The 143,104-nt window shown below is 32.9% G+C and overlaps 5 protein-coding genes and 1 long non-coding RNA gene across 8 annotated transcripts; 2 read left to right on the plus strand and 4 right to left on the minus strand.

Moving 5' to 3' along the window:
• Positions 1-12,106: 12,106 nt before the first annotated feature.
• LOC126738290 (TBC1 domain family member 25) lies at positions 12,107-69,769 on the minus strand. Its single transcript, XM_050443543.1, has 12 exons — positions 69,403-69,769; positions 69,098-69,303; positions 68,831-69,020; positions 68,584-68,774; positions 68,313-68,445; positions 56,216-56,352; positions 55,664-55,901; positions 46,777-46,971; positions 37,212-37,482; positions 27,949-28,658; positions 27,595-27,898; positions 12,107-18,476 (listed from the first exon to the last, which is right to left on the minus strand). The coding sequence occupies exons 1-12, from the start codon at positions 69,451-69,453 to the stop codon at positions 18,157-18,159; spliced, it is 2,946 nt and encodes a 981-aa protein (XP_050299500.1). The 5' UTR covers positions 69,454-69,769; the 3' UTR covers positions 12,107-18,156.
• Positions 69,770-70,209: 440 nt separating this feature from the next.
• Positions 70,210-74,462, plus strand: LOC126739001 (uncharacterized). Of its 2 annotated transcripts, XR_007661518.1 has the most exons (3): positions 70,447-70,731; positions 70,920-72,089; positions 73,544-74,462. It is a non-coding gene; the product is annotated as an uncharacterized LOC126739001 (long non-coding RNA). The 2 variants fall into 2 exon arrangements; XR_007661517.1 differs by lacking the exon at positions 73,544-74,462 and having other exon boundaries at positions 70,210-70,731.
• On the minus strand, positions 70,813-78,033 carry LOC126738999 (uncharacterized). The gene is made up of 5 exons (XM_050444523.1): positions 76,600-78,033; positions 76,373-76,544; positions 71,733-71,979; positions 71,326-71,676; positions 70,813-71,271 (listed from the first exon to the last, which is right to left on the minus strand). Exons 1-5 carry the CDS (start codon positions 76,787-76,789, stop codon positions 70,972-70,974), a joined length of 1,260 nt encoding a protein of 419 aa, XP_050300480.1. The 5' UTR covers positions 76,790-78,033; the 3' UTR covers positions 70,813-70,971.
• Positions 78,034-84,142: 6,109 nt separating this feature from the next.
• On the minus strand, positions 84,143-102,558 carry LOC126739000 (uncharacterized). Its single transcript, XM_050444524.1, has 2 exons — positions 102,327-102,558; positions 84,143-84,838 (listed from the first exon to the last, which is right to left on the minus strand). The coding sequence occupies exon 2, from the start codon at positions 84,826-84,828 to the stop codon at positions 84,289-84,291; it is 540 nt and encodes a 179-aa protein (XP_050300481.1). The 5' UTR covers positions 84,829-84,838; positions 102,327-102,558; the 3' UTR covers positions 84,143-84,288.
• Positions 98,265-100,912, plus strand: LOC126738998 (uncharacterized). 2 transcript variants are annotated; one of them, XM_050444522.1, is made up of 3 exons: positions 98,265-98,421; positions 98,596-98,783; positions 98,871-100,912. In XM_050444522.1, the coding sequence occupies exon 3, from the start codon at positions 99,135-99,137 to the stop codon at positions 100,440-100,442; it is 1,308 nt and encodes a 435-aa protein (XP_050300479.1). In that variant the 5' UTR covers positions 98,265-98,421; positions 98,596-98,783; positions 98,871-99,134; the 3' UTR covers positions 100,443-100,912. The 2 variants fall into 2 exon arrangements, with proteins under 2 accessions (XP_050300479.1, XP_050300478.1); XM_050444521.1 differs by having other exon boundaries at positions 98,596-100,912.
• Positions 102,559-107,776: 5,218 nt separating the features above from the next.
• Positions 107,777-140,660, minus strand: LOC126738997 (cystathionine beta-synthase-like). The gene is made up of 10 exons (XM_050444519.1): positions 140,273-140,660; positions 136,336-136,442; positions 136,113-136,280; positions 135,870-136,051; positions 125,134-125,386; positions 124,956-125,075; positions 119,335-119,512; positions 108,299-108,433; positions 108,049-108,236; positions 107,777-107,988 (listed from the first exon to the last, which is right to left on the minus strand). The coding sequence occupies exons 1-10, from the start codon at positions 140,464-140,466 to the stop codon at positions 107,906-107,908; spliced, it is 1,608 nt and encodes a 535-aa protein (XP_050300476.1). The 5' UTR covers positions 140,467-140,660; the 3' UTR covers positions 107,777-107,905.
• Positions 140,661-143,104: the final 2,444 nt, after the last annotated feature.

Here is a 143,104-nt window from a genome sequence, read left to right on the forward strand (position 1 = left end):
TTTATTTCTCTACAAAAATACCGTGTTAACTAAATGTGAATTTAGTGAGTAAGTTTTGTAAGAATGAGTTTAATATAGTAATCAAAAAGTAATATATTTAAAATTGAATGCAACATCAATTAGTTAAAGGGTGTGTATCTACTTTTGGCTTATTGAAATCCAAACTGATCTTTGCTTAACACGTTGAAGGACAGTACAGATACCTAGAAACTGGTTAAAAATGCCACTACTATTTTTTAACAAATTTTTCATTAGAATGCGAAGTTAAACCTAGAAAGTTCTTAGCAATAAAAAAAATATGTATTTTTGTAACTTTGAGAGTATTTTGAAATTGACGCCGATAGACGTCCTGTCAATTTTTAGGTAGATTTTTTGTTGTAAATTGGTACAACGCCGATAGACGTCTAAATACAAAAAGAAAAATTTATGCTATTTGTATTCAAATAAAACCAAAAACATACAAAACATGTTTTATTCTAAAACCAAATTTTTTTCAAAAAAGGTATTACAAAAAATAAAATACCTACTTAGGTAATAATTAAAAATATTTTATTCCTAGCTTGTGTGCCATTCTTCAAAACAACTTGGGCACAGGGGTGGTTTTTCCCTACAACCCTTACATCTATAGCTTGTTTTTTTTCGTACCTTATTCTTGGTGCACATTCTGCACTTTAAAAATATGGACTTTTTTGAGACTGGCCGCCAGGAGTCCGTGGGATTTTTTCAGGCGAATGACATTGCAATTCTTGCATTGTATTATTGTCTTGATTGATACGAAGATTGCCATTAGTCTGTGTTGGTTTAAAGCGACGACTGTTATGCTTTTGATGGCCGTGCAGTACCATATCTCGTCCCTCAATATCAGTGGGTATATTGATAAGGGATTTAATTAATTCATCTCAAACTGCACAAAACGAAATTTACGCGAATTCCTTTTGCAATATTTTCTATATAGAAAAAAAGCGTTGCATGCACTCATGTCAACCAAGTAAAATATAACCTTTTTGTACCATCTTATTGTTTTTCCTGTAGCGTTGTAAGAGATCATCTGATCACATCGATCAATTCCCGACATATGTTCGTTATATGTTGCTACTTCTTCGGACTTATTTTTTTCCTTACCAAACCTATTTTTGACTGCTATCATTCGTGGATGGGTTTTAGTAGTAAGCACTAATGCATCTCGCTTATCTTTCCTTTTCGACACATAAACTTGATTTTTTCGCATCAAAAAATGCTCGCCACGCTTCAATTTTTTTGAAACTACTAATTTTGGATTGCCCCGTCGATTGGACCTGAGAGTACCATTACTATGAGTCCTTAATTTTAAAAGTTTTTCGGATAAAGGTATGCTATTATAGTAATTGTCCATGTAAAGTTCGTGTCCCTTAAGTAAGTAAGGTTGCGTCAGCCGGAGAACTACTTTTTCTGTCACAGTATGATTACCAGTTTCTCCATTATTAGCATTATAGTATTATTGACACTCCCGTAACCACTGTACATTTCTAGGTTTAGCACACAGCATAAAGAAAGTTCCTTTATGCTGTGGTTTAGCATGTATCCATCAGATGTTGTCAGCTCATAAAACTTTATTCCATAATGATCTTTTTTGTTATTTATGTATACTCTAAATCCCAGCCTCCCACGAAAATGTAATAAAGATTCGTCTAAAGATAATTCTTTGGTAGGTCCATACGAATTTTGATACTGAGTCTTAACCATATCTAACAGCGTCTGAACTTGCTCCTTTCCCTTCGAATTTGGTGGTTCTGTTCAAATCTTCTAGAAGACATAACAAATGGAAATATAGGGTGGTAAAAACGTACATCTTTGCCGGAAAAAAAACGACGAACATTGTTCGTTGAAACTTGACCTTGAAGTAAACAGAGTCCAAAAAAGGCTTTCATTTCATCGATAGTTATGGGTCGATAATTGGCTGACCTGCTGTTTCTTTTTTTGGGTCTATTTGTTTGCCCTAGTCACCGTCTATAGATTACAACAAGTCAGACCACTCGAGCGGCCCTGAAATCGATTGCCCCACCCCCCGTTCCTCACCTCGCCATGCATCGGCTGGGTAGAACCCAGGTTTAGTTTTCGCAAGTACGTTAACTTGTGTGCATCCGTTTCGCGAGAGAATTTTTGCTTGTAGCGTTTTAGACAATAATTTGGTTACATACTACTTGTATAAATATAATTACTCAATGATAAAGTAGTATGTATTTCATTCCTATATGTTAAATATTTTGTTCTGTATTTTGTGTTTTACATAAAAGCATTACAATCTTAAAAAATAGTTTATTATTTATTTTCTCCCCCTAATGTCACTGGAATAGTTTTATCCGATTTTACAACCTATTATCCCAAAAAAACACACTCCACTTCTTTTTGTCGGCCACCAATGTCGGCGTTTAAGACCCGGTAAATTTTGATATTTTAACATATTTTATATATATTTACTATATCCACAAATGAATACAAATTATATAATTTACAAAACTACTTATTTAGCGCTTATTATGATAATTGTTTGTTATTCTTTTGCGCTTTTGTATTTTTAAAACGACCTATTTCAAAAATTAAAATAACCCATACCGTATTAAAATTATTTTATATTTTTTAGTGCGTTTAAATGTGTTTTTTAATTGTTTATTTATTTTAACTTTAGATTTATTTTTTGAATATTCATCTCTAAAATTTCAACAAATATTAAGTAAAAAGTTGTATTTTTTGATAAGACTCCTAAAAATGTAGCAAATTTAAACAATTCAACAAGTAAGGTTTTTTTCAAATTCACTTTTTATATATTATATTTGACTTAAAAGGCAGCCATTTTGAATCCGCCATATTAAACGCTTCCAATTTATTTAACAGTTCAAATTCATTGAACTGATCAAAACTTCTAGATACACCAATTTTAGAAAAGGGAAACTCAAAAACATTTTAAAAACTGTCCTTGTTATCGAGAGCCAAGCACCTACAAAATTTTAAAATAATCTGACAAGTAGAAGTTGTAGTTTAAATAGAATTCTTAGAATTGTTATATACATACATACAAACATTGCTACATAAAGGCAAAGAAGTGAAGCTAATATAAAAAATGTGTAAAAACGTTAATAATTAAGAAACACTGTCATATAAACACATTCTATTCCAGTCCTATAAAAAAAGTTCTTATTTTATGACTTAAAATACTTCTTATTTATACTTCTCGTATAAAAATAATCAGCGCGCCTCAGAATTTGCTTTCATCGATATTTACGATAAACCCTGGTAAACGCTCGTAGGCAGCAAACAGCGGGATTCAATGTCAATTTTCCTTTAACACGGGCGGTATAGGAAGTGGTCTGACTTGTTGTGATCTATAGACGGTGCCCTAGTAGCTCTCCATAGTCGTTTGAACACTGAACCACAGATTCCAATAACTGTGGCGTAAATAAATAGTCAAATACATCGAGGGGAGTGGAATTTTCGTTAATATTTATTTTAGCTCCTACCATAATTATTCGGGTTCATCGTCATTATTCTCCCTTTCAGCATCTGATAACTGGGGGCTATCCAGTCCTGATATACCGCGTTGGGCATCAAAACCATCTTCATCCCGCACAGATAAAAAGGATCTCTTAACATAAAGTAAAACGAGTTTAAACCAAGGCCGCCATGTCTTTGGATATAGCCAAATGAATATTACCTTAGGAAAAACTTACCGCCATCCTTAGCTTTAGTCTACCACTATTTTGAATTGTTAAGTAAATATGTCCTAATTGTAAGAACAGCAAATTATTTAGTTATTTGGTCTAAGAGAAGAAAAAAAAAATTTTTCTCTCCCCAAGGTCATTATGTTTTTGGTACAAGAGTCTTAATCTTAACTTCAAAACGTGTGATCTTCTCATATGTACATAAATGTACTTGTCTGAAAGACATTTCTTTGACGGAAATAAATGAATGGCTTAAAATCTAAAAATTTAATGCATACAAGATCATTAAGTTCTTACGTCAAATATTAAATATCTTGTATTAAGAAATTATTTACTTGACCCAAAAATGATTATTTCGGTTTCGGAAGATAACTTTTCGAAATTTCGTAATATAACTCACAAAAAAATATAAAATTAAGTTAAGCCTGTCAGAAAACACTATAATATTAATTATAAAGGTACTTAGACAGCTTCACACAATTTTACATTTTTTTGTGGATTACGACTGTTTACAACCAAATACGTATACGAGTATATAATATCTTTATTGTATTTAAAGCCCCTTTATAATTATGTATTTTTTATTAAAATGTATCTTATGTTTTCATTTTTCATAAACTGTTTTTGATTTTACTTTTTATATTTTATTCACTTAAATAAGTTTTCGCATTCAATATTAAATATCGAAGCAAAATTTATAGCGCTTTTTACGAGGTTTTTTCGAGGATATAAAAAAGAAAAGAAGATAAAATATTAATAACACACTTTTATTTTATATTATGGAAGTCATAAGTTTCACAAAATACATATACTAATATTATATCGTTAATATTTAACATCAACGCAAAATTAAACTCTCTATGATGCTATGAGCATCAAAAAAAAATTAAAAAAATCTGTAACACTTATTGCACTAGTCTTATTTTTTTTTAATTATTTTATGAAACCAGAAGGCAATAACTATTGTCTAGGCTTATGGTTTCTAAGTTATTTACATTTCCAAAACTCTAAAACTTGTAGCTAATATATCTGCTAACCAGACTAACCACCTATGCATAACTTAATAGAATATCCTGAAAAAATTAACATGATGAATGACAATGAAACATTAAATTTATTTCTTAATATTATGATCACACTGTATATTATACATATATTTTTCGATATAAGAGAAAAAAAATTAAACGTATATTTTTATAAAAAAGGATTACTTTTCACAGTTACATAAATGTTTGCGCCAAGGATATTTATTTTGTCCTAAAATGGTACGATTCTTAGCTCGAAATAATTATCTTATTTAAAGACAAAACATAACCTGCCCTTCAAGATTTTAATTTTAAAGTAAGAAAGTTCTCTTCTGCTAAGATTATATTTTCTTCTTTTAGGAAAATTTATAGCGGTTTTCGCGGAGCAGTCCTGAACTTGTCCGGGATTCTTTTCCCGAGTCTTTTTCTGTATTTTTATTGGTTTTAATATGTCCGCATTTTATCATCGGCCAATCGAAACTTATAGGAAAACAATCCCGGACTAGTTCAGGACTGCCCTGTGAAAATAGCTGTATAGCTATATTAGCTTCTAAAGAATATTTTAACGCAAACGTCCACCATTTTGTTTAAGATACAATAATAATTTACACAAAAGCTTTTAAAAATCAATGCATGCTTATTTAGTTATTTATAAACTAATCTAGGTATACCTATAAGAAAGTAAAAAATGCATTATAGCCCTACTGAGTATTTTAAACCTACACACGCATACATAGGTACCGGTATAATTTAAAAAAAGAAATAAAAACCACATATATTTATAATATAAATATACCTTCAAACACAGGCCACAAGTGTTCCAAAGCATTCCGCTTTAAAAAAGAGAAAACTTCACTTACTTCAACTTCAAAATTCATGTTGTCCATGTTGAAAAAACCAAATTCACACACAAAAATGCGATTATACATCATGTTGCGTTGACAATGCCGCGTCTAACTTGCTAATGATTGGAACGACCAAAGGACAAAGTTCCGACAAAGGGAAAACACCGGGGTTATACCTACGCGACCCAACGCAAAGCACCTGTGACGTTAAAGCAAGAACGTACTCTTTAAACAAGTATCGATAAATTCACAATTTTATTCTTAAAGACAGTTGTCTAATAGCAAGGATTTAATTCGCTAAGATAATTAGAAAATAATGCGAAGAACGTGGATTCTCTTTTGACAAGATAACGTGAGTTTGAACTAAATGTATATCCTTAATTAAAGATAATTAACAGCCAAGATAATGTATTTTCTTGTAATAAGAAGTCATTTTTATCTGTGCGTAAGGTTTGGGTTAGTAAGATTGCTTGTTTTGAGCTTGGGCCTGACGCTGATCGCTGTCTGACGAATCATTTGGTTGATAATCAGGATCTGATCCATCATTGCTTTCATGATATGGATCCTCATTGCTACTAGAAAACTCATCCCATAGTCTTAGCAAATTTTGCTGCTCTCGTTCATACGGATCGCCGGCACCATTCATCTGAAACAAATAAAACTCTTTACTGTCAGATAAAAGCATTAGGTACATGCTAAACCAATCATGTTGCAAAACTCTTGTAATAAAAAGTAACTAAAACAAATATTATCTGAACCTAACTTATAAAATAGCACAAAACCTAACTATGTTGAAAAACTATTGTGCTAAAAACATAAGTAGGTACCTAAAAAACACGCAAATCCACTTACCTTGCCGTAAAAACTAAAATGCACGTTATAAAGTAAACAGAAACAAGTCACTACATGTATATCTATTTACATTATGCATGTATAATGTAAATTGTGTTATTTTTATATATAATGTATATTGTGTTATTTCCAGCCACATTTGAAGATGATGTAAATATAAGGATAAGGTCGAAACGTCGGCATTTTTTTGTAAGAAATTCGTTTTATTTCCTTATTGGGTCCTACTTCTGGTAACCCTTCGCTACATAAATAAGTTTATCTTTTTCTTTGTTTTTTATTAATAATTTTTAGTTACCTATACTATGGTTTAGCGTCTTGCATGTGTTGGGTGGGGAAAGCTTCCATAAAGAGCGGGGGTTTTACAGCGATGCAATACCTGTATATAAATGTGGCAGTATCCAAATGCGACCCAGGCTAAATGCGGCAGTAACAATCCGTCTGTAACATTCTTTATGGGCAGAGGAACGTCTATAAACGTTCTGTCTTTTACTAGCAGTTTCTATCTCGACGTCGCACGACGTTCTGCCGGATTTGACAACATCGAGGAGGACGCCGATAGACGTTACTTTCCTTTTTTTTTTTTTTTTTAAACCTTTATTATCAAAATATTGTTACAATTTAAAATTATAACTATTATATAAAAATAAAAGGAGCATACGTAAATACGAGCCCAAATACTTTATCTAAGTATTAATAGCATGAGAGAAAAAGAAATGTATATATATACATATATACAAACAAAACAAAAACAAAAAATAAATAAATATTACAAAATAAGTGTATTGTGATTCTTATCCGCAATTTGTATATTAATATGTTATATACTAAATTCAACTTAAAACCTAAAAACTAAATACTTTTTTTGACATATATTGTATGGTCCCTGTTTTAACCTTTTTAAATCTTTCTATTCTCAATATTTGAACAAAATTTTCAAGGTTTCCATCTTGCTTTTCTAAATTATAAAATATTAAAGCACATATGAAAAACTGCCAGACATTTCTGTCCTTTACGTTATTAATTTTTGTTTTTAATAATTTTAGTATTGTGCTATGACTATTAATATTTTTTCCAAATTTTATTAATACAAGGTTGCTGACCCAATTCCAGACCGTGATGGATTTAATACAGTTTTTAATTTTGTGCCATAATGTTTCGATTGTGAAGCAATTTTGACAATCTGGACTATTGGACATCCCATGTTTAAAAATTTTCTCCAATATTGGAACTGCATTGTTTATAGCTAGGTATACAGAACTCCGCCATTTAGTCGGTATATTTCTGTTCCGTATTATTGACCAAATGATTTTCCAGTTTGTCTGGGGATTTTTAAATTCAAATTCGGGTTTTATATTTTGTTTTAACATTATTGAGATGTATATATCTTTTGTATGAATTAATCTATCTGGGTCAAAAATAAGTTGAAGTTTTTCTATTTTAGACCTAATATCTTTACAAAATTTATTATTTAAGTTATTATTCTGTGGGTCAAAAACACTGTTACAATATGATTTATACCAAATTTTTGAGGGTTGATTTGTCCATGAATAAAATTGAGTTTTTAAAAGAAGTGCAAGGGTCTTTGTTTCAATATTTATTAAATTTAAACCGCCATTTTGGATCGGCAGTTCTAATTGTTGTCTTTTAACTCTATATAGTCTTCCTGCCCAGATATATTTTCCTGTAATGCAAACAATTTTTTGACTGATTTGGTGAGTCATAGGAATTATCTGTGCAATGTACCATAATTTTGCTAAAGCATAAATATTAATTACCCAATTTCTTCTTATTATATCCAAATTTCGCAGCTGATTTTTTATTAGAAAGTTTTGTATATTTTTTATAACATTAATCCAATTTTCATTAACCATTTCTTTAAAATTGTTGTATACTTGCATTCCTAGAATTTTTATATTTTTTTTTACAATAAAATTATTTATGTGAGAACGATCAGACTTCCAATTACCTAATAATAAAATTTCAGATTTATTGTAATTTATTTTTGCGTTGGTTCCCTTGGTAAATATGTCAATTATGTTTTGAATTTGATCTAAGTCATTTTTGTTTTTTAAAAATATATTTACATCATCAGCAAAGGCTGCAATTTTAAAATTTTGATTATTAATATTAATTCCCTCTATCACAAATTTGACCAGGTACAAAAAGGGTTCTAGGCTTAAAGCAAAAAGAAGCATAGATAAGGGACAACCTTGTCTTACAGAGCTAAGAATCTGAAATGAATCCGAGATGCAGCCATTTATTAAAATTTTTGAGAATGAGTTATTGTATAGGTTTTTAATTACATTTATTAGTTTCATATCAAATCCAAATTTCTGCATAACTTGCCAGAGATAATTATGATTAACTCTATCAAAAGCCTGATGAAAATCTAAGCTTAATATCCCTCCCGATATTTGAGAGTTATTTTCCGAATGGATTACTAAGTCTCTTACTAACAGTAAGTTGTTAAATATTGAGTAGTTTGCCCCACATGATTGTTCTTTGCTTATTATTTTTTCTGAGTAGATTTTAAGACGATTGGTCAAAATTTTTGTAAAGATTTTATAGTCACAATTAAGAAGCGTTATAGGCCGAAATGCACTTAAAAAATTTGCATTTTTTTCCTTTGGAATTAATATAATCACTCCATCACAGAAATTTTCTGGTGGTCTAACTAGATCAATTAGGAAACTATTATACAACTTTTCCAATTCATCACCTATCTCAGAAAAGAAAGTTTTATAAAATTCATAGCTAAGTCCATCAAGGCCAGGCATTTTTTTATTTTGAGATAAATTTAGGACTCCTAAGATTTCTTGTTTTGTTATTTTTTGTGTTATGTAATGATTATCTATATCTGAAATTTTTTTCTTAATATGCGCAAGTAAGCATTTTGTATCTTTGTCTATGGTCTCTCGATTTTTAAACTTGTCTTTAAAATAATTTTTAGAGTACTTGAGAATGCTATTTGTGGTAGTTAGGTCTTGTCCCTGTTCTGTTTTTAAATTTGTTATCGCGGAATTGGATTGTTTTCTCTTTCTCATAATATCATAAAGGCTAAATTTATCATTTACTAGGTCCTGACTTTTATTATTAAAGTTTTGCATGACGTATTTTTCTTTTATGTAGAATATGGTATTTTTAATTTCGGTATATTCTTTAAAATAATTTTCTCCAGAATTTAATTTTTCTTTCGCTTGATGTAAGGCCGAATAATAAAAATTTAAAGTGTTTCGTCTATCTACTGCGATATTAATATCAATATTTTTGAAAAAATTTAATGTTCTTTTTTTGAAAATTCTAAACCACCAATCTAAAAAATTTTTTTCATACAGGGGATGTCTTTTAATTTGAGCTATTTCTGATTTAAAGTTGTCTATATTTTCGAGCAAAGTAGATTTTTTTAGCGTCCAATATCCATATCCATACTTAATTGTTTTAACTGTATGGTCATTTTTTAATAAGAAAATTAAAGCATGATGGTCTGAGAAAGGGACAGCATATGTATCACATTTATGTACCAAATATTTATGTTCCTTGCTTATATAAGCCCTATCTATGCGAGAGGCAGCTTGAGATCTGAAAAATGTAAAGTTTACCCTATTTTTGTACTTAAGTTCCCATATGTCAATAAGTTTTAAATTTTGCACAATTTTTTCTAGTATTTTATTTATTGTTGTCGGATTTTTTGAGTCTTTCTTTTTAATTATACAATTAAAATCGCCTAAAAGAGTTACTGGCCCATCGAAGTTTAAATGAATTGACATATTATTTTAAAAAAACAGATTTCTTTCTTTATTCTTGTTTGAACCAGAAGGTGCATATATATTAACATACCGTATGCTATTAAATGTCCCTGAGATAATCCTACCATCTGATGAGCATAAAATATCTTGTACAGAAATACCTGTTCTATATACAAAGCCTGTTCCCCTATTATCTGGCCCTAGATTTGTATAAAAATCATATCCTTTTAAGGTTTTTATACAATCGGTATTAACTTCTTGTAGAAAGCAAATATCTATATCATACTTTTTAATAAAATCTGATAAGAGTGACTGGTTTATATTATTTCTAATACCATTTATATTTATGGAACATATTGTTGTTAATTGAGCCATTAATAGCGATATAGAGAAAAAAATACCCCACAGAAATTATTAACTTAATCCTAAAAATTAACAAGATATTTTAACTTACAGTAGATATCCTTTTTTTAATTTAATTTTCATTATCACTTGTTTTCTCCACTTCACATTCTTCATTGTCAACCTCACTAGACTGTTCACCTAAGACATATTGACCGGTTTTTTTATCCTTTCGAAATTTAGTCTTAAGGGGTTTAAATCCTTCTTCTTCGCTGGATGTAAGAGCATCTCTACATCGCTTTGATCCTCCATTGCCTTCCATATGATGGATTTGGTCCTGTGGTGTCGCTTCAATTATATCGGGAGAAGGAGGCTGTGCCTCTTTAATACTGATGATTTCGTCTGGAGTTTGTGTACTATTGGATTCCGATTCCGATAGGGGTTGTTCTGAGTTGTGGCCATTGTCATTATTGTATTTATTTTTGATTATTATCTCGGAGTATAGCTTCCTTATTTGTTGATCCTCTTCAGTAGGCACAGGTGCCTGTGGCCTACGAATTTCCTGAATACGAGCTACGATACGATCAGGGCAGTCACGCCTTTCATGCCCAGGTTTGTTGCATAACATGCAGGTCCTTATTTGGTTTTTATACACCACCAGGGATGTATAACTTTCTATTGAAATATAAGACGGTACTGGCTTTTTCATGGTTATAAGGACCGATCGAATTCCATTCTCCACTTCATAGTATTCCGAGCCGGAGCATTTTTCCCTTCTTACACCTTTGACACTGCCATATATTGACAAATATTCCTTAATTTTACAGTCTTCTGATTCTAATGGTAGATCATAGATTCTTAAAACAACGTCTTGTCCCTCCTCTTCCAAAGGAATTTCATGCCTTATACCTTCATTATCGATAAATTTCGGAGATTCGGTTTCAAACTTTTTTAGTGTATTTTTCACTAACAGGTTGGATATAAGTTTAATGTACACTTTTTTTGACAAAGTGTTACATTGTATGCCACACACTTGGTCAACAGAAAAGTTAAATGTTTCTTTAATCCATTTATGAATTTCTATTTGAAACGGCTTTTTTCGAACGTTTTTAAAATCCGCTACAATAGTGTTCTCACGGATTAATCGCATACTTGGCACTTTTTTTTGCGGTTCGCACTCGAGAATCACGGAACGACCCTGTCGACTGTATTCTACCGCAGTTAAGCGCGTACTGTCCTTCAACGTGTTTCTTCCTTCAACGTGTCCTTCAACAATCTTTCAACAATTCTACAATGAATAATTTAACTATTGCATCTACAAATATCTGAAGGACATTCTTATCCCATCTTATTGTTTTATTTTTAATTTTCTCGATTACATCTCTCTCCAAAATATTAGTAGGATTAAAGAAAAAAAGATTAGAAGAACAGGCATTTAAAGTAAATATTTCTTCCCTCCAGACAGTACTAGAATATTTGCTCTCCACTGCCTGGAATAAATAGCAAATTAGTCATAAAATTTATTGATTTATGAAGTGCTTTGGTCAAAGCATTTATATGTAATGTGCACCATGAAGAAATAAAAAAAAACAAGTTTCAAAGATTTTATAAGGCATATATTACAACAAGCATGCTTCAACCAGCCCTCACAATCCCTACAAATAAAAGAAAAATATTGCTACTTATGGTATAATTTAAAGTGCAGGCTTTCATATTCCATACAATCGCTATACTTTATCAGATACATAAAAAGTTACAGGAAGATTTGGAGCCTTTATTCGACTTAAACCTAAAAAGAGAGTTGGAAAAGTATAGTTTTTAAAGAAACTCTTAAAATTATCTATTATTAGAGGCCCTAAAGTAAAAATTACACATCAAACGATATTTTATAGTAAGTACTGATGGGGTATCATGAAATAAATATACAATATCACAGTAACAATTCTATTAAATACTATATGGTACTATACTATAGTATAATACACATAAGACAGTGTGATGATGTGTTTTTGGCGTTTAATTTTATTAAGTTTTAAGTCCCTAAGTTCTTTATCTGTCCAGTTCAACCAGAATTTAATAAAAACCATTAAATTACCATCATATGGACAAAGATTTTAGGGGCATAAAAGGAATCGTTTTATCTCAAAAAGGCTTAATTAGTGAAAACAAACAGAAAGTTGTACAAATATTTTTGAGTTCTGTTTTGGGAAACCAATATCGAAAGGAATAACTTTTTTTTTTGACTTTCTGTTTTTTAATCTCTAATTAAGCTGTTTTGAAACATGTTTATTCTTAAAGTACTGAACACATTTGGAAATAGGGAATTTTATAAAGGAAATGACCAATTTCACGTTAAAACTTCCGGAAATACCTCTTGAATGTGGGTCAATACATTAATAATAATCAGCGGATGTACATATGTTCCAGGCACCTGGAGTTAATTTTATTCCAGGCATTTCAACTCATTTCAAATTTCTGCCTTGTATTTGAAACTATTTCAGTTGTTCGGTGTCGGTATTGTGCAATTTTCAAGGGGCATCAAAACTTTTCTGTTGTGCCGTACGTTGTTCGGCTATTTATTGCGATTTTGGATTCTTAAAGTCACGTTCCAGGCATTTGAAGTCATTTTCCAGGCATTTAAATTCCAGTCTTTGTGTGTCTAAAGTCGTTCCAGGCATGTGGACTTCATTTTCCATCTTATTCCAGGCATTTTAAGCCATCTAAAATTTCTTCCCTGTACTTAAAGCCAGTTCTCTTGTGTTCCACGTTAATTGGTGATATTTTCAGCTTTTGAAATCATATTTAAGTCATTACCTTTCTGCTGCTGTTGACAATTTTTGCTATGCATTTACTTTGAGATATATGTTACAAAATAGTGCGGTTTTATCCAAAATACCTGATTTAATTATTTCTTTCTGTTACACCAAAATAATGGCAAAAAAAAAGGATCATTTCCATTAGGGTATCCTGTTGAAACAAGTGATAAAAAACAAAATTTTGTTAAAAATACAAAATGATTCAGGTAAAAACTTGCAAGAAACAGGGCTTTAAGTCCCTGAAACATCCCCATTCTTTTTACCAAACTTATTCCTATTAAAAACCAAATAACTCAAAAATTGATTCAGTAAAAAATATGAAATAAACCTTATTACATTTAAAAAACAATGTTCTAAAATCTTATTAAGAATGTAAAGGGATCCAGATAAAATTTGTCAAATTGCAGGTCTTTAAATCCAAGACCTTGGGCTGTTAAGGTTCTTTTTGCCAAACTTGTCTCTACAAAAAACCAAATATCTCAAAAACTATTTAAGTAATAATTATGAAATAAATTGCGTTATATTAAGAAAATTGTACTCAATAAATCTTGTTAAAAAAAATTAAGTGGTACGGGTAAAAATTTGTAAGTTACAAGGTTTTAAGGTTAAAAACACGCTGATGGTCTTTTTGCCACTAAAAGCCTAATATTTCTTTGATGTTAGGTACAAAGGTCTTAATTCACTTTTTGACGAAATCCCGAAAAATGTTGGTTTTAAGTCAAAATTTTTTGCTCGTTCTGGTGATATTAGAGACTTAAGTCGTACCGTTTTTATTTAGGCCCCATAAATTGGTACAAAAGACTTAAGTAAAAAAAAAAAAATTCTGGTCTGGTAATAGAGTCTTAAGTTTACATAGGACCTTCGTACCAAAACATTGTAAAAGGAAAGTAGTGTCATAATGACTTAAGTCAATTTAAGTCCTTTATATCAAAACGTTATTTTTAAATTTAAAATTGCATTGCTGACTTAAGACTTTCGTATCAATTTATCATTATTATGTATGTGGAATTTATACGTGGTTAGAAGTTTATGTGTAGTCGTTGTTTGTTTATCGTAGAAAATCGTTGAGTTAACATGAGTGCAAGAAGTAAACTTATTTTGCAATTAGCAACAAAATGTGAAGAAACAGGTAAATATCATTGTTATAATTTTTAAAATTGTCTTATGTTTATTATTAGTAAAGTATTTTAATACGACATAACATAACCTCATTATAAATTTACAAAAATATAAATTATTAATTCTAGTTATTTCACACTCCCATACACCGGATAATGATCACGAAGAAATGCCTAATACTGATCACCCAAGTTACAAAATTTTAATGCCTTCTCCAACTGTTAATTCGAATTGTTCAAATAATATTCTGGACTTTGATGAGAATTTTTTGGGTGAAAATTATATACAGTTGGATACAGCAAGTAATAAAGGTGAATGCTTTTAAAACGGTATAGTAAAAGAACCATTTTTGCTTGTAATTTTATCGTGTATGTTACTGACTAATTTTACATTTCTAGTTATCGGCGATACAATAAATAAAAGTTTAGCTGTGTCGCTAACAGAAGATCAGATCCCAGATATAGGGTCTGTAACATCATCGCCAGCCCCTTCACTGACGGCAGATTTGACAGCTATCTTAAATAAATTCAGATGACAGTTATGCAGATAAGGACTATTTACCTGGACAATCTGAAAGTGAAAGCAGTGACGACAACATTGATTTATTGTCCATTCAGAGAAAAATAAGTCGTTCAAAGGCTAATATTTCCTCTACTAATATTCAAAGTAGTATGTTAAGTTTTTAGATCGTTATATTTTTTAAATTTTAGAATCACAAGAAAAATTGAACATAACTGATCAAGCTGGACCTAGTGCTTCCTCAACAATAATTGGAACAGAAAAGGCAAAAGTTCATATAGATAAACCATTAAAAAAGTGGTCCCGAGTTGTAAGAAAAGAGAGAACTGAAAAAATTCATTCTGGACATAGTTACGTGAATATAAGCGGTAAAATGGTAAATGCAAGACATATGAAGCCTTTAAAAGAATGTAGAAAAAAATGCTCACAAACACTAAATGAAGACGTTCAAAAAAAAATTTTTGATGACTGGATGAAAAGGAAAAGTTTATAAAAGTGGTTTTAAAAAACAAAATGCAAAGCACTTCTGGCATTACTGTTGAAGATCAAAGAGGTATAACACCTTCCGTAAATATAAATCTGAACAGGAATTAAATGAAGTGCGTACACATATTAAATCGTTCCCTTCTCACGAGAGTCATTATACAAGACGTACAAATGATAAAAGGTACCTACCATCGCACTTAAATCTGCGAATTATGTACGATCTGTACAAAGAAGGAAGGCAAAATCCCGTGGGAAGAACGATATATGAAAAATAATTTCACAAATTAAAACTACCGTTTAAAAAACGATATGTTGATACCTGCTATAAATGCGACACTCTTAGTATGCAAATACAGGTTGCTTCTAAATCAGGAAATAAAGAAGATGAAATTCGTTTACAAAAGGAATTGGAATTGCATCACAACCAAGCTAATGCTGCATTCGAAGCAAAAACTAAAGATAAGACGAAAGCTAAAATAAATCCCCATGAAAAATGCTTAAGTTTTGATCTCCAGCAGTGCCTTCCAACACCCTTTATAACTTCTTCAGTAGCATTCTATAAATGTCAGCTCTAGATGTATAATTTAACAGGATGGAGAATCGACGCATTACATGTGGCATGAAGCATTGGCTGCTCGGGGAGGTAATGAAATTGCTTCCTGCTTGTACACTCACATTAAAAATTTGCCCAATGATGTAAATAATATAACTTTTTACTCCGACACATGTGGTGGACAAAATCGAAACAGTCATGTCGCTGCTTTGTTTATAAAGGCTCAAAGTGAAAATCCCAATTTAACGATAAACCACAAGTTCTTAATATCTGGGCATATACATATGGAATGTGATGTTGATCATTCCATGATAGAAAGCGAAAAAAGAAAATGGAAGTTCCAGTATATCATCCATACGATTGGTACCAGTTGGTGAGAAGAACTGGAAGAAAAAGACAATTTAAAGTCCATGAAATGGCGCAAAATGTGCAATGGCTACAATATAATAATGGCGGTATGGTACGTTACAAAAGTTCTATATCTGATACTAAAGATTTTAAAATTATAAGCTTTCTGAGACGGGGCAAAAGTCAAAACCTAAAAGATTTGGTAGTTAAGGAACTGTATACTAAAGAGTTACTTTTAATATCAAAGGAGAAAAAGAAAGACTTGTGTTCGCTTCTTTCTTTGGTGCCACCAGTGTTTCACCAATTTTATCAAAATTTACCTACCGATACTAAAGTTATTTATAATGACCCAGATCTAGTGGATGAAGCAGTAGAACAAGAAGAAAATTAGGCTAAATGAATCAATTAGTTTCTAAGGGAAAAAAAATAATTTGTGTTTAAAACATGTATTTTGATATTATTTGCCTTATTAAAAGTTACTCTATTCTGACATAAGTCCTTTATTAAAAATCAGTAAGCTAAAAAAACTTTTTTTATGTCCATAAAGACTTAAGTCATTCAAATTTTGGAAACTACACTTTTGTAGATAATGAATAGTATTTGATCTAAAAAAGAATTAAATACTCTGACTAATATCAAAAACTTCAGGCTTTAAATTAATAATCGGATTTACAGCAATTTTTTTAATTTTCAAATTCGATTTCTGAAAAACTATATTTTTTGACTTAAGCCCCTATTACCTAACATCAAAGATTTTAAAAACTACTTAAGTGAAAATTATGAAATAAATTGGAATTTATTTAAAAAATTGTGTTCCATAAATTTGATTCAATCTAAATAGTGATCCAGATAATGTTTTCCAAAGTACAGGAAACAGATTCTTACCAAATATTTCAGCAAAAATTATGACATAGGTTATAATATCTTAGGAAAATAGTAATTAATATATTTTGTTGACAAAATAAAGTGAATCACGTAAGAATTTTTTAGTTACAAAGTATAGGAAACACCTTAAAGATCTTTTCACCACTAAAATCTCGATATCTCCAAAACTACTTCAATAAAAATTATGAAATAAATTGTATTATATTTTAAAATTATTGTGCTATAAATCTTATGAAGAACGTAAAGTGTCCCAATAAAATTTCTAATTTTTCTTAAAAAGTTGCTTAAAAGTCCAGGAAACAGCCCAATGTTCTTTTCAGTTTTCACCATACTTGCTACTAAAAACCAAATATCTCAAAAGCGATTTAAGTAAGATTTATGAAATAAATTTTATTATTTCAAGAAAATAGTACTCAATAAATGTTGTTAAAAAAAAATAGTGGTCCAGGTAAAAATTTCCAAAGTAAAGGGTTCAAGTTCAGACAAGTCCCAGGAGTGTCAAATTTTTCCTTTAGAAGCTGGCGTACTTTAATCGACCCATCTTTCTCTATTTCAAGATGTTATCTATCAACCCATTGGGATTGTGTCAAAAAGAAATATGCGTTTAAATATCTACATATCATATTTCATGTGTTTTTAAAAAAAAAAGCAAAAAAGTTATCTAGTGTTCGCTTTTCCTGGCATTTCAAGTCAGTTTTCATTGCCTTTGTGTTCCTAAAGTAATTTCTTATATGTTCCAGGCATATGGACCTCACTATCCATTTTCCAGACATTTAAAGCCTCTTATACGTGCCTAGTGTCTTATACCGCGGTTCTTTCAAAGAAATTTCACCTAAATTGAACCATTTCAAAGGCATTTCCCGGAAGTTGTTAGTCGACCTTAAATGCGTTCAACACTCGAAAAAACTTATAGTCCCTTCAATCATCAACACTTCTCGTTACCTAAACCGGAAGAATCGATTTTTTGATGGGCGAGCGTCTGTTGTTTCATGTACCGCGCGTACATCTGCCTCGCCTGGTTCAGGACCCTGGTGACGTCGTGTTTCCGTACCATCTTATCGAAGTGCATCGCCATCTCGTTGTAGTCCATGTTTTTGCCGATGATGTGGTCGCGGTGTTGCAGCAGCACCGTCAAACAGAGGAACATCAGGAAGGGATTGCCGCCCCCGAACTCTTGCGGGGGCGGCAGGAACGTTGACGTTTTGATTTCTTGCACCTCCTCGCACGAGTTCGTCATTGTCGTACCTGGAAAGGTTTCCAAATCGGTTTAAATTCGATCGATTATTCATTTGAATTTTTTTTTGATATCGAACTAAGTACACCAGCGTCTTAGTTCTCATCCCATACATCAAGAAAATACCGGGTTATAACGAGATATGAGCAGTTCTAAGGTAATGCGAGCACTTTGAAAATTCACAAAAAGGCCATTTTTAATAATTATTTTGAGTCCCAAATTGGGCTCTAAGAATGCGAGATCTCGGCTCATTTTTTCTCAACGGCACTGTCAATCGTCATAATAGGCTCGTTCAGTTAAATTTCCATAAACAAGTTTATTCATCTTTTTATGAAGTATTATCTACACATACCACATAAAAAAATTTCAGCTTGATTGAATAAAAATTAAAAAAGTTACACGTTTTTAAATATCAAAATATTTCCCGCGTCGGAAATTTACCGCTGTGACATCCACAAGCAGCGCAGAGGCAGGCATGCATACGTTTAGATTCATAATAATTTTATCTGCAGCATTGCAAAGTAAATTAGTGCTGTGCCGTTTTGTATTATTTTATAGAGTAGTTATTGTAACTTTGTCATAAAAAATGTGCGATATGGATTATGTTAAGGCAGATTCCTCCAATATGCCGGAAGTAGATATTATTATGGTAATGGACTATTTCAATAATAATCGAGACTTTGTCAGTGCAGAAACGAGGGGTATTAAAATGCAGCAGTAAGTGTTTTATACATTATGATATAGTATTGTAGTAAAATATAAGAATTTTCTTTTATAATTAAATGTGGAAAAATTTCGGCCAACCTTCCCTACAGTATAATGTATTAAATATATCCAGATTATTTCCTTCTATTTTTAAAATGTAATAAAATAAACGCAAATCTTATTATATTCGATGGATTTTTTTTTAGTTTTTTTATAAGATTCTGGAAGAAATTTTTAAGGAGTTAATAATATAATTATTCTATGCGAGTGTAGTTTTAATAAAGTTTATTTTATGCATGCCTATTACTAAAATTAAAATAAAAAAATACAACATTTTCCTCATTTGCAGAGTCTTTTGTATTGTTTTAGGTCTGCCCGTCAACATTATGGAGACAATGCTGTGGGTTATGTTCAACTTAAACGTACTAATAATAAATGCTATTTAAAAGCCAAGGTTACCCCAGAACATAAAATAAAGGCGAAAAACTATAATGTATCTTGTGTAATCGATGAATTACAAAAAACAGTTGTTGAGGTAAATTGTCATGATTGTCCGGCATCGGAGGGAGGTTGCAAACATGCAGTGGCATTTTTAATGTGGGTACACCGTAGGAGCGAAGAGCCGTCTCCAACTGACAAAGTTTGTTATTGGAAGAGATCAATTTTAGCTGCAGCTTCAAGTACAAAAAAATTTATAACCACCGAAGACTTTGGCGCCAAAAAATCTATATCTTCAAATAACAATTTTTTAAATGATTACATTCTTGAAGCAAAAAAAAGGAAAATTGAAAATAGCACTATGAGGTACCATCTGTCTCAAAGATTGTGTTTCCCTTTATCAACTAAAAATTTGTTTTATGTCTACTAATAATGTCAACGACGCAAATATATTTTTGAATTATTGCAAACAACAAATGGACGAAGATTTGCTGAAACAAATCGAAATTAAAACTAGGAACCAGTCCAGTACTACCTTGGATGGAACACTAGTAGAAAATATTTTAGGTGCCAACATTTTTCAAACAGAAGTCATGAAAAGGGGCCTTGAATTAGAAGAAGCTGTCTTGAAGGTACTTTCCAAGGAAACTTCCCAGACCTTTCAAAAATCTGGACTCTTTCTTTTAAAAGAGTGTCCCCTGATTGGTGCGAGTCCAGATGCCTTAAATGAAGACTACGTTGTAGAAATCAAATGCCCTTCTTTAGATAAAACGTTTAATAACTTTATAGATTTTGATAGCAATATAAAAAGTAAATATTACCATCAAATACAAATGCAAATGCACCTTACAAACAAAAAAAAGGCATTTATGTTGTAGCAAGCCCTGATTTTGAGAAAAACAACAAAATCACTTACAAATACTGTGATTATGATGAAAAATTTGTTGATAACATGTTAAATAAATTAACACATTTTTGGATTAATGCAGTTTACAATAAAATTTAAATAACTTATATATCTTGTTTTACTTTAGTAAATAATCCTGTATATTTATTAAAGCACTTGCTATTATTACAATGTTATCTAAATATTTTATTAGGCTCGAGTGAACACAAGCATGAGGCTCTAAAATAGCATATTCCCGTATTCTTGATATGACTCTTTCGACGTGAATTCGCAGACTAGCAATCCTTTTGGAATGACTTCCTGCTTTAAATTTTTAATTTTTGCCGAAACCGATGGTGGTCTAACTAGCATGTTATTTTTTGTCATCAATGTGTTTAAATCCACGATCTGCCATAACATGCGCTTTAATTTCTAACATATCCAAAATCCTGATTCTTCCACGATCATTTTGTCGGTAGTCCTGCCACCAAAACCTCTAGATACATAGGAAATTAGCCCATTAGGAGTACAAGCTATAAGGTATTTCATAGTATTGCTTTTTTTATATTCTGACCAAGAAAAGAAGGGGTGGAGGATGGGGTTTCCCGGTTTCTGGATGGAAATTTCAAAGCAATCGATTATGCACGACACATTTTTGAATCTTCTTTTTGGCAAAAATTGGCAAACATTTTTGGCTTTCTGAAAGCGACTTCCACTGGATAAATGAATTTAAATGGTCAGCTATTTTTGGCACTGTTTTTTTAATTATTGCGCAAACTGTTGCAGCCGATATACAAAAATCATCTGCTAATATTTTATAAGGAAGGTTAAGTTTAATTTTTTTTTAAGTTACAAATATTTCAATTTTTGTTAGCTGACATCTTGTGGAAAGCATGTCAACAATAAAAATTGAGTGACTAGGTATCCCAATATACATTTTCGGATTTTTCTCTATGAGAAAAATAATGCGCTTTTCTACATTTTTCTTATTATTAAATACTTTTTCAGCTTCTTCCGTTGAAGTACAGTCATCAGATGTTGGTTTGTAGGAGGTCGAATATTCTGAACTCGAACTACTACTGGGCGAATAGCTTGTTTTCGTTATATCTTTTGGTGTTATTTGCTTCTGTTTTCCCTTAGTTGTTACTTTTAATATGTTACACTCAACATATTTTGATCTCATTGTGGCCTTAATATTAACTTGAACACTCTTATTTACCTGTCGATCTTTCGCCTGGGCATTTTCCGAAACTACTTTCTAGTCCGATTTGCGAAATATTTATACTAGATTCGCTGCTTGACGATGAAAAACGAGTTTTCTTTGTACTTGTAGATGCTTCTCTAAACATCTTTGTCGCTGTCTCTTAAGAAAAACACTTCGAGTATCTCTGGTATGTGCAGATTTTCGTTGTTTTTGGCAATCAAAAATGTGTGGAACCACTCCCGCCTTAATCTTAATTCTTACATTATCCATTATCTTGTAACGCATGTAATTTTCCACATCATTTTCAAACTAAAATTAAATATACCACATCAATGATAATATAATTTAGTAATTCTAAAAACACTTACATCAAAATGATCCTCACAGCAATACTTTGTTGAATTATTGCTCACAAATTCAGTTCTACGCATAGCTTCCTGCCACAACTTCCTTGTTTTTATGTCTTTTGGCAAAGTAATAAAAATTTTATCAGGGCTGGTCACACTAGTGTTTTTACATTGCGGTACTATACAATATTTATATTTTTTCTTTTTGTGTTCTACTTCCATTATTATTTTGCAATCTGCGTAAAAATTGAACGCCAAAAAAACAATCAATTATAATATGCAGTAGCATATCAATCTGCCATAACTGACCATTTTCCCACCATGTTGCATATTACTGATACAGTTGGGTTGCAAAAAAACAAGGAGGAGGTAAATTCTTATACAGTTAGAATAAATTATACCATATTAACAAATTTTATACATAATCAAAATTTTGAAAGCATTTTTAACAATGATGATCCAGAACTAGCATTGGAAATTTTATACAGTACTATTACACAAGCATTAAATCATTCAAAAACCAAAAAATTATGTCAAAATAAATATAAAAAAATAAAACCATGGATCACAATTGGTATAATTAATAGTATCAAAAAGAGGGACAAAATGAAAAAAACACTACTAATTCATAACAATTTAGAAAACAAAACTGCCTTTAATAGTTACCGTAATACCTTGTGCACGTTAATCAAGAAATGTAAACAGGATTATTACAAAGCCAAAATCGAGTCTAGTGGCACATATATAAGATAATAAATGAAGTAACAGATTCAAACAGTAACCAAGATTTTAAGTTTAACGTAACTAACAATAATTCTAGTTTTAATAATAAGTTGGATATGGCAAATTTTTGCAACAAATATTTTGTTGATGTCGGTTACAATATGTATAATAAAATTAAAAATCCTCCAGATTCCCTGCAAATAAAACCATCCACACAGGCTTCAATGTTTCTAAGACCTACTAATAAGAATGAAATTATCAAACAAATTGCTTCTTTAAAAAATTCCTCTGCACCCGGAATTGATGGTATTACAACCGATATTATAAAACATATATATATCTATATTTCCTCCCCTCTCGCACACATTATAAATTTAATTTTTCAAACTGCAAAGGTCCCAAAAAAATTTAAACAAGCCATAGTAAAACCTATTCACAAGGCAGGTGATAAATCAAATATAAATAATTATAGACCCATAAGTATAATGAACATTTTTTCTAAAGTCTTTGAGAAATGCCTTAAGGACCGCCTGGTGGAATTTTTTAATCAAAACAATATAATTTCTAAGAACCAATTTGGTTTCCAGAGTGGCCTCAGCACAACCGATGCAGTTTGTGTGCTTTGTGAGCAAATAACAGACCATTTGGATGGTGGCAGAAAGTGTCTTACGGTCTTCCTAGACCTAGCCAAGGCATTTGACACGGTCCCTCATAACAAATTGCTCCAAGTCCTAGAATCCTATGGGATAAGGGGAACCGTGTTAGACGTTTTTGCTGATTATTTGATGGATCGAGAGCAATCCGTCAAAGTTGAAAATACTATAAGTGAACCCCTTCAAATTAAAATGGGCATCCCTCAGGGGACTGTTCTGGGTCCAATTTTATTTGTAGCATATGTAAATTCCTTAACCAATATGTCAATACAAAACGGTAGTACTATCTCTTATGCTGACGACACAGCAGTAACTTTCTATGGGGAAACATGGGATTTGGTGAAGGAACATGCTATAAACGGTATAAAGAAAATAAAACACTGGCTAGACTCATTTAAATTATCATTAAATATCACTAAAACTATTTATATAGCATTTTCCCTCACAGCTGCAAACCGTCCATCATTTAATAGTATTTACATAGATAGTCTTATGGATAAACTTCATGAAGTTCACTCTACAAAATATCTTGGAATCTATATTGACAAACACTTAAAGTGGGACCACCACATCCTTAGACTATCAAAAAATATTCGAAAACTAATATACAAGTTTTATGTGCTCAGGGAAATATTAAATAAACAACTTTTGATTTCGATTTATAAAGCAATTGTGGAATCACTACTAAGGTATGGTCTAATTCTTTGGGGTGGGATATACCAAAACACATTGACTTCTTTAAATGTAACCCAAAACTACATTTTAAAAGTTATTTTCAAAAAAAACAAAAGATTTTCTACTGCATTACTTTATTCCAGAAATATTTTTGATGTACGCACATTATACTGTTGGTCGCTCTGTATATATATTCACAAGTCGAATAAATTTAAGAACTTTGTTAACATTAGTATCAGACTAGATTAAATGTAAATAGACACTTATCAATTCCAACTGTTGCCACTACTATGAAATTAAAATCAATTTTTTACCACGCACCCAAACTGTACAACTTATTACCACCATATATTAGACATACAAAAGCTGTCAAAAAATTTTGTAAAATATCTGGGGATTACATTTATGATCATTTACATGTATTTAAAAAACTACTTACTGTTAATTAATTTTCATATTTCATAGCTTTAGGCATTCATACATGATCGTGAAGGATTTTTGTTTTCTAATGTTTAATTATTTATTGGGTGTTAAATGGAAACTTTGCAATAGTTAGTGGATGGGACATATTTTGTTTAAATATTTATTTTTATAAAATTGTTTTTGATTTTTTTTGCACATACAGGTATTTGGTTACCTAGGTGCACCTTAAAATGTACTGAGATAGATTATAATTATTGAATTTTATTACACATACTTTGTAAAAGCTTATATGTAATATATCCGATTGATTGATAGTAGACAAGCATCCAATTTTAACCGATACAAATACGAAACAAAACTAAACTTGTTAAAACTATCCGTTTATTAGATATCGCGGAGTTTTTTAAATTTGCGGTATTTAAATAATTTATTTAAATATGAAATCGGGCTCAGAAAATTATGAAATTTTTGCACAACTATTAAACTCAACACACTCTTTTAGAATATGCAATAAAAAAAAGATGCTGAACGAGCCTATTGTCGGTACTGGTCCGACACGAATCCAAGAATCCACCATGAAGTTCGTACTCACCACCCTTAAAAATTAAACGTTTGGGTTGGTATTTTGCTGATTGTATTTTTGGTGAACCAAACGGGCACCAGTAAAATGAATGTTGTCACTGACGTGAGGAAAAGTGTCAATAAATCAGTGACAGTCGATATTTGAAAACAAGTATGAATTATTCAATCGACGGAAAAATAGCCATAATTAAGTGGCATTATGCGGGAACCAGTTTTAGAGCAGTATCTGAAATGTTTTCAGTTATATCTAATATTTCCCCACCAAGCCCATTCCATTTTAACTATTAAAAAAAAACATTTCTTGTATTCGGCTGTATGTCAGATTTGACAAAGCCTTATAACAAATTGTTTGCTAGTGGCTGGTGTCTGGTTTTACCTGAACCGAAAATTTGCTAATTTTGCAATTACATTTAATTGAATAATTCAAGATACGCTTATTAAAATTTTTTGAAACTTTGCACGAGGGTTTGCCAGATCGGTCTCTTCAAAAAGTTATCTTACATTTTTTCTGTAAAATGTACAGGGAAGCCAATAATTGATCCCCTTAAAATTTACATGGAATTTCCTATGTTCCGCTCGGTGACGCACCACCCGGTATATGAAGTACTTTCATCCAAGAAACTCGAATCTTTTGTACCCCATGAAATCATTTATCATACTTTTCCGAAAAGTCATGATATTCACATATCATGACTTTTCGGCCAAAGGCTATATGAGAATGTATAGTGGCAATGATACAGTGGAGGTGACGAATTTGACTTTGAGGTAATCTTTTTTCTTACACGAGAATAATTGAGGCTATAAGTGCAATATCGGACTAACCCACAAAAATTCAAAATCGGCTTTATTGTAGAATAGTATCCGTCAAGTTAAAATCTATTTATTGCACAGTGGACCAAATAATCTATCCCTTTTCGTTACGAGATGGCAGCACTAAACTAGTTATTGAACTTTATTGTTGATAAAAGTTTAAGGAAGCAAAGTGAACTATCCTCAGCTAGTCCACTGTGCTGCTATAAGTAAGAAGTTTGTGTGCTAGAGATACACTAAAAAAAACACTAAACTGGCAAAAAGTGGAAACGCAACGGTCATCGGTTTTGATCTAATGAAGTACACCTGTACTTACCACAGGCATTTGTTACTATAAAAGGCAGTTATGGACTTACTGCTTTAATATACATGAAATGGGAACCAATAATTCGTTCTTGTTTGTATGGGATGAAAGTATTGCTTCCAAGGGGCCGCAAGATGTGGGTTCTTGTATTTTATATTACATAAAAAACTTTGTTACATCGAAAAGATTTATTATGTATTCTGACCAATGTGGTGGTCAGAATCGTAATATAAAAATGTCATTGATATGTAACTATATTACTGCATCTCCATTATTTACTATGGAAGAAATAGATCATAAATGCCTTGTAAGTGGTCATTCCTATTTACCATGCGACAAAGATTTCGGAATCATAGAAAAAGAAAAGAAATTCCATCCACATGTCTTTATACCTCAAGACTGGCATACAGTCATAAGACATGCTAGAAAAAAAAAACCCTTTACCATAATAGAAATGGATAAGTCAAGATTTTTTTCCACTAAGGAACTTGAAAGTAACATAATAAACAGAAAAGTATCTGAAACAAAAACAATGGTGGAGTGGCTCAAAATCCAATGGTTAAGTGTTAGAAAAGATTATCCCAATACTATTTTAGTTTTTCCCAATACTATTTAGTATAAGTAGTCGAACAATGAAGAGGTTTATTTTCACACAGTAGATCTTAGTAAAAGGAAATCTGTTTCCAAGGAAATTAAGGATCTGCCTCTTTTATACCCAAATGGTGCCATTAATGAAGCTAAAATAAAGATCTCCTTCCTATATAATAAGATTTTTATAAAAATCTGAGGTCATTTGCTCAAGCAAGTGAAGGTGAAGTAGTTGGCCCAATAGAGGAAGAAGAAACTTTATGTATTTAATAACTACTTACTTAATAAAAAAAAATTTTATATTTTTTTATTTATTCTCGTGACAATACGAGTAATACAGTTTTTGACGTAATACTTATAATAGCTTAAGTTATAGTAACCCATTAAAAAACCCAATCTATTTTAAATGCAGAGTGTACTAACCCACATAGAAAAATCGAATATTAGCCATATCCAAAAATTTAAAACAAATTTCGCAAATTTAAGTAACACTCAAGAATATTCAATTAATTCGAACTACAGAAATGTCCTTTTAAAAGGGTTTTGCGCACTTACATTTTCGTATTTTTCCTAAACCTATTTTTTAGCACTTAATAATATTGGGGTTAGTCCGTTTTTGCACTCATAGCCTCAATTCGTTTTTAACACTATTATTAATAGTCGTTTTTAACATTAGATTGGTATAGAGCGAAATATTTAGTGTCCAATATGATTTTTTGCAAGTGGACCTTCACAAGGCCACGTGCCAATAGAGAGTTATTTTGGCAATTTAAAAAAAAATTATTACCTACCGTTAAGTAAATCCCCCGGTACGCCGCCGCTAGAGGTCACCCGGGGTTGAGCAATCGGTTTCGCGAAATTCACCACCACCTTCTGAGTGGTCTCGATGTGACTGGTCGAGCTGATAATCCGGATGGGCGTCACCGTTTTCGACGCCGACGTCTCGTTGACCATGATCGGGGCGTCGTAGTCGTCGATGTCCACTTGTTCGTCGGGAGTTTCCCGTGGGTCCGCGAAAATCCCCGATGGTTTTGAGGGACTGGTTTGGTGCAGCGGGTTTTCCCACACGAACACGTCACCGCTGTTTAATTTCCCCTAAAGCACACAATTATCTGCCGCGATTCTATGCCTCATAACGTTCATACCTGAGGTAATAAATCGTCGTTCCTGCTAGTCCTGATATCTCCACCCTCACTCGACGGAGAATCACTCAACCGATCAACGTACTTATCCCCAAACACTTTCCGGTCCAGATTTTCCAGTTCCAGGCGCAGCTCCCGGGTTACCGAGGTGGTCAACGGGAAATACTCCTGACTATCATCCGGACTGTACTCGTCAAAAGTATCGGTGTCATCCGTGGTGATCGTGTTCGAAGTGGACGAACCCCTCGGCTCCGAACTAACGCTCTCCGAATCGTCGAAACTCGACTTGGTCAGCATGATCTTCGGCTTATCGTTCACTTGCAACTGTTGCCGTCCCTTATCCGATATTTTGTTCTTATTGACCACCCCCGCCAAGCTCAAGAACTCGTTGAGGTTCTTCACGATCTTCTTCGGACGTTCCTCCTCCTCTTTGATCATTTGGGTGGCGTCCAAGCGGTCCAACGAGGAGAACAACTTGTGTGCGGCGATTTTATCTTTGAGGTCTTTGAAGTGGCCGCCGCCCTTTTTCGTGTTACGAATGAGGTTCGACATGCTCGCCGATAAGGTGGCGCTCTTCGAACGGAACGCCATCTGGTGGGCGTTCACGCGGTTGTTGAGGATTATGGCCGAATCCGATTTGGGTTCGAAAGGGGAGACGGAACGGGCCCGTAGCTCGGCCCTGGGGGAAGGTGGGGTGCCTTCTTTTGAATTTCCTGTAAAATGTTTGATTTTTAAAAAGCCTAGTATCAAGGTTTTTTTTTTATAATCAACTGAAAAACTACTCAACAGCGCCAAAATGGTTGCAACAGTTACAAGGAAACTTGTAAGATCCTTTTTGGTAAAGAAACTCATCAGTTTTCATATTAAACTAGTCAGTTAAATCGTTGCATGAGTTTTCGAAATATTTTGATTTTTGTAAAGCCTTCGACAATATCAATTTGTTTTCGATTCATTAAAAAATCACTCAATACCTCCAAAACAGTTGTAGTTACATATTATTGAATTTTCACGACGAACAGCTTTTTACGATTTCAACTTAAACCAATACATTATAACAATTATTGTATAATCACTATTGCCTGTTTGAAATCAGGATGATACGATAAGGTATTGTGTGTGAGCTTATGCTATTAAAAATTGCTTTGAGGTTATTTATCAACATAAAAAGCTATATTAGTAAACCCATTTTAATACCCAAACTATACAATTCTATAATTAGTTGAAATGCTCCATTTTACAATATTTTTTTTAATTTTGTTTATAAGGCTTTGTTCTTAGACACTGTGGTAGGTCGTTATGCACTTTTGGTCCAGTGCAAAAAATATGTCTTTGAGAATAACTTATTAGGTCTATTAAAGAGATTATTTTGAAAAGCGGCATTTCTAGTATTCTTGTTATGCATAAATCTAATGACTGACTTAATATCAAGTTCTTTAATTGTTAATACTATACAATTTTTATAAATTAATTCTGTTGGATATCTTTTTTTCTGAAATAACGTAATTATGAGAATCCACTTTTGATCTATATATAATTTTATGAGTTATGTTTTGCAAGCGGTTCGATTATTAACCCATAACTAATTACCGACTCTACCAGAGCACAATATACCATTTTTAAAGTATTATAAGGTAGGCAATTCCGGAAAGGAGATCATAAATCTTCGTACTTTCTGTGTAACGTAACTTATGTGATCTTTCCAACTTAAATTTTCATCAACCAGAACTCCCAAATATTTCACATAATTTGCTGAAATGAGGTATCTCTCAGTGATTAGCATCACTGAGGATGTCTCCTATTTTAGTACTGTGGGCACAGTGCACATTAAATTCAAAAAGATCATTAGTTCTGCGCATTAAGGGTTTGTAGTAGATGGTGAGCCACCGTATTATAGTCGAAAATAGACCAATAATCTTTTTTCCTTTATCTAATTGTGGCACAATTTCCTCAGTAACTCGACACAATCCGTTCTCTGTACTAGAGCTCTCTATGAAAGCAAATTAATTTTTCCCAAGTATACTATACATTTTCAAAAACAAGGATACATTATATTTAACACATTTTTCAATAATTTTGCTGATAGAACTGATTAGTGCAATAGGTTTATAGTTTGTATTCAGCTTCTTGTCGCGCTGTTTATGAAGAGGAACAATAAAAGCATGTTTTAAAATGTCCGTGAAGACACCAGTATAGAAAACTCTATTTATTATATGATCTAATGGCTTTAAGAGTGATACATGGTTTGCTTTTACAATCTCTGCTGTGATGCCATCCTGTCCAGCAGAATCGCCATTCTTTAGGATTCTTTAGACTATTTACTTGCACTATTAGTTCTTTATTACTTATAGGGGAGAAATAAAACGATTCAGAAGTAATATTTCTCTTTACCTTTAAATATCTTTAATTTTAATTACCTTTTAACTTTCTGGGAAACAAGCCTTGACAGTGTGTTCTTATATTTATTAAAAATAACTATATTATTTTTATTTAAGGTACACTGTTTTTTTTTTAAATTTATTTCTGTTCCGAATTGACTCAAGGAGGCCACCAGTGATCCAGGATTTTATTCTAGAAGATTTGCTTTTAATTTTCATAATTGTAGTTGAATAGAATTTTATTTGTTCAACAAATTTATTTGTTGCTATCTTTAATCTGCAGAACACCATTCCACTGTGCATCAGTGATCTAAGTCTGAGAAAGTCTATTAAAATTATTTTTCTTTTTCTTGTTGGCAATTAGAGTTTATACATATGTTTAGCAAAAAGGGATAGTGATCTGTGAAATCAACACTATTACTGGATTAATCTATTCTTAGTTTTAATAAAGATATGACCTACACATATCTTTTTGTATCTGTCTCTCTTGTCACTTCATTATTAGTGGCTAATCATTTGTTTCGAGTGGCTTCTGATCAAGTAAATTAATGTTTATGTCCCCAATAAAGAGGTATTCTCTCGTAGTATCTCCATTTCCAATGAACTGCTTTTTGTCCACTATCGAAGTATTTACATGACAATATTCTTTTCAGTCGGTATACAGTGATCTTGAAGGAATTGCTCATTCACATATTTTAACCAACCATCATACTTATTGAGAGTACTGTTGTTAGAAATAACCTGGAATATTAATATTGCTGACCCTATGCACTGTATGAGATTCTGACATGACTAGTACATCAAACTGCTTACTCTAGAAATACATGATCTAAATTTAAATAAATTCTCCCCTAATGTTTACATATATAATGTTGAAATCACGCACTTGGTTATTAAAAAAGGTAACTTCTGATAATTCACTGCATGTGATACTTTTAGACCGTTTAGTTCCATGGATTTTATTTATTTTACTTACAGACTTCTTTAGAGGCACTTTTCTACGATAAATTAATTTCCGAGCTTATCCTAATTGGAGGATCCGTGTCATTCCTGAGAACATTTTTCATTCACCCTGTAGACCACACTTTATAACTGTTCTATCTTTTTTGCTTTATTTTTATAAAATACTCCTTTTTTAACATCAACGTATTAAATTTCACGAGAATGGGGCTATTTCCTCTTTTGTTTAGCCTGTACCACTTGGCGATATCGTTTTGACTCGTAGGCACTTCCACAGCCGTACTTATCATTTGCACAACTTTCACAGGGTTTGCGTCCTCTTGAGCAGGTACCCCATAAATAACAACATTGTTTGATTGTTAGATCCTTTACCTGCATCCGTTGTTTCAACGCGACATTTTTCTCTCTGACCTTTTTTATTTCCTTCAAAACATCCTTCGAGATTGCTTTTGCACCATCAAAGAAGTCTAACAGGTGTTTAACTGACGCCTCAAGACCGCTCATTTTTTTCTCAATAGCCTGCTTAAAAGGACTGATCAAATCTTGAATTGTGTCACTGATAATACTTTCGTTTTCTCCATATTCTCAAATAGTAACTTCTCTAATAAGCTGGTTTTTCTTTCCTTGAACTCACTTTTGCAACGGTTTACTCCTTTACTTTGATCGGCGACTTTTACCTAAAAAGTACAATTTCTGTGGAAGCTGCGTCCACAGATCTCACAGACTAGCGATGTACATAGTTACTTTTTTCTTGCAATGCTTACAGGTTTTTTTAGACACTTGAATTTTCCGCGTATTCCGATGACATAACCTCATTATAAATAGGTACATAAATCTGAGGGATCATTCGCCATATTTTGCTCATACGGTTTCGTTTTTACTTTTTAATGTTATAGACCCAATGATATCTGAAATAGATGGAATCCGTTTTTATGTTTATATTTAAAAAACTTCTTGTCTAAAGTATGGCTATTTTCAGGTGTTACAAATTCTTAGAATTTGACATAGAATCTAAAAATATAATATTCTTTTAGGAATATTCCAATTAATTCGTAAGAATATTCTAAAGAATGGTTAAAAAAACAGATTTAATCCTAAAAAGTAATAAAAGTGCAAAATACTAATACAAGCAAATTTTACAAGAAAACTTCATCGTAAAGAAACTCATCAGCTTTCATATAAAACCAAGATCAGTCAAATCTTTGCATGAGTTTTTAAGATATTTAGAGTTTTTTAAAGCCTTTGATAGTATTAAGATTTTTTTCAATCTACTGAAAAACTACTCAATAACTCAAAAAAAACTACTCAATATAGTTGCACTTACAAGGAACCTTGTAACAAGCTTTTAGGTAAAGAAACGCATCAGATTTCATATGAAACTAAAATTAGTCAAATCCTTTTATAAATTTTCAAGATATTTAGATTTGAGTGAAGCCTTTGACAGAAACAAGATTTTAACACCAAAATGGTTGTGGTTACAAGAAAACTTGTAATGACTTTTTTGGTAAAAAGCTCATCATCTTTCAAATAAAACTAATATCAGTCAAATCGTGCATGAGTTTTTAAAATATTATGATTTTTGTAAAGCCTTTGACAGTATCAAGATTTTTTTGATCCACTGAAAAACCACTCAATATCTCCAAAATGGTTATAGCGTTGATTGAATATTTGGGAAGATACGCAACCTTATGGGCTAAAACGTGACCGCAAATATGCGTGAAAAATAGATGGCGATTCTCTCCAGTATGCGCGAAAATAATTTCGTCCGTCGCTTCTCATTAGTAATCGGCCGAACATGCGAGTCGTGTCGGAGAGTTTTTGCACAGGTTCGTGTTTGCCGTATTGCAATTTGGTAGTTGTTAAAAATTTTTCTTGGATATCATAATCACAAATAGATAGATATATGTAAATGTGTTTAGTTTGTGAGACGATGGCTTCTTTAGGCAAAATTAATCAGTGTGCAAATATTAATTAAGACTTTGATTTATAACAACCTAATATGGGAATCTCAAAATCTTATTAGAAAATCTTTAAAAAAATCTAATTATAAACCTCACAGAAAATTATCTATTTTATCTACAAAAATCAATCCGAACTCTTAAAAATACTGTCTCTTCATGTCTATGAGAGCCATTTTCTCTTTTTCTTTTTTTTACTTTAAGAAAATTTTAAATCAATATATTATGTTTATGGTCTTTAGTGTTTTAAGTATTTTCAATAATTGTTTTCATGATGAAATTCATTCATGAAAAAGATAAAAATAAAGCCTAAAAAGCCTTTAAAGTTATTGAGAAACTGGTTATAGTACGAATGGTAGCTTTCCTAATTAAAAAAAATAACATATTAAATGAATGTCGAGTAATGTTTTCATTCCTGGAGAGATTATATTTGAGCTTGAAGAAGGTCACTTTGCTGCAGCGGTATTCTGCGACTTCTCTAAACACTTTGACTGTGTCAACCATGGAATATTGCTCGGTAAGCTTTCCAGATATGGGTTTAGGGGAGTTGCTCTAGAATGGTTAAAATTTTGTTTTGTTAGACAGAAAAAAGTTTGTTTGGCCAAATGGCAGTTTGTCTGAACTTTGTGTAGTAAGCAGGGTTCGTTTCTCGGTCCTATTTTATTTCTATTGTATATAAATGACCTGGGGTCGCTCCAGATAAGAGGATTCTTCACTATTTTTGCAGATGACACCACTATCTTATGGACAATAATAAAAGCACATTAACCTAGAACAATTTCTAAAGATTTATTAATGATTAAACAGTGGTTTGATGCTAATTTGATGTCTTTAAACATAGATAAGACTAAATTGTTAAGTTTTTATGCTCAGAGCAGTTCATGATTCACAACAAAGAATTGGAAGTGAATAATTTTAACAGATTTCTTGGAATTGTTATCGATCATAAACCTAAGTTTTATGGAGATATGTCAGGAGGCAAAAACTGGCTAGACGATGTTATGCTGTTAGAATGGTTTTAAATGAACTGAGATTGATATTTTTTTTGTCGAAAGTTGGAACTTACTTTCATACAAAAATACCTACAGTATGGAATAACATTTTGGAGTTGCATTAGTAAACGGCTTTTTGACTCGATGTTTGTTTTTAAAAAACAAGCCATTAAATATATGTGTCATAAATCTCCACAGGACATGCAGACCCCTATTTAAAGATACTTTCCTTGTGTTGCTTGTTTATTGTTGAGTCTGCTTGACTAATATACAAAAAATATAAATTGTATCTTCAAAATAATGGCTCCCCAAAACATTATAATATCAGAAAAAAATACAATATTCCAATGCCCATCCCGAAAAGTGAACTAAGAATTCTCTTATTTACTTGAGCATAAAAATTTTTAATCATTTTCCAAATGTCATAAAAGTCTCCTCGCTTTAAAAAGTCCTTAACGAAACTTCTTAAAAGCAAATATTTTTATAGCATTAGAATTTTTTGAAGATAGTTAGGAATAGGCCAATAGTATATAATTAGTTTTTAGTAAAGATGTAAAGGTTAGAATTTGTGATGTTACTCTAAAAATATTTTAAGTCGTCTTGCTTTGAAATTGAAAATACATTTTGTGTTTATACTAGTATGTTGAACCCACTATTGTGTATTGTTTTTAAATTATGTGTTAGTAATATGTCGATTAATGTGCCTATTTTATATCATAGAAGTACCATGTCAACAAGTAGGTACCATGTATTTATAAATAAAGTATGTTTTGAATTTTTTGAAATTCGAAATTGTATTTAAAAGAGAGAGAGGTATATAATATTTAATAGGGATGATTTCAACTACTCACTAGAAATTACCTCGTTGAAAAAGTAATTCTTGTTGTAAAAGGGTTATTCAAAACTGCAAGTGGCCAACATAGAGTCGACAAGAAGAAAAAAAGTTGATTATGACTCTCTAAAGAAGGATTTAAGAGTTATTAAACGTCGTATTTAAAAGTTAAAGATGTTAACTTGTAAATGAGAGAAAGCGCTTACAACAATGTATAAATGATTTTATTTTATATTTTCAAATAACGCCAGAAAAAAATAAAAAAACCATTTTGCCAAATTTCACCTTTTTCCTGAATATTAGGAAGTATTTGGCATTTTTCCAATTTTTAGATTGCATTTATTCAATCATTGCATTTATATTGCGCAACTTTCGCCTAATTAAACCATTTATTGCTCATCCTTATTTTGGACATCCTGTATAACCGCGATGAGACCCTTCATACTGTTAAACAAAATATTTGTTTTTTTTTCTTATTAACTTTTTCTAGTTTAAGAATTAGTAATTAAGTGTTTCCCTGTATTGCAAATTAAAGTGTGGCCTATTTTCGATATTTTATAGTGTTGTTACATCCTTATTCAAAACATTTCAACCCTTATTCAAACATTCATACATTACTTAACCACCACATTTATCTATAACTATCTTTATAGTTATTTATGCGAGATCACAGCGCATTTAAATATCGGCAATAACAAAATAAATAAAAGCGCTGTTATCATCATCGCCCTTGTCTTAAAAAAATAACAAAACGGCCGGGCGGCCAAAGATTCCCGCGTCGTTAAACTGCAAATGGTCAATATAGCGCCGACAAAGAAAAACAAAGTTGATGATGGCTCTTGAAAGACAGAACGTCGTATTTTAAATTTTAAAGGTGTCATCGTATAGGCGAGAAAAAGTGGTCACAATAATTTATTCATTTAATAAATACTTTTGTCATATATTTTGAAATAACGCCAGAAAAAAATAAAATGATTTTGCCAAATTTCAGTTTTTTGCAAAATTTAGGAAGTATTTAGATTTTATTATAAAAGGACACTATATTGCTCAACTTTCCTCTAATTATTCCACCTCTATTGACGTCCTGTATAACCGTGATGCGGGGTCTTTAAACAAAATGTTTTTTTTTTGTTACTAGGTATCTTTTTATAGTTTTAAGTATAGTTGTAACAACTGGTAATTGAGAATTTTCCTGTGTCGCTTAAAACTTAAAATGTGGCCTATTTTCAATTTCTATTAACATCCTCACTCACAACCCCTTACTTTACAGATGTCACTACGCTGCACATTTTTCAGATATGGAATCACATGACAAAATGGGTTACTTTTTACAAAAAATTATTGATCAAGAAGTTATATTATGATCAGTATTAAGTCTTATGAATTATTTCAATTATTCTTTATAATATTTACGTGAAACCTACTTATATCTTAAAATTTGTTCCACATATTTTTTGTATATTAGTTTTTAGTTAATTAAGTGCAACGGGCTTTTTATTTAAAAACTTGACCCTCTTGAACACAAAATGAAGGAAACAATGTTTGTTGGAATTATAACTTGTATTAAACTTTGTTGGTAATTTTGTAAAAATAGCTTTTTATATATATTTTTGTATTAATTTTTGTCTCAAAAACATATTTTGGTAAGTAATTATTTGTTTATAAAATTTAACTTTTAAGAAATTTCAATATGCCTCCACCCTTAAGTATATCACTTATCACTTGACCACCACATAAATGACACCGTGTTGTATGTTCAAAAAAAATAATAAAAACATAGTTGGCAGCATCATCCCATATCTTAAAAAAATATCAAACACGGCCGCGTAACCGGAGATTCCAGCGTCGTTGAAAACCTGACTCAAAGAAGCCAAAAGCCAAGTCCACGCAGCTAAAATAAATTGTTCCTAGATTGGACGCTTCGGGGCAGCACCACACGGTGCACGAAACTGAACGGCAATCCGATAGTCGACCGGGTACACTTTTTAACACAGGATTGCGTATCTTCCCAAATATTCAATCAACGGTTATAGTTACAATGAAACTTGTAAAGACCTTTTTAGTCAAGAAACTCATCATCTTTCATATGATACTAAGATCAGCCAAATCGTTACAAAATTTTTCAAAATTTTGATAAACAAATTCTTACCGTGCCTAGGCGATTTTGGACTGGAATCGTTACTTTTCTGCTGTTTATTTCTGGTGAGAGCCGCGTCGTCGAGACTCTGGTTTTTGTTGAGTCGAATCTCCATCGCGGCGCTGTTCCTACTTCTGCTGATCGTCTCGTCCAAACTGTGATTTTGCCGTTTTACCGACACCGTTTTTTTACCACTGCCGGCGTAATTACTGAGCGATATCGAGGAACTTTGACGACGTAGGGCGCATACTTTCGTATAGGCGCTTTCTCTTGGTGTTTTCACCTAAAAAAAAATAATTTAATAATTTAAAAAAAAAATTAATTTAATAATTTTTTTTCTTAGTCAGCATATATAAAAAAACAGCTACATATTTTATATAATTTGTAAAAGTTAGGGTCCTTTCTCAAATTAAATTAGGTAAACAATGTACTGTTGTACACTGATCCTTAGATCCTGAATGCAGAATATCAGATCCTAGAAGGCAAGGGAAATTAGATTGAATGTCTTGAGTAAAAAAAAAATGGTTGCTGAAGCTTGAAACACTTCGTTGATGTCAAACATGACTTTAAAATGCCATTTAACCACAGTCGTGCCAGCAGTTGAGGTACTTTTTTTAGCCTCTCAAAGACAGCGAATACGTCACTAATTTTTCAGTATATTTTGATGGAAATATTAGGAAATGGATATACTGTTAAATTTTCAACATATTTTATGAGGTATCTTTCCTTTAAATAATTCCCGATAATTATCCAGTGTCAGCGAAGAAGTTTCTATTGAATCTCTTTAAAATAAAATTCAAACATCCTGAACATCCGAAACATCCTGTTTAAATGCCAAATACCTAATAAACTTCCTTTTTATTGATACTTTTTAAACGAAAGTTAAGAAAATATACATTTATTGTAATGTCGATAGACTATAATTGAATGTCGATAGAAACGACCGATCGAGGAATTTAAATTTGTTAGCAGTTTAGGAACCATATTTCTTTAATTGTCTTCTTGAAAAAAGGTACAATAGAGCGAAGTCAATGACTTTATATGTATTTAAATGATTAAGCTATTTGATAACCAAATTATTTTTTGAATGACTCAATTCTGTGAACGAGTACTGCACCACGAATTTTTACATTATGTACATCTGTTCTACATTTTATCTTCTGTATAGGTATGAAGTACTTTTATATTGTCTAATTGTATAAAAAAATACGACTGAATGCAAAGTACGTCGGTTAATCATATTAACCACTGACAAGAATTGAGGAAGTTTTTTTTTGGGATTATTATATCTAGGCTGTCTAAAAATGTTGTATATAAATAATCAGTAAAATTAAAATGGGAGAGCACTAATACGTCGTAAAGTATGACCTTAGTTTCTGTTACAAACAGTGTCTATGCGAATAGATTTATAGCTTACTATTTGTAGGAAAATTGAAGATTCTAGAAGTTTGATTGCAAAAGATTTGTCAGGATCTATTTTGAGTAAGTACTTTTCTGATGATTTTAATATAATGTCCAAGTCACTATTGATCTGATCAGTCACATCTGCATTTAGTGACTGATCTGGAGTTGAAAGATACATATAGTTGAGTGTCGTCAACATAAAAAATATTTTAGGACTATCACAATGGTAAAAGTATATATCATAGAAAGGAGCGAACGTAATTATAAAATTGACTCCATTTTAAGATCTGGTGTATGTGCAGGTTTTAATTCTGTAAAGACACTTTAAAATAAACTAGCAAATGTATTTCTAATCTCTTGAAATGTTGAGTGTTCTTTTCGACCATTTTATCGACCAGAATACTAGAAAACCCTTTTTTTGCTTGTACAAAAAATTAAAACTTGGTGCTGTCTTTACATGGTAAATTCTGTTGATTGAACATAATTTTTATATGACCTATTGATTAAATTTTATGTTTTAAGGTAATTTTTGGGTGCTCTTTCTTTCCGTTTTATTAGATTAATAATCTCGTTATTGTAGCAGGCAGGATACCTTTAGTCATCTTGTAAAGTAGAGTTTTTTGAAAAATGTTATTTAGAATCATAGAATAAATCGCAAGCTTTATTATTTCTACTGCACTTACTGTAGAGTATTCGAATGTAGAATAAAGGAAAGTCGGTTTTGCACACTCCAAGCTCCCCAGAACAGTTTTATCATGATCCTGCTTCTATTTATTTATAAACAATATATCCCCTTGTAAGAATCTTTACGGGACTAATATTCAGACTTTCAATGCTTTTCTTTGTCAATGCTTCCATCACTTGCTAAGGTCCGGACTTAAAATATTTTATGTATATGTTTTTTTTGTTCAAAATGGATACACCGGTACTATACAGTGCATCCCAAAAGTTATGTCTAAAATCATTTAAAATTCAGAGGTGTGTTCGAAAAAAAAAACGCTCGGACCCGTCGATTTTTATTTCAAGTTGCGCATTTTTGTACGTGACGTTTGTATATACAGGGTTACTCAAAAATAAATTACGACCATAAACTTCATTTTTTCAAATGTTTGTATCGTTTTAAAACAACGTTGTACAAACGTTTGTATATACAGGGTTACTCAAAAATAAATTACGACCATAAACTTCATTTTTTCAAATGAAAGCACCTTTTTTTAATTTCATTTTTGAATTTCGCGTGGAATTCTACGTATGTTTCATGCATCATGTCCTATACCTAAAGTCAACAGTTATCGAGAAAAAAAGACGATTCATGTAACATTAAGTTAAATGTTTAAAATGGTTGCCATTCACGGCTTGACAATGAGTTATGGCGCGCACTTCTCTGCGAATTCTCTCTTTCAAGTCGTCTAGATTATTTGGCCTATTAACAAATACCTTCGACTTTAAGGTATCCCCACAAAAAAAAGTCCATTGGTGTTAGATCAGGCGACCTAGCAGGCCATTCGATGGGTCCTCTCCTTCCTATCCACCGATTGGGAAAGGTTTCACCCAAAAATGTACGCACAGTGGCAGCATAGTGCGGAGGAGCGCCATCTTGCTGGAAAATTAGTTCTTCGTCAGGATAGTCTGGGTCCAATGGATTTGGAAATAAAGCTAGTAATGCTGGAACTAATTCAAATGTGTAAATTTGCCCTAATCTGCGACAGAGGAGTGCATGGATTTTCTTCCAAAGAAAGCAAAACGTCAAGTTGTTCATTTTTATCTCGAGCAGGACGATCAGATTTCGGCAGATCTCTAATATGGCCGAATTCTCTAAATTTAGCCTCTATTCTACTTGCCACTTTTTGACATATCGGAGGACGATTATGATGGATTTCATTGAATAATTGAGCAGCTTCTCTTTGAGTACGTGTTCTATCACCAAACCCAACCGTGCACAGAATTTTTATTTTTTCTCGTTCCGTTAACTTTACCATTGTGAAAACCGCAACTTTGGTCGTACACTTCACACTTGACAATATCTGTTTGGCGTACAACTGTCATACAGTTTCTATGAAAATACATGGTCACCAGCCAACAATAAAAAAACACGAATGAATGGAATTTTGCTCTGTATAAAAATTCTCAGAGATAAAGTGACTCGTAAGGTGAACTTCAATAATAATGTTTGGTCGTCTTTTTTTCGATAAGACTTTAGGTACAGGACATGATGCATGAAACATACGTAGAATTCCACACGAAATTCAAAGATGAAATAAAAAAAGGTGCTTTCATTTGAAAAAATGAAGTTGATGGTCGTAATTTATTTTTGAGTAACCCTGTATATACAAACGTCACGTACAAAAATGCGCAACTTGAAATAAAAATCGACGGGTCCGAGCGTTTTTTTTTCGAACACACCCCTGAATTTTAAATGAATTTAGACATAACTTTTGGGATGCACGGTATAAGTGATTTTGGCGAGAAACATTTAAAATTGTATATGTGCAAGAGAGATTAAAAATTTGGAAAGTTTATGTGCGACTGTTTTTCTCTCTTTTAATCTTATTCTAGGTCCGAATTACTCCTAAATGCCTAGTAAGTAAAGTAAATTTTATTATTATTCGCGGTATTTGGATATTTCCGAACTCTCCATAAATTACTCCCAAGTTCTTCTAAGTAAAATCAAATTTTACTTTATTCCAGGCATTTCGATGTTTGCTCTAAATCTCTATAAATTCCTCCCAAATGCCTCTAAGTAAAGTAAGTTTTAATTTTATTCCAGGCATTTAGATGTTTCCCGATTGCTCTAAAGCTTTATAAATTACACCCAAATGGTTCTAAGTAAAGTAAATTTTATTAATATTCCAGGCATTTGGATGTCTCCGACTCGCCCTAAAGCTTTCCTTTTATTTATGACGATCTTAAAACTGTAAAAAATGAACTTCCTATTTTTAAATCTGTTTGCCTCAATTGTGTATACATTCTAGTACTGCAAACGCGGTTTCATTTTTTATAGTATACCTTAACTTAACACCACAGTGCATTGTGTACAGGTATAAATCAAAAATACGCAGCGGTTACTATCGCAATACGGACACTCCAACATCTCATAAATCGAAAAATGGTGATACAAATAGCGTCGGGAATACCGACTATTTTGTTGAAAATATAAAAGATGTTGCACTTACGATTAGTTGTAATTAACCACAATAGTACTTTGCATCACTTGCCACTGTCACTAAGATAAATAACTAAATAACTTATTTATATCTGTAAGCGGAAATGCCTGTGTATAAGCCTGATGATGAGATCATCGACTTGATTTTGGTTCTTTGCAAGCTCAGCAAAGCTGAGCTTGAGGCGAGGGGAACACGGGAATGGGTCGCGCGTTCTGGCACCGTTGCATCAGTCTTCGTGGGCACCGTATAACTGTAGCGTCAAGTTATTTTGTATAAGTTTAATAATAAATTATTGTCCTTTGTTTTGAAGATTTATTGTTTTATTTAGGGTTAAAGTAACCCTAGTGTTTACATCAGAAGTGGGATACACTACGTGCGGTGTAATTTTGTATCAAGATAAACTTCTTTTGTGTTTTTTTTTCATTTATACCAAGAACAATGGCTGAAGAAAACAGTTCGCGTCGCGGAAGTATCGAGTCCGTTAACAGTGTAGTGGGTGAAGTGGATCGGGATGGTGAACTTCCACCTCAAAAACGCCAAAAAGTAGATTGGCAAGAAACTTTGGTGAATTTAGTGGCTGCTCAGCAAAAGCAGTTGGCTGAATTATCTCGCCAATCAAAGATGCCTACACAAATGTTGACGTGTTCAACGCCAACGCCCAGTACCTCGGGCGTGGATTTTTCTCATGCGCCTGTGCTGGGAATTATGAACGCAGGGTCTGTGACCTCATTTAAGCTCACCAGTTATGATCCGGATAAAAGTGCTTACTCTATCGAAGAATGGTTGGATGACGCAAGCAAACAAAAAGAAGAACTCAATATAAGTGATTACCTCATGATTTCTAAGGCGAGTGAAGCTTTGAAAAATCGTGCCTACCGCTATTGTTGTGATTGGCGGCCACTTTCTCGCAGCTGGGCAACCTTTTGTGCAGATTTGACAATTGCGTTTCCAGATCGAGAAACTCCAGGTGCACGTGCATTTAAAGCCGCGACGCTTCGCAGCCGAGAGTGTGATTCACTTAGCGAGTATGGCATTCAAAAATTGCGCCATGTCAGCCGTTTTCATGAAAATCTTTCATGGTTCAAAATTCTTAGTATGGTGGAATTTGGGATGGATCATGGAGAGGCACGTTCTGCATTGCACATCCAAAATCCACAAAATGAACGGGAATTGCTAAAATTATTTAGCGAGTTTGATGCACGACGACCTGGCTCATTAAAAATTCCCAGAAATTTCGATTCTGTTGATGTCAGCAGAAAGCCAGATCGACGGTTTGAAACAACAAATAAACAATTCAGGGGAAGTTGTTTTAAGTGCGGCCGTCGAGGACATTAACAAGATGCATGCCAAGTTAAAGAACAATTAGAGCCTAAAAATGAAAGTGAAGTTGTTTAATGTTGGCGATCAGGTGGCTATTGAAGACTCTCAGTTGGCTGGTGGAGGAAAATTAAAACAGAAATATAAAGGGCCTTATGTTGTACGGAATATTCTGCCTAATGAGAGATATGTTTTGTCTAAACAAGGGTGTAAGACAACAGTAGCTGCTCATGAACAGCTTAGGCGGTGGCCTTCTTTGGGAGAATAAATAAAATGTGAGTAGTAATTATTTGTTTACTATTTTACAGTGCATTGATAATTTGTTTTGCTGAAACAAGTTTTGAATTTGATTGTTTGGAAAATATGATATGATTACTATATTTTAAAATGTTGTCTAGAACAATATCATAAAATAGGTATTTTATGATGAGAGGATAGTGGCAATCCCATTATGCCTAGTGTTAAGATGGCGATCCCATCTTGGTTAGATAAAGGGTAGTAGAGACGATCTCACTATGCCTGAGCAATGTGGCAGAACCTTATTGGGTTTAAAAGTGGATAGTAGCGATCCTACTATGTCCAGTATAAGATGTTGCTGAGTAAGAATAGTGGAATTTTCACTATGCCTACTATTGTGTGTTACCCTCCCTTGATTTATAAAACAAAGATGATAATAAAATAATTGTTGTGCTTTAGTCTTGACAGTTAATCTGTTGCTGAATTTTTACGATTTCAGATGTTGATTGATGCAAACTTATTGCTTGAACGAGGACGCTCTAAGAACAGGATGGCCGTGTAAGCGGATAAGCCTGATGATGAGATCATCGACTTGATTTTGGTTCTTTGCAAGCTCAGCAAATCTGTGCTTGAGGCGAGGGGAACACGGGAATGGGTCGCGCGTTCTGGCACCGTTGCATCAGTCTTCGCGGGCACCGTATAATTGTAGCGTCAAGTTATTTTGTATAAGTTTAATAATAAATTATTGTCCTTTGTTTTAAAGATTTATTGTTTTATTTAGGGTTAAAGTAACCCTAGTGTTTACATATCAAATAACTAGCCGATTAAAGGTCTAAAAGCAGAAGCACATCTTTGCTATAGCTACGTGGAAATTATTTGAAATACCTATTAGACATTAAAAATGATTTAAAAAAAGACACAAAATAAAGACTGCAAATATCAGTAAGATATTGCAAATGCTTAGACTCTAATGCAAAAAAAAATGTCTAGTCTGGAATATGAAAAATAACTTTAGGTGCCTGGGAGAAGTTTAAAATGGCCTCTATTCCATGCATTTTAATTAGTTTTGCATTTAAAGTTGAGGCATGTTTTCATATATGAAAAATTTTTATAAGTCAATACTTTTTGAGTTATGTGAAAGTTTACAAGAGGTAGACCTAGGCTAGGCTAAAAATGAAATTTTAAGAATGAAATCTTAACATAATAGATATCCTTTTTGATTATAACTCTAAAAGTTCTGCAGGAATTTTAATATTTTCTTAGGAAACTGTATAGACCTTCCTTAGAAAGACACTTTCCATGATAACTCAAAATAATTCCAGATATTTTAATAAGGTTTTCACTCAAAATTAGAGCAATTCCTAAGAATCAATATATTAGATGAAGAATTTTTGTAGCTCAAGAACTTTCTGATTTAGGCTCATATATGCTAGACTAGGCTAAGATCAGTCCTAAGTTAAAAAAAAAAAAGAATTTGAATTATTGATCCATTTAACTCGTACAAAATAAGAATGTGCAACGTACGGAAAACGTTAAAATAACATTCAAGATTATACAGTCGTCGCGTCAGAAGCAGGAAACAAAAAGCTTTAATTAGCACACTAGCAGCAAAAGTAAATAAATTTGACAAACATAAAAATCAAAAAGTAATATGAGCGACAAAACAATACAGTATTATGCAGGATTATTGTAGCGTTTTATTTTTCTGCTCTTATTTTCACTAACGCTCCATTGATATTTCATTAATTTCAATAATTATATTAATAATTTCAGTCAACTTCTTTTATCGATATTTCTTTAAATTCACACTGTCAATGACACATTACTACTGTAACGCATCACTCTCCTGGTTTAATTATTCATGCTTTCTGTTGACGGTCCGTCACTCTTCTGGTTGGTCTTGATTGATGTTTTCTCTGATTGGATTGACATTGACAGCTCAGGCGAGAGGTGGGGTCGTAACTTATTTAGTCGGTACTGCATCCATTTTTCGAGGACTTGTTCCCGTGTCGCATGTAGAAGCGCACGTAAAAGGCCAGTTTTTTATTTCCGAAGTCTGTGAAGCAGGAAGTGGCCAATATGGTTTGTAATTTATAGTCCTTAATCTTGTTCCTTTAGGGAACTGTTTATTTCATAATTCTGGTGCAGGATGCCCGAGATTTTGATGGATAGATAATGAAGCAAGGTGAGTGTGTCACATTTTGAACGCCATTAATTTTTATCGACAGTGAATACAATGGCAACCGTTGTTTTAGGGTTTTACTTTTCCGTTTTCCTCTTTGTTCTTCTTCAATTGTTGATGGCTGCAGGATTTTGATTTCCCCGGGAAATTGCTGAAAGCGGTGGAGCTGGAGCCAGAACTAGAGCTAGTATTAGATATTCCCAGTCCGGATAGCTAACCTACAAATGGCATACATTCACATCCTCGATTTTGAAGGTTAACCGTTCATTTCTTGGAGGAATATACAGGCCAGTTCATTCCATTTATTTAAATATTACTAACCATAGATTTATCTCATTTATTTAAATTTTTATTAATATACCTTTTATTTAAATTTAACCTTACAAATATTTAATTAATGTCATAATTTAATATGTCAATTTCTTATCTATAATATTAGTTATTTTTTGTTCAGTATTTTTCAGTACCCTTTTTGGTAATTAAGTAGATATAACACGGTTAAGGCTGACATGCCTTAGGTAAAAAGGTTCATGAACTTTCCCCTGCGTAATACAAATATTTACTAAAAACTTTAATAATTGCAATTTATTTTTCAAGTGCTGAAATCTACCTAGTAGCTTAATCATAATTTAAATGTTACTTTTGTCAAACTTATTTTAATCATATCAACATTATTCATATTTTAATTCATAATAAATTATTAATATTTAACAGATTAGAAGATGAGGTGTGTACATATCTTTGATGTAAATATAATTTGGTTGTATTGTTAAGATATTTTCTTTTGCCTCTTTAAATCTACTTTATCCAGGGTCATTTAATTGTTGATTGAAACCTATATACCAAGTGTTTTTCTTAGTTTTCTTTCATTTATAAAAAAAAAACTAAGTGGCGCCCTCTTATTTAATAGTTATAATCAAGATTATATTCTTTAATAGCCAGTCATAAGTGAACCTTCGAACAATCCCAAGCCTCCAATAATTCTGAGCTACCGTCTGCAAACTCTTGGCAAAATAGTAACACTGTAAAGTTAACGCCACATTATTTTATCCAGAATTAAGGATAAGATGTTATGTAAAATTGCATTTATTTTGGGAAATTCGTGTTCCCTTTCATCATGCAGTTTGCGGTTTCTTCTCACCAATAACAAGAATGATTTACGACCTGTAGTGCGTTTGATCTTGACCCTTTTATATCGGATTTTAGCTATTTATTAATAATCTAAGTTAATATGACTCTATATTAATGAAGCTAGTAAATATTCAAATCGTACCAATGGACTTATAGGAGGCGTTCCACACGCAGCAACCGGATGAAACAACGTGTCGTACAGTTTCAGTTCCTTATCCGGATAATCTGCCGGCAAGGAAGCCCATAAAACCTCCAACATCCTCAAGGAGTCATTGAAGGCGAACTCCCGCTTCATTTCCAATAAAAGCCACCGATAGCAGAAGAGCAAATCGTCAGCCTACAACAACAATAACAATTTCATTATAGTCCAGTAAATTAAAGGGTTTTAATTGTAAATCGGATAGGAAGCTATTAAAAAATTATAAAACTACGACTATATGACAATACCTGCAAGTGTAAGGCAAGGCTTTTTACAGAAGAGGAAAAAAACTTTATAAAATTATTTATGCAAAACATATTCTATAATTAAGATGTGACTGCACAAGTGCGTCAAGGCAGACTCTTCATGATCGCATTTATGTAACTTAATTGGTTTTGACGTAAATCAGAGTCAATTTGCATTCCACTGTTCCTTAATTATAAACAAGTCAAATCTGCAGATGCAAATCCTGTTGTTCTTTTTTTAATAATAGTACCATTGAAGAGAAAAGATTCCCACTTGTAATCCCAAAATTTATATCTGCTAAAAATATTGGTAGTCCTCTCAGAAGCAATACTACAGTGCACGATACACTCACAACGGTATGTTCCTCGTTTGACACCAATTGGTTCATTTCGCGCAATGACGTAGTCTGGCAAGCAGCGTCTGATTACCGTCCAATTCCTATCACTTTCTCGGTTCATTTTATGGCGTGTTTGTATAGTTTTTCTGAAATTTTTGGAAGCTGGCGAGTTTTATTTATTTACGTGTTACGTGGTTATTGTGTATTATTATTTATTTATATTAGAAGTGAATTTAAAATTAGATAAGCATTATTTTATTAAGTTGTTTTTTTTATCAAAATGTCTAGTTGTGCCGTGGCTAGTTGTATTCAACTGTTTTTAAATACAGGGTGTTGAAAAAAACACTTTTTGACTTTAAGAAGCTCTAAAACCAATACCCTTAAAAATAGAGAAAAACGGATTTCTCTTTTCCATCTTAACTTTTTAATACCTATCTTTTGAGATACATGTCAAATATGAAACTTGTCAGAAAAATCTGTCAAAAATATTGAGAGGTGTCATATTTGGCATGTATCTCAAAAGATGGGTATTAAAAAGTTAAGATAGGAAAGTAAAAGCCGTTTTTCTCTATCTTTAATGGTATTGGTTGTAGAGTCTCCTAAAATTATAAAAAGTGTTTCTAAGCACACCCTGTATTTAAAAACAGGTAAATAAAACTAGGGCATGTGATACACCAAAATGTTTATAATTTTGTGTAGAATCCAAACATTTTATTACATACAGGGTGTTCTATTTAAAATAAGAAAGTTGGTATTGACCACGGCTACATGAGACACCCTGTATACAAAGTTTTTATTGCAAATAATGCGCAACCAAAAACAAAAATCGACGTGTCCGAGCGTTTTTTTTTTCGTACACACCCCTGAATTTTAAATGAATTGAGACATAACTTTTGGGACGCACTGTATACCCTTAAATTAATATTTAATTTAACATTTTAGCACGAATATGTTCAGTCCATTTTAAAGAAGACTGCTTTGAAATACCTCTGAGAGAAAAGCTATTAAATTACACTCCCAAAAATGCACACCATTTAAAGTACAATTCCGTGCCAACATTAAATAAAGGCTACTAAAATAAAGGCAAAAATTTTGACCTGCTTTCCCTGTTATTAATTCAACTAAAACAATAAACTAAATATATCTGTGGTATATACTTATTTCTCATTAATATAAAAGCACAAGGCTTTTGAACTTGTATAATTGGCAAACAATAAATAATGTGTACCTACTAATTAATAATATTAATTAATTTAATAACTATTAAATACTAATTATTATGTACGAAAAATATCTAGTATCCTTCAAAAAATCGCAGAAATATCAAATATACCATCTAATTATTCATCGCGCCTGAGAACCTTGTCTGCCGCATTACGTCACGCGATGGCCGGGCGGATGCGCAAGAACATACCGTTGTGAGTGCATCGTGCTACAGTGGCATAAATATGGTTTTATCTGCTTTTAAATTAAAGCAGTGGATTTGATAATATAAAGTTTAATAAAAAACAATAGTAAATTCTCCTAAAGCTATTGAATTAGATAAAAAATAAACCATTAACACGTACATTACGAACATTTAACCGTTCTCTAAGGCATTTAATAGAATAGTCAATAGACCATTGTATTTTCCAGAGCAAGCTTTAGTTTTTCAGATTTTCGAGTCATATCTATATAACCAATTAATTGGTTCACCAGTTTCCTGATTTTAAACATTACTCAGCAGATTCAACCCATATTGGCAATTTTTTAAACAAACAGTTATTTCTCTTAATGATCAAAATTTATTAATTTATGAATTTAATGAGGGGTGTATTTGCAACAATTTATTTCTTAATATAAGTAAATGTAATTACTAAAAAGTTTTGTGCTAACTTTAACAAAACATTGCTGCTCTAAATATAATTTGTTAGTATCCTCTTTGGCATAAAGTAATACGGATGTTTAAGAGTTTTGTCAAACAACCAGTTAATGAATCAATTACTCACTTCCTTTGTTCCTATTTCGAGTGGTTCACGTTAAACTTATTATCTTTTACCCAGCATTCGTTTGTAAATATTCCTAAACCAATGGTGATTCCTTACCATTATGGTGCTTGTAAGCCTCGTCCAATATCTTCATTTTCTTTGGTTTTTCTAGATGTTGATTGAGGACTTACACGTCCAGCTACAAAAACCTTCCGTTGATCGCAAGTATTGCAGAACCTTTTCTTATATTTTAAGCATATCTGTGGTAAGCATGGCTCCCCCAGTTTTCTTTCTGCACGTGGAACATTATCTTTAAAATGTGTGTTTTTGTCCCGAGAAAATCCTACATAAACTTTGCCTTTCATTCTAAACAATTCTTTCAATTCATTTTTATCAGCTTTTGTCGCCCTCCAGTCATATCTTTCCATTGGGCCTTAGTAACTTCTTGAACTTCATCATTTAGAGTTTCTTGATCCTGGGTCTGGTCATCATTATTCCCTCTAAACTCTGTGTATATTATTGGTAGAACAGACACCACTCGTAATAGGTTTCAGATCTAGATCGCCATCAATTTCTTGTTCAGCAAATAAAGGAATATTAAAATCAATATCATCTATTGGATTATTCGTGTCATCATTATTTATAAATACTACAGACATTTCCAAATTTTGATTGTTACAACATTCTTTTAATAATGTTTTTCTGTCTGAGGCTAACTTATTGCTGGGCGTTTTAGCAGAATTATATGTACCACGTAGGTAATTTTCTATAGATGTTGATTCTTGTATGACCAGATTTAAAATTCTATGCACCCAAGAAATCATACTTTCTGAAATGAATAAAAACATCCCGCTTGAATAATATAATAACGGTAAACGTAAATTTTGACTGGTTGTACAAACTTTTTTAACTAAAGCTATCTAACACAATTAAAAGCCACTGTTAATTAAAGGCTTTAACTAATTCAGACTTTATAATTATTAAACGAAATCTGTTTTATGGCCGTTCTAACAAGTCGCTTTTTTTCTACCATGTTAGTTTTTTTTTGTTTTTGTCTTAACTTTTAAATTCAACTTTTAGTTTAAATTTAGTTGGAAAAAATAGCATTTTTATAGAACCTGCTAAGTGCTATATTATTCTTGAATAATGTTAATACAACTATTTACTCCTTTATATTACTATTATTTTTTTGTGCAATTTCCTTTATTTTCTATTAAGTTTTGGTTGTTTACCTCTAAATAGTCTTATTAAAATATATTCAAGGCGCTTAATAACTTATCTAAATAATACAGAATTGTTTTTTTTTCAATAAGATAAACACCAATTTTTTTTTACAGTAAATTGATCATATCATATTGCGCGTTTAATATGTATAAAGTTAACGACATAAAAAAGTCATATGTGCCATAATTGTTAGTTAGCAGATACTGTCATATCAACGTCAAAAACAAACAAAGAAAATGAAGATATTAGACGAGGCTTACAAATGGTAAGGAATTAGTCCAAGTATGCCGAAAGACATTCGTTCCTACATACAGGGTGATTCATTAAGAATGGGCAATTTCTGAACTGGAGATATTAAGCAGTATCACAAAATTATTAAGAAATTTCAAATTAAAATTCCAACTTTAAATACCCTGTGTCTCGTAAACCTGCAACATTTGTATAAGACATGTTAAGCTCAATCGCCATATTTTATTGTTTAGTATCTCCAGTTCAGAGATTGTCCATTCTTAATGAATCACCCCATATAACAAACTAAGACTTAGTTTTTGAAGTGAAATATGTGGTTGTTAAACTTCTTGGTTAAGATCTGGACCACCTGTATATATTTAGAATGTTATAATTAATTAATTTTAAACTCTAATAAAAAATAATTCTTGTACATCGCTATCTTCTTCCCAAATGGAATCCTTGCTATCAATGGGCCGGATAACTCATGTAATTGTTTGCATTAAATGCCATTTTAATGAGTGCTCAAAAAGCAGATATTACAATACAATTCATTTTTATGAATTCTTTCATCTGTAACCGTAACTTTTCTGTGAAAATAATTACCGATGTCAGACAAAATTTTAGGTACCGTCACTCTGCCAAATCTATGTGCAAACTTTTATCTTTATATGTTAAAAATACTTTTCTGTCGTCCAAATTAGTATTAGTATCTTTGGGTATTAGCAATAATAAGATAATCAGCGATACACCCTTGATCGAAGGTAGGTCTTCGGTTACGCCTCAACTAGAACAATCTATAGACACCCTTGCGATTGGATCTTCTTCTTTTTTAATAGAAACTCCCACCATAATCAAGTTGCCCCAGCATTTCTTAATATTCAATCTGTGCGTTCAAAAGTTAGCGAATTAGAACTATTTTTAGAATCGGTTAACTTTCCTAGTGTATTAATTCTTGTTGAACACTGGTTGAGGTTTGACGAGCCTATTGATATCCCTGGTTATGTACTAATTTCCAAATTTTCACGCAAGCAATATACACATGGTGGTACTCCTATTATGTTAGAGAAAGCTTTTTTAACGTTTATTTAAAGTTTATGTTTATTACTATCGACAGATTTGATCATCTATTGATTGAAAAGGTGTGCGAGTTTTCTATTGTATTTAGCAGTAAGTTGAATTTGTATATTTTAGGATTGGATCGATCTCCATTTGGTAATTTAGATTTGTTTTTAGAAAAGTTGGAGATCCTCTTAAGCGAAATTTCGGTTAATGCGATGTTGATTCTGACTGGCGATCTTATTGTAAAATTTCTAGACAAATCTAATGGATCAAATCGAATGCTTTTTAATCCCTTAAACTCATTTAATTTTAAGATGCACGTGGATCAGCTAACCCGGATCTCAGCATTTTCTTCCTCACTGATAGATTACTTCTGTACGAATTTTAACCAACACGAAAATCAGTGTACAACAATCAATGCCGGTTTGTCTGACTATGAGGCATTAGTGGGATTATTAAAGCTTAATAGTGCAACTAATGAGAATAAGTTTAGACGCGGTAGACTTTATACTAGAGCTAATTTCCGCAAATTCTCTTTGCTTTGCAATATGCCAAGTTGGAATAATGTATTTACTGCTAACCCACTGCATAGCTTTAATCAAATAGACTTTAAACAATTTTAACACTGCTTTTCCTGTTGTCAATATTAAAAAACGAAATAGAAAACCTTGGTATACTAAGGGTTTACGAGTATCTGGGAAAAATATGCGCTCCCTTTTTTACATTAGGAAATACGCTATGAACAATGCAACATTTTTAAATTATTATAACAGATTCCGCAAGATTTACAGAAACTCAATCAAAATGGCTAAGTGGACCTACTTTCAAAGTTCCTCCAAATAATAAATAGTTCCTCCAATAGAGCAAAAGAGTCTTGGAAGATTTTAAATGAGCTAAGGGGCAAAAATAATGTCTTGGTTATTCCAAGTACCTTAGACTCCAATGTCCTCAATTCCTTCTACTGTGATATTGCTAGTAACCTTGCAGCCAATATCTTACAAAAAAATAGATCCCAGGAGCTATCTCAGCAATGTAGTAGTAGCCGAATCTTTCTTTTTTGCCCCCACAAGTGTGGAAGAGCTTATACAGTTAATGGTTAATATTAAGAATAAGAGTTCATCAGGTTGGGATAGGCTTTCTCTTAGAATATTTTCTGCTTTACCTCTTGTTGCTTTGCAAGTCTTAGCCGAGTCAATTGACTTTTCATTTATGTCTGGAGTTTTCCCAGAGTGCTTAAAGAGCAATGATTATTCCTCTTTACAAGGGTGGCGATCGCGCCTGTCCTTCTAACTTTAGACCTATAACGTTATTGCCTACTTTAGCCAAGAGAGTGAAACGGCTCGTTAAGGTGAGGATGGTTTCATTTTTAAATAGGTTTGGCCTATTGAGTCTTTAGCAGTTTGGCTTTCGTGAGTCTATGAGCACAAATGATGCTATCTTTAGCTTTCTAGAGCACCTGTACAACCGACTGAATGTTGGTGAAGTTGCAGCAGCGGTATTCTGTGACTTGTCCAAGGCATTTGACTGTGTGAGTCACAGAGTGCTGCTGATGAAACTGGAGCTCTATGGTTTCAGAGGAACTGCCCTTGAGTAGTTTCGTTCCTACTTATCAAATCGTGTCTAAGGAACTTAATATAAATATGGGTGTTACGCAAGGATCAGTACTTGGTCCTCTACTTTTTCTCATTTATGTGAACGATCTAACTCTAAAATAACTGGTAATTGGCAAATTTACATTGTTTGCCGATGATACCACCATCCTCTGGCACGACTCTGATGTTTCTCAAATGGAGGCCAATATACGTGCAGATTTGTTAAAAATAAAAGACTGGTGTGATGCAAATTTTTTAACATTTAATGTTTCCAAAACAAATATCCTTAATTTTAAATGTAATACAAATGATATATGTTTGAATAATGAAGCCATCGCCATGCCACCGTTCAGTAAGTTTTTGGGTCTTTCCATAGACAAGTTCCTTAAATTTGAAGACCTTATTGTGAATGTATGTAGAAAAGTCTCATCAGGCTGCAACGCCCTAAGGGTTATTGCCACCAGTCGTAATTTCTTCATCGCCAGATCTGCATACTTCGCGATTATCGAGTGACACCTTCGATATGGAATATGCTTTTGGGGTTCATGTCAGTGGCGAAGCGTACGAGTAGACAAGGTAGACACTGTCTACTTAAAATTATCCAGTTATTTGTTATTAATTTATCACGCAATTATTTCATGTAATTGTTGAATTAAAATTTAAAAAAAAAACACAGAACGTAGCCTCTCCTTACTATTATTAAATAGTATCTAAACATGATTAATCCGAAGGCGCGCCCCGCCTTACGCATAAATTAAAATAAAAATGCAGGGTTGACACCCAATTAATGTATACGAGTCCCAGGAAGACACATTGATATTTGTCTTCCGAAATTTGGAACATCTAATCGAACCAAATACACATCAAACAGGTGACAGAGGTCCGGCCCCATCAGCATTCAGCTTATTACGTCTGCAAAATGTACTCGCGGGAAAGACACTCGAGATTTTGTCTATCGAAGTCGACCAGCTATTTTATTATGCTGTTGAGGGTTATGGTCTACGGACACGCTTGACCTGGTCGGCCGCAATACATCTGCAGTTTCGTTTTGATGAATCTGCGTTCGGCACTTGGTGCGGGCGCGTGCTATAGTAATTTAATAATTAGTATTTTTATTTTTGGGTGTATAGAAAAGGTTTTTTTAGTGGTTATTTATCAACGACTGTTCGTTATTGGCAATTGTATTTTAGTTGTGTTTTTTGTAAGTTGTATTTATTTTTATCTATCTATCTTTTTATGCTAGTAGTAAATATTTTTTTCTTTTTTATATCACTACATAATTTTTCTCTTTGATTAATTAAGACTGTTTTGCCAACGTTAGTGGCCTTTTAAGGCCTGATGATGCTCTGAATGGAGCGAAACACGTGTAGCTTTAAGTAAATGTTGTGAGACCGTGACTTTGTGTTTTTCATTGTTTTTCGTCTGTTTTCTCTTTGAGTTAATATTTAATGCGCCTTCATTCTCTATTTCATTAAATTGAATAATATTGAATACATATTTCTTTCTAATTAACGATTTTTATTGTTTGTCTACCCGAAAAAAAAATTCACGCTTCGCCACTGGTTCATGTTCAAATTCCCTATATAGTTTAGTGTCTGTACTCCAGAAAAGAGCCATTAGATATCTATGTGGGGCCAAGCCTCGTGACTCATGTCGCCCGCTTTTTGTAACTCATAATATTTTAACCCTGTGTTGTATTTTTATTTTGGAAACAGTTTGCTTAGTTTTTAGAAAATATAAACAGGAACTCCACTTAGAAAGCCACTATAATACGCAACAAAATTATTTGTTGAGGACACCCACTCCTGATTTTGAACTTGTCCATAGCTGTATCATATATGGAGGTACCAAGCTGTTTAATAAACTTCCACTAGAAATAAGACAACTTAAGACTGAAAAAAGCCTACGTATAAGGACGAAAATATTTCTTGCTAGTAAAGCGTACTATAGTTTAAGTGAATTTTTTAATGATTAGCATTTAAGTATTTTTCAAAGTTTTACATAATTTTATTTTATTTTAAATTAGTTTCTCGTTTTTATTCCTTTAATGTAAAGTCTATATTGGCTTTGTCTACAACTTCTATGATTATGTTGACAATAAAGCATTTTTTGAGTTTGAAATCTCAAATAACGTATTATTTAACGCACTATTATTGATATTTAAGAAGATTCACCTGATGTAACTTTAGGTAATTATAAAACTCCGGATCGTAGTACATGAGTCCCTCGGCGAGATGCGTGAACTTTTGCGTCATCGCGATCCCGTCGATCATGAAATTGGTCGCGAGTCGTTCCATGAGGGCGCAGAAGCAGATGTACGCGTGCGCCTCGTCGTTCATGGTGACCAAAAGGGGAGACGCGAGATCGCTCATCCCTTGACAGTAAGACACTTTCGGGTGGTTCAGGGCGTAACTAGAAAAACCAGGATAGAAAATAAGGGAAGAGAGTAGTAAACTTTATAATAAGGAAGATGGAAAAAAAGTCTTTTCTACACAAAATAAATTGCCAAGCTATTTCAATGAGATAACTCATCATCTATCGGCAAAACTCAGTATTGAGTTCGATGGTGAGTTCTCATCTCATCAAAATGCATCACTCTTAAAATAAATATTGGCATTTTAGTTTGTGGAGAAAAGACTTCCTTTGAAGATCTTTCTCATTAACGATTTACTCCACTTCCAAAATAAACTTCAAAAAAATAAAGGTTATGTTAATGAGTGGCTTACGTGGTCAATATGTTAAATAACGAGGCGATGTTTTGATTATCGTCGCTGCCTGCGTAAAACGGATGGTGCCGGTCGGTTCTTAACACGTCTTTCCTCACCATTCCGGTGGTGTATGCCAGTTCGCCGCATACTGGGCCCTAAGATTTCAGACAATTACTGATTACTGATTTATTTGGTCATTTGATACTACATATACAATAGAATGAGACAAGTCAGGAGAAAGAAACTGATAATCCTAATTAACTTATTTGAAAGAGTAAAACTATTATAAAAAAAACCTAATTACAGACACCTAAAACTTAGAAACTATAATAACCACAAAAGTACCAACAAAGTACAGACACTGACTAGGCAGGAGTGACTTTCAGCATGTTGCCAAATTCATTGATATGATAGACAACAGAACTTATAATAAGTCGTTTTAGTCTATTTTTAAATATGTTGAAGTTATCTATTTGTTTTAACAAAGCAAGGAGTTGATTAAATAAGCCATTTCCTTCATAAACAAAGTTAAATTTTGGCAAATAAAGAGCATCCTTACATCTAAGATTATATTTATTAAAATCACTTACTTTTGAGAAATGTTCTTGATTTTTTAATATGTATAACAATAATTTAAATATATAAATTCCGGGCATTGTTAAAATATTATATTTTTTAAATGTTTCACGGCAGCTCTCATTATATTTCAAACCAAAAATCAGTCTGATAAATCTTTTCTGAAATACAAATACCTTTTGGGCCTCTGATCTATTACCCCAAACAACAACATGTGAGGTCAAGAGAGGGTACACTATACCATAGTATACACTCAGTAGACCTTTCATTCCTAGATGCCTTTTAAGGGTAAACAACGAAAAATACAGTCTAGATAGTTTGCTGTATATCTCGTCAATTTGAGAAAGAAAAGATAGGTGTTGGTCTATTATACATCCCAAAAACTTAACTGACGATTCGCAGACAATTGAAACAATATCCAAAACCACCGAAAAACTCTGAGCCTCCAACACATTCTTTGAGAAACTTATGCATTTAGTCTTTTCCAAATTTATTATAAGGTGATTTCCCTCACACCAATCGTTAAACTTTTTTATAATAGAGCAGGCTTTGAATTCGATCTCCTCCATATTTTTTCCTGTAACTATAATAGTAGTATCGTCTGCGTACGTGAACAATTTAACATCGCCAATGAATTCTGAGAGATCGTTAACATATAGTAGGAAAAGCCACGGCCCCAAAATGCCACCCTGTGGAGTTCCAAGTTTGCAGTTATACTGACTTGAGAAATCATCACCCACTTTTACAACTAAGGATCTATTGGTCATATATGATATAACCCAATATTAGTAGTGTGTAAAATAATAGTAATAGTGTTTCTTGGTCAATCTAAGTATTTTGTGAGGTAATCAGGATTTTTAAGAGCTATAAACTTATGCATTCATCCATCATAGGACTAACAGTTAAGAGCTAGAGCAATTTGAAAACTGACTAATTTATTTATTTGTCATTGTAGTCATACAAACCGAATATGCTTATATTCAAGTTTAATTAAAAAATTCACACACACCATATCACTCAATATAAAACAAAATTACAGTAAGCAAAATAAATCGTTTAACATATCCATAAATTACTAGCAAGACTTTGGTTAAAGAAAGAATCATTTACAAAATTTGTTTTAGTTTTTGCTTAAAACTACAGAATTTAGACTCATACAGATTGATTTGACACTAGTGCTGCGAACCAGTCGTGTAGTTGGGTTATTCATACCGTGGTAGTCCGATGTTTCGAGGGGAAAATTGAAAAAGTGACAATAACTGAGGACAGCATTTTTTATTTTTGGGTAGAAAACATAAATCTAGTAGAATCCCTCTTTGTTGTAGTTCAGGCAAATTTAGACTATCCCCGATACCCACTGATAGTTATATTCGTCCCTGTGATATCCACTGTTACCAAAGTGCAACAATTCTCAAAAATTTTCGCTGCTTAATGTAAGAATTGTAAGACGGTAATCAAGCAATTGACCATACTCCAAAATTGGTTTCACAAGAGAACAATACTCTAAAAGTAAGCATAGACAACAAGAAAGAAAGAAAATGTGCTATATTACGTAAGACAACAAAATCTTGTGTACAAGCATCCTAAAAACTAAAAAATTCCAAATTCACTTTAAATTTCAAATTTCAAACAAACATAACATCTAAAACACTTTACCATAAAATTTACACACATTACCAAAATTAATTATAACAAAACAGATTGAGAAAAAAAAGCATCTTTTTGATAAATTTGATTAAAAAATAAGTAAAGCTGTCAATAAAACAGAATGTAGAGGAAGTAAATTAAATTATTTAATAGGAAACAAAACTAAAACACTAAAATGATGTCAGAGCACAGGTCAAAAGGTATCATTAAAAAAATCGTCAAGGCTGTAATATGCCATGGATAATAAAAGTGATTTTAATTTCTTTTTGAATTTCTTAACTTCTAAAATTTGTCTGATACATAGAGGAACATGGTTGTAAATTTTTTTGGTAAGGTATATAAGTGAGTTTTTGGTGGGGGAGGATGTAGGGATTGGTAAGGGTAAATCGTTAACCTGGCGAGTCATATGACCAGTGTTAAAGGGAGGTTTAGGACATTTATGAATAAGAGTAGCTGTTTCTAAGATAAAAAGAGTTAGGATTTTTTGAGATATAAAGAGAGGTTTACAAGAATTTTTTAACCCAGCGGAACATAGGTATCTAACTGCCTTTTTTTGAATCACAAAAATTATGTTTAATAATCCCTTGTTGCTTAAACCCCAAAAAGGCAAGCCATAACGAAGATGGGACTCGATAAGAGAAAAGTACACTGAACGTGCAACTACCGCTCCCAGCTCATGCCCCGCCATTTTTACTGCAAAGCATCCAGAGGATAATTTTGATGCAAGATTTAGGATATGATCTTCGAAGCGAACATCAATGGTAATACCAAGGAACTTACAGCTTTCTTTGTTTTGCAAGGTGAGTTTTCACTAAACATAAGGCCCTGAATGTCACACTTAAATCCCATAATAAAGGCTTTGCTCACATTAAATACAAGCCTGTTTGCAGCACACCACTCCGATAAAATCTTAAGATCCTTAAAAACCTGGGCTCTAACACTATCAGAATCTCTATGATTCCATAAAATGGTGGTATCATCAGCAAACTGAACCACTTTGCCCTGCAGTTTTAATGAACCCAAATCATTTACATAGAGCAAAAATAATAGTGGTCCTAACACGGAACCCTGAGGTACTCCAGTTTTAAGGGATCTGGAATCAGATAAACATCCAGATACTGTAACTCTTTGGGTACGATTAGACAGATAGGATTCCAGCCATTGCAGTGCCACACCTCTAAAGCCATAATTATTGAGCTTAGACGGCAGTATTCCATGATCTACACAATCAAATGCCTTGGATAAATCACAAAACACTGCCGCCGCGGACTCTCCAGAATTTAAGGACACATAAACACTCTCCAAAAAGTCGAAAACAGCGTCATGAGTCCATTTTCCCGTTTGAAATCCAAACTGATTTGCAGATAAAATGCAATTATGTTGCAAAAAAGACAAAATTCTGATTTTTGCAAGTTTTTCAACTATCTTGAAGAAGGTAGATAATATAGAAATTGGACGGAAATTACAAGGCTCACTCAAATCTTCACCCTTATAAAGAGGGATAACCACTGCCTCTTTCAAACATGCTGGAAAGATGCCATTATGAAAGGAATTGTTTATGGCAGAAGCTAAGGCTTTCAATGCTAAGTCAGGCAAAAGGAGTAGTAATTTTGTTGATATCCTATCAGCTTCAGCTGATTTATGGTTTTTTAAGCCTTTAATTGCATCTCTAACGTCAGTAAGGCTAACAGGATAAAAGAAAAAAAGAATTTTGAACTGACACTTATTAAATATAATGCAAAGGATCAATATTAGTATTCACATCCTTGAGCAATAAATGAGGAATATTACAGTAATAATCATTTAAATTATTTGGTCTTACTTCTGGTTCTGAAACTTTCTTGTGAGAATGCCTGAAGTCATTTATAATTGACCAACATTCTCTCTGCCTATTTGAGGCACACTAAGCGGTCACTATAATATTTAACCTTTGCTGCTTTTATCGTCTTTCTGTATAAACTACGATATTTCTGATGATAAAGAATAATGTTTGCATTAGTTGTATACTTGCACAACTTAGCCAAAAAACGGAGGTTTTTAGCTGAAGTTCTGAGGCCTGCTGTGACCCATGGTTTTCTATTTTTCATTTTAAGTCTCTTTTTAGGAAAACACTGATTGATCTTGTCACATAGCACATGAAATAACAAAGTAAACGGGTCAGGAGCCATTTCAACTGCATTCCAATTAACCAAAGCTGTAGTAGAAGAAAAAACATTGAAATTTGCTCTGCTGAAAATTCTTCCTATATAATGAGATGAAGGAAAGGAAATACAGTGTTGTACACAAGTTAACACATGACGTCGGAATGAAACCAAACACCTTCATCGCCCTATAGAATAGTTTTGAGTCTTTAAATATTTGAACTTTTGAATTTTTTTGAATATAAGAATTTTGAATAGAAGGATTTTAGGATTTTAGGAATTTATCAATCTTTAAATTGCCTCAGTTTCTCACTTTTTTGAATTTTTTTTCTCAAATTTATATTAATTTAATTTTTGAATTTTTCTGATTTGATGATTAAGATTTGGATTAGAATTTTGATATTTTCAATTTGTACATTTTTCTGTCTTCTATTTTCTAAAATTTTGACTCTGAATTTTTGTTTTATTTTTTACTGTTTGACTTTAAATTTCTAAATTTGAATTTTTAAATTGTTGAATTTTTGACTTGACTTTCGACGTCACTACGACTTGGATTTGACTTGACCTCACGTGGGCGTGACCCTCGGCCTGACTTGGCCTTCCACGTGACCTTAACATGATCTTGGATGCGTCCTTTTGCAATTTGAATTTTTAAATTGTTGATTTTTTTAATAGTGAAATTTTGTTGAATTTCAAAATTTTCGACTTTGAAATTTAGATTTTTTAAAATATTTGTGTTTTCGAATTTCTAAAATGTTTACTCTGAAATGTTGAATTTTTGTTATGTTTTTAAATGTTTAAATTGTTGATTTTTTTAAATATTTAATTTTTGTTGAATTTTTGAATATGAATGTTTTAATTGTGAAATTTTGAATTTCTATTTGTTACATGATTGATGTGATTCTCAAATGATAATTTTGAGTCCATCAAGTCCATCAATCAATCTTTTGCTTTAGGGCTAATTGTAAGATTATTTATTAAGTAAATAGGATTTATAGGTTTTCTTTGCCTTGAATAATAATAATAATAATGTATTTATTTAGCTTGAGCTACAAAGGTAATACATAATATATAGATAATACGATTATAATACATATTTAAAAAAACTTAAAAATTTAAATCAATAAAAATTAAAAAATTGCAAATAATTTGAAAAAAAAGTTGAAAAAAAAGTGTGTGCTTATACAAAATGGCATACATATACAAAAAATACAAAAAGTCTCACATACAGAAAATTTATAAATAAAATTTAATATAAATAAAATTTAAATAAGTAACTTTATAGCACAGTCTAACATTGAAGTTAAGTTGTATAAGTTGAAATCTATATACTTTGTTTATAGCATTTATTAATATTATGGGACATTCTGTTTTAATCACGCCAATTAAAAAAAATTATTGGTCCTACTTCTAGAGAGTTTCACATCATCCAAAAACACTGCAATTTTTTAATTTTTTCACCAAATCAATCATAAAAAAAGAAAACAGGTCCAGTATGGAAGCCTTAGGGTATCCCTAACGGCATATAGCTACATATATCAACTTGGTAAAAACTAGGATGATGGAATTTCTGAAACGGCATAATGTTCTTAACTGTTAGCAATTTGGATTCCGGACGAAACTGGGTACATCTGATGCTATTTTCAATTTTTTGGAGAGTCTGTACATGGGGTTGACTTATCTATAGGGTGTGACTTATCTAAGGCGTTTGACTGTGTAAATCACAGAATACTGCTGCAGAAGCTAGAGACCTATGGATTCAGAAGAGTTGCTCTCGACTGGTTTCGTTCTTACCTATCTGGAAGAAAAGTTCATTTGTACACAAAGGGTATTCTTTGACAATGATATGTCATCCTTTGATATGGATGCGGGTGTACCCCAGGGTTCTGTTCTTGGACCATTATTGTTCCTGCTATATGTCAATGATATCTCTCAAATTCCAATTAGGAGCAAATTTACTATCTTTGCGGATTACACAACATTACTTTGGCATGACATTGACACCAACAGGTTAAAGAATATCGTTGATGAAGATTTAATTCTTGTAAAGCCATGGTGTGAATCTAATAAATTAACTTTTAATATTTCTAAAACTAATATTTTAACTTTTAAATGTAACTTTGCAAAATGAAACAATAAGTCCTTCTGAAACATGCAAATTTTTGAGCCTGACGATTGATAAGCAATTAAAATTTGAAAATCATATCTCCTCTTTAATAGGGAAGTTATCATCCAACTGTTATGCTATTAGAGTAATAGCACATTCTCTGGGACTTGATGTGGCTAAAATTGCTTACCATGCTCTTATTGAGTCTCATCTGAGATATGGTATTGTGTTTTGGGGTGTGTGCTCTCAGTATTTGTTCAGCTCTCTATTTATTTTGCAAAAAAGAGCCATACGCTACATGTGTGCAGCTCCCTTTCGTAGCCCCTGTAGGCCATTATTTTTAAAATACTCTGTCCTGACATTGCCTACTGTTTGTCTTATCCACAAAAAATATCGCCATCAGCTTGGCCCCCCTCCTCGGGTTACAATCTCCGAACAACCTTCTCTTTACCTCTGCCTATCCCAAAAAGTGAGCAGATTTAGTTCTCTTTTGTGTACGGGGGCAGAAGGCTTTTTAACCACGTACCCCTTTATATGAGGCTAATAAATTGTGATAAACGTTTTAGGAAAAATATAAAAAAAATTTTGGTTGCTAAAGCATTTTATTCTCTAGACGAGTTTTTAAATACAATTTTTTGACAGTGAAGAGTTTTGCGCAGCGTAATGTGACTTCTTACTACCTTTTCTTTGGGTGTGTTCTATATTCTATGTATGTAAGAATTGTTAAAATTTTTATATTTTTGTAAAAGATTATGTTGTCAACTATCTTTAAGGCCTTATATAATGCTTTGTTAACAACAGATGATGTTACATAACAATAAAGCTATTATTGACTTTGACTTACTTCATCAAATAATAAACCTGCAAGATTGACCAACTTCTATTCTCCCTCCAACAAACAACTGTGATATCCAATGAAGAAGAAGACCTGTAATACCTAAAACCTTCAGTTTCCCTAAACTTTTTAAGGTTCACATACTAAATCAAGTTGACCTCACCAGATCTGCCCTCGGTAAATCCAAATTGTTCCAGATTAAAAACAGTTCTAAAACTCCATCTTAATCTCCTGTTAACAAGACAAGTAGTTTTCAGTAATTTTAGTAACTCTGATGGGTTACATACAGCTGGATAGTTGGTCATAATATCACTTCTATTCCCAGATTAAAAAATCACTTTTAAAAAACCTTTTTTTCATGAGAAAGCAACTTGAATTAAAAGTAATCTATATTGGTCTTGTAATTGTACACAAGCATTATTTTAGAAAAAATACTGGGACTTTATATGGTCGAGACTACATCCTATTCTTAGAGGAAGCAATCACATAATATACCTCTGCTATCAACAAAGATACAATACTCAATCTACTTTTGAATTTTCAAAATTAAAAAAAGGCATAATGTCGAAATGTTTAACTGCATGAAAAGCACTCAGCAAACATGTTTGATACGCATTTGTGTATTAACCTAAAGTTTTATACACACATAGTTTACAGGTCAGTGAAATCCATAATTTACTCTGTATAGTCTTCTTATTGTTTTTGTTGTCTTACTTCCTATAATTTTAAGCTTTTGATTTTTTGTAATTGCAGCAATCTTTCCACATACAGGTGTTTTTAGTCACCTAGGTGTTATGTTGCAATACTCTTTTTTGTTAACTTTTCTTTGTATTTTTTTGTATTTTTTTTGTATTTGTTTCCTAGAAGAAACTTCTTCTAGAAAATATATTTATTTCACAATATATCAGTTATTACAATAGAATGATATTATTTAATTATTTCAAAAATTAAACTATAGCTATATCTAATACAAGTCTTAGTACTCAACACCTAGATGTAAAAACATCTGTATGTGCGCAGTAAAGTTTTCTAATAATTTATTACATTTATTTGTAATATTATTCTACACCGTGAAAACCAAAACAAAAACAATTCTACTATAACAATTTGCATATACAATCAAAAGATTAATAATGTTAACATCATAGATCTCTTAAATCTACCCAAATAGACATAAAATCACAATAACTAGTTCAAAATCCTTACAAATTGATGGTGATTTTCAAAGATTACATTCTTTGTTAGTAATTTAAATCTTTTCATTCTAGAACATATTTTTACCTCTCTTGGTAATAAGTTATAAAGTTTTGGGCCAAAGTAGTTTATATACCTCAGATTAAGATTATTTAAACTTGTCGGAATTTTTATGTGTTCGTGATATCTAGCTCTTGTTTCATAGGAATGATCTATCAAAATCTTTAAGTTAGGTTGAGTGTGTATATAGGAACATGTTGTAAGTATATATAACGATCTAATATCTAGAATATCTTTATTAAAAAGCAAATTAGAAGGATATAAACGGTTTTTCTTAACAATTATTTTTAAAATGTACTTCTGTATTATATTTAACTTATATAAGCTGTTATTATAAAGTCCTCCCCACACCAGTATTCCGTATTTTAAAATTGACTCTACAAATGCTTTATAAATGATAGTGAGTGTTTTTTTATTCAAAAATTCTCTTAGCAAGTAAAATTTATGAACAAGTTTTCGGATTTTGTTGGAGACATAATCAATATGTGTTTTCCACTTTAAATTTTTGTCGATTATAATACCGAGATATTTTGTAGATGAGGTCTCCTTAATGCAATCATCATTAAATAAAATCGAGGTATACTCAGGTCTATTTACATTAGTCAAAGAAAAAGCTATGTAATTAGTTTTTGTTAAATTCAAAGTTAGTTTAGAAGTTTCTAGCCAGTTTTTTATTTCTACCAATATGTTCATGGATTTGTCCCTTATGCTTTCCCAAGAATCTCCCGAAACAACAATTGCCGTGTCATCAGCATAAGATACTGTTAACCCATCAATCTGTAATTTTAAAAGGGAGTTTTAATATGTTATAAATAATATCGGGCCTAAGACCGTTCCTTGAGGAATGCCAATTTTTATTTTTCGTTTTTCACTCAACACATTATTTAGCCTTACCATCTGATACCGCTCCGACAGATAACTAGAGAAGAGCTGAAGGGCTCTTCCCCTTATTCCATATCTTTCAAGTACATTGAGAAGATCCCTATGAGGGACGGTATCAAATGCTTTGGCAAGATCCAAAAATACCGCTAAACACCTTTTATTTGAGTTTAAATTATTTACAACCTCAGTTATTAACCTATGCATCGCATCTTCTGTACTACATGCCTCAACAAATCCAAATTGGTTTGTGGATAAAACATTGTTTAGTTTAAAAAAGTTTGTTATTCTATGTTTTATGCATTTTTCACAAATTTTTGAAAAGTTACTAATGAGGCTGACAGGTCGATAATTATTTATTAAGGTTTTGGTACCTTTTTTGTGAATGGGAGTTACAATTGTAATTTTAAATTGTGAAGGTATTTCACCTGTTTCTAAAATTAAATTTAGTATATGTAAAAGTGGGTTTATAATTTCTAAATGGGTCTTTTTTATAAGATCGGCCCTTATACCATCATGTCCAGGGGAGCTATTCGTTTTTAGTTCTGAGATGTATTTTATTAGTTCATTTTTTGTTATTGGGATTAGGTAAACGGAGTTTGTTATTGGAGGCTCCAATTGTTGAACATATTGTGGTGGTGGAATTGCTTTTTCCATTTCAACCCCTATATTAATGTAGTACTCATTACAATAATTAGATGCCTCAAGTGGACTACTGAAATTTGCATTATTTTTATTCTTTATATTTAGAAAAGTGTCTTTGTTATTCCAATTTTCATAAGTGGCATCTTTGATTATTTCGTAAAGTTTTTTCATGTTATTTTTGTTAATTTCTATTTGATTTTTGTAATATTGATTTTTTTGTTTATGTATAAGTTTGTTTAAATTATTTCTGTAGTCTTTATATGTTTTTTCTAGAATGGGACAATAATTTTTTGATAATTTTTTCTTCATTTTATCCCTTGTTCTGATTGAGGTAATAATACCATTAGTAATCCATGCTTTAATTTTTTTGTATTTTGGATTTTTTAGAATGTAAGTTTTTGTTGCATCTGCTAACAACTGTTGGTATTTTTCTAAAAAAATGTTTGTAGCAATTTCAGAGTTATTTTCATTTAATACAATTGACCAATCAAAATTCTGTAGAAGCTGTTTAAATTTAGAGATATCAATTTTACTTCTTTTTTTCTGTGTTGATGTTAAATTTTCCTTTGGTTCTTTTTGGCTTATATGAAGCATTATTGGGCTATGATCTGTGATGTCCTCTTCTATAATATAAGATTCAAAACATAATATATTGGACTTTAATTTTTGATTTATAAACAAATGATCAAGGCAACTTTTTGAAATATTTCTTGTTACTGAATTAATGTATGACTGAAAACCAAGAGCATTTATCATAGCATGATAACTTGCTACTTGGTTATCATCTTTTTCTAATAAATTTATATTAATGTCTCCCACAAAAATCTCTATGTTCGAAAATTTTATTGTTTCCAGAAAACAATGTAAATCACTTATAAAATTAGACTTAGGAATAGGGGGTGGTTTATATGTTGCTGTTAGGCCAATAGAATAACCATTTATTTCAAAATTTATTCGTCTTACTGTTGCCATAGAATTCGGCAATAGAGTAAAAGAAAACTCCACATTGAAATGTTCTTTGACAAGTATAACCACACCATCATTTTTATTGTAGTTTGCTTCATTATAAAAAACATTATACCCCGGAATGTTACAATGGTCTACTGTTGCGATTTGATAGGTTTCAGTTAGTACAATGACATCTATATTTTGCAATTTATAAGTTTCTAAAAAAGTAATTAGGTTGTCAATATTCTTATATAGGCTTCTAATATTAAAATGAATTAAACTTATTAAACATTTTTTATTTTTAAGACATTCTAACCTCTTTTCGTCCACCATTTCCCCTTGAATGTCACTTTCCATACTTAGTTCCTCTAAAATAGCATTATCTTATATATGTGTCAAATTAATATGGAAGTTATTATATCTTTGACATAATTATAATATTTGTGAATAGAAATGTATGTACAAAAAAATTATATGTGGAGCTACTGCAATCTTCAAAAAAAAATAAAATTGTAGAGATAAAGTTTTGATTTATGTATTTGTATATAAGAGTGAAAAGTATTGTTCATATATTGTTATCAAGGTAGATACATATTATACATTATACATTTTATTGCAGTTATGCCAACAAGAAATCTTGGATAATAAAGATTATTGACTTGACTTGATTAAAGACATTTCAACAGCAAACAAAATGCCTTTAACTGCTTAAGAGAGAATGATAGAAATCATAGTGCTTAATGGCTAATGAAACATTTTATTACAGCAGACTTCTGCTGCTTCTTCCAGGATCTTAAAATGGTTCCTAGCAACACTCTCTATCTAACTACTAAAGAAGCATGATGGTTTTACTATTGAAAACCTAAAAAATATTGTCAGTAGGGAATGAACAATCAACAATATTGCTAGCAAATTTTTTTCATATATATATATTGCTGGTTTGAAGTCTGTGTCTGTTGGTTTATTTAGTATTATGTCTTTAATTTTTATCTTTATATTACTTAGTTATAGCTATTTCACTTTTAAACTTTTTCACTATCCCAACAACATCCCTTATACCTTTAAGGTCATATTTAGTCTTACCTGAGCAATGGCCTGTTTCCAGGTCTCCTTTAACTTTTCATACTCGCTGGCCTTTTTCTTGATGTAATCCATCCTATCCCGGCCAGTCATGCCACCCGGATACACATTTAGTAAATGTTTCCATACCACTTTCCTAAAAAAAAATCCACATAAGTTTCCCATCAACTGGGAGTAAATTGAAGAAAATGTCAGTATTTAGCTTTACATATTAAGACATTTTCCATAAATTTGACTCAATCATTCCATGTCATTCCAATTACTAAAAAATTACCTTAAACTGGGCTCAATCCCACCATAATAAATAACAGATCTCAATTCCTTGGCATAAACAATTTGACCTACAGCGTCACAAAATCTCCGGAATTCGGCATCACTGAGAGGAGGTCTGGGGGGCTGCACTGTGGCATTACTATCTTCCCCAAAAGTCAAGGCTTTTTGTACCATATTCAAAGTCCTACCCACCTTCAGAAAAGTAACAAATAAATTGCCTGAAATACAGTAAAATGATTTTATCACACCTGATTAAACATGCCATGAAACCTGGAAGAAGCAGGCTTGGCCTCTTGACTAACTGGAGTCCTTATTTGAGCGATAATAGAAATATTCTGTTTCTGTTCCCAATCTTCAATTTGTTCTTCGAAAGGTTTTAGATCGACCCTTAGACAGAGACATGGTTCTTGGTTTACTGCCGCTGATGTATTGTAGGCCCTAGATTGCATTGGATTCAATTAAAATCTAATTGTTTTATGAGGCAATAAAGCATAGCATGAACCTAAAACTCTTACTTTAAAAAAGCAGCATCTAAGTCCCAATCTGATATCAGTCTCATATAAACTTCCTGTCCGGTAATGTCATAGGCCCGATAACAAATGGCAAAGTCGCCTTTTAAATCAAAAGCCTTGGCAAGGATGCTTTGGAGGACCTCAAAGGATGTTATTTGAGGGTCCACGCTGAATTTTCTGATCTCTGCTGGTTGGTTTCCTTCACATTTCTAAACGAAAGGGTAAAATTAGTTTAAAACTACCAGCTTAGGGATAAATAAAATATTATTGATTATTATTGTTCTTAACATATGGAACTTTATACTGACTTTAACTTTGACTCTAACAGCCTCGCGGCTGTACCCGAACACCCCAGACATGCTTAAATAATTTATCCTTCGCTCCTTTACGGCAAAATCGATTTTTAACGCCAGTTTATAGGATTTCACGTGTCGAGGAAAGGCGACCGGGCGTATCGCCGCCTCATCCTGGAATAATTTGCAGTCTGATAACACTCTTTCATTTAACAGTAATGAGTTTCGTCAAATGGAACCGACTTTTTACATATTTACATTTATTTAAACAGAGGAAAGGAAAATGTTATTTTTTTTTAATTAAATACTTCTGACAGGTGACAGATATGTTATTGAAACAGCTGATTTTTGACACTTGACAAGAGTGTCAGATCGCCATGGAAATAAAACGAGCGTAGTTGCCGTCTTAAATTGGATGCTTAGACAACCCACTACGCGGCCATGTGCAAATTTATTTTATGCTTGTAAATAATGAAGTAGTCCGTGATCTTTAGAAATGTTCGGCAACTGGTTTGTCCCAACTGTTAAAATGAAGGATATTAAATATTGATGACAGATATGTCAATAAAAGAGATGACTTTTCATATTTGACAGGAGTGACAGGAGGATCATCATAGGGATCAAAAGGAGCGCCTAAAGAGTCTATCAAGCCAGTGTTGCCACATCAATCCGACCCTGTAAGTTTGTTTTAAGTTTTTCATAAATTAAGACAAAATTATTTAATTACTTGCGATAATTAAATAATTTTATTCAATAAATAGCATCCAGAGTTCTTCAAGGAATGATCCACGATAAGTTGAATTTGATACAGAAATGGCAACGTTGGCTATAATAAAATACTTCGGACAGATATGTCAATAAAAAGCTGATCTTTGACACTTGACGAGAGTGACAGTGTATGCTTAAGCATCTTCCCAGTTTTCCAGCATCACGCTTAAGGAGAGAATAAGAAATATTTCAATTTTAATAATCCTTAGCTCCAGAAACGTTTCTTTCTATTTAAATAAGTTATTAGACACCTATAGACACCCTTAGAACACCTATTTGGCAACACCGTATTCACTGTCATAACTGTCAAAATTTTGAAGGTTAATGTCACAAAATATCCTCCCCCAAGCCAAGGGGGATATTTTATGGTTAATGTTTTGTCTACACTCTACTGCTATAATAATCTCCCCATAAGACCTTAGATTTTATTTAATTAGAAGATGATCTTTTCGACATAATGGTCTATCAAAGAAAGAAACAAGCACAAAATTTCACTACATCGGAAAAAGAAAAGGATTGTTACACTTATTGGGAAGTTTATAGAAGTGTAATGGGAGATAAAAAGACCGAATCTATGTAAGTAGCAGGATAAACCCAATTTCAATTATTCCTTGAACCATTGCTGATTCATTGGCATTCAAAGAAGAATACTGAGCACCGTCTCTATTCTATATTTATATTATTGATTCATATATTTGACTATGCTATAATAGTGCAATTCAATAATCATTCATGTGTTAAACTGCAACAAGTTGAATTTTTAGGTTATAATTTCTTCAAGTGCTGTGGCATTAATACAATAAACCCAAGTGCCGACTACCCTCTCTTCCGGTCGTTCAAGATAAACTGCGTACAAACGACAGTAAAAGCAAAAACATTCATGACAATTGAACCCAGGACAGATAAATTAATTATTACTCCATTTCCGCCTTTGATCACTGGGCAGCGAGCCTCCGCTTGGGTGCTTAATAATATTAATTGCTGTTTACAAAACGTGTCTTGCTGATTTTCATCATTGAAAGATAATTGGGATAATAGTTTAGTACATGCACTGGTAATCTTGTTTCCTTCGGATTCCAGTCGATGGCCTGCGGTTAAGTATAACAGCACTTGACCCTAAAAAAAAGAATACTAAGTAAACCTGATCACTAATCAAGCAGATTCACTTACGAACATAGAAATAATCCAACAAATGTTATAAAAGATATTACAAATCCAGGCTTCAAATGGCAATTGCGGTGAAATATCAAATTTGGAGGAGGATATTTGCATTATGTCAGCATTAATGAATAAAATCACCGCTCGTATTATATTCGCGATCACTCCGATTAATGAAACGAACGCTATTGACGCAACACATTCATTAAATTCTTCAGTGATATGACACAAGTCGTTGTGTTTTTTCGAGAGCTTTTTTAGGCACTCATAGTTTGCAGGCTTGAATAAGTAAATTGTCCTGATTTTTGGCCACTGTGGCTTCTGGGCATTCAAATTGGCCACCGTAAACAGATCTACACCGTCCTAAAATTGTAATACAAAGGTTAAATGGGACAGGTGGACTCGACTGTCCTACTTACGATAACAGAATTGACTTTACGTAAACCAGCAAAGGACCGATCGAATTCCTCATTTAAGTCGGCAAACATGTCCCTTAAACCGTTCACGAGCTCGATTTGGACCAGCAAGGTGAAATGTAGATAGACAAACTGTAGATCTTGCAACACGTAATACTGGTACATCTGCACGAACGTGCGAGGATTAAATGCGTAGAAGTTTCCTGTGAGGCCGAGGAAACCGATAGCGATTGGGATGTACGATGTTAAGCTGCAAAAAGAGACATTCATTAGTCCAAAGATTTAATAGGAAATTGTCCAGGATGTCGTAACAATGGTTTATTCCGTTTGTTGCACTGGTGTAGAAGAGATGTTGAACAGGTAAGTCACTCGGCTTAGGGCATATTTCTTGAGTCTTATTAAGATTTATTACTCACATTTATGGCAACATTGGATCTCAGTCATTTGTCTTGGTGCTTAGGAAAAAAGGCTAAAATTTCATCTATTTCTTAGAATAAAAACAGTCCGGCTTATAGGAAGGAAAAACTGACCTCAACTGCCTGGAAAAAGCTCAAAATTTTGTCCATTTTGTGGAATATGAACAAAATGACGCTGAAGAATCTAAAGGAAGGAAAAACTGAGTTCAACTGCCTGGAAGAAGTTCAAAATTTCGTTGACTTTTTTAAATAAAACTAAAATTGCTCCGAAGAGCCTAAACGAAGGAAAAACTGACCTCAACTGCCTGGAAGAACTTCAAAATTTCATCAAATTTTTCTTCAGAGAATCTCGTTCGCACGTGTGTTTATCTTGCTTCCACATAAAGTTCGATATCTGCAGATATGGTGACTCAACACTTTTGAAATTTGGTCAGTTAGTCTATCAAGATCCACGGAAGCTTTTAGTTTAAAAAAGCCATTAACTACTGAAAAATTCTAACGATTCCAGAAACGAATGAAAACTTCCGATTATCACTAAACAAGTTGCGGATAACGTAACGAGAAAAATAGACGAACGTAATCAGCAGTTAAGCGCAAAAGTTCAGGAAGAGTTAGCCACTGTTTTAGAGGAGAATGTAAGTCCTATAGGTCTCTTAAGGTAGAATTGTTGAATTAGAACAAAGCTCTGGATTTGATCGTGTCAGTTTTTATGGTATATCGAAAAATACTAACAACAGCATCAAAGCTATTGTGCAACTCCAGCTTAATACCATTGATATCCTATAGAATGTTGATGGCAGGTTAAGACAAGATCTCCCAGAGCTGTTATTGTGAAGTTTGGAAATATCTGCCAATGGAATGAAGTATATTTTTCCAAGAAAAAATTTAAAAAATCGAAAATTATTATTGGTGAAGATTAAGTGAAGGAAACACTGGAACTAAGTTTAAAACCGATGGCAATAGGGTTTGTCTACAATCTGTTCCTTTGGGTTCTTTTAATAATAAAGTTATATAGTTGTGGTTTAATGCTGTTTAATAATACTAACGATACATAAAGCACCGAGGACGGTGAAGGTTAATTATATAATAATTTTATTACACTACTCTACCGAGACCGATGAGGCCACGTTACCCTGACTCCTTGGCGTAAGAATATTTAGGGTTGTCACAACTAGGTGACTAGGTTCTTGCAAGTTTAAAAAATGAAATTTGAAATAAAAACGAAATAAGTCTCAAGAGCCTAAAGGAAGCAAAAACTAACCTCAACTTTCTGGAAAGAGAATAAATAGGGGTAGATGGATAAGAAATAGATAAAATAATCTTTTATCTACTCCTTATCCATACAGGGTATTTTTTTTTATTTTTCAGGAATTTCCAAGACTTTTTTGTGATTTTCAGGCTATCGGATTCATGTCAAAACAAAACAGTAGACACTATAGTACAGAATACTGTAATTGATTGAATAGCCCAAGCAGCTTAGACCATAACTGTCTCCTGAAGGAATTCAAAAAGGAAGAAGAAGAAAAATGTGTTGTGTCCTTTCGATGTTGGTCACTCTGACAAATTTCAATTGTGCCAATTGTAGGGAAACTAAAGAACTCTGTTTACGAAAACAAAATAGAAAGTTACATTTAGTTAAGAATTTAGGATAGTTGCGTTAGATCTGACGTTTTTCTTGTACTTGTTTAAGATTTTTTTTTTTAAAGAAAGCAATCCTCACCTAAACTGAGACAAAGTTTCAATTGTATTCTAGTGAAACCCTATCGTTTGGTCTTAATTATACCCATTTCTAGTCTCTGACACATATGTTTTAATTTAGAATAATGGTTTAAAAACAATGTCCAATGAAAAAATAAATTTAGTTCGTGACAGATCACACGTCAGCGTCGTCAATTTCATTACCTTCATTTAAAGTATTTTTTGTTGGCAACACTGAAAATGTTCAGAGTGACCAACATCAAAAGGACACAACCGCTATAAAAATGGCGGCCACCAGTCAGCGGTCATTTTTGGTTATGGTTGCCATACCTATCAGCAGTCCAGGTATATTTATTAAGTTCGTGGTAACGATATTGTAAAAACCGTAATACCAGTTGATTCTTTGTCATTCCGGAATGACACAAGTGGCACACACGATGTCTCGAAGGTCAGCGAATCTTCCGGAATTATGGTCAGCCGAGTATATAAGGAACCGCGTTGACGCTGGAAGTGAGTCGTCAATTCCGTAAAGTAGAGTTCGTAATATTGGCGCGAGATTCAAATCAGACATTAATAGTTGTAAATAAATACGGAGAAAAAATTAATTATTTGACTCTTTTATATTGTTTTAATTCACACCTAACAAACGGGTAAAAAAAAGCTACATTAACAAAAGGGCAAATTATATTACATCAAATTGGTTAGACAGTGAGGCACTAAGTCAAATTAGTAAATATCCTAAAGGAGTTCATACTGTTCCCCAATTTAAAATTCCAAAGTTGCTGTCACTACAGGGTCAACAGGTCTAACTATTACAGATAAACACCGGGTATCCTTTCGAGAGGATATTGCTAGAGGTATATCAAACCTACTCCAACTAAACTAATTAATAATGACCGAGAGAAAGTGCCCAAGGGTGATTGAGTATTTAGAAATCTTGAGAGTTACAAAACACTATGTGAACCTTTAACATAAACCTTCCCAGCAACGCAGGTCACTTATTAATTATAACCCAAGCAAATTGGTTATTGACTTGTCAGTCACTACTCCTGTAGACCTCTCCTCTACAGAAAAGATCTACGAGAAAGCAACAAAAGCTGCTGAAAGTTGCCAAAGATTTGATAACGAAAAAGATCTCTTATCTTGGATTAAAGGGTATAAAATTCCGTTCGTGACTAACCCGTATCAATTAGATCTTAGAGGCTTGAAAAGTTCGCAAGCCTGGTAACCACTTCCTGCAGATCGGCCTTGTCTCTTATTTTTCCAGGAGAAATAGAAAAAAAAAATAATCAGGAGATTTATAAAAGGAACGGCACGATCCAGACCAAGCAAACCTAGGTGTGATGGAACATGGAATCCTAAAATCGTTTCAGATTACATCGAGGCAAAAAATCCCATCAATAAGTCTCTAGATCTAGAACCACTTAGAATGAAGGTTTTAATTTTTCTTACTCGAGTAACAGGACAGAGTTTACAAACTTTGTCACTAATAAAAGTTGAAAGTATATTTGTTGTTGATATTTGCCTGAAAAATTCCCGCGTCTAGAATGGAATTGAATAAAGAAATTTTATTTTCTTTTTCCATTTCCGTAGCGACATCTACATCCGTGATCTCTAAACATGAATGACACATCAGGCCGCCATCTGCCACAAGGAGTTATACATATAAACTACTGGGGTGCTATCCTATACATAGCTTGCGTACAACAAGTGAATATAATTGATTTATTCGGACGTAGTGCAAGAGCGTATAATTACAATCGAACGTCAGGTAAGTTCGTTCATGCTTCCAGGCATTCGGATCCACTTTACTTCTCTTTTAAGGCATATAAAATGATTTTTCACGTTTTCCAGACAGGCAGAGTCATTTTCCATGACTTCCATTCATCCATGATTCCGCAACCCGAGGGATTCATCAAATTTTCCTTGATTCTCTCTGAGCCTGAGTGGTTTCTTCCCAGTTTCACCCCCAGGGCTTGACGGTCTTTGCTGATTTTATCCTTTTATTATTAGGGATTTCTTCATACCCCATTTTAATTAGCCTTGAGTCATTATTCCTTAGAACATGTCCCAACCATATTAATCTGTTTGACTTTCTTTTCTTCCAGTCTGTGCGTCACACCATTTTCAAATTTGTATTCATCGTTTGATCGGTTTCAAAGGCTCTTTGCCATGCTCTTGTCAATCGACTGATCTGAATCTTGCTAGCGTCAACTAGTTTTTTTGGATTAATAAAATATAATTTGCTAATTAATAAATTGAAACCAACCCTAGCAAGTACATTGTTAGCAATATATCTGGAAAGAAGTATTATATATAAAAGCTTCAGATGCTTCCAGCCAAACACAACCTTTGTTGCTACAAGTTCGAGGATTTATACACCTTACCTCATTACTCACATTTTCGGTATCCACTTCTCAATCACTCGAAAAATCAGTGTCCATAAGTTCCTTTGACGTACTTAAGTCAATAATAAGATAACTTCCTGACAGAAGTAAATTTACTGAAACATTCAAGATCCTTACTAACCTAATGGCGCTTTTCTTCTTCTTGGATGCAAGGTATTCTACAAGTACCCTGATGGACTCCTTGCTTTTCTCATATTTCCATAAGGCCTGGACGGTCGATAGGTTGGCTAGCGTTAAAAACAGATAAGTGACGGAATCCATGAACGTTAAAACAGAAGCACCAGGAAAGTTGACTGGAATAAAAGAAAACACTTACGTTCTTATAATAGGGTAATAGTTGCTCCTTACATTTTAGGTTAAACCTTCCGTACACCGAGTACAAAAATCCTATCGTAAAGAACACAGTGAGGAGGAACATGTAGGCGACCCTGAACCATTTTTTAGAGAATAACGCGTAAAAGGTCGGTCCAATGGCCCCTGTGGCCAAAAGTTGCTTGATCTTAGATTTAGTGGGTGGTACCGAAAATGCTTGAGTCATGTTGCAAAGAGTTTCCTCACAAAACTCACCTTTATTGGTCTTAATTCGATAATGGGGGAAATTATCGTAATGGACCTGAATAATTGATTGATTAAGCAATTTGAGGGTGCATTTAATCAAGGTGAAAGCACATTAAAAGAATCAGGGGATCATTATACATCCATTAAGTCATATGTGATATTTGTTCACTTTTCAGGAAGTGGATTTGTAATTATCCAAGTTCCTGTGACTACTAATAGATGTACATATTTAGAAAATAAATGTGATTCATTTATTAGATTGCAATTGGTTCTTCAAGGGAAAAATTATACAGTGCACCGCTTCTTCGTAGACACAATTATACAATTGTGTCCCCCTTGTGTTTGGGGAAGACGCCACGGAGCAAATCTCCCCCGATCAGGCGGTTAGAGCTCCATTTTTAATAAATACAAGATTGGTGCGTGCTTCGGTAGAAATACCCGCCCAAATCATGACTGAACCGCCACGATATGAAATTTGTTCTGAAATAGTGCAGTCAGCATATCTTTCATTTCTACGTCTGTATACCCGCTCACGACCATCCGGCGTCCTTAAACAAACCCTGGATTCATATGTGAATAGTACGTTTGCCCACTGTTCTAGAGTCCACTCAAAATGCGATCTTGCAAACCTCTGTCGGTGTTGTCGATGCCGAGGAAGTAATTGTGAACATCTTGCTGGCGTTCGTGAATAAAGTCCAGCTTCTGCTAATCTTCTACGTATCGTTCTTTCACTTACACTTACTCCATGAAGTATTCGCAAGTCATTTTTTAGACACACAGCAGTAGATCTTCGACCTCTTAAAGAATTAATGGTGACAAAGTGATCATCAGCTGCAGTGGTCATTCTCCTTCTGCCAGAGCCTTGTCGTCTAGTAAAAATTCCCGTCTGTAAATACCTATTCCAGGCATCTCGAACTGTAGACCGCGGAAATCTCCAGAGTACGGCCGACATATCTTTTGCTACGGCCATCCTCTATTAACGCAACAATTCTACCCACGTCTGCTGGAGTTAATACCATATTGACACACAACAAATTATAATAGTGACACTGTCAAACTTTATGTCACATTAATTGCGTCCTTAGCCAACGTCGATAATTTTTAACCGAAAACTTGACATTAATTATCTAAAAATAAGCTTCAAATCAGCGTTTTAATAAAAAATTTGCAGCTCGCAGCAGAAATGAGATAATGGAATGAATCAAAAATCGAAATGTTTAGAATACATCAAAGATTACAAGGAACAGTGTGTAAACAGAATTATCCACCTTAATTTTCCTACAGGGTCTTTTGAAATTACGAGAAAAAACAACAGTTTGTTTTACTCCTGTATAATATAGCCTAATCGAAAAATGCTCCTTTACAAAATGATTTTAAAAAATCACAACAAATGTATCTATAAACTGATGGCAAAATCGTGAGAATCTGATAAAAAATAAAAAATTTATGAAACATCAAACTTGGCCAATATTTCAGGGTGGCGGAATTTTGTGCCGGCGAGTATATATTGACAAATTCAATATTTTGAGAGAAACAACATAAAACTATAATATGGGTTTTTGGTAAAAATTTACTCCTTCAATACCATCCATCAATATCTGTGATGTCTTATATGTATTAAAAAAGTAACTCGACTAATAAATTAAATTAAGTACAATGAAGTAAACAGAGTAAAAAATTAATAAGTGAAAAGTGAAGTATATTGAGTAGTAACTAAGAAAGACAGTAGTAGAATTGAGAGGGCAGAATACAAATTCGATTGGTAAATTTCCTGGTAGCAAAACCCATAAGAAACAAAAGAGAAAGAGAGAGATCAACTTACGAAACTATATAATACGAATAGTATATCAGTTAACGCATCAACTTCTGTACTTCTTCAAATTTAAATATCGCGCAATAGATCAGACTTAAATTTTCCGCCAGATGCCACCCAAGATGTCGCCTCTGTCTTTATTAACAACGTCAATAAAGCTGTCAAGAGAATTTCTGTCTGTTCATTAGGCACCACGCATTTCTCTATATTTGTGTTGTGTGTTAGGAAATGAATGCATTGTTACCAAGTTTATTCATTCATTTATATTTTAAAATTGTTTCCTTAAGGAAAATTCGTCTGACAGTTTCAGTGTCTTGTAGACAGCACATTGAACCGCCAAATGATTAACGAATAGATTAACCGATTCCAAGCGGTCTACCGGTAATTACCATTCCTAAATGGTATTAACCAAACACGTCCAAGCGGTTATAGTTATAACCGCTTGAGATCCGTGACGTCACGAATTAGCCCTTTATACGTCATCAATTTGGTATAGTAATTACCCACGTCCGGAGCCGTTTTTTAAACGTCAAATGTCAAAGATGTTGAAATAAGTGCGGGAAAAATAAAAACAGACAACAAATTATTTCCTTTTTAAAAATGACACAAAATTTATTATGGCTAAAAGGTTTCCTTTTTTGATATTTATGTTTAAGAACTAATTACATATAATATTACTGGCGTCTGGGGTATTATTTAAAAACAAACAAAATGATGATAGAAGTAACTTTGTATGTACATATAGTGACGACGTTTCGGTCAGGGTTGTTATTCTGCGAATATTCAAACGACGGTGCCATATTATTAAGAATGAGGTCAAAAGTGCACGTGCGAAGGTGTAATACTACTTCGGCGACGCCCCCCAAAATTCTTAACGAACCGGGGAGGACATGCATGCCTTTTAAGTTTAAATGAAACGCCATTAATCTGACGCCTACCCGGCTTTGTTTTAACAACCCCCGCACAAAGTGTTTGTCGCTCGTGTAGAGCACCACAATCTGGGCGCCATAACTTTTTTGACTTTTTTAACTTTTTTGGTCTGTGTAGTACCTTACCGCATTTGCATAGAATACAGGGTGGCCCCAGAACTAGAAAAAAACCTTATAGAAGTTTAACCGTTGATTTGTTTACTCATCGATTCGGTAAAAACCTTGAAAATGTCTATAATTCCATCCTACAACGCGAAATTCCGTAAAAGGAATTCCGATCGAGCGTTCGACCTTGCCGCGCGAAAAAGTGATACAATTTTTTTTTACTGTGTGGGTTGGAGAATAAAGAATTATTTTATTGCAGTACGACCTCGGGGGCTTATAAAATATATTAATTATGCATATTTTGTAAGAAAACATGGGCCATCGTACGCGGCGCCATCTACGGGCTATAAAATAAATAATATGCGTATTTAAAAAATTGTACAAAAAAAAAACATATTAAGACTTAACTGACAACTTGAATAAAAGAAACAATAGGAATGTCATGTTGAAATGAATGAAGAGGTTTTATCCATTAATTTACCCAAATATCATTAAACTTATTTGAAACATCTTTTAGGTCTGTTCTAGACGTTTTATCCTTATCCATGATATTTTCAATTTTATATTTATTAGAGTCATTATTACACAATTAATGTATGTATTTCCAAATGTCTGTAGATGAATTTTTATATTTTGCTCCTTCATAATTATTTATCTTATTTTATTTTTATATTTATTATATTCTCTAACTGTTGGTCATTTCGTTGCTACTTGTTTAATATCTTTTTATACAGGGTGTTTTAAAAGCTGAATTATTTGTTTTAACTGCCTATAGGATTCGTTAAAAAGAGTTGATATACCAAAAATCATCTACTTATATCAAAGCTGCATAATAAAAGAGATAATAGAACATAAAGAATTTGAAAAAAATAAGAATGTTAATAAACAATCTTTTTGATATTCTCGGCGAATGCCGTGTAAATATTTACCGTTCTTTGTTCATTTATCTTACTGCTATTAAAATTTGTGTTATTGTATGGTCTTCAGTACAAGTCTTTACATATTGCAGTATGATCACTATCAACTTTTACGAAATGAATAGACCAGGCACCAGGCCACATTTACACAAGATGGAGTGCAAAATTTCCACAACAATCATGTTTGGGCAGTAGAAAACCCGCATGCTGTAAAAAGATCTAAGCTTCATTAAATGCTTGGACTGGCATGCATACTGAACCCTTCTGTTTTCCACCTCGACTGATCGGTGAATTTATTTAGATTTCTTTGATACAATCTGCCACAATTGTTAGAAGATGTTCCTCTAGATGTGAACTAGAATATGTGGTTTCTACATTATGGTGCTCCACCACATTGTAGACGATAAGTTCATGAACAGTTAAACAATGAGTTTGTCCATAGATGGATAGGGAGCATTAGACCCATTTCTTGTTGGCCTCCTTGCTTCCCAGATTTGACGCCTTGCGATTTTTTTCTATGGGGCTATTTGAAAAAGTTGGTGTATCATAATGAAACAGCAAATATTCCGGAAGAACTTCAAGGGCGTATTGAAAATTCTTAAGATTGAATTTGTGGACAACAGGGTGTTGTTTTCGAAACTTGTAAAGAGTCTTGGCGAATCGCCAAGGAAGATTTGGATATTAATCGATCAAATTGGGACAATTTTGAACAATTTTTTTAAAAACCGCAACCATTTAACCTAATAAGGATTTTTTTTAAATAGGTAATTTTTAATTATGTGAACTAACTTCTTTTGATAAGTTGACTGATGACTCTTGGAAAACACCCTGTACAATTTAATTTTTTGTTCAATAGATTTTGAAGCCTTTTCAATGTATAATGTATTGTTTTTGATTTATGAAAGTGCAGGGTTTTTGTATTTTTTTCTATACAACAAATCACAACATACAACATACAACAGATCTAACAAATCATAATTGTATCAGGATCATTTGATAAATATACCTTATCCCAAGTTTCTCTCTGCAGATCTTCTCTAAGATTTTTATAGTTTATACATTTCTTGTAAAAAAACTTTGAAGATCTTGAAAGGCTTTTGTAGGTGGTTACATTGATTATAGCTTAAATAGGATAATGGTCAAACATATCTTCCTGAAAAACAAAGGATTTAATATGTTGGTGATTTATCTTGGACCTTTTTATTAAAAAGTGGTCCAGGCATCTTGATCTAGTGATTTCATTTACGCACGAAACGAATTTATTTTCGTTTAAAATAGTTTTGCAACTTCTGTTTTTCAGCAAAAGTTTTAGTTTTTAGTTTTTCAGTTTTACAAGCAAAAATTTAAATGAATATCATGATTTTCATGGTATTAGGATTTATAAGATTCAAGATTATCAATGTTTTGTGTATGGGCTTTTCCACACACGGTATTCTGGATTATGAATTTTTCTATTTTTTTTTTAATAAAACACCAATTTTTTGATAAATAAGTGTAATTAGAAGAATGAAATAAAGCACTGCACTAACCGTACAATTCTGTTAAAAATTGTATAGAATATACAAATAAAAATTTTACAAAGTAAAATTCTGATTATAACCGAATCTTGTGTTATGAACTGTTTAGTGACCTGTTGGCCTGAAATTAAAAATGTGAATGTAAAAAAAAATGGATGGAGTGGAGAATGTGGCTGTGTAAAATGCTTACATAATGAGACGTTGCATTTTTGATTATAGGAGGATCTTTGTACTATTTGTCAGCTTTAGTGAGAAAATTGAATAAGCGGTTTTAAGAAATTAAAATCTAATAACTCTGTTTATAAAGCTAAGACTGTTTATAAAACTTAATATGCCGCCTCCTGTAATAAAATATTAAATTTATATCATGCGGCTGGCGCGGCGACTAAATAAATTATAGTCTAAACAATCAGAATGATAAAACAAATATTTTAAAGTGCATGCTTTGTCTCATTTTAGGTGAGGATTACTTTCTTTTTATAAAATTTAACGAAATTCTTAAAGAAGTACTAGAAAAATCACAGATCTAAAGCAAATATCTTAAATTCTTACCTATATGTAACTTTCTATTTTGTATTTTTAAAAATAACCTCTCAAAAACTTCAATTATTTTGTTTCCCTACAGTTGGCACAACTAAAATTTGTCAGAGTGACCAACATCGAAAGGACACAATCACGCAAAATGGCGACCCCCTAGTAGTGGTCGTTTACTTTTCATTGAATTGGCAGTCCAGGTATATTTATAAGTTCATGGTCTTTATGAATTATTCAAGTCAGATGTTCAAATAATAAAGACAATAAAAAACGTACAGAAAATGCATGGTTACATTGTGATAAAAGTCTCTATTATCTGTTTTAGTTAGAATTGATTTATATGGGTTCGTTGCTTATTGTAATGCCCGTGAGTCTTCGATGTCAAACTTTAGAATTGGCACAAAAAGATCACCTGCTAACCTAATAAATATAACTGGACTGCTAATCCATTGACAAATAAATGACCCGCCATCTTGCATGAATGTTGTCCATGATGTTGGCCACTCTGACAAATTTCAGTGGTGCCAATTGTAGAAAAACAAAACAATTGAATTTTTTGGGAGTTTATGTTTAAAACAACGAAATAGAAAGTTACATTTAGTTAGGAATATAGATAGTTGCATGAGTTCTAATATTTTTCTTGTACTTGTTTAAGAATGTCGTTAAAATTTACAAGGGATAGATGCATGCACTTTAAAATATGTGTTTTATTGTTTCTATAAACTTGTATCTGAAGGCGGGAACAGACTAAGCAAACATTGTTGAGCAACAGCTGAACAACTGTTGATCAACTTAATTTCTGGCACATATGTTTTAATTCAGAATATGATTTTAAAACAATGTCAATGAACGACATAAAACGATGTAATTACAAATTTATGGGTTACATAACAAATGCATAACTAATACATTAAAATAAATAAAACAAGTTTTATTACTTAAATAAAATTATATATTATTAAATAAAGATTAATTTATATAGAAAAAAATTATATAGATGTTTCAAAATTTATATTTACTGTCAACTAGTTTCGGGACCTAAAGGATACTATACTCCTTAGAGAGAAGCTTTCCAGAATATCCTCTTCAAAGTCACATTTTAAGGATATAAATTTAAAATTAAAGTACCTGCGTTAATACTTAAAATTTGAATTTCTATTTATAATATGAAAGAGTGAAGAAAGTGCACGACACTGCATGAGCCACGACTCTTTATATTTGAGTTCATGACAGATCACATGTCAAACTTCAGCGTTGGTCAACTTTATTTAATATATCTTTTGTTGGCAACACTGAACATGATCATAGTGACCAACATTATAAGGACATAACCAGTATAAAAATGGCGGCCACCAGGGATCGGTTATTTTTGGTCATGGTGGCCATTTGCATGAGCAGTCCAGGTATAATAAGTTCGCGCTAATAGATGTCACGTACAGTGGTTATTTCGGTTTAAAACGCTACTGGGGTTCAAGGCCTCCTTATTCACCGGATTTGCGTGCAATAAAACAAACCCAATTATATTCCATAATAAGAATAATATATTCAATATAAATGCATGTAAATAAATATATACCTAATAAATGAATAAAACATATCACGTCTATATTAAGCTAGATACCGCTCTAGACAGATAAACATAGCTTACAACCTTTAAAAAACATCTACCACAATCCAGACGAATAACCTCCAGGGGGCACCCTCTGTCCAGGCGACGAGGCTCCCTTAACCTTCTTCACCTCCACGATATCGTCCTGACTCAAAATATTCCCGATGGTGGCGCCTCCCTTTTTAACACACGAATGCTGGTGCTCCTCCTCACTGGCCACCACCGTCTTGTTACCATCCGAATCGGTCTCGGAAACCTCACTTTTGGACGAGGTCTTCTTCTCGATCGTCATCTGTTCGATTTTACAAGAGATAACGTCTGGGGGAGGAGCTACCGTCTGCTCCTCCTTCTGCTCCTCCTGCCTCACCACGTTAGAAGTGGTAGTCGTCTCCTCACTTTTAATGGTGGAGACCGATTCGGTTTTCAAGACCTCCTGGATGCTACTCTCGCGATGTTTGACATCTTTACGGGGCGAATGAGGGATGACGTCGGGCACGATGTCACCCCCGAAGATGTTGGAGGTGCCGCCGCCTGGCGGTTTGAGTACCCGGCTGCTGTTACGTTGATCGTGGAAGCCTACGAATACGTGAGTCATCTTGAAAACTCTGAAAAAAATGTTCAATTTTTAAGTGAGTGAGTTGATTTTACTTATTATATTTTATCTGGTTTTTGTCCATCGTCAAAAATTAATAAAAAAGGCAACGATAACCGGGTAGGGGATAACGTTAAGGGCTGACATGTAAAGATAAGGACGATCTGTGAGAATCTTTAAATTTTATGGTTTTAAGAGGTTTTCGGATTAAACAAAATAAACAGAAATAGCACTTACTAGTACTTATGCGGGTAAAAAAAAGGTCACTTCAAAGAAAATTGTAATGAGTGGGAATGTTGGTATTTACAAGTACTCAAAAACATAGGCCATGACAGATGTTTACACCAGGATTCTTTTAAGGGATATTTCTGATATGATCCTTTTTAGAATTCAGTTCAATACTCGAAAACAGTCGCGCAGCAGTGCCCACTTATTCTCCCGTAACTTTTCTCTAGTGTTCCTGTCAAATTACAAAAGTGATAGTCTTCACCACATGGATGAAGCTTGTATGGTGAAAATCGGAATCGTATGTCGGCCATCTTGCTTGGCAAAATTGACAGGGAGCTGACAGACAGTTGTCATTGTCATGCCATTTGAGTTTGTTTTTTATTTTAATGAATGCAAGCGTGGATTGACTTTGCTAATTGTTTTAAGGATGTTATTTTAAATTCATGACTTTTTTTCTAAGAAGTTCTCTTTGAATATTGGCAGTAATGTTTTAATTGATTTGCAGCAAGCAATTCCAGGTTTCTGGTAAGAAAATCTGATTTTATTTATTACTATTATGTTTTGGTATTGTCAATCTTCAGTCTAATAAAATCAAATTCAGTTGATTTCAATGAAGAAGTTTCACCTTTCAAGTATTTAATTTTTATCTTAATTATTATGTACAATGAGAAAATAGCCCAAAAATTTTGACAACCTTTTCTAATCTGTTTAAAATTAGGGTAGTTCAGTGCTAACAAAATACTTTCAAACATTTTTAGATTAATTCTAATTTTTATAATGTCCATTATATTAAATTATTGTTATTGAGTAATTTTTTTTCAGGAAAATTAAATAATAAATGTATTAAAGAAAAACATTGTTTTATTTCCATTTATCCAATTGGTGATATGTCGTACACTATTGTTAGTGCACTCTCGTAGATTATTGCAGTAAATTAACTCATTTAGATATGTAAAATAAGGCTGAAAAGTTTTATTTTTGTTCAGATCAATATCTGATGCTAACACCTAATCAAAAAGGCCCATTTCTCCATGAGTAACCTTTTTGATTAGGCTTTCGCTTTAAATATTAGGATTAAATGATAAGATTGTCAGATTAAATGAAATTTGATTTCCCGCCTTAATTTGGTCACGCCTTTCTACCGTTTTGATTGGTCCAATTAGGCACGTCAAACTGTCAAGTTAGTTACAACAGTTTCCGTTGCCAAGCGAGAGGACGCTAGCACAGAATAAACGATCTCAATGAGATCGTTTATACTGTGACGCTAGCTGATTTGTCAGAAGAATTTCTATCAGTTTGTATGGAACCACCACTTCTCTATATATTTGTGTCCTGTGATGTGTGGCACTAGTGCAACCCAGAGTGTTGTATTCTATAATTTGAAGGATGTTAGTCTTATTGATAGTTTTATGGTATTGTGTAGGGGAGCGGGGGGGAATAGGAGCCAGCGGGTAATGGGAGCCACCTCGTGATTTATGCCATGATGTGCGTAATGTAATCTTGGAACGCAGCTAACATTTAACCTTGATGCTTTCAAACTACTTTGAACGGTTACATCTAAATCAGTTAACCCCTATAAACTATTTATCTATGCAATCTATCTATATAATTACCCCAATTTTTTTTATATTAAAAATTTATTGTAGGAAATGCCTCGAAATTAGAAAATGAAAACTGAGAAGGCGGCTTGGACCCTGGAAGACCTACGAAAAGCGGCGCAATTGGTCGACGAAGGATTAGCTGTCAGAAAAGAAGCCGTGCGTTGTGGAATTCCATACCAAACATTGCAGAAACGATTGAAAAAAGGACAACTGCAAAGTTCAGGAAAACTTGGTAGACACCCCATCTTTACCCTTCAGCAAGAAACGGAAATTGCACAACATTTAGTTACCCTTGCAAATATGTTGTGGGCCAACTAGGTGGCAATTTTGTCGCTTAGCTTACAGATGTGCCGAAAATTTAAGAATTAATCACCCCTTTAATAAACATAAGCAGTTAGCTGGAAGAGACTGGCTAGATGGATTCTTAAGACGGAATTCCACGATCAGCATTCGTAAACCTGAGGCCACGAGTTTAAACCGCATCAAGGGTTTTAACAAGGACGAGGTAACTCGCTTTTTCGACAATCTTCACACGGTTTTGTCTAAACAGAATTTCAAGAAGTCCAATATTTTAAATATGGATGAAATGGGAATAACGACGGTTCAAGAACCTGGAACTATATTGGCTAGAAAAGGTCAAAAAAGGGTAGGTTCGGTAACTAGTTAGGAGCGTGGCAAAAACATTACTGTAAATTGTTGCATGAGAGCATGAGCGCTGCCGGATCGTTTGTGCCCCCATTTTTAATATTCTCCAGAAGACGATTTTCTCCACTACTTGCTAAGGATGGGCCTCCAGATGGGTTCAGATGCACAGGTATTTTTCCATACCAGCCAGATATTTTCACTGATGCTGATTTTGTCTATAATTGTGTGCCACCAGCTTGCGTGGATACTAATGAGAAGACAACGGGATCACCGGTAAGTAGCTCTAAAATAACAGAAGCAAACAGCAAAGACAATGCCCAAAATCAGACACGGTCTCCTGTGATTCATAAAACACCAACAAAAGATGAAAGTAGTCGATCATGCAATCCCGTACCAGGTTGTTCGACATGGCAAGATGAATCTGATCAGTCCATTAATACCTCGTTCATCTCTGATCTCCTTTATATAATATCCCCATTGCCTCAAAAAGACGATAATAGAAGCAAGAACTTAAGACTAACACGAAAACAGCATTCCGAAATTTTTACCTAGACACCTATGAAGATATTTTTTGAATAAAAAAAGCGAAAGAAACAAGAACGTGATGAAAAAAAAGAACATGTAAAGGCATGAAAACAGAGAACATAAACAAAACTAAAATGAACAGCAAAATAGAAAGTGCTAAACGACAAGTAGAAGCACGAATTGTGGTCATCAGAAGTTGAAGAACCTTTGAAGAAAACAGTTATTAGCAAATATGTGTCCAAAACGGAGTCAAAACCAGTTAATAAATATATTAAATATACAAAAGAAAAAGTTGTTTACAAAAAAGGCACAACAAAAGTTGCTGAAGAATCGTCATCTTCAGAAGACGAAGAGATAAGTGAAAAAGATATTTGTGACGACGACGAGTGCGATGATCTTAGCGACAGCGCCGCTCATGTTAGATGCATTATTTGTGACGACGTTGGAAAAAATAATGAACTGTGGTACCGTTGTACGAATTGTGGCAGTTAGGCACACTCTGGAGGTAGGATGTTTTACTTTCCAACACTGCGACATGCGATAACGACATGCGACACTGCGGTGTGCCGTACATTTAATCTGGCACTAGTCAAATTAGTGTGTTGTTTAACCTATCGACTTGCGGCACCGATACGGCGGCATCGCAGATGTCGTCGCAGTACGTCGACGAGAAAAATAAAATAATTTCTGAACGACAGTGACAGCGCAGCTAGTACTTTTGTAGCATCCCCGGCATCGGTCTATTTGGTATTTTTTGCGGTTAAATTATTTGTTTTTTTTTCTGCCATGTCACAAATCATAGATGATGACTTCGACGACGTTTAGTAGATTGTGTCCGTGTTTTTCCAGTCCTTTACTTCAGGTCTTATTGGTTTAGGACAGCGATATGAAGGCATTGTCGTTATATCCTCTTGAATTGCACTCAAGATATAATAGTACAAACCACGTGATACTCTGAAAAAGGCCTTGAATCGCGTCTCACTATCGCTTAAGTAGCGTTCAATAAAAATGTTGTAAGTTCCCTCTTTGTCACGAATCTTGTATATGTTAGAATGTTTCTGGAAAGGTTCAGGAGCGTGAAGTAATAGAGCTAAATTTTGTTCTTCTTCGTCGTAAAGCAAAAGAATCGCAGCAATTTTACGACGAATAGCGTTCATCTTGATAAACTGTACTGCCTCAAACGATTTGCGCTGAACTGAAATGTCGCATAGTAAGAAAACAGTTGGTCGTAAACCCGCAATCTGCGTCGCGACAGTTCAATGCACGTCGCATGTCGCATGTCGCATATCGCATGTCGCAGTGTTGGAAAGTAAAACATCCTACCTTAAATGTTCAGGCGAAGAAAATGCAGAGGCAGAGAAAAACAAACCACCGAGAAGGGACAAAGCCGGGACCGATTTTTCTTACGCATGTGCGAGCTTATTTGGTATACCTGTCTTATTGCCGGTCCCCTGCCAGCCGTCGGTTAGTCCGGTAATATCAGAGAAAAACAAACCACCTGAACCACCAAAAAAACCACCACACGTGGTTTGTTTTTCTCTGGTTATAAGGCCGACCATATTCCCACAGAAAATGCCTTTCGGTATGTTTGTGGCTATATTATGAAAAGAGCACTTGAAGTTCATATTAACTGTGATACCTGCACCAATTTCGGCAAAATGTGTGATGAAATTGATATAAATAGATTATTTCTTCATTTTAAGGCTTATATGTAATTTTGGTGGCTTACAATCTCCGCCAGAAGGGTTTATTTCATAATATATATTTAAATTAAAGGAAATATTCAATTGTAATTTTGAGAAAATGTGCATAAACCAGGGAATAACTAACAATTTATTTAACATAATGAAAACTATTAATTATGAATACCCTTGTGCACATTTTCCAAAAACCTTTATCTTAAAATTTTTTATGGTTGAAAATATTGAAAATATTTTACACCATTAAATATAATAATAGGGTCTTAAAAACAAATAAAGATAAAAATGTTTGAAAACTAAAAATTTTGCGGAATGTATAAATGTACCTAGGTTTAATTTAATTATTGCCAATGTATTTTTGTGTTTCATTATACAATGAGCCAATATTATTTCCTCAAAAAATGAAAGTTTTTTTAGAAGATTTTTTGTTTTTTCATTATTTATCCTAAATGGTAATTTTTATAGTTGGCACTATACCGGGTGACACAGGAAAAAGGGAACACGCAATAACTTTTTTATTTTTCAAGATAAACAAATGAAATTTGGTATGTTAATAGAATGGTTATAAAGGCATATTTTGACGTATTCAATTGTTTTTTTATCACTTCCGGTTGAACCGGAAATGACAAGAACTTTCTTATTTTAAATGCACCCAGTATATTTTTTCATACATTTGTTTATCTTGAAAAATAAAAAAGTTGTTGCGTGTTCCCTTTTTCCTGTGTCACCCGGTATAGTTTAGGTAACTTCACTATACCAACAGTAAAATAATATAATAGTTTTCATTTCAAATTCCCAATAAAATTTTTAATCTATTAATTGTCGTATTTCTCTCCGTGTACGGAATTATTAAATTGCCAAAACGATTTTTCTCCGTTACTTTATATGTAGCGCTAGTCATTTAAGCCCGCTCAAGGGCACCAAAATTGGACCCCAGAAAATCAACGGTAAATGCGGGTTTTGTCGCTTCTCGGTGGTTTGTTTTTCTCTGGCAGAGGGCTGGCTATATTTGTGATTTTTATTTACGACGGTAGTTATATTTTAGCATGTAGGTATTTTTGCTTAAGAATTTATGTTATACGTTTGTTACATTTTCAAATAAAGTCCATTTTTTATGAGAACTAGCTTAATACTTATTAAAAAGATCTTAAAAACTACAATAATAAATCTGGCTCCCATTACCCAATCGTTGTGGGAAATGAGAGCCAAACGCACTTTTTTAAAAAGTTTTTTTATAAAAAGAAATAAATTCATTTTTTCCACAACTGTTATTAAAATGTAACGTTAAAAAATCCTTTTAAACGCTGGTATGTTTGAAAGAACTTGAAAGTTTTTTTTTTATATTTCTATTGACAATAATGCATTAAGTGGCTCCAATTCCCCCCCGCTCCCCTACAGGTGCTATAAACCTGAAATGGCCTTGTGTCTACGTATTTTAATTCTATTTAACAATCACAATAACTAGGGTAAAATATTTGCTCACAGATACCTTTTACTTTTTAGGTATGTAGTATCCTATCATCTCATATAAATGGTCTCAAATCCTGACGTAAGCAATACATCTATCATTCTGAATTTTACACGTTTCATTTTACAAGTTACTGTAAGTACATTTATCGTTTTGCTACTGTTTACAAGTTTATTATTGTAATACATCCTGACAAGATGTTGTACATTTATTAAAATCAAATAGAAATAACTGGAAGTAATATAATACGCCCTCTCAAGAATTTAGGCCCAGACAAATTTAATAAAGTCTGAGGGGTTAATGAGGAGCAGAAGAGCGGAGGAGGAGAAGGACTTGATTTAGGGTGAAACGAGACGATGTATGATGAGCGTGGAACCATAGACAAGGAAGACACTTTAAAACAAAGAGAAGAACTGTAGTAATTAGTTAATTTTATAATTTGGCCCCTTGTAATTTATGACAAATAACATGATAGACAGAATGGCACTACTCTGAGTAGAACAACGCAGTTTATGTTAAGTAATAAAACGTATAAAGCTAACAATAAATATTTTATTTTGTTTAAACAAAACAAACAGTCCTAATCTAAACGCAATAAGTACAAGTGCAACTAACTAAAACAACATCAATTTGCCTCTCCAGTGAGTCAATTCGACTTATCTTAAAGACTCATTAAAGACATAAATACGTGCATAAATCTTAGTCTAATTATCTTATAAAAGATAACATTTGGTGAGCATAAAGACCTGTCAAACGCTCAGCTATTCCAATGTTAATGTAAGCGATTTTATGACCCCGGCAGTCGGTCAATACACTCACTCGCCTCGTGCAGCCATTTCTCGGGAACGCGTATAATTAAGAAAAAATGCGACTTATGGGATGATTAAGGCACTTGAAACGCCATTAAAACACTCGATTTCAGATATTTTATGACGTGTGATGTTTAACATTATAACCGGGACGGATATAGTAGGTACGTGCCGGTTATTTTAAAACGCTTTTCGATTTTTTTGTTTTATGTATATGTCCCCGAATATGAAATGTCTCAATCATCCTGTATACTGATTCAAGTTTTGATTGGAGCTGTATATTATGATTTAACTGCTTTGTTGTAATCTTCTCGAGGAAGCGTACACGCCCCATTAAAAATATCTAAAAAGTAATTAACAATAAATAACCGATTATTTATTATACGGCATGAAAAATGACCGATTAGGTTGGGAGATTAAACGCGCGGCCAGAGAATGCAAATCTCGTCCCACATACCTTCTCTCAGAATCCGCGTATAAGATAATCTTTTTTTTTTTTTTTTAATTTATTTATCGTGAACGATTCGATGAAAAAATGGAAATAATGTACCGTTAACTACTACTTTTAGGGATAGTATTTATGTTTTATTGCCAGGCAGGTCATTTTATCGATATAAAGATTTTTTTTCGTTCAAATTTAGCGACATCAAGAAAATTGTCGAGTTAAACCTCACTCGTTTAACGTTAAATATTGTGTGCCAACGCAGACAGGAAAAACTGTTACTGTGTGTAAAAAATTATTTATGCATTTGACTTGTTTAAAAAATAATAGATTAAAAAACCGTTGCAAATTATGAAATCTAGAGAGTGCATTACAGAAAGGAGAGGAGGTGATCGTGTTGGCCATAAATCATTTAAAAAAAAGGAAAAAGTGCAAGAGTTTATAGGAAATATAAAAGGTAGCGAATCACATTATAATAGAAAAAAGCCTGTACGAATTTATTTGCATAGTGAACTGACGCAAAATAAGCTGCGTACAATCTATAACGCATCTATTGCTCCTGAATTTCAGGTGTCTAGGACAATCTTTCAGAGAATTTTTTCACAATTTAACATTGGTTTTAAATCGCCTGCTTGCGATGTTTGTACATACTGCAGGAGGCTATCACTGCAAATAAAAAGTGAAAAAGATGTTGCAAACAAAAATAAATTGCAGCTGGAGAAAAAAGTGCATAAAATGAGAGCAGCTGCATTCTATTCTCTGCTACGTAAAGATGATAACGAGGATACGATAACGTATTGTTTTGATTTACAACAAGTGAACAAGTACAGCCCTTACCAATGACACCGATCCAGCAAGCGTTTTATTCTCATCAAATTAGTTTTTACTGTTTCTGTGTTGTTGACCAATCCTCTAAAGAACCATTTTGTTATACATGGACCGAAGATTAGGCTGGTAGGGGATCACTTGAAATATCTACAGCCTTATTAGACTTTCTTGAAAAAAATATTCGAATTTGTGGTAAAAAAAAACGTTAGATTGTTTTGTGACGGATGCGCAGGACAGAACAAAAACAATGGGTCGTATGAATAAAAATGAGCATTTAGTATCTACTCATGAATTTGGAGCAAATACTCCATGTCATATGAATAAAAATAGGGAGCAGATGCTCCACTTGAGTAGGTACTCTTATGTATAATTTGCTGTGAGTTCATTCTCAGTTTTCCTATAAATAAGAATTTGTTGATGCTCCTCGGAAGGAGAATGTACTCCACAATTTTGGAGTCTGATATATAGCAGACTTCAGTTTGTCTACGGCAGAACTATGCCTGAGTTCATTCTTAATTTGCGTTCTAAAAAATATTACAAACCTAGAAGGCGTACCTGTGATCGTGATTTTAAAGTGTTATATCGATTTACTAGAGAACATGTAGAGTGGATATCAAATCACTTTTTGGGTACAGAATCTGGAGAAAGAAGAGGTGGTGCTATAAATAACATTGATAAAATGAAAATATTTTTGAGATACGTCGGTGATCCGGGTTTCCAATCAGGAGTAGGAGAAGATGTTGGTGTTCATCAAAGTTCTGTCTTAAAAGTAGTGACGGAAGTTACTGAGAAGCTAATAGAAAAATGTGGTCTGTGGATAAAATTTCCTCACACTGCTGCCGACATAATAGAGGCGAAACAAAAGTGGCAATCCAATTATTCTTTTCCTTGTGCATTGGGCGTGATAGACTGTACCCACATACAAATAAAAAAGCCACCTATTCATAGCGATGAATACATTAATCGCAAAGGATATCACAGCATTAATGTCCAAGCCACATGTAATTCAGATGAGTGGTTTACAAGTGTAGACGCTTCATGGCCAGGATCTGTTCACGATTCACGGATTTGGAGCAATTCAGAAATTTCAAATATTGCGAGGAATGATTTTCATAGGTCGCAAGCACTACTCTTAGGAGATGAAGGATATGGTATAGCACCGTGGCTAATGGTACCTTTTAGAAATCCTAATACACCACAAGAACGTGCTTATAATAATTTATTTACAAAGGAACGTGTAATAATTGAAAGATGTTTTGGTCAACTAAAACAACGATTTCCGATGCTACAATATAAAGTGCGGGTATCTATAGAAAAAGTTCCAAAATTTGTCATATGCTGTTGTATATTACACAATGTAGCAAAATATTTAAAAGATGAGCTAGATCCTATGGAGCTCCCATTAGAGGATATCCCACTTGCGTATCCGGCAGAAGAGGAGTTGGATAATAATAATATTAGAAGAAGCGGGCAACGGAGGCGATCTGAGTTAGCAGATGTCATTCTTGCTCTCGCTTGAAGTAAGTAAAGCGTGGAAAGAACTTATTTATCATTTTTATTATTAACACTTTAGAAAAATGTTTTTGTCACATGTTAGAATTCTTTATTTCGTAAGTGATTCTAAAAAGTATTGACACATTATAATTTGAAATATGCTTGTCCATTGTCAGCTTGAATGATATTATTATTGCTTGAATTAGATTGTTCATCAACATCTCTGTTTAGCTGTCTCTTGAGTTTTTCCTCTTTCATTTCTAAAACTCTCAGTTGTTTCAGTAAAACTAGTCTTTGTAGTTCGTTATTCGAGAGTTGTTTAGTAACGTTTGTTTCATATTCTTCGAGAGGACTACCTTTATTATGTTTCTTTTTTTTAGGTGCATCTTGTACTGTACTAATAGCATCATCATTTGCTGCACTCGTTTCAGAAGCAGAAGTTGATTGCCTAGGGATTGTATCTTCATGGCCGATTTTCGTCTCTGTTTGTTGTATGCCGACGGATAATGCTCCTAAAATGAAAAATTAAGTAAATATTCATACAGTTTCTATATTAAAAAATGGACAAGTGATAAAGTTTCGTAAATAATATTGTAACTTTTTTTTGTTTCTAAGCTACAAAAATGTCTGTCTAAAATACTTGATCAAATGTTAAACAATAGGTAATTAATTATTATAAACAACATAACTTTATAAATCATTCAATTTTCACAAAATAATAAATAATAGCAAACTTTAGATAGGTTCACTAATATATATGGTAATTTAAATAAAGTTAGTTATGAAGAAGATATTAATTAATTTACCTGGAACTTTTGCAAGTACTGGATTTGTGTTGCCTTCCATGATTTCCAACAAAATCTTTTCCCAATCCTGCAGCACAATTTTCTTATTTCCAGTCCTGTTTATGTCAGTCTTTTTCTTGAGTCTGGATTTCATATTATTAATTTTTTTGTACATTTGACTTGTCGTTATTTGTGACCCGAAATTCAGCTTCCACTGTTTGTTAATCAGTTCTATTGCTTGGCTTTTTGACTTTCGGACAGCTGGTGTTTGTGACTTGGATAAAAGTATGGGAACATCACGTAGCATGTTTACAAATCCCATTTGGGATTCGCAGACTTCAGTTTCTTCTTCACTTTCACTCATTGCACACTGATACTTGAATTTATACTAATACACGAATATGCGAAACGCGGCACTTGTTTATTTGGTGTTTTTTCAGGTGCAGACTTGTTTGGAAATATCGAGTATCTACTTTATGTATTCGGAGCACATACTCCTCTCAGCGAATTATTTTTATTCATATAAAACGGAGAACAAACCAGCACTTCATGCTCATGCTCATGAGTACATACTTGGAGTTTCAACTCAAGTGTTATTCATAACAGCCAATATTGTGCTTCATGCTCTGATGGCCTGATTGTCCAAAAATCGTGAAAGTTCTGTCCAGAATATAACTTTGTATTTTCCAGTTCGAGGCCACAGTTTTTTGCCTGCCGACAGAGTGTTTGGAAGGGTGGAACAAAAATTGAAGAAATTGACTACTATAGTTTCCAAGAAGGAGTATTTTGAAGTTTATGAAATGTTTGGAACTGTTGGTACTCTCGGCGAGGACTGGGTTTTACAAGATACTAAGGCACTTTCCGCAATATATCGTAATTTAGACAATATTAGCAACTTAAAGCGAATAAAGATCCTCAAAGAAAAAAAGGAAAACGTTTTTCTGTTTTAGTACATGGTCATATGTACCACAGATACATCGCCTGCTACACTATTAAAAAGAGGAGTGTCGCCTCAAAAAGCTTGCTCTTATGTTATGAATCCGATTCCTTTACAACACGCAGTAGCAGGCCCGAAAAAGAAAGACGTGGATTCCCTTCTAACTCAACTTTATGGTGAAACATGGAGAGAATGTGAAAATTTTTCTGCTAGAAACGATTCAAACATCCGATGATGGAGCAACCCTGCCAGAAGTATCGGCAAGTTCAGAAGAAGATACCGCAGAATGTAACTGCTTAGACGATGATCTTGGTGTGCATATTTGAAGATAAATAAAGTTGTGTCTGCTTAATTTTTGTTTTATTATAAAGAATAATTTTAACTATCAGCTTTGGGAACCTGCGAGAACAATAAAATAAACCTTAGCAAAATTAAATGGTTTAATCAAAAGCAAATATCTCATTCGATAGTCTGATCAAAAACAAACATATTATGTTAAACCCAATCAAAACCAAACAAATGGATAATAAAAATGTAAATAAATCTTTTAAAAATAAAATATAATTTGAACTCTTTAATTTTATTTTGTTGCTTAATGATCTTTTAACATTCTACAATTCAAATAAAAACATTTTACGCTTTAACTCAGTTTCTTATTTCAGGCATCTGTTTGCTTTTGCTTGCGCGCTCCTCAAGTATTGATAACGCTAATCTGTTTCACCCATAGGCTGTGACATTTAGTAGTTTTCTCCACCCTTAGAATTCGAATTTCCCGTTTTTAATTTAATTCAAATTTGGCGCCACAATCGATTATTCTATCTATCAAATATGATTGGTTAAACAGGTTGCCAATAGAGTTACGGTTTATAAATGTCAAAGAATTAGTTCGAATTACTTCATTTTTAGTAGATGGCCAGAGAATTTCTTCGCGTTAACAAGTCAATACCCATTTCAGTATTAATCTATGCTCTGTATTTTTATGTTCGTATTTTATGTATGTATTGAATCGAAACGAGGTTGTTCTTCCTTCTTTCATCTAGAACTAGTTTTACCAGACTGTCCCTGACCAGACTGCATTCTTGAAACAATACTACTTCTAACCTCACTAAACAGTGGGACTTATGAATGTCAAAATGATTAAAAAATAACCCTTTGCTGAGTATACCTATACTAGAGACAAGGGTGCAGAAAGTGGTTTAAATAGCCATAGCAATTTAGATCATAACGGCCATCTGGGGGCACTCAGAAAATAAGAAGTTGTGTAAGGCAAGAAGGTAAAAAATCTGAAAAAGTGGGATATATGAGAAAAAAGTGGGATATATAAATGATGGTTGGATCGTTGGTATAAATAAGTATTAGAATATATATCTCAGTATACAGATTAGAGCACAGAAAATGGTTAGTATAGTCCAGATGGTTTATAGTCCACCTAAAGTAGGTGCCAAAGGATTTAAAGCAGAATACGAGGTTAATGTAAGATAAACAGGAGAGTTCCAAATTGGTAGGTAGGTGCCTTTAAAAAATAGAACGGTGGAATAGTGTAGTATTTTCCCTAAAATGGGACACAAATAAAGTAAAACGGCGTTTAAGTATCGCCAATTAACACCAAAGAAAACTACAATTTTTCGTACTTTTTGAACTTAAATGGTTATGTAATTTAAATGCTATGCGTATTTATGTAATTCAGATTAAATCGATATTTTATAATTGAAGACATGAGTTGATAAAGGTGCTATGTCCACTTTTTTCAAAAAATGACTTATTTGTATATTTGGTTACCTTAAGTCGTAATACAACCCCTGAATAACTCAAGATTCTTAAATTGTTAATAATAAGGATTATTTTAATTGATAAAGGTACTATGTCCTATGACTAAGTACCCTTTTTAATTAGATAAATGTCCATAAAATAAAATGTCCATATTTAAGGACATAGCTGGGGTCGAGAAGTAAAAGAATGTTAGAATTAGTAAAAAACAAGAAAATATGTGTTTTAAATAAAGGTAAGTCCGAATAGAGAATTTTTTTGTAGATAGAAACTGTATTTTGTACTTCCTTAGAGGTCAATACCAATGCGGTGATTTTGGAGCAGCCAAGCACTAGTGGGCTTCAAAAGAAGGCTAACTCTAAAGCAGGTAAGCATATTAAAACATTTTTTACTACCTTTATGAATTAATGATCTCTTTTTAATAACAATTTACTTCCTCGATGCGATTCAATTTTTTATTTAAAAAAATACATATATAATATACATTACTTGAGTTATTATTACATACATACCTACCCATGTACATAAATTAAATTTTTAGACTATATGGATAATTGTACTGATGAAAGTGTTATATCAGGCAGCGAATATTCCCCTTCCAGTGAAGAAGATTTAGAAGAGGATTCTGATAACTCAAATATTTCTTATTCGACGAGTCTCATAAACAAATATCCGGATGTTGATAGAGTCAAACGTAAAATGTTTCCGGATAACCAAAAAATTAAAAAGGTAAAGCTAAAAAATGTTAAGATTAAGAAATAAAAATAGAAATTAGAAATAAGTATAAATTTAATAAATAACTAAGATATTTTTAAGGTTCCGACAAGCAGCAGGGAAACCCCGGATAGGATTGACGTCATTGACGAAGTGCAGGAGGAAATACCTCGGGAATAACGTATAGAAGACCATAACCAGCAATTCCATGTTACTGCCGATGGAATAAGTAAAAGAGAAATTGTTAAACCAGTTTTAAAAATAACTAAAAAAAGAGTCCGGAAACCTGATAATTGGAAACGAAATAAAGCGGCAAAGTTAAGACAACAAGGTAAAGAATATATTTCTCAAAAGACTGGTAAAGTGATGGAAGCAAAAACAATTAAAAGAGATTTTCTGTGTAAAGAAAAATGTAGAATAAACTGTACTGAGAAATTTAGTATTGCAAGCAGAGAAGAAATTCTAAGAAAATTTTATAAGCTAGATACAAATTCCAAAAATATTTTAATTTTTAAAAGTATTAAGATGCAGGAAGTTTATCGTCACCGCCCTCGTAAAAATATAAAAACGAAAGCTTACAGCTTTAAATATTTTATTACGTGTGATAAAGAAAATACACTAGTGTGTAAAGATGCTTTCTGCTCTTTATACCGAATTGGACGAAAAAAAGTCTTTAAAGCTCAAAATGACTTAAAATCTGGCCAGGTAATGCCCTCACCACATAAGCAAGGGCATCACAAAAATCCAAAAAAAATATCCGATGAAGTAATAAACTGCATTGAAAATCATATCAAGCAGTTTCCTTCAGAAGAATCACATTATTCTAGGACTAAAAACCCACATAAAAAATACCTTTCCCCTTTACTAAATATTAACCGACTTCATCAACTGTATATAGAGGATTGTCAAACAAAAAAGCTCGAAACTAAATATTTCGTAAAGGCCTCTTTTTACAGACATATATTTGAAACAAGGTTTAACTTATCTTTTGGTGTACCAAAAAGTGATACTTGCAGTTTATGCGATGCTGGAGAGAACTCTTTAGAGCACTCGAATAATTTTCAACTTACTTTTGCGCAGCAGAAAGTTGACCGCGAAGAAGTAAAAATGTCCAAAGAAAAATGTTACATAACAATGGATCTTCAACAAACGATGCCTTTGCCAAAGCTATCAACGTCAAAATCTTTTTATTTAAGACAAATGTGGCTATACAACTTTGGAGTCCACTGTTTAACCAGTTCTGGTCATAAGTCCTATTTTTTTACATGGACTGAGGATATTGCCAATAGGGGAAGTAATGAAATAGCAAGTTGTTTGCTACGATTTTGTCTGCTTCTTAAAGAAGAAAATCCCCAAATTGATCATTTAATAATTTGGTCAGATCAATGTGGGGGACAAAACAAAAACTTCTCCATTATTAACCTTTTTCAATACCTAATATTAAATAAAATATTTAAGATCATTGACCATAAATTTCCCGAAGTTGGTCACAGTTACCTTGACTCTAACAGAGACTTTGGAAGAATAGAAAAGGTTCTTAGAAAACATCAGAATATTTATATACCAGACCAATATTGGGAAATTATTAGATCTGCGAGTACCAAACAAAGTGTATGCCTTAACATGGAACATTTTTTTATTGCTTTGAAACTCTACCTGCAAAACTTCATTTAAACAAAAGACTCACTAATAGTCTTGACCAAAAAATAAATTTTCGAGATAAAGTGAAGTGGCTAAGAGTAAGTTGTTTTGGAAAATACTTTTACAAAACTAGTTTAGATCCGTTTATCCCATTTATGGAAGTTGACTTACAAAAAAAAAGAGAACTGATAGTACAAAGTAATCAAGTTGTTTTACAAAAGTTACCTAAATGCGGTGGTTTGACTTCTGAAAAAATTTCAAATCTACAAGATCAATTTAAGTTTATTCCAGCAGAGTATAAATGGTATTATGATATTGTTTTAGAAGAATGTTTGAAAAACCCTAAGAAAAAACGTAATTCATGTTAAATTTAAATGTTTCTGTGTCTTTGTTTATAAATTTTTAATGTATCTTACTTTGCTTTTGTTAATCTGCAAATAAAATTTAATTTCCAGATTATTTAATAGTTTTTTTTTATTATTTTTTAAAAATTTAAATACAACATAGGTGACATAACACCTTTCTCCACTCAAGTTTATACCAACATCTGCATAAAATGTTGGTTGATTAAGGTGCTATGTCCATTAAAATTAAAATTACTAAAAAAGTATAAATTCTATAAAAACAAAAAATATTATATCAAAAAGTACAAAACGATTCTAATCTAATAAGATATTGGTAATTTTTATAAAATTTATTAAAAAAAATATATAAGTGAAAACGCGTTTCCTTCAATTACTCAATATCTGAAAAAGTGGACATAGCACCTTTATCAACTCATGTCTTCAATTATAGTGTTGTTATTTGAAAATTTTATGTTCAAATTTCGCGCCAAATCTTAAAATTAACTTTGACATTTTGCTATATTCATTATAGTTATTTGACGTCGCTATTGTTTTGCAGTAGATGACAGATGATATTTGAAAGTTGAATTAAGTAAGTACCATTCTATACATTGATAGGATACGTACTTATTAAAATCAGACGAAGAAAGGGTACGTTTTTTTTTATGTTAAAATTTAGTTTTAGTGATCTAAAGGCGTCATAGCACAAAGTACTATAGACAAAGACAATTCCTTCCCTTCAAATTGACAGATAGGTAGCCATTTTGGAAAAGAACAATGGACGATGTTAAGACATGTCATTACACGAATTCAAACAAAATGGTGACGAGTTCTTCTGTGACAAGAACAAAAATTCCGTTTGCCGCTTGTTATTAGGTGATAGTTTACAATTAAAGTTTAAATTAAATAGTTTAAGCTTAGAGGACACAAAATTGCTTCTACTTCTACCTCCTGACTCGTTTATTCATGTCTATTTTTGGGCGTGGCTTGGATAAACTATTTTTAAACAAAAGCGTGACAGTTGAAATTTTCAAAATGGCCGAAGGGTGGCTATCTTAAAACTGACGTTTGAGTTTCACAGTCCGGACATTATCCTAAATGTAGATGGACTTAAAGAGTAAAATAGCGGGTCTCCTTGTCTATAGTTATTTGGGATATTAAGAAATTAAATTACGAAATAGTTGGTTGCAAAATTAAGAAAGTCGGAGTAGGGAATATGAGCATGCTCAATTTTTAATAGGGCATAAAATAACCTCTAAAAATGACCATTAGGTGGCAGGACTATATATGGTTAAATACCGGTTCTCTCGAGAGCACCCCTGGAGATAAGTGAACGTTTGGAAACGAAATAAAGAATAAGGTAATCGAAATAAGGTGAACAACGTTTATCAAAGATATTTCAAAAATATAGAGTAATCACAAAAAAGATTAATATTGGGGTTTTTCGGAAGTTATATGTAAATGTTTAATTAATAAATTTCTCAACTCTTATAGGGTAAAAAAAAATGAAAAAGGCATTCATAGGTCTACAAAAATTGCCAATATATAATAAAAAAAATATCAGTAAACTTACACAAAAGAAAACGCCTAAAGACCGCAACAGAATAAGTAAAAAAAAAGGAAAAAAAAGTGGTAACACAATGGACTTATTGCACTTGATATTCTCGCGTCGTACTGCGGTGGTTAAGTGACCGCGACCAGACGTCAGACACAGGAAACTGAACCTGAGTGAGTAAAGTCGCGCTCGCTAGCTCCTATACGAAACGAGATTTAAAATTAAACCCCTGCGGCTTCACTTCTCGATTCTTTATTTCTTATTTCTTCGGGCTTAACATTGAAGAATTCGTAAGACGATACCTTATATGACTCGCGAGTCGCCGTTGAAGGTTACTATGCACACTTTCCGATGCGTCTATAAACGTATTTATTACAGGGTTAAATTTAACTAATGGACGGACGTCTTCTAGAATGTTATAAAGACGGTGTATTGGCTACTAATTAGTCCCTATAATCATCAATCAAACCCCAGGCACAGTTTCAAGCCTCGCTCTAATAAATAAAGGGTGAGTCATATTTATGACAGCTGTGACAGTTGACGGATGTCAAAATTGTCACATATCTTACTAGGACTTATTAATAACTTATAGTAATATTTCAATCAAGTTGGTGAAATCACTGGTTCAGAGTCCAATGTGAGCGCTTTGAAAGACCTTGGCAGAACAATAAAATACAACAGTATGAATGAGAAAATAGTAAAACCTTATTATCTATGAGGTTATGTTTAGGTATCCAATAATTGGCGTCATGTTTATAAGCAAATGAATGCGATCATATCGTAAGCTTAAATCCGTTTAGTTTAGTTTTTTTTTTATTTGGATAAATCGATTTAAGCTATAGATGTAAACGAACCCATCTGCTACGTGAAACTAGAGCTGTATTTTGTGAGGCTTTGCTACATAGCAACAAAAAACAATATTTTAATTATACACTGACAAATAAACACTAAATATTTCGTTATTGTGTAGAAAAAGCCGTTTTTTAATCGTTGCTATAAAATAAAGACCATAATAGGCATCGATTCGTGCTAACTTCATGAAAAACATGTGTAGATTTACACAGTATGTCTTGAATCATAATAAATCAAGGTTTACGCAGTTAATTTTTTAACTCTATAATAAATAAAGCTGAACAATTTATTTTAACGATCAAAAGAAAATATATAAACATTCTCACTACACAGGTTACTCCAGGTAGGTAACGAACGTACTCAGCTGCTACCTGAATTAGCCTTTCTAGCCAATACTTCTTTTATATTAAATAGAAGGAAAATATTAAACATTAAATAGTTCGTTGCTGTGTAGGAAAGGTAATTCTTCTATGGTTGCTACACAGGCTAACTTATGAAGGGCGTGTGTAGGTTTACACAGAATGCTTCGACTAATTAAGTTAAGAGTTGGCTAAGTTTACGCAGTTAACTTTTAAATTGATGATGTTTAAATTGACCAATTAGAAGTTGAAATGACGAATAGATCAGCCTGTTGCAAAAACTCTTGTTGTTAATTAAATTATATGCAAAATTAACATGAAAAATAAAACGGCTTTTTAGTACACACACATTGATGAACAAAATAAAAATATGTAAACATTCTCATTATATAAGCGACTGTATTAAATTAATAGATGTAAATGTAGTCAGTAGCTACGTGAACTTGACTTATATTTTTTAGTGGGCCTTTGCTACCTAGCTACAGACCTTTAAAAAAATGATTGAATTACAAGAATATTATTTATTACTCCCTTTTAGTTTATCGCGGGAATATATCAAAATGTACTTACTTGGTTGTCATTATCTAACTTATTACGGTTGCTACATATTAAAAACCATATATTCCTTAATGCTAAGTTCATTCAACCGGTGTGTTAATGAATGAGTGAGTTTACTCGGTTTTCTTTAAATAATGTTAATAAAATTCAAATTGCCTTAATTATGTTTTTAACAGCAACAAGATGCACACTAATTAATTTCATTCAATAATAAGTCAAATTAGGTCTGTATCTAGCAACAAATCCTTTATAATATAAGTAAAGAATAGTTTGTACTTATAAGACAAGAACTTCGTTGCAGAAAAATAAAAGTATTATATAAATCTGTTGAAAGAAAGTGAGGTTAAATTGAATGAATTGTTGAGCTCTATTGTTAGCTATAATGTTGCCTTTTATGTAGCTTTCACTGCTTGGCAACATGGCAGATCAATACTAATCCTAATAACTAATCCAAGTTTATGCCATTATTCTTACATAAATAAGAAAACTTGAATACTCCTCATATAAAAATCTGATACAATTATGTGAATCTCCTCAATAAAATTAACTGGATTTATTTTGTCTCGTGCAAACGAACTCAATTGTAATGTGAATTAGCCATGATCTTTTAATTTATGGCAGACGATGTAGCAACAGTCGATGGAAAAGTTATTTAAAGAATAGGTTTTATGTTAAATAAATAAAAGATCTGCTTTTATCACTTATTACATTATTTCAATTAACCCATAGAAATTTTGTCATTTGTTGCTACTTGACAAGATCCTAATGCGATTTGGTTTTAGACATATACATATAAACCTATTATGAGCACATTAATTGATTAAAATTAACTGGATTAATTATATCCGATGTAAACAAACTCAGTTGTTACGTGTAAAGTTGTCAATGACGTAACCTTTCAAGGCATTTACAACGTAGCAATCATCCAGAGAGAACCCAATGTAAAATAGTTTGTCCTAGTTCAGAACGTAAAGCGATAGGTTTACACAGCTAATTTGAAGCTGCAGCATATTGATTATTCAGGGTTAGTTTACTACTTGCTCCTTAATTCGCTTATAGGAGACAAAAAGGTGCCTGATTGAATTTTTAATAAATCATTAAATACTGCTTAAAGCAACCAATGTAAACCAGCTTAAATTTAAGGTTAAGTTTGGATTTTAATATTAAACCATTCGATGTAGCAACTCGATGATAAAGACACATTCATAATGTGAGCGCCTCTGTTTACACCTTTCATTTTAAGCGCAATTCAAATCTCTAAGAATTAATAAAGTATCGATGGTCATTTATCTCCACCTTTATAGATTCAATTGATTATAGCTTATTAAGACACTATACATTGCTATTTCATGAGTAAAAGAGATTATGTATGTACATCCATTTAGGATTAAAGGTATTTTATGTAAATGAACTTAATTGTTACGTGAAATTATCAGATATCCACTGCATGGCAGTTACAATGTAGCAACAACACAAAGAAATTTGATTCAAAGCGTAAATTCTACATGAAACAAATAAGGGATTTTATTTCATCGTGTTCACACTTAATTATTTCAATTTTCATATTGTTGCTACATGACAAGAACCTAATTTTAGGGCAAGCTCACTTCGAAAATGGATGCATTTACACAGCTCATTTGTGACCCGAACATATTTATTGACTCATTTGGGTAGGTCTACTTCGTTATAGATAAATAAAATAGCTATATAAATCTGTTGACAAAAGTGAGGTTAAGTTGGTCAAATAATCGACTATCGTCTATGTAAACGAACTCTATTCTTAGAGCAGAACTTTTCGTGTAGCATTTACATATTAGCAACATGGTACAGCACTCGCTTATGTAATTTGTTGCTATATTACAAGATATTCTCAATAAGTGATTGGGTGCGCTTACATCGGTTATTGCATACAAATGAATACAAATCGATTTTTTATTAAAGCGAGTTTGTTTACATCAGCAAGTTCCACTTAAATAGATGTTTATTTATCTGATATTCACATTTAATGAGTTTATTAAAAAAACAGAGCTGCCAATGTAAAGACACTCAAATTTAGCCTAAAGTTTGGCTTTTTTATTCTGAAGATTTCGATATAGCAACTTAGTAATGAAGGCATTCAGAATGTGAACGAGTCTGTTTACATCTTTTCTCTTAAGCCCAATTTATATGAAATTTTAAAATTCTATCGTGTAAATATTCATAAAATTAAGAAATCTCGTTTGGTTATTTATCAATTTTTCTTTTTTTACGGATTGAACGCTTTAAAGCTTATTAAAATAATATAAATAAATATTTCATAAAAAAAACGATGGTGTAAACTTACTCAATAAAGGATTAAAAGTATCTCATGTAAACGAACTCAGTTGTTACAACGTAGCAACAACGCGAAGAAAATTGATTCAAAGCATACATTTTTACCTAAGCAGACTTTATTTTATCATGTATTACGTCTAATTATTTAAATATTTATAATATTGATTCAATAGTTTGGTGCTACACAACAAGAACCTAATTTTGGTGAAAGTTCACTTCGTGAATGGATGCGTTTACATAGCTCATTGCTAACCCGAACGTGTTGACTTATTTGGTTTAATTTTATTAACTTTCAAAGGTTAAGTTAGATGTGGGGTCAATTAAAATCCATGCTGTTCAAACCTTTTTATTCTTTTAATGCCAACGTTTCGGCCTATATTAGGCCTTCTTAAGGGCGCTACAAATTTAAAAAATATAGTAAAAAAGAATTATAGACAAAATTAAAAACATTATGGTATACAGTGGTCAAAAACAATATTAAGATACATTAAAACTAAACTCTTATATTATTCAATAATGAGTAATTTAATTACTGAAATATACCTATAAAACACAGAAAAGAAAATCAACAATAAAATTTTTTGTTAGATTATAATTAATTTAGTTGAGAATTATAATTAAAAGGGAACATTACTTATTTGGGTAACTCTACTCCGTTGTGGATAAGTAAAACGATTTTTTGCATTTTCTTTAAATAAAAGCAAAATTCTATATTCTTTGAATTAATAAAATTTAAGAAATATTAACTCCATGCGATTCCATAAGTAAAAGTGATTCTACTCAATTTAGGATTAAACGTATCTCGTGTAAACGAACTCAACTGTTATCTAAAATTATCACAGCCATCTTTACTCTAGCCGCGAACATCGCAAGGCAACACCGCGAACCGCTTATGCTTCGGGATAGAGATGGGCTAAACTGCTATTTTTCATTAGCAGTTGCGATTGCTAATGCTATTATTGTCCATTAAGAACTTTAAATTGGGAGATATAATCATGAGGCGTGGCTTGTTTTCCACCCAAAGAAAACTTAAAAAAGACAATCGTCAAATACGACAGTTAAAATGTCATTAACGTCACTATTGTCATATTTGATGTACGTCAAAAATTAGACAATCAAAATCAATCGGCCATCTTGGGTGGCAGACTATTCCGCCCCGCCACATTCAACCTTCATACCGGTTATGGGGTTTCCAAGATGGCGGCGTCGATCGACTCGCTATGTTGCCAATGTGATGATGTTCGTGGCTAGAGATAAAGAAGGTTGTGAGTTGACTCTGCATGTCACTTACAACGTGGTAACAACACAAAGAAAATGTACATAAGACATACATCGTCATTAGCAAGCTTTTTTAACGTTTACATCTTTTAAAGAAAACACATAAAATGAATAAAAGGGTAAGTATATTGAGAGTAAACAAAGTAAGACATTAATAACCAGATGACAAAAACAATAAAACAAACACCTTAAAAGTAAATAAATGCAAAACTAAACAAAAAAAAACCGTCGTTTGTCTTAGGCAGATTTTGAGGAGTTGTCCGATGTGTACTGCAAAATATCAATGGGGGTGGCAATTCCCACTGGTTTTTCACCCGATTCTGAAAACAATAAAAATGAAAAAACAGTTTCGCTTAAATACACTGAATGTCCAAACGAACCGTTCAATTCCAAAATGACGACGTAACTCTCCTTTTCCAAAACCGAAGCGACCAGACCCAGATTGCTGTCAGTATACAGTTTCGGAAAAACCCTCCCTATCAGACCCTCTAACGGATCTTTAGTTTGAACAGTTTTCGACATTAAGGCGGAGAGGATCTTTTGAAGGGTCACCATACCGACCATACAACTAAAAAATTAAGAGGGACGTTATACTGTGTACACTGAGGATGTCGATGTGGTTTTTATTACCCCTTGTCATCGATCACCGGAATCTGGTCCACGCCGATTTTTTTCATTAAATGTACCGCACGTTCGCACGTGGTGGCCGGGGTGGCGCTTTGGATCGGTGATAAGTTTAGGTCGGACACTTTCTTATTCCACCACCTTATTAAAACAAACAGTGAATTAGAGAAACAATAATATTTTTTTCAGCATTAGATAGTACTACCAAAGTAATACTACCACGTTTATTAATCTAAATCTTTTAATCCTGAAAAAAAATTCTTTTGAGGTAGAGGGTGGTTTGAATACTCCAGTTATTCCTTTGGTCATAATATAATAAATATATCGCACTATTAGATCAAAACAGTATCAACTCAAAAAATATTATTTTTTAGTTACTTAAGTAACCAAATTCTACATTTAAATTTCTATAAACCAACAAAACAGATTTTTTTGTAGTGTGAATAAGCGGAAGAGCGCCTGACCCTGTATAGAAAACTGCAGCATCCTTAGTTAGTATCCTGATTCCTGACAGCGAGCAGATGTGTCTCAGGCTAAATTCGCGAAAAGTGTATTATTTCGACTTACGACGGTTTTGGTGGCTTAATTTAAAAGTTTTTGTAATATTATTTTAAGTTAATACAGTTTTGGTAACTCAATCGGATTTAATTGATTGGCAAATTACTGCCGTATTTTAAGTTAGAACACTTTTGATTTATCACGTAAGTAAACTTATCATGCTTTTCTTTTAGTAAGTTCTGTTTTCATAGATAACTATTTACATTATTTGTTGTATCAGTTTTGTTGATTTATTTTTCCAGGTATAGTAGTTTTTAGGTAAATAAAGTAATTTATCTGCAGTTTCAACTAAACGGTTTGTTTTTTAATATAAAACACTTTATTAATAAATAGTTTAATCAAAATAAAATGTATAAGGGTTTTTGGTGTTTATTTTTGAGTCCATACACTTTTCATAATTAATTTAGGTTTTCTATTGTTTCAGAAAATTATGAATGAACAAAACGATTAAACGCGTGGGCGGTTTTTAGTCCTTAGCAAGAAAAAAGCGTCAAGAAAATATTAGTGGCCATCTACCACCCAAAAACGAGAACACGATATTGCAGCTAGATGACGACATGAATAAAGAAAATGTATACAGTAATCAGTTAAATGTTAAATCAAGAAAATGTTTCGTCCTGCAAAGAAAAAAGTCCAATTCCATTTACGTCACAAATACAGGCTGCAGAGAAAAAGCAAACCAGTTATTATATTTCACCAATGCATAGTGGGCAGAGTGACGTTGACGACAGTGATGCAGACTCCAATTTCTTTCCTGCTGATAATAGAAGTTCAGTTAGGATTTCCTCGCGCTATATTGACAACCAGAAGCAGTTCGAGCAGCTCATTAAGTAGTAGCAGAAGTTCTTCAAGCAGTAGCACAAGTTCTTCTAACACGGAAAATAATGAAGACCGACAAAATGCCCAAGAAGATGCTGAAGATCCTACGACTGTTAAAGGTGTACAACAGGAGCAAATTATAGAGACAAGGGAAAAAAAAAAGATTCAGGGGCAAAATTGCTTCGAAATTCAGGAAAAGCCTACAGGTCTTTATCAAAATCGGAAAAGCAAGTTGCAGAGAGAAAACTTAGACCACCGTGTGCAGCTAAATGTCGAATAAATTGCTCTAATAAAATTGATGAAGGATCGAGATAGCAATTATTTGAATTATACTGGGGACTAGCAGATCTTCAAAGACAAAGGGAGTTTATAGTACGGCATTCTGAAGAAATAAGGTCAAAGTACAGGTACTCTAGTACTCAAAACTTTAAATATAGCATTTTACTTTGAAGTGAATGGAATAAAAATTAGAGTGTGTAAACTTGTTTTTAAATCGACTCTTGACTTAAATGATCGAGTTATTAAAACGGCTCTTTCTAAAAAAACGAAATCTGATATGATAGAGGGGAAAAAACGCGGAAAACATGGAAAGCACCCAACGATCGATCCTGAAATTAGGAATAGTGTTAAGAACTTTATAAATTCTATTCCCCGAATTGAGTCACATTACTTAAGGTCTCAAACTTCTAGAGTATTTATTTGTGGTGACAAGTCCCTTGCCGATTTATATCGGGATTATAAAACACTTCGCGAGAAAGATAATTTTCCATTTGCAACAATATCTACTTTTAATAGAATTTTCAAAACAGAATTTAATATATCTTTTTTTGTCCCTAAAAAGGACTTGTGTGATCCTTGTGAAAGGTATAAAAACTCGGACGAAGAAGGAAAAGAAAAATTATAACGGTTCTATGAAGACCACTTCCGTGAAAAGACCTTGTCAAGGCAAGAGAAAGAAAGAGATAAATGTAGGACAGATGCTACTCTTGTAGCTGTGTATGATTTGCAAGCTGTCATGCAGGTACCAAAGGGGCAGGTATCTCTTTTTTTTATAAATCAAGAATTAACTGTCTAAACTTTACTGTAATCGACTTACAAGCGAAAGAAGTTGTGTGCTATTTTTGGGACGAAACCGAAGGAGCAAGGGGCGCTGTGGAAATTGGCAGCTGCATACTACGATCCCTATTAGATCAGAATCCGAATAAAGATATTGAAATTATTTTTTATTCCGATAATAATTGCTGTGGGCAGCAAAAGAATAAATATTTGTTATCTATTTATGCTTTTGCTGTCATTAATATGAGAGTTAAGTCAATAACGCATAAATTTCTTATTCGTGGTCACTCTCAAAACGAAGGGGACAATGTCCATAGCGTTATCGAAAAACAAATTAAGAGACATTTAAAACCAGGCCCGATATATTGCCCGCAAACATCTGCAAGATTAATCCGTACAGCTAAAAAGACCGGATGTCCATACAAAGTGGTAGAAATGAGCCACGACAAATTTTATGACGTGAAACTTACAAGAATCGTGGGGTAATAATTTTAATATTGATGAAAACAGAAATCAAGTAAAGTGGCACGATATCAAAATTCTAAAGGCGGAAAAGGATCATCCTCAGGCTTTTTTTTTATAAAACATCTCGTGCAGATGAATCTTTAAAAAAAGCCTCCATCCGTAATAGGCGGGGTGCAAGTCAATCTCAGACTCAATCTTTTATATCTAAGGATTTAGCTCTGGTATATCCGGAAAAAATACCACTTTCTACCGCAAAAGAATAAGACATAATAGAAATAATTGATAAGAAAGTTATTCCGAGCCAGTACTATGATTCCTATTAAAAAATTGCTTTAGGTATCATTTAAATTGATTTATGTATAAAGGGGGTTTAGTCGTTTGTTTTAGTACAGGTTTGTTTCTACAGGGTGTTTGGTGCATCGTGTGCCAAACTGAATTCAGTGATTGGGGAGGTCTTTGGCTACCTCTTCAGCCCTCATAAAAAAATCTTGCTCAAACAGATTTTTTTATACTGGGTTTTAATGGTTTTGAGTGAACATTTATTTAAAAAACATTCAAAATTTAAAAGTTGTTAACTTTTACTAAATTTTATTTTCGACCTTTTATTTGCAATGTTTGACGCTTCTTTTGAAACTAAAATTACCCGCCAGCGATATCTAGTTTTTTTTTTTACAGCGCTGCAAACATTTTTTTTCAGTAAAAAATAAGCTTAAACGTCAACTTTCGGTTTAAATAAAAAAAAAACTAAAAGTGATCATGATCTCCCAATTTTTTTAAAAACATCTCTAGTCTGTTTCCATTCTAATGATGTGCAATATGTCATAAAAAGTAATTGGTAACATGACTAATTTTCAAATTTACTAAACATAGTCGCAATTTTCTAATATTCAACAGGTGAATAAAAACAAGTTTTTGTCTTAATCAGCGATTCAAAGCAGGGAGAATAACATTAAAAAACAAAAATAGCCTTTTAAACATTTATTTCATCATTTACAAATCCTGCTCAAATTGTTCACCTCTGTTTCGAATGCAGGCCCGACATCTTTGTCGTATTTCTACAGTTGTAGTCCGAAGTCGTATTTCGTTTTCGATTGTATTAAAGGCTGCTTCTATGCGTTGTATCAGTACCTCCCTCGTTGGAACTTCTGTGGCGTATACCAGCTCTTTGGCACGTCCCCAGACATAAAAATCTAATGTAGTTAAGTCTGGGGAACGTGGCGGCCATGCAATAGGCCCATCGCGCCCAATCCACGAATTGGGGAACACATTGTCAAGGTATTCCCTCACAGTTAAACGCCAGTGCGCGGGACAGCCATCGTTTTGAAATACTATGGGCACATCTTCATTAAACACGGGCACCTCGGCCAATAATTCCGGCAGATCATTTTGCAGGAACTCTAAATAATTATCGCCATTGAGGTTATCGGGTAGGTAATGTGGTCCAATTACCTGATTCCCAATCACTCCTGCCCAAACGTTCACACTGAATCGATATTGAAAAGAGTTTTGTCTTTTGGCATGTGGGTTTTCCTGTTTCGGTGCCCAGTGGTGCAAGTTGTGTAAGTTAAGAATCCCTTTTGATGATGCTGTTTTTAGCTTTTTGGAGAGCGTCTATGTGTCCTTGAATTCTGGAGAGTCATCGGCGGCAGTGTTTTGTGATCTATCCAAAGCATTTGACTGTGTGGATCATGGAATACTGTTATCTAAGCTCGATAAATATGGTTTTAGAGGCGTAGCATTGCGATGGCTTGAGTCCTATCTATCAAATCGTACTCAGAAGGTTTCAGTGTCTGGGCGTTTGTCTGCTTCTAGATCCCTAAAATGCGGCGTTCCCCAGGGTTCAGTGTTGGGACCACTGTTATTTTTACTGTATGCGGATGACTTGAGTTCATTGAAACTGCAGGGCAAGGTGGTTCAGTTTGCTGATGATACCACCATACTATGGAGCCATAAAAATTCTGACTATATTAAGACTTGTATCCTTGAAGACCTTCAGATTTTATCAGGGTGGTGTGCTTCCAACAGGCTCGTGTTTAATGTAAGAAAGACGTCTATTATGGGGTTTAAGTGCGATGTTCAGGGTCTGATGTTTGACGAAAATTCCCTCTTGCAGAATAAAGAGTGCTGCAAGTTCCTAGGAATTACCATTGATGGTCGCCTTCGGTTTGAAGATCATATTTTACATTTAGCTGGGAAATTATCTTCAGGATGTTTCGCAGTAAGAATGGCAAAACAAGAGCTGGGAGGGGTGGTTGCACGTTCAGTGTACTTTTCACTTATTGAATCTCATATTCGGTATGGCTTGCCTTTTTGGGGTTTAACCAATAAGGGGCTACTTAACATTATCTTTGTTATTCAAAAAAAAGCAGTTAGATACCTGTGTTCTGCTAAGTTAAGAGATTCTTGCAAATCCCTCTTCATTTCTGAAAAAATCCTAACTCTTTTTTCACTCTTTATCTTAGAAACAGCTGCTCTTATTCACAAAATTCCCAAACTACCCTCTGACACTGGCCATTTGATTCGTCGTGTAAATGATGTTCCCCTACCTATTCCTACGTCTTCCCTTACCAAAAACTCATTAATTTACATAAGTAAAAAAATTTACAATCATGTTCCTCTGTGTGTTAGACATATATCGGATATTAAGAAATTTAAAAGAGAATTAAAGTCGCTTTTATTGTCTAAGGCATATTATAACCTATATGACTTTTTTAATGATAGGTTTTAACCTTGGACATGTTGGAAAGTTTTCTTTTTTTCCTTTTTTCTTCTCTAGTTTTGTCAACAAGTTTACCTTTATTTAGTAATTGATTGTTTTATTTAGTTATCTTTAATTTAAGTATGTTCAAAAAGTTTTGTCTTTTTGTGTTTAATTTTGTTTATTGTTTTGTCAATTTTTGAAATTGTATTTGTGTTTTGTTTTTTTAGCTTGTAGGATGCTTATACACAAGATTATTCTTACGTAATATAGCACATTTTCGTTCTTTCTTTCTTTCTTCTCTGGTAAATTTAGATTCGTCCGTCCACAGTATTCTTTTTAAAAAATCAGGATTTTTCACATCTGTGTGTAACAAAAACCGACAAAAGTGAACTCGTCTGTCAAAGTCACCACCCTCAAGACCTGCAACAAACAAAAATCATTTTAATTCCTCTGGAGCAGTAAATCATTGCACTAAAAGATTTTCAAGTGTGTCATGTCATAACATAATATCCATTAAATTGCTAAAAGTGACGTCATAATTTTCATTACCTGCTAAACAAAGGTAACGTCAAATAACTACGTAAACTACGTACCTTGAACAGGAGTCACGTGGAATGGATATTTTTCGTTTTGTCGAAGGACCTTCCACACTTTCCATATTGAAATATTAAGTTGTGCCGCCACATCTCTAATGCTTCTTGTGTCCTCTTCTTCAAATAATGCCAGTTTTCTTTCGTCCACTTCAACATTATGTCGCACAACATGTCCCCTTGGTTCACGGAGAGTGACACTCCCAGTCTCGCGTAATCGCCGGTATGTGTCTAGGAAAACTCTGCGGCCAGGCAATCGTCGACCAGGAGAGCGTTCGTGGTAAAGCAACACCCACTCAAAGACAAGGCCTTAGTGCTTGGCGCGTGACGTCATCGATGTAGGCCACCGATTTTTAAAAACCAAGGGATTTCATATGCTAATATCTCAATATTTGGCTTATTTTAAAAAATGCTAGGAATAGAATAGAGTTCAGGAAACATTCAAAGGTATGTTTTAGTTCTGGTTGAATGTCAGATTAAATATTATGGTGTAATATTAAATGCAGACTCCCAACTCCCCTACATCTGCGCCAAAATTCAACATATGTATTTAGGTATTTATAATACTTTTTTTATACCATTAAGTAGTAAAAAATGTTATTATATACACATAAATACATATATTCACTTTAAAAGCTTAAAAAGCTTATCATACTCCAGTTCATGTAATTCTTTAATTGCAGCAAAAGAAGCACATTTTTTTTTCAAAATGTCAAAATCAGGAAAATAAAATTTTTGGTCTAGTTTAGAGTTAAGCCAATTATTAGATACACATTTAAGTAAGTGAACTGTGTCAAATAGGTAAAATAATGGTCTCTGATTATCTATGGGATGAGAATAAACAATGCTAAGTTGGTCTGCAGTTAAAAAATGACTCATGGCTTTCCCGTTAATGGCATTATTATCACTTGTAACACAAAAAACTATGTACCCAATCTCCTCGAAATTTTCAATAATTGTCTTAATAAAATTATGAAGTATGTCTGATGTAATTTTGGAGATAGGAGCTATGTGAACTACTTCCTTAAAGCTGGAACACACACTTGTAATCATAAAAGTAAATGCCGAGGAAGCTAGAGACTTATTATTTACTGATGTTTCAGTGATATTACCGCCTTTATAGTCCAAGTAAGGGTCAATATGAATTTCATCAAAAAGTAGTGTCACAAATCTCTCATGATCCTTTAGTAAACTAAACACATTTGGGGCATAAGTTAAAAACATTTTTTTTCATCTATGTGGGGATCGGTTATGTGTTTGTTATAAATACCCATTATAGTTTGAGGATGTGGTAAAAATAGGTATCCATAACCTCTTAAATACTTGTATGCAAGAGGACTAATAGTATAGATTATAGAAGTCAAAATTATTGTACTACTTGAATATCTGTACCTTTCCTTTGCAGTTATAAGCAAAGCTAATTGTTCACAAATAAAATCTAAAGCATGCACTATTTTGTTGTCTTCAATGTTTTTAAAACTTTTTAGTATGTTTGACACAAAATCGAACACACATTTCATTTTATTTATGTCATTTGATGGTTTGACATGACTGAGAATAGTATTGCCAAGGGTATTGGTAGCAGTCTCGGTAGCAGTATTTGGATTTAAGTCACAATCAGGGTTGTCATTATTGGTAACATTTTCCTCCAAAGGCAGGGTAATAATAGTAAGGTCTATTGCTTCAAGTAATGCATACAATTCATCTAAACTATGGGAAGTATATGGAGTTTTAAATTTTGATGTTAAAACACAAACTGGCTCGCTATATAAAGAGTTTCATATAATATTCATATCCTAATAACATTTAACTTAAAAACAATTGCCCATTTAATGCATGGACCAGGTGTGTATTCAATTTTAAAAATTGTTAGCTTTTTGCTATCTTGAGACTCACTGTGAGCAGTATCTTTCGGTAGTTTAAAAGCAGAAAATTTTTCAATAAACTCTTCAAAACTGTCAAAATTATTGTTTCTCATGCTCGCCAAAGTCAATTTTGCTTAATTCAAGGGCTTTTGCTAAATTCAACTCGTCAATATTTTTAAACCTTTCATCTTTACTTGGCAGTATTTTTATAGTTTTTGACAAATAACTAGGGCAATTTAAAAAAATAGATGGTGTACAGTCTTCTTTTAGCCGTGGTTTTAGTAATTATTTTGTACAAATTTTACCTGTGTTGGAATCTTGAACTTAAGTACTCTTTATTATACTAACTTCAGGAAAATGAGCTTCACATACTTTGGTGTTGTTTGTGGGCTCAAAGTCATCTCTGTGTATGGCTTTTACCCATTTTTGCCTTAGATTTATATCCTTAAGAAAACCGAAGACATGCACTTTAGGTCCGTTTTTATTGTTTCCGTTACAACCCGGAACACAGCACTTTTGAGGCATATTTAAACTCTGGTATTAACTACAAGCCGAGGGAGAGATAGGAGAAAAACATTAAATTAAACACGAACTAAAGTATTAAAATCTGATATAAACAAATAAAACCGCGTCGTCGCCCGGCCGGTGCGCCGGAGAACCGGTTTCTCCGAGGATTTTTCTAGTCCGAAAATACGATTTTGCGATTTCAAAGTACGCGAAGATTTTACATAAATATAACACACGTTTTTAGAAAGAAACACAAAAATTAGCTAATGTTTACTGCGGATCTCGTCAGAAATACCGGCAACCACAGAACATAAATATAAACAACCTAACCTCTCGTTTCATCAGGTGGCGCAACTATTAGATGCGCCGTTGTCAGATTTATATAGAAAGAACTCCTATTGGCAAGTAGCAAGGTATTAGATAAATGATAAAATTTGAAAAAATGGAAGTTTAAATTATAAAAAGAGAAATAAGGATGCACTCTTTTTTTAACTAAATTATTGTAAAGTAAGAGCAGTTAAATATATAGATTTGATTATTTTAAGATAGTAATAGATCATCCTAACGTTCACGACAATCTGCAAAGTCTGGCAGCGTTGAAGCCCGCCTGCAAACTAAACTGTCAACAGCTGAATTCACCCGAAAATCAACCTGAAGTGCATGGCCCAAACGCGTGACGTCACGAGCAAAATTTTTTGGAGCGCTTTGTCCTTTTGTAGAGGTGTTATTGGGTAAAGCCGTTGCGCTGCACGAGCGACACCACGGGCCTCACCATAAATCATTATGATATCCGCATATTCTTCGTTAGAGTATGTCGCCATTGCAACAACAAAATAGTCAACAAAGTTTAAAAATAACAGAAACTTAATAAAACGTAACAAAAAACAACAAAACTTAACGAGAAAATACAACCGAATGAAAGAATCGTGGAGTACAGAAATCTAGCACACACGTTAGACAGCAGAGGCAATGATGTCTCAACTCAAAAATAAGATTACATGGCTACTGCGCCATGTAATGGACTTCGGACTACAACTGTAGAAATACGACAAAGATGTCGGGCCTGCATTCGAAACAGAGGTGAACAATTTGAGCAGGATTTGTAAATGATGAAATAAATGTTTAAAAGGCTATTTTTGTTTTTTAATGTTATTTTCCCTGCTTTGAATCGCTGATTAAGACAAAAACTTGTTTTTATTCACCTGTTGAATATTAGAAAATTGCGACTATGTTTAGTGAATTTGAAAATTAGTCATGTTACGTCATGTTACCAATTACTTTTTATGACATATTGCACATCATTAGAATGTAAACAGACTAGAAATGTTTTTAAAAAAATTGGGAGATCATGATCACTTTTAGTTATTTTTTTATTTAAACCGAAAGTTGACGTTTAAGCTTATTTTTTACTGAAAAAAAAATGTTTGCAGCGCTGTAAAAAAAAAACTAGATGTCGCTGGCGGGTAATTTTAGTTTCAAAAGAAGCGTCAAACATTGCAAATAAAAGGTCGAAAATAAAATTTAGTAAAAGTTAACAACTTTTAAATTTTGAATGTTTTTTAAATAAATGTTCACTCAAAACCATTAAAACCCAGTATAAAAAAATCTGTTTGAGCAAGATTTTTTTATGAGGGCTGAAGAGGTAGCCAAAGACCTCCCCAATCACTGAATTCAGTTTGGCACACGATGCACCAAACACCCTGTATAATTTATACCACATAATGAAGAATAGGTTGTTAAAAATGTTAAGAATAAGTTTTTGTTTAGAGCCATTTGTAACGAAAAGTATTTGACTATTAAAAGTATTTTTGAATATTACAGTTGTTTTGTTTTATTTAAAACAGATAAAAATTGTTAAAAAAATGCTCTTTTATTAAATTATATCCTGAAAACAATGATACTGTATTTTTTACTTTTTGTTTCATACATATAGAAAAAATTACTTTTTTAAATTTTAAAATAAAGTGCCATGAATGCGTTCAAAGTTTTAATTTTTAATCAAGTAATCACGGAAAAATAGTTTTCATTACATTTTATGACTTAAATCTTTTACTTAAAAAATAATTTCGAGATTGTATACTGCAATTATTCATTTGGTCATATTATAATAAATTTATATACCAATATACAAAACGTATAATCATCAGACATCAAATATTTAAAAACAAAAGTTAAAAAACAATAATCATAGAAGCAGCATGTACTTAATCATTAAAATTGTCTGAATAAACATGTTGCTACAAAAGGTAAAACCTTGTTAGGTAATTGAGATAAAAATTTCTATTTTTCCTTCCTATTTAATCCAAAAACGGGTGCATTCCTTTAGATTCGCATTATTTCTGGGCTGTTTATAGATATCCCAAACTATTCACAAAATGTTTGTCAAGTGAGTGAACCAAAAGAATTGTAGTTCCAGGAAGATGATAATCAATCAAAACAATAGCATAACATTGCACTTGTTCTTACTCCTTGGGCCCTTACCAATGGTTATGGGTATTCTCACAGGGCATATATCCACGGGCCTGCATCCATTCGTCCGAGATAAACTTTGTGATGTAATTCCTAATACTGTCCGGTAAAATAACGACGACGTTTTGTCCTTCTTTCAGTTCCTTGGCTGCTTGAAGGGCGGCCCACACATTGGCCCCACTGCTAGTACCTAATTATCATAATACTTTTATTATTTCATAAAAATAATGCAATATTACAATAACAATAATATAAATACACTGTATACAAAAAAAAAAAAAAAAAACAAAATTCCATGGAATAAAAGGCAATTTCACTTCCATTCTTTACACAAAGAAAGGGCTGTTGAAGCCTTGAATTGACAAGATTCTATAAATAACGGTATATACATTGGCACTGCTAATCAAATATTGGGACAATAAAAGGCTATAGAATATTTAATAATACTTTACGGAAATTAACACTATAAAATTTTAAACACTAGAAACTATTAATATAAATTAATACGTAATAAAGACTAAAAAAAAATTATAAAGAAAATAATAATCATAAATCTAAACTACTGCTCAGGGACCAGAGAGAAGGTTTTGTTTCATATAGTTTTTAAAACACCATGCAGATCCAGTAAAATCATGTATTTCAAATTTGTTTATGGTTGACGCGATCAAATATGAATAGTACTTCTTAAAAAGTTGTTTTTTATGATTTGGCACTGTTAAAATGTATTGTCGTCGAATATTTAGATTATGAACATCCGTCCGAAATCTAATCTTATTATACAAGTAGGGTGGACTTTTAAATTTTATTATTTTATAAAATAAACACAAAGAGTGCCAAAGGCGTCTTTTAACCATGCTGAGCCACCCCAATTCTTTTAGCTTATAAGAGACAAATTGTTTTCGTCGTATTCCATATATAAGACGTAAGCAAGATTTTTGCATTTTTTCAATACGGTTTATATCACTACACTACTGCACTATATTCGGAAATTTTATATAAATAACATTGCTTTTATTAACTATTTTAACAAATATAGAGCACTGTACAGACTAACAATTAAGACTGCAATGCAAAAATACTGTAAAAGTCGCTTAAGTAATTCAAATAATGTTCAGGGGGAGGCTTAGAAGATAGTAAATGAACTAAGAGGTAAACGGGGCAATATTGTAAAGGTAAATATTGAACCTGATAGGCTGAATAACTTCTACTGTACCATAGGTAGTAATATAGCAAGTCAAATTCAGGGGTTTTCCAACTATGAACAGTTTTTTGAGTATAGGGCTGGACCAGATTCTTTCTCCTTTTTGCCAACTGATCTAGTTGAGCTTAAGTCTACTCTAAAGGAGATAAAGAAGAAAAATACATCTGGCTACGATGAACTTAATGTACGGTTATTTTTCAATTTACCTGATTCGGCACTGGAGGTACTTGTATCTGCAATTAATCATTCTTTCAATAATGGCCAATTTCCCAATTGTCTTAAAGTAGCCAGAATCATGCCTTTGTTTAAGGGGGGAGCTTCAGAATCACCCTCTTCTTACAGACCAATAGCATTGCTTTCCATCCTCTCAAAAATCATCGAGAAATTGGTTAAAAAGCGACTTATGTCATATTTAGCTGAAAAACAAATTATAAGATCGGAGCAATTTGGGTTTCAAAGTGCCAAGGGAACATCAGATGCAATCTTTTCATTCTTTGAGTCCTTATTTTTGAGCTTGAACAGTGGTGATATTGCTGCAGCAGTGTTTTGTGACTTGTCCAAAGCATTTGACTGTGTTAGTTACGAAATACTGCTGTGGAGGTTTGAGCGGTATGGATTCAGAGGTCTCTTCAGTGGTTTGGGTCTTATTTGCATACTAGAATGCAGAGTGTTTCTGTGGATGATGCCCTTTCAAGGGAGCAGCTTGTGACTCATGGTGTTCCTCAGGGTTCAGTTCTTGGGCCACTTCTATTCCTCATTTATATTAATGACATGGCCTATCTTAGGATCTCAAGTAAATTCATTCAGTTTGCGGATGATTCAACAATTTTATGGCATGACACGAGTGCGATGAATCTAAATACCACAGTTAACAGAGATATTGTTGAAATCAAGAAATGGTGTGATTCCAACAAACTGTGTTTAAATATTTCAAAAACTAGTGTTATGAATTTTAAATGCAATTTAAATAATGTGTTTTTGGAAAACCACATTCTAAACAACTTAGACGAAAATAAATTTTTAGGTTTATTTATTGATAATAAACTAAAATTTGGGGGCCATATCACGCAATTGTGTAGAAAAATATCAGCAAATTGTTATGCTCTTAAAGTGGTCGCAGGAGAGGTTGATTTTGACATGGCGAGAAATGTTTATTTTTCTTCAATTGAGTCCCATTTAAGGTATGGTTTGTGTTTCTGGGGTGCATGCACACATTACTTATTTAATAGTGTTTTTGTTTTGCAAAAGAGAGCGATCCGACGTTTGTGTAATGTGAGTATGAGAGAGTCTTGCAAACAGCTATTTATCACTCATAAAATCTTAACCCTTCCTGCCTTATTTATATTGGAATCTGTTTGCCTCGTTCATAAGAAATTTAGAAATGTGAACACAACTAATAGGCATGAATATAGTAGTCGACGAGCTAATGATGTGCTCTTGCCTATGCCTACAAGTTCACTGATTAAAAGAACTTTTATATATGATGGTAAAAAACTCTTTAATCATCTTCCTGCAGATTTGAAAGGTATAGGTAGCTGGAAACTTTTTAGAAAACGTGTTAAAAAAACTCTTAGTTGCAAAGGGCTATTATGAAATAACTGAATTTTTGTCGGATAGATTTTAGTCATTTTTACCTTTTTCTTGCAGGACTTTAGGTATATTCTTTATATTTTTTACACCATATCATTTCGCCTAATTTATTTCTGTGATTCATTTTTTTTTACAGTTTTACATTTAATAAAATTGTATATTTCGGGAGTCAATAATATCTGAAGAGTACAGGGAAAAAACATTCAAAGTCAGTATTTTATAAAAATTAAGATAATACGTTTATGTGTTTCCTTTCAAAGAATATTTTCATATAAGCAACTAATACCGGCAAGAAACGCGCTGTGTCACTGGATATTTGCAGTTTTTAAATAACTATGCAGGGAAAGAACGTGCAATGTCATCGCGATACTAGATAAAAACGTGTTAAGTCAGGAAAAAACGTGTTGGGTTGAGAAAATTATATTGTTTTTTTAAGCTCGTAGGTCAGTCTGCCGATTATTTTAACTGAGTGAACATGGCGAGTGACACTAGTGGTGACGAATTAGATAAAAAAATATGTGGACTATCTAAAAAACGTAAAATAACTGGTCGTATTTCTGATGTTTCAAAAAAAATATTCTTAAAGAGTCATGAAGTAGGGCCAGACTGTCATTGTAAGCGATTTCAGTGCTTTGAAAAAGTTTTACCTAATGAACGTAGCACTCTTACTTTTATAAGGTAAGAGTGCTACGTAATGAAGGAACAGTCGACATTCCAGTATGCCTTAAAGTATTTTGTTCACTTCATGGAATTACACGAAGAAGAGTTCAGACTATTCACACTTCACTTCTAGTCAAAGGAGTTGCTCCTAAGGAAAACAGGGGGAAACAATCCTATAAACATCGTGCACTTAAAGAAGATATAAAAAACTGTGTTATTTCTCTTATTCGTTCGTTTAAGATTTGAACATTCGCAAAATGCACTCAATGTATAAATTAAAACATCCAGATAAATCTGTGTCTTACGAAACTTACAGAACTATTTTTTCGACTGATTTTAATATCAGTTTTGGATATCCCCGCTCTGACACCTGTTCCAAGTGCGATGAATTCAATGCTAGATTAAAGTCGCTAAATTTAAGGCTTACCCAAAACATCACTTTGGAAATAAAAGAGTTCCTAAATCGCAAAATAAGAAAGTTTACATTAGAGAAAGAACTTCATAAGAAAAAAACAGAAGCCTTTTATGCTAGGAAGAGACAAGCTCGACTTCAAAGTAGGAAATCAATAGAGATAGAAGCGGTGGCCATGGACTACCAAAAAAAACTTACCAGTCCCGAACATAACGACTAATGACGTCTATTATAAGCGTCAATTATCTTTTTATTCTTTTAACATCCATAGACTTTCGGATGCTGATTCAGTATTTTATACCTATTCAGAAGAAGTAGCTAAGAAGGGTTCTAATGAGTTATGTTCTTTTTTAGAAGATTATGTTACTCATCATCTTCCTAGTAGCGTTAAGATTTTAATAATTTTTTGCGACTCTTGTGGAGGACAAAATAAGAACTTTACAGTGTTTCGCTATTTGCACTACCTGGTCCACCAAAAAAAGAGGTTTCAAACTATCAAAGTTGTATTTCCGATTAGGGGCCACTCATTTATGGAGTGTGACAAAAATATGGGTATAATTAACTGCAAATCCAAGACCGAACTACCTTCAGACTGGGTTCGGGTTTTCAAGGAAGCTAGAGTTAAACCAACACCTTATAAAATAGAAGAAGTTAACGACAGCCTTATAAGAGACTGGAGTGCATTTTTGTCTCCTTTGTATGTAAAGAAGTGTCCGTTTTTGAGTCGACCAATAAGAGAGTTGGAAGTCACTGTGAATCATCCAAGAATGATTTTTCATCGTGAAACCTATAATGGATCTTGGACTACTTCCATCGTAACTAAACCAGTCTCCAAACTCATACGAGGCCCACCTTTATCTGAAAAGGAGTTTCACTATCCACCACGAGCTTATAATGGTAAGTTTGTTTTGTAATTCCTTTAAATAATAGTGTTTTTGGTAATAAAATATTTTTTTAGGTAAAATTCCTATTTCAAGAGAAAAATACAAAGATCTACAGCAACTGAAAAAATTTTGTGACGAGAGCACGTTTTCCTTTTACGACAATCTTCCTGTACTACCCGCAAAGAAAATCCCTAAAATGAACAGAAGAGAAAAGCCCGTTAAAACAACAAAAAATAAGCGCTAAACACCAATATAGTAAATACGGTAACATTTAAAACAAAGTGACTTTGCACATTTTTTTCCTGTTTTTTTTTTTATTTTGGTTGGTTTTGTAATAAAATTTAAAAAACTAATTGATATTTTTTAATTTCATTACATAATTTAAAAAGCTAGTATACGGTATAATAATTGTTTCCAAAATCAAAATTTTAAAAAAATTATTAAAAAATTTATAGCGTATTCAAATTTAAAATTTTATTTTCTCAAATTCAATTAATAGTGACTTTGCACGTTTTTTCCCTGTGGTCTTCATCTGTTTGTGTTATACATATTGATACTCTTGACTAGCTTGGTATGTTTTGGTTCAGAGTCTTGGAGGAGTATTTCTGAAGAATGGGAATGTTGTTGGTTTTACCGGTATAGGTAAACCATATTCATGGAAGTAGAATGCCTTTAGGATGATGGACCATAGCATGATAAATAACCTTTTTACGTGTTTGTGTATATGTTTTTCTTTTTTACAGCTTTGTCAACAAATTTACTTTTATGACAATAAAGCATATATTGATTGATTAATTGATTAATCAACGACATCCAGGACCATAGACCTAACATTTAACTCACACTATATAATTCAACTCACACAAATACACCCTCAAACACTTACCGCAAAGTAGCCCCTCTTCCTTAATAAGCCTCCGTGCCATGGGAAGTGAATCTTTATCGTTAGTTTTCACCCAATGGTCAACCACTGACCTGTCCAGCACGGTAGGAACGAAATCGTAACCTAAAAACCCGCTCACTTAAGGTTCTGGAAGATAATTTATTTTTGGAAAATAACCCACCAACTCCCTCGACTTCATAAAAAGTGACATCGGTCTCGTTTATTTTCTCGGGAAGGGCCAGTACGGATCCCTCGGGATCTGCCCCGATAATTTTGGTGCTCGGTGAGATTTCCTTGAATTTCCTTCCTATTCCGGCCATGGTACCTCCGGTTCCGGTACCTATTACGATCATGTCGACTTTCTTGTCTAATTGATCGAAAATCTCTTCTGCGGTGGTGTCGTAGTGGGCCAAAGGATTCCCTGGATTAGAATACTAAAAGGGACGGAGGAGTTCGTTATTCATATTTTAGAGAACTGTGTTACTTAAAATGAGATCTGGGAGTGTATCAATTCACTCCAGATCTCATTTTATTCTCAATTATTTCCAATGTCTGGGGGATAAAAATTAAGTAAAATTTCTGAAAGAATAAAGAGAAAGTGTAGCAGGCTTAGGATCTCAAGGAAAACCAGTTTTGTTCCAGAAGAAATGCTGACGCGTCGATCTTTGATCAGACCATCTTCAAGGCTAAATGGGATAAAATCAAAAGTGGTGAATTGTCGTGGTTTTTTTTATTTTGAGTTTGTTGCCATGAACACATGATTTTTTATGTTATCATTGAACATAAATTGCTTTTTTTTTAAGAGCAATTGCCCTGAAGGTGGCTCAATTAAAGACCGAAACTTTAGCATTTCTTCTGGAATAAAAGTGGTTTTACTTGATGCTCCTTGAAGTCCTGCAACAGTTTACGTCCATCTTAAAATCAACTAAGAAATATTTCCAATGCCTGAAACCCAAAAAATCAAATTCAAAATCAATTTCCAGGAAAACTTACAAAATAAATATAAAAACTTCGAAAATTAGTTCCAACTCCTGGAAGAACTTAAAAATCGTCTCCAAAAATCAGGAATAAAATAAAAAAGTGTTTCCAATGCTTGGAACCAAGAAAATTCAATTTAAAGTCTAACGTGTAGGAATTCTTAAATTACTTAAAAAAGTGAAAAAATATATCAATAAATAAATACAATTTTCTAATGTATAGAACACAGAAAATGGATTTAAAATCCTACGAAAATTTACAAAATTCCTCAAAAACCTTGAAATGTCACTTCGATTTCCTGGAGGAACTTAAAAAATGATTCCAAGAGCCTGGAATAGAATGCAAAATTAGTTTAAGTACCTAAAATTACTCCGAAAAACCTAAAAAATTATTTCAACTTCATAAACATAAAAAATGGCTTCAAAAACCAAAAATTAAATGAAAATGGTATCCAATACCTGTAACATAGCAGATCTTAGTCAAATTACAGGAAACTTTACATTCACATTTACCATGACTTCAAAAAACTAAGGAAAATTACTTTCAATTCCCGGAGGAACCTGAAAAATGACTTTAAAAGCCTGGAACAAATGATAAATCAATTCCGAAGCCTAGGAGACAGAAACGAAGTAAAATTCCCGGAAGAATCTATAAAAGTAACTTCAAAATCCTGAAATAAAATGAAAAATCCATTCAAAAATACGCTATTTGAGAATAGCTTAAAGCCAACTATGGTTATGCCTCTCTTTAAGGTGATAATCCCTCCTATTATCGCTTCATTACACTCCTTCCTATACTGTCGAAAAAAATAGTAAAATATAGCAGCGTCAGTCAATTTGAAATAGTAAAAAAACTGGCGAGGCAACTTTTAATCTCTATAAGTGTTCTACGATTCCTCAAAGGCCTTTGACTATGTACATGGGAGAATAGTGGAAATATTATGATTTTAAGAAATTTCTTTGAAATGGCATGGTTTGTCCTCAATCCGGTGGATTGAGCATAGGGTTCTCCAAGGTGCTGTGCTTGGACCACCTCTGTTTCTAATGTAAATTAACGATTTACCTTCTATCAGCATTAGTGATTAATTTACACTATAATTTTGCTGATCTGACTTAGAAGTGCACAATTGGAAGAAAGCTTGTAAGGAAACAGTAAAACCTACTGGACAATGGCACTTCTCATTTAATGCATGCAAGAGGTACATATTGTATCGCAGTTCTGGACAGGTTACGATTCGAGGAGAGCAGTCCTATAAATCAGATCTGGGTGTTTTCAAATCAGTCTTAAAAAAGGGCAAGCCACCAATCGACATAAAACCAGTATTAGTTCAAAAGGGTATACAGCCAAATCCTAAAAAGCTAAAGGATGTCCTGAACACTTCTCACCAAACATTATGAATATAAATGGAAAGAACTGAATGAATTGGAATACTATAAGAATATTCTTGAAAAATACGAATTGGAAAATCTGGAGAACATAGAAATACCAGAAAATTAAGAGAATTTGTGTGAAAACATGCCTTATTTAAGTGATTTGTTAGTTTAAACTATTTTTTAAATAATGTCGGTATAAGCATCTATGTTTGTTAAATTTTTCCGTCATAAAATACATATTTTAAAAACAAAAGTATTTTTTTTACAAAATATGACAAATCCACTATGGTCAGTTTCAAAATCCGACAAATGGGTTTGTTAGTTTCAAAATCCGACAAAAAAAAATTAATTACAAATAACTTTAGACTAAGATGTTTTTCCAGGTTGAATTATTCAAAATTAAATGCTTGATGACTTACTCTATGTATATAAAGAAACTTAAAAAGATATCGAGCTTTTAACTTCCCCTTATCGTTTTTTCTCATTTCCCAAAATTTTCTAAAAGTGGATTTGTCGGATTTTGCTTTTATAGGATTCAAATATTCAATATCCCAATAAAACATTTATATAGTTGTAAATCTTTAAGATTAACTGGGCTAAAATTTGAAGAGGATAAAAGGACTGTTAGAAGGAAATTGCCATTGGCATGCTCTGACTTAATTATTTATTCTTTTGATAGTGGATATAGTATGTAATCAATATAAACATAAGGGTTCTGTTAATGCAATAAGAGTGTCGAGATCGAATACAAACAATCTAAGATTGCCTATTGGTAAATGATCATTAACCCAAAAATTCCATAATGTATAAGGGAATAAAACTATCTTTGGAAACTAAAACCTTAGATAGGATTTTCCAAAAAAAAGTCAAAAGTTTATTGTTAAAGGTTACTCTCTTGACAAATACTCTATTGTAGTAGTGATTTACTGTAGGTCTTTTGACAATTTAATTTATATTTATATGTTAATATAAGTAGTAATATATGTGTGTGTAAAGTCTTTCAGGCACAAGATTTTTCCCCGTTTCTAGTCCCATGTTGCACAGATACTAAAAGTTCTGATTTTTAAAATTTTCTCAATCATAATTCATAAAAATTTAAAGATTCTTATATATTTTTTTTAAAATGAAATGTCAGTTTGACAGATAATTGGTGGTACGAAATGTGTACCACCGTGCAACTTGAACTAAGGCTAGGAGGCAATTATGAAAAATAAAAAAACGATTATTCTACAGAAAACCAGAAGTATTTTACTAATTGATAATCAAAATTAACAATATCTACTTTGTTTTGTGATATTCTTGAAAACAGTCTTTAGATTTGCCTAAGCATAACAGAACTTTACACACTGTACAAGACCATTCAGTACGAACTTGGTGGATTCTGGTACTACATCTGGCACATCTTCGACTTGTAGTCCTTACAGGCCGATGATGTGAAACGCACTTCGTCTGGTACTACTCTTTTTATTTTCTTGAAAGCTTCCGATTGCGTTTCATGATCTGCACTAATTTGGACGTATCGTTCTGCCAATAACCCATCAACAACTCTTCGACGAAAATCTTTTAGGGGTAACCTTTTTAGACCTCTTAGTCGATAGAGAGTGAACGAATTAACGACGCAGCAATCCATGAAATGGAAAAAAACTCTCATCCACCATTTTTTACTTTTACGATCTAGCTCATCGTTTCGTGGTCGAAACGGTCCACAAAGTTCATGTTACTATTGTAGTCCACCAGTGCCATAGGACAAGGAACAGGGATTTTACTACCATCCTTTTGTTTTCGTTGCACAGAGCTTTTTACCGTTGGATCATGATAATTGGTCAAAATATGGACTGCTTTTTTGTCTTTCTATTTAATCAAACTGATCCCATCAGAACTTATTGAATTATCATATTCACCTTGCTTCAAAAGTTTATCTTCAGTCATTTTTGGAAGATGTTTTTTGTTCGACTGAACTGTACCACATGCATGAATGCCCCGTTCTTTGAGAATTTTCAACATATACGAGTTGAAAAAGTTATCGAAGAAAAGCAGGTGATTTTTTTGTTGGAGATCCTCGGTAAGTCTAAGTATTACCTTTTCCCCTAACGAATGTTCCACGTAGTCATCGGTTTAACCGGTATAAATATCAAAGTCATATAAATATGCATTTGAGTCAGCCAAAGTCCAAATTTTGTAGCTTCGTTTTATAGGCTTTTTCGGCATATATTTCTTCAACGTACTTCGCCCCTTCAATTTTACCATTGATTCATCGATTGCCATGTTTTTTGTACAATCATAATATTTAAAAAAATTCTCCTTAATTTTATCTATAAAGGGCCTAACTTTATACAATTTATCGAATCCTGCATCCCCTTTTTTTGGCATTACGCTATTGTCATTGAGGTGAACGTGGCTAAGCAACCAACCGAATCTATTTACAGCCATAAACTGGGAAATGTAATTATCGTGCATGTCTTCGTCGACACTTCAATAGTCTCTATAACTAGGTACTGGTTTGATTCCCATGAGAATATTAAGACCAAGGAAAACCTTAATTTCTTTTGTATTTGTAGGATTATATTTTTTGTTATTTTTTTGAAATTCTTTATTTATTTATTTATTTATTTCATGTACTTTACAGAAGTTTACTAAGTAAACGGTCCTATTACAAAGTACATACTAATGATAATAATAATAATAAAGATAATAATACTAATACACTAATAATAATAATAATAATAATACACTAATAATAATAAAGATAACAAATGTTTTAAAAATAATTCAAAATAATACTTAATACTAACTTAATCTGGCCAGCACTAACTATAAAATTATATCTAACCGACATTTGAGTTCAGCACAACTTGTATTAAAAATATCAATGCTTTCTTGAATTCTGTTATAAGTTTCACACAAATTAAATAATGGTGAACTCAAATATCTATTATTAAGAGCTACATCCGACATATAAAATGTCTTACATCTTCTAGTAAGATACGCTGGAGCATTCACACTCAACCTTGAAAGAAATGTAGGATCATTTATTTGCCCATTTATTGTTTTATATAGATAAATAACTGCAAATTTTTGCCTCCTCTTATCTAATGATTGGAGGGCATATCTTTCGCGTAATGTCGTGGTTGACACCTCACGGTCATATACCCCCCTTTCTCTAAAATAGATATAGCGGAGCATTTTATTTTGCACCCGCTCCAACGTATATTTGTAACAGTTATAATATGGCGACCACACTATACATGCATAATCCCACAAACTACGTACAAATGAGACATACAACTGCTTGAGACAGGAAACACTCACGAAATCCTTAGTACTTCTGGCAATAATACATTTTGCATGCCCGGTTTGCCACTTCGTTTACATGTAGATTAAAAGTCAATCTTTTATCAAATAACACACCCAAATCTTTAATCTTTTCTACTCTAGTCAATAGACTATCTTGTATTTTATAAGGAAATAATATATCTCTTTGTTTTCTATTATAAGACATAACTACACACTTATTGACATTAAAATATAATCTATTTTCTATTGACCATTGTACAACATTATTTAAATCGTCTTGTAGCATTCTACAGTCATCTATGTTATTTATTTGATAATATAATTTGAGATCATCAGCAAACAGCGAGCATGTAGCATGAGTTACTACTTGCGTCAGAGAGTTAATAAAAAGAAGAAAAAATAATGGTCCCAAATTGGAGCCTTGTGGTATGCCAGACGTAGGAGTAAATGGTCGCGAACTATGTCCCCCAATCACAACTATATGTCTACGGTTATACAAATAGGACTCAATAAAATGCACCAAATTATTATGAAAACCATATTCTCTATCTAATCTATCCAATAATATTTTAAATGATATCTTATCAAAAGCTTTTTCAAAATCTGTGTATACAATATCCATTTGACCTCTCTGATTCAGCACATCAGATATAGTTTGAGTGACACTTAATAAGTTGCTTACAGTTGATTTAGCTTTTAAAAATCCGTGTTGAAATATTGATATGCTAGATCTAACAGTACGATAAATAGTTCTAATGGTTTCAAACACTTTAGCTGGTGCTGAGAGCACAGCAATAGGTCTGTAATTTTTTATTTCACTTTTATTGCCTTTCTTAAAGATTGGACATATTTTTGCTACTTTCCAAGCATTGGGAAAAATTCCTGTTTTAAGGCTTAGATTAATCAAAAAACATAATGGGTAACTTAATATATCACAAAATCCCTTGTACAAATAGCTTGGAACATTATCTGGACCTATTGCTTTGTTCTCTTCTAATTTCTTAATTTATCTATTCTTGTTCAGCATAGAGGTTTGTTTGAAAAACAATGTCTTCTATAAGCTCGTCACTTAAGTCAGTAAGGTGACAGCAGGTGATCTTCCTTTTGTAGTAACTCCAGACATAAACCTTGATTCTCAGTCTCAGCAAACGTCTGGGCCGGGTTTATTAGATGTAAATTTTGAGTAGACCATGAAACTTTAGGTGGTTGATTATTTGATTTTTGTAAATACCTTGAAAGTGGGACGTCATCATCGCTGGAGTCATCATCACTACTGGTCATAATATCATTAGGCTGTATTTCACAGAAATCATTTTCATTGTCGGACTACTCTGAAATAATTGATTCCTGATCACTTGGAACTTTATCTATCATTTCTAATTCGTCGTAGAACTCTTTTCAGTCATAGCGACCAATTTTAAGTCCATAGCTGCCAGCGAAAGCCATAGCCTGAAAAAAGAAAATACCGTTATTGCATACTGGTACAAATAAGGGACTCATTAAAATTATGCCATTTCAATTTTCAAAGCATAATCTTTCATTAATTTTTATTGCATTTATGTTTTTTACATAAATATATACATCATAAAACGCAAAAAAATACAGAATAATCCGAAATGCTTACCTTATCAAAATAAAAACAACACTAAATATTTTTAAACAAAAACACGTGCTTCTTGCAACATCTAATGCGTTTGACCAGTCAAGACAGGAAATATTTATGCAGTATAGTAAAAATCCGCATCCACTATGCATCTTATATATCTAGCTATTTATTTGTGGTACGATTTATGTACCACACTGCCGAAAAGAGATATTTCAGTTTTTTTTATTAGGGTTAACTATAACTGTTTCTGTACATTCAACACGACGAGTAATTCCATAGGTTATGGGCCCAGACCGTGTTTTGAATGTATAGTGTGTGTTAAGCTAAAAAGGAAAAGAAAATGCTTGGATAAACCATATTTGAAATGGGAGACAGGCAGCAATTATTATACGTAAAACCCTTTGATGGAAACTCTTTTTCCAATTGGGAATTCCGTATAAAGTTAGTCCTAGAGCAGCAGGATGTTTTAGATGTGTTAACTGAGGAGCCCCTAACCTCAACCTCTACAGAAGCCTGGTAAAGTATAAGAAACGTGACATTAAGGCTAGGATGATCATTATACAGAGTGTAGCTGATAATGTGTTAGAGATGCTCAAGAATAAAACTACAGCCAAGGAAGTTATGGAGTGTTTAAGTCGTACTTATGCAAAAAGGGGAATCTCTACCCAAGTGATGCTCCAGAAAAAATTAAGACATTTGAGGCCGAGTGAAGAAAATTTTTTAAATTCTTTCTTGACGGAGTTTGAATAAACTGTGTGTGAGCTAAAGGCAGCGGGTGGTGAAATCTCAGACAGTGAAGTGATATTACAGCTTCTTTCGGCTATGCCTGAGTCTTATCAGTCAGTTACCACTGCTATTGACATTATGTTTTGTCCAGATCAAGTGAGTCTTGATTTTGTCCAAAATAAGCTAATCATGGAGCAGTCTCGCCAAGCCAGAAACAAGGAGGACACAGGATTAGTGTGGCTTTTATGAGTCAGAGGTTTTCACAGAAAAATAAGCCCAAACATTTTCAAAACCATAAAGAAGGTAAATCACTGAACTATTTCCCTTTTAAGTGCAATTTTTGTAGGGAAGTTGGACATAAAAGAGCAAATTGTCCAAAAAGAAGACACAACAGTAGTGCAAATTCAGGGAATCAAAGTGCTCATGTGGCAAAACAGTCTGGGAATGACAGTGAGCAAATATCTTTTCTAACAATGTTAGAAAATAGTCCTGACAGTTCTTTTAAAAACCAATATGCGAATAACGCAACTGCTACTTCTTTCCTGGTTAACAAGAAAGGTGTGTGTTATAACATTAAAGTGGCAAAGCAAGGACAAACTATATGTGCCAGACAAGAGGGAGATCTTCTTATGGAGAGCCAGGGTAAGAAAATAAATATTAAGCATGTTTGATTATGTGAAAATTTGACATATAACCTGTCGTCAGTTGGAAAGTTGGAAGCTAGTGGATTTTCTGTCACATTTAGAGACCAAAAGGTACTTATTAGTAAAGATGATAATGTAGTCCTAGAAGGAAAGTTGCATGGAAATCTGTACTTAATTTCACTGTGGCTAAACCAAGAACATGTAGCTGTGAATGTTGGTGGTATGGATGATAAAATATTGATGCATAGAAAAATGTGACATTCTGCTAGGTTTCCAGTACCAGGTGTGTGTGAGGTGTGCCTGAAAGGCAAACAATGTAGATTACCTTTTACATATGTAGCAAAAGGCAAAAGGCTAAGAGGTTTTTGGAAATTATATCAAGTGACATATGTGGTCCAATTACACCACTGACTCATGACAATAAAAGATATTTCATCACTTTTATTGACCATTTCAGCCATTTTAGTGTTTGCTATCTTTTGTATCAAAAGTGTGAAGCTTTGGAAAAGTTTCAAGAGTATATAGCTATGCCATAAACTAGATTCAATACCAAAGTGGTAAACCTAAAAAGTGATAATAGAGGAGAATACATTTCCAAATCTTTTAAGAAAGTTTGTAGGCAAAAAGGTATTAAGCAGCAGTATACGGTGGCAGACAACCCAGAACAAAATGGCGTAGCTGAGAGACTGAACCGGACCATTACGGAAAAGGCACGGTGCCTTATTTTCGATGCAAACCTTGACAAGGAAATGTGGGGAGAGGCAGTAAGAACTGCCATTTATCTCACAAATAGGCCTGAAAATAGGGCTTTGGATACTCAAAGAAGTCCTGCGGAAATATGGTACAACCAAAAGCCAAATTTAAATAAAATTAAGTTGTTTGGTTTTTAATTTAGTGCCAAAGGAAGTTAGAACTTCAAAGTTGGACTCACATTGCAAAAAACAAATAATGGTAGGTTATGCAGATAATGGCTATCGACTGTGGGATAAAACGGATAGAAAAATTGTTCATGCCAAGAATGTGATTTTTCATGAGAATCAAAGCAACAGTTTTAAAGAACTAAGGCTGGAATAGCAGGAATATGAGTCGGAGCAGGATTTAGAGGAGCAAAGAAGTGAAAATCAGGACAAAACAAAGCAGGAAGAAAATTCTGAAGACAAGGAAGTGCCAGATATTGATGAGAATACAAGTATGCCTAGAAGAAGCTTAAGAATTAAGAAGACACCACAACACTTAAACGACTATGACCTAACTGATTGTGAAGAAGATTTTAATTTGTTGGCAGCTCTATCAGCTGACTGTATAATGAATGATGTGCCTATGACGTACACTAAAGCAGTCAAGGATAGTGGGTGGAAGTGTGCCATAAAAGAATAACTTGATGTAATAGACGAGAGTGAGACTTGGGAATTAGTGCCACCACCATCTAATGAAAAAATAATTGATTCCAAATGGATCTTCAAAGAAAAGGAAGTGGATGGGGAAAGGAAGAAAAAAGCCAGGTTAGTGGCGCGTGGGTTTCAACAAACAAGTTTGAATGAAAATGTGTATGCACCAGTTGCACAAATGTCCACAATAAGAGTACTTTTATGTTTATAAAGGGTGTTTTTTTTAGAGGCGGAGAACTTTCATTTGGCAACTGTTTTTTATGACAGACGACCTGACAGTTCTGGGTTATTTTTAGATTAGTTTGGTTTGGCAATTCATCATGAACAGACTCACGCCGGAGCAACGTTTCCAAATTGTTCAAATTTATTTTGAAAGACATGGTTCTATTCGAGAAACACATCGGGCATTACGTGAGTTTTATGGTGCTCATAATCGTCCTTCAGAGAGATTAACTCGAGAAACTGTTGATCGTTTTCGCAATACTTTTACTCTAGTCGACAATACGCATCCCGTACAGTGCGCACGCAACAAGCGATAGCTGCTGTGCAGCATAGTGTTGATAATGATCCAAATGTGTCAATTCGTCGTCGTTCTCAACAAGTGAACTTATGTCCATCCACTTTATGGAAAATTTTGCGCAAAATTTTCTTTAAATTTTTTTTTAAATTACTCAAAATCCTGGAATAATGTAAACAAATTTTCCAATGCCCAGGAGACAAACTAATGAAAATTTAAAGTCAAATTCCAGGCAAACATACAAAACGACTCTAAAACCCTGAAAATTTTCTTTCTTCAAACCCCTAGCAGATATAAAAAAAACTACAAATGGACATCATATCTTTCTGACACAGTAAGCTATATTGTATTGACATAAATTTATTGATTATGTGAAACTAGTATTTTTTACCTGATCAAGAATAATTGAATTAGGAATCTCCTTGTGTAGTCTATGGACCACACCGAACATCCCTTCCGGGGCAAACGAGTCCAAATTAACCGGAGTCCTCACTATTTCAGCCCCCAACGCTTTTAAGGTGGCCACTTTTTCATTGGACATCTTCTCGGACATAACTATGATACATCTATAACCTAAAACAGTCATTTTAATTAAATAAAACTTAAACGAACTTTATAAAAATGTATATAAAACCTTTTACGGCAGCCGCTAGTGCCAAACCGATCCCGGTGTTACCCGATGAAGGTTCGATTATGGTCGAGCCAGGCTTAATGAGTCCTTGTCTTTCGGCATCTTCAATCATCCTAAATCCTATTCTGTCCTTTACCGACCCCCCTGGGTTTAAATATTCACATTTTACAACTAAAAATTGATTTTTTTACATTATTGTGTAATTGCAATTGAAGAAATGCCTTACAAATGTTGGCTTTCACCCCAAAACTTTTAGGGATCTTGTTCAGTTTTACTAAGGGGGTGTTGCCAATAGCCTTCAGGATATCTGGCAATGTTTTAGTGGTTCTCCTCCTGCATAGAAATACATTAATTATTGAGCAACAGTGACAAGGCGAACAAATTTAAAAAGTTGAGATAAGAAGAAGGTTACATCTTGTTTGGTGATAATAATTGATGATTTTTAAGTTATGTTTCTATGCATGTAAGAGATTTGGATGCGTGTGTAATAATGATAAATAAGATGGTTATGCAATAGTTGTGATATGAGGGGAAACCCATTAAGATTTGTTGTTTTTGTTTATAACAATATTGGGTCAGAACATTTTTTGGTATAACTTATGAGCCACTTTAAAGAATTTAATTTTTTTTTTTTATGAATGTAGACAAGGTCCTGAGGACAGATTTAAGAGAAAAAAAATGTCACTTGGATTAAAGGTTAAAGAAAGAGCGTTTCTTACCCAACAGTTTCATATATAAACCATTTTTGTACCTCAACCACTCCCTTAGTTAGAGGCAATTTTGTCAATGAAAGTCCTACACCCAGCAAATTTGAAGTTATGACATGCATATGGGAACATCAAGTTTTTTATTTATTATCAGATATATATGGACATAACTTGGCACTGACTTAACCAATTTTCTTAATTATTTTACATTAATATAGAGGAGTTCGTGGGGATATATTTGAGGGAAAACAGTCCTTCTAGGTTAAAAATTTGGGTAGTTAGAGCAGTTTTGGTTAAGCCATTTTTTTTTGCTCGTTTTCTTAACAAGTATTCACCATTATTAGAAATATGTTCCTTCAATAATAAGAATATTCTTAAAAGAATTTTAGTGAGAGAAAGAACGTTTCTTACACAACAGTTTCATATATAAACGATTTTTATACCTCAGAAACTCCCAGAGTTAGAGGCAGTTTTGTCGATGAAGGTCCAAGACCCTGCAAATTTGAGGTTATGACAGGCAAATTGAAACATCAAGTTTTTGTATTTATTATCAGGTAAATTTGGGCATAACTCAGCACTGACTTAACTAAGTTAATTCGTTTTTTTACATTAATATAGAGGAATGAGTTCTCAAGATGGATTTAACAGTTAAAAACCAAAGTTCTATATACATACATACAGGATATCTATTCGATTTGTATGGAATATAACTAGGGTTATTTGGATGTTTTAGGAACAAACAATTTGTCGATTATATGGCCCCAAAGTTCTTGAATTTGTCCCAAGTAATTAATGAAAGTACCATTTTATATATACCACCACTTTTTACCCAAGGTACCTCAGGTTGATGTAATTTATGCCAATTTCTACAAGGCTCTTGAACACTTCTATCTAAGATTAACTAATTATCGAATTAAAATGTGTTGCCTTTTCTGGTTAATCATTACAGTGAAATATTGAAACATTTAAATATGTACCCAGATTCCATTTGCTAAACCAACAGAATACTGGGTTACAGGTAAAGACTTTAAAAATGTATTTGTTTTAAAAAAATTCAATATTTCCTTTGTAAGATCATCACTTTAGTTTCGAACATCCTTTGGTGTCCTTTTAATCAAATCTTGATTGAGATTGAACTGTCAAGAGATTTAACCTGAGCTTAAACACATTGTATGTGCGAAGAATATTTTATAATCCTTGTTTTGCCTATAAAGCCTTAAATAACTTCATAAATATATAGCAGATATACATGTAGCGGCAAACACATTATTATGTACCCCTGCAGAACATTTTACTTGCTTCACAGCCAAATTAACAGACTCTCAAGCAGTTAAATAGATATTGTAATGAGTTGGAATCCTGCAAGTACCTCATCCAACATCCATGCATATTTTTTAAGATAGTAAGTAGATATGTATTTCCAGTTTTTTTCTATAAACTCTATCTTACTGTCATTTTAGTCCCTGTATTATTTAAAGCATGATTTTTCTTGCATAACAGTATGATTTATTGAGAATTCTGTACCCACAATTTTGCCTTGCAAGTATTTGCCATCAGAACAATATGTAGATTTCTCAGTATATAAACTGTAATTTCTTGAAAAACATCTGATTTGTGTACCCTCAATAATAAAGGCTACAAGCCACAATTTTTCAACCGAAGGGATTATATAAACTCAATTTTTTTTTGAAGAACATCTTCATTTAATTTTACATTTAGTAAGTCAATTAGTTAGTATAAATAACATAAAATTAATGGCTGATAATGTAACAGGAGGGGTATCACAGGGCGGTCATTTGTGCCCACTTCTCTTCAACCTGTTCCTTATTGATCTTTATAATACTATTATTCTCAGAAATCACAATGATAGTAGGAACATTCAGAAGGACTTGGGCAGGTTTGGAGTGTGGTTTACTGATAACAAAGTAGGTTTAAATATGTGGATGTCAATGTCATTTTATAGACTTTAAAATCATGCTAATGCAGACTCTCTTCGGATGTATATTATGGATCTCGGAGTTACACTTTATCAAAAGTTAACTTATGACCTCAACAATGAAGACATAGAGCTGCCTCTCAGACCTAATTATGGTCAGTTCACATGCCCCCCAGGGTATATATACAACAATGTTTTGTCATTTGAAATTTTTTCATAAAAATAAGTCCACCTATTAAATATATCTCTTATGTGGTCACTTTTGATGTGAGGTTGTCTTTTGTAGAGCATATTAATAGTGTTGCTGTGAAGACTTTCAAATTGCTGGAAAATGTAATGATCTCTTATTTGAGTCAACCAGACTTCTTTATTGTTTTCCGGTCAGATCAATCTTAGCATACTGTTCTGTGGCATGGTTCTCTTATCACCAAATTCATATTAACACTCTTGAAAAGATTCAACATAAATAAATTTTTGAGATAGTGCTTATATTACCATGGATCACCATGATTACAGTTTTATTGAGAATCATCTGGTTCTGATACACCTTGCCAGTCACAGGGAGGTCTGTGATGCATTGTTTATTTTCAAACTTGGACATGGTGTTATGGATTGTCCTTTTCTTTCAACTTGTATAACATTTAATGTTTGATATCGGGGGCTTAGACATCATGCCACTTTCAATATTCTTTTTCATAGATTCTATGGAATTTATAGCCCTATTGATTGATACATGAATTTTTTAAAGAAACATCCTGATATTGACATTTATACTCTCACTATCAATCAGATAAAAAGATTTCTTGCTTTGTGATAAGTTGTTAGCTTGCTTGTCATATTATGATTATATAAGTTTTCTTATTGTTACTTTGTATTGTATGATTAGGTACCACTATTAACCATATACTATGTTTATAATCTTGTAAGTTTGTAACATTTAATGGGGTTGTCCCGTATATTCAATAACTACATAAAAATAAATTGTTCTCTGCTTGAATATGCCGATCCTGTGTAAAACTCCTACTATCATAAAAACATTAATATGTCTGAACAGATCCAAAAATGATTTTTGTGAGTAATAAATTTCAAGTAAAAATACCCATAGAGGAAAGAGATTATTTATAGAATTAGTAACATGTACCCACTATAATAAATGTATTAATACAGACTTGAATTTTTACAATCAAAATACAGCAGTTATTTGTGTGTGACATATTGCATAATAGTTCAAATTTAAAACACTTCTTGAGATAGATAATTGTTTATTATTTAAGTAAAGAGATTTAGTAGGTTACATTAAGACCGCCAACCAAGTGCTAAATAAACTGATGTCTTGTTTAATACCTTATAGTACTACTTATCCCGTCTTCATGAATATTATAACTATTACATTAATAACACTAATGATAATTGATAAAAATTGCTTGTCGTCAATATCAGTGTAAGCAGTACCATGGCTCTTATTACTGGAAAACCTAATTAACAAATCTGAATACCCCATGTTTCTCTTATTTACTTACCATTCATCAGTAGAATGTGGATTTTTCTGGGTCTTATCATTGATCCTATTCCAAGTGCACTTGCTCTTATGGCTCGGTGGGGCCACCACATCGTTTAGAGGTGAATGGAACAGAGGAAGCCCTTCGATTTTCCTTATTTTAGGGCACTGGGCCTCACAAATTTCCGCATCTTTAGACTTCGAGGTTTTACTCATTTTTCGTTTTTCAATTTAACCGGCACGAGGATACAGATTCAATTTAAGCTAAAGCTTTGGTTGGTGTTTAGCTGCTTAGTAGTTGCCTTGACCCCTGCTCCCCTCCACTAGAGAAGGTTATTAAACCTCACTGTTTGAGTGTGTTTACTTTGGCAGCTTTTATATTAATTGTAAATCCCGGTAAATAAACATTTATTTAAGTGGAATTAAATAAATAAAACCTTGCTGTTGTAAACAAACTCGCTCTAATCTCTAATAAAAAATTGATTTGGAAATAATCCATGTAAAAGCACCGAATCATTTATTGAGGTTATGTATATAAAAGCTACACATAAGGCAACGTCATATCTAATAACAGCGTTCGTTTACATCATATACTTAGAAACCCGATACTTCTATAACATAATTATATTTATAGAGTTTATATTTATATGGATTTTTAATTGAACTTAACCTCACTTCTTTCAACAAATCCTTTTATTCATCTATAGGCAGGTTCTCTTACAAATTATTAACTATTATATTGAAAGCTTCAAAAGTGGTCCTGTTGCTGATATCCTTTGCTTTAAGGAACCTTGAAAACGGAGTAAACCTTTTCAAATTAATAAATATGTCCGGGCTTCAAATAAACTGTGTAAACGTATCCATTTACGTAATGAATTTGCACCAAAATGAGGCCCTTGTCATGTAGCAACAAATTATTCAACTAACATGAAAAATGAAATAATTTAATTTATCACGTGGTAAAATAAAATCTCCTATTTCTTTTATATCAAATGTATTCTTTGAATCAATTTTCTTTATGTTGTTGCTACGTTGTTAATTCACCATGCACGGTGTGATTGAAAATTTCACGTTACAATTGAGTTCGTTTACATGAGATAACTTTATCGTCAAACGTATTTTATTGAGTAGGTTTACACCATTAACTTTAGACATATCAATTTTTGTGTTTTGATAAACTATAATCAGTTGATAGTTCTTAAGTTTTATATTATTAATGGGATTTTACTATTGAACTGCCACATCGAAACTTTCAATATAAAAAGCCAAACTTTAGCTTAAAATTGAGCTTGTATACTTCATATTGATGCTTGTATATTGATTTCTTAAGCAGTATTGGGTGATTCATGTTCGTTTTGTTAAACTTAGTAAAATGTTTACTGTTAGCTTTATCGACCGAAATATCGACGTTTGTATTTTACGCAAGCGCAGAAGTAACCTAAGGGAAATTTTAATAACGATACTGGTTAGGCTTTAATTGCGCCCCAATGGTCCAGTGTTTTTGCTTCCTTATTTTGACAGTTTTGACATTTGAAGAAATATTCATGACCTGACGAAATGAGGTTATTTTATTTGTTAGAAAAGTGGATGTCTGACAAGAGACGAACAATAATTGTTTATTATAGTTTTTAATCCCAATTTATGTTTAAAATGGGCAAAAAAAAAATTGTTGAGGCTCCGTTTTACCTACGAGGACGATTTGATCTAGTCGAGAGAATTTATTAACAATAATCCCATTAGAAATGAAATAAATAGTAGTTAGAGTTTGAGGTTAAGAATAACGTTAACGGCAATAACTCTTTTCCCATACACACGTTTAGGTTTATATAGCAGTAATAAATTACGGTTTTTTCCTTAAATACTGCTAGCACTATTTGACTGTACCAATAATTTCCTATCAGTTATCATAATATCTGTTATTCTGCTCATTAGTTGAGTAATCCCATCCTGTCAATAAAATACAATGGGGCAGATTATAATAAATTAAAGCGGCCTTAAGTCACCTGTGTAAACGTATCCGTTTACGTTGTGAAATTAACACAAAATATGTCACATTGGGTTCTTGCAATCTAGCAACAAATTCAAACAGCAAACTACTACCAAGTTGCTACATCGAGATGTTCATTATAAAAAGCCAAACTTTAACTATTTTTTATTGGTTCCGTTTATTTAATCCATATTGAAGAACTTTTCTCTGTGTGGTTGCTACGTTGTAAACGTCTTGGTAGGTTACGTCATTGATAACTTCAGGTAACAATTGAGTTTGTTCATACAGGATGTAGTCAATACAGTTAATATAAACACATATAGGTTATATGTGTAATCAAATGTTTTATTTATTTAATAAAAAATAATTCTTTAATCAGTTTTCTACGGGTTGTTACTACATTGTAAGTGCCATAAAGGAACACTTCACTGCTAGTTGACATTACAATTGAGTTCGTTTACACAAGAATTAATGCATTCATTTAATTTTATTAAGATTTACACAATCGCTTTTCCAGATTTTTATTAAAATAAAATTAAAAATTATTTAAATCCCATTGACGAACTTTTTGATAACTTCAGGTAATAGACTTCGTTTACACAGGATGTAGTCAATCCAGTTAATTTTAATCAAATTAAAAATATAAACACATATAGGTGATAAAACCAAATCATTTATTTATTTAATAAAAAAATAATTCTTTAATCAATTTTCTAAGGGTTGTTACTACGTTGTAAATGCCATAAAGAAGTACGTCACTGTTAGTTGACATTACCATTGAGTTCGTTTACACGAGAATTAGTTCACTCAGTTAATTTTATTAACGAGATTTACATAATAGCTTCTACCAGATTTCTATTAAAATTT

The sequence above is a fragment of the Anthonomus grandis genome, chromosome 7 (assembly GCF_022605725.1).
Source record: "Anthonomus grandis grandis chromosome 7, icAntGran1.3, whole genome shotgun sequence".
NCBI lineage: Eukaryota > Metazoa > Arthropoda > Insecta > Coleoptera > Curculionidae > Anthonomus > Anthonomus grandis.

Bases quoted from the DNA above. Each gene is read 5' to 3' on its own strand.
- LOC126738290 (XM_050443543.1), bottom strand. From the start codon at position 69,453: ATGTCTGGGGTGTTCGGGTACAGCCGCGAGGCTGTTAGAGTCAAAGTT. The intron at 28,659-37,211 runs GTAAGAATTTGT...AACATTTTACAG, and splicing joins TCCAAAATCGCCTAGGCACG to GAAATTCAAAAGAAGGCACC. The intron at 27,899-27,948 runs GTATGAACGTTA...TGTGTGCTTTAG, and splicing joins ACGACGATTTATTACCTCAG to GGGAAATTAAACAGCGGTGA.
- LOC126738999 (XM_050444523.1), bottom strand. From the start codon at position 76,789: ATGACTCAAGCATTTTCGGTACCACCCACTAAATCTAAGATCAAGCAA. The intron at 71,980-76,372 runs GTTAGTAAGGAT...CTCTTTTTGCAG, and splicing joins AAGAAGAAAAGCGCCATTAG to CTTAACATCGTACATCCCAA. The intron at 71,677-71,732 runs GTAAGTAGGACA...TTACAATTTTAG, and splicing joins GTAAAGTCAATTCTGTTATC to GACGGTGTAGATCTGTTTAC.
- LOC126739000 (XM_050444524.1), bottom strand. From the start codon at position 84,828: ATGACTCACGTATTCGTAGGCTTCCACGATCAACGTAACAGCAGCCGG.
- LOC126738998 (XM_050444521.1), top strand. From the start codon at position 99,135: ATGGAAGCAAAAACAATTAAAAGAGATTTTCTGTGTAAAGAAAAATGT.
- LOC126738997 (XM_050444519.1), bottom strand. From the start codon at position 140,466: ATGAGTAAAACCTCGAAGTCTAAAGATGCGGAAATTTGTGAGGCCCAG. The intron at 136,443-140,272 runs GTAAGTAAATAA...ATTTCTATGCAG, and splicing joins CCACATTCTACTGATGAATG to GAGGAGAACCACTAAAACAT. The intron at 119,513-124,955 runs GTAAGTGTTTGA...TATGATAATTAG, and splicing joins GGAAGAGGGGCTACTTTGCG to GTACTAGCAGTGGGGCCAAT.